General features: G+C 36.3%; 2 protein-coding genes across 8 annotated transcripts; one reads left to right on the top strand and one right to left on the bottom strand.

The window, feature by feature from the left end:
• Positions 1 to 6,733: 6,733 nt before the first annotated feature.
• clrn3 (clarin 3) lies at positions 6,734 to 10,957 on the bottom strand. Its single transcript, XM_082151825.1, has 3 exons — positions 10,607 to 10,957; positions 10,079 to 10,264; positions 6,734 to 9,910 (listed from the first exon to the last, which is right to left on the bottom strand). Exons 1-3 carry the CDS (start codon positions 10,836 to 10,838, stop codon positions 9,639 to 9,641), a joined length of 690 nt encoding a protein of 229 aa, XP_082007951.1. The 5' UTR covers positions 10,839 to 10,957; the 3' UTR covers positions 6,734 to 9,638.
• Positions 10,958 to 13,421: 2,464 nt separating this feature from the next.
• Positions 13,422 to 91,789, top strand: ptprea (protein tyrosine phosphatase receptor type Ea). Of its 7 annotated transcripts, none has more exons than XM_082151903.1 (22): positions 13,422 to 13,576; positions 51,865 to 52,140; positions 67,281 to 67,355; positions 68,727 to 68,817; positions 69,151 to 69,224; positions 71,643 to 71,762; positions 73,925 to 74,061; positions 76,853 to 76,943; positions 77,960 to 78,036; positions 78,956 to 78,992; positions 79,112 to 79,209; positions 80,981 to 81,100; positions 81,304 to 81,467; positions 83,570 to 83,705; positions 83,864 to 84,013; positions 85,421 to 85,514; positions 85,828 to 85,904; positions 86,768 to 86,902; positions 87,006 to 87,131; positions 87,288 to 87,439; positions 89,127 to 89,262; positions 90,819 to 91,789. In XM_082151903.1, exons 3-22 carry the CDS (start codon positions 67,286 to 67,288, stop codon positions 90,891 to 90,893), a joined length of 2,160 nt encoding a protein of 719 aa, XP_082008029.1. In that variant the 5' UTR covers positions 13,422 to 13,576; positions 51,865 to 52,140; positions 67,281 to 67,285; the 3' UTR covers positions 90,894 to 91,789. The 7 variants fall into 7 exon arrangements, with proteins under 7 accessions (XP_082008029.1, XP_082008033.1, XP_082008031.1 ...); XM_082151905.1 differs by lacking the exon at positions 13,422 to 13,576 and adding an exon at positions 17,001 to 17,650; XM_082151904.1 differs by lacking the exon at positions 13,422 to 13,576 and adding an exon at positions 40,534 to 40,660.
• The last annotated feature ends 36,211 nt before the right edge of the window (positions 91,790 to 128,000 follow it).

Genomic DNA, 128,000 nt, shown 5'->3' with positions numbered 1-128,000 from the left:
TTAAAGACATCATAAGTGCACTTATGAATGCCGCATTTTGCTTCATATATATTTTTCACTGCAAAGATAATGCTGGATTGCAGCAAGCACATTAAAAAAGTGAAGAGAAATGTGCATGTTGACATGATATATGATAAGCAAATACTTTTTTTTTTTTTTTCACCATTTGTAATCACTCGTCTGCCTTATATTTCTTTTTAAATAGTCCTGCATTGTGAGACATATGTTTTCATGCAATCTCTCAATTAATAGTTGTCATAAAAATGCAAGTACAGTCATGAAGTAGAAAAACTTGAAATAGATAAGCACATGAAATTCGACGCAAATAATTGAATACAAAAAGGTATCTATTAAAATAGTTAAATCTAATAAAAAATGTTTTACACAAAATGTTATGTAGCCTACTGTTTATTTGTGTACTCATTCCCATAGCAGTGACATACTGTACTTAAGTTTTCTCATATACTTTTGGCCATTTTTATATATTTGTGTACATGTATATATTTGTGTCTAAAGTATATTTTTAAAATATATATTTTTAAATCTACCCCAAATATATTTAAGATTATAAATGTAATTTCTTTTAACCCATTTCCATAAAAAATTCTCTCTCTCTCTCTCTCTCTCTCTCTCTCTCTCTCTCTCTCTCTCTCTCTCTCTCTCTCTCTCTCTCTATATATATATATATATATATATATATACTGTATATATTCCCTTAACCTACAGTGTTTACAACATATTCAAATATTTAGAATATATTTGAAATATAATAAATAAATAGAAAAATATATTTTTTCCCATTTTGGTGCAGTTGTTAGCTTAGCAACATGGCAACTCTATTGAAATCAGTTGTGATCTAGTCCCTTCAGTTGGGATGCTGCCTTCATAGACAGCTCACTAGTTTTTGGAACACTTGTCGGCCTGTTTAGATGTGTGTGTGAGAGAGAGAAAGAGGAGGCTAAAGTGGAGAAATAGCTGGAGGTGTGATCTTATCTGATGTTAACTGAAGAATGACACCATAATGGAACAGCAAGGGTGTAATTATTCTCTTCTCTTCTTCTCTCCTCGCTCCCTCCTTCTCTCCACCCCTTCATGCTCTGCCCTCTCTGACAAATTAAGATTAATGGCCGAGATAAGCGCTGGTTCCTGCCTGTCTCCGCTGCATCCAGTCACAGCTCCAGTGTGTGAATGCTCAGATCAGTTCTCACTCTCATGGTGTACATCTTGCTCAGTGTGCAAAGTTTAGGATGTTGGATTATGAGTGTGTGTATAGCATTAAAAACACATCAGCATCGGTTCTCGTCATATTTTTTGTTCGGAGGTATACAGACTGGGGGTGGTGGTTTGAAATTAACCCTATTGGGGTCTAAAAAGTACATTAATTTATTAGAAATTATTTTATTTAAATGTCTGTATGATGAGGTAACCATATAACAGCAGTATTGCATCAAGCAAATCATATACACCTTTATTATTTATGACTTATTTGTTTATGACATTATAGATTTACATGTCACATGTATACATATCATATAAAACTTTTAAAAAATTGTCTTTAGGATAATTAACATTGGCTAACAGGGATGCCATAACAACATCTTAGATTGCCTAAGACAAACCGCAACCTTTTATTTTTATTTAATCTTTTGAATTATAAAACAATAGATCTAAATTAGATATGGAAAAAAAAATTAATACAAAAATGATTTTGTGACTGTGTGGTTGTGAAGGGTTAGTGGAAAATATAGGCTAGTTAATGTGTTGAGTGCATTGTAGTCTCCCTAAGGAAAAATTTGATTCATTCATTGCTATAGAAGAGGAAGAATTCGCTAAATTCGTTAAATCAAAGATGCTTCCAGAGGTCATAGATCCTCTTCTTACTATCATTAATTCATCTTTGTCTCAAGGATACGTACCAAAAACCTTTAAGCTGGCTGTGATTAAAAAAACGCAACTTGATCCTACAAAATTAGTCAATTACAGGCTGATCTCGAATCTACCCTTTCTGTCAAAGATACTAGAACAGGCTGTATCTTCACAACTATGTTCCTTTTTAGAAAGAAATGATATCTGCAAGGATTTTCAGTCGGGATTTAGACTGTACCATAGCACTGAGACTGCCCTCATTAGAGTCACAAATGATTTGCTCTTATCATCCGATCGTGGTTGTATCTCTCTATTAGTGTTACTCGATCTAAGTGCTGCATTTGACTCTATTGACCACAACAGTCTTTTAAATAGACTTGAAAATTATGTTGGCATTAGTGGAATTGCATTAGCATGGTTTAAATCATACTTATCTGACCGTTATCAGTTTGTAGCAGTAAATGAAGAGATGTCTTATCGATCACAAGTTCAGTATGGCGTACCACAAGGCTCAGTACTAGGACCGTTCCTGTTCACTCTGTACATGCCACCCTTGGGAGATATCATTAGGAAGAATGGAATTAGCTTTCACTGTTATGCCGATGATACTCAGCTCTATATTTCTTCACAACCTAACTAAACCTACCAATTCACTAAATTAACGGAATGCATAGCTGATATAAAAAAATTGGATGACTAGTAATTTCCTACTACTAAATTCTGAAAAAAACGAGATTCTAATTATTGGACAAAAAACGTCCTCACGTAATAACCTAGAATACTGTCTAACACTTGATGGCTGCTCTGTTAAGTCTTCGTCGTCGGTTAGGAACCTGGGTGTGCTCTTTGATACCAATCTTTCATTTGAAAGTCACGTGTCTAGTAGTATCTGTAAAACTGCATTTTTCCATCTTAAAAATATATCTAAATTACGACATATGCTCTCATTGACAAATGCGGAACAATTAGTTAATGCGTTCATGACCTCAAGGCTAGATTATTGTAATGCTATTATGGGTGGTTGCCCTGCACGCTTAATAAACAAACTACAGCTGGTCCAAAACGCACCAGCTCGAGCTCTTACTAGAACCAGGAAGTATGACCATATTAGCCCTGTACTGTCAACACTGCATTGGCTCCCTATTAAACATCGTATAAATTTGAAAATATTGCTGATTACTTACAAAGCACTAAATGGTTTAGCTCCGCAGTACTTGAGCGAGCTCTTAACGCATTATAGTCCTTCATGTCTATTGCGATCTCAAAATTCCGGCCAGTTGATAATACCTAGAATATCAAAATCAACTGCTGGCGGTAGATCCTTTTCCTATTTAGCACCTAAACTTTGGAAATGTCTTCCTACCATTGTCCGGGAAGCAGACACTGAAGTCAGTTCAAAGCTAAAAACACATCTCTTTGACCTAGCATACACATTACACATTATAGACTTCTATAATTCAATGTTAGGCTGCATAGATTAGGTCAGCCGGAACCGGGAACACTTCCCATAAATCCTGATGCACTCGTTACATCATAAGAAGAATGGCGTCTACGCTAATATTAGTCTCTCTGTTTATCCCGAGGTTTACCGCAGTCCACCGGATCCAGGCTGTATCCAGATCTGATGAAGGACCTGCGCCTGGACACTACGACAGTGCAGTCCTGAAATGTCAACTATAGGCTCTTCCCTGTGAAGGCCTCCCTCCCCTCCCTTTACCAATCTACAGATAAAGCGTTGTCAGGATAATTCCAGACAAGTAGTATGTTGAGGGTTGATTTGTAGGGAAGGACTACACGCCTGCGCACATATATTCAAACGCGCATACCTATAGACTGAACTCGTAATACACATGTGCACGCCATCAGCGTTCTCGCTGGTTCGCGTTTTTGAATTTTGCACAGAAAGAACTTAAGAGTTTTCTGTTAAAACGGTGTCGTGTTAGCGGCCCCTAAGTTACAGTAATAACCAATGATCGTTGCGACAGAAGTGAATCAATCAAACTAACTTTAGCTGGACAATAACTTTATTCTAGAGCTGCTATAAAGCCAAAACACTTTACTTTAATTTCCTATTATCATTGTAAAGCTGCTTTGGAACAATCTACATTGTTAAAAGCGCTGTATAAATGAAGATGACTTGACTTGATGAAGTACACGCATGTGCTGTGTCGGAAATCACATACTGTATTGTATGTACTATACATTTTGGTTTGAAACTTAATTTTCGACCTTTGAAAAGTATGTTCTATATAGTATGAGTAGTATGAATGAAATTCTGAAGTACATCTTCCATGTTGTGCACTGTCATGTGACCATCGCTTTACTGCCATTCATAAATTCTCTCCCCGTGGCACTGAGAAAAAAATATGAAGTTAGTGAAGGTTCCTGCAGCATTTGAGTGCAGATTCAGTCAAAATCTTTTTTAATCTAATGCAATAATATTCAAACACCAAATATTTTTTCATCTAATGAAATAATATTCTAGGCGTTCAATCACTTTATGTGTGAGGTTTAGTTGTATATATTTAAAAGCACTGCTTTGAGTGTGTGTGTGTGTGTGTGTGTGTGTGTGTGTGTGTGTGTGTGTGTGTGTGTGTGTGTGTGTGTGTGTGTGTGTGTGTGTGTGTGTGTGTGTGTGTGTACTTGTTTAACCTACATTGTGGGGAGTAGCCAGCGGATAGAAAATACATTTTGTATAAAGATCATTATGGAGAGTCCCCACAAAGATACTGAAACCTATCATGTGAATGTGTGTAATTGTGTATGTTTGTATCTCCTAAAGGCACAGGTGTGTGTGTGTGTGTGTGTGTGTGTGTGTGTGTGTGTGTGTGTGTGTGTGTGTGTGTGTGTGTGTGTGTGTGTGTGTGTGTGTGTGTGCTTGTTTGTGTGTCTGTGTATCCCCTGCAGGCACAGGTGTGTGTGTGTGTGTGTGTGTGTGTGTGTGTGTGTGTGTGTGTGTGTGTGTGTGTGTGTGTGTGTGTGTGTGTGTGTGTGTGTGTGTGTGTGTATCCCCTGCAGGTACAGGTAGGTGTGTGTGTGTGTGTGTGTGTGTGTGTGTGTGTGTGTGTGTGTGTGTGTGTGTGTGTGTGTGTGTGTGTGTGTGTGTGTGTGTGTGTGTGTGTGTGTGTGTGTGTGTGTGTCACCTCTGTGATACAGGTTTATGGAGAATTGTGTTTCAGCACAGAGGGTCTTTCCTTAATCCCTTCACACCCTCTGAGTGACCCGGGCTCAGGAGTCTGTCCGCTGACAGAGACACACAACACAGAGAGAGAGAGAGACAGAGAGACAGAGAAAGGTATAGAATAAAGGAGAAGAGATTATCCTCCATTCCTGATGTAATTCACTGTGTGTTTGCATACCAAACGCCTCTGAGAGATTCCCATTGAAGTCAAGCATTTGAGAAACGTCACGCGTGAACGTCCACATAATCCCCACAAAGAGGGTAAAATGACACCCGGTTTGTGATCAATATCATTTTAATTCTATTTAATTCCATTTACTTTGATATATATTGAAAAGCAACATTTCAAGACTAAATGCCAGAAACAATAAACAAGAGGACATGTTGAAACGTTACCGAGCTTCTAATTTACTGAGATACAATAACAATACAATAATAATAAGCATAAAATAATAATAGTAATTTTGATAGTTTCTTCATTTTGAAACCTATTATTTTCTCTTCAGTTCTTTAATATGTGCCTCTGACTTAATGAAAACCCTGTAGACAGACATTATTGAAGCTTTAACCTTTTTGTTAATACAAAGTAGGCATGGACACATCAGAACTGCGTATATAATATAATAATGCAATATATATATAATATATAATATAATGTATAGGCACATATAATGTTTCTATTTGAGGTTTGACCACAGGGAAAGCATTTTGTATAAAAATACAATAAAACAAATTGGCAATCAAACATCTCTAGAGTCTTTACACCAAGTGGAGAATTTTAGCATATTAATTTATTGCAATCCATCACATTTTATATCTAAGCAAGTCCAGTACTCAATTAGTAAAAATTAGTAAAGTCATTTAGTATAATCTTCATGACATGGCTTTTTGAGCAATTAAAACACCATCAAATTTTTTTTTTTTTTTAAACATAAATAGCATTGTTAATGACAGCTGATATCTTCAAGCTTTAGTTCAGACCGTTTATTCGTGGACTAGGTGAATACGTGTTGAATCAGGTTGAGTTCAGAGCGAGGTTGAGTTTGACTGTCACGTCAGCTCAAATTTCTAATGATTTGGAGGAAGAGATTTAGTCAAAAGTCCCTGAAATGCACTTTACATATCTGACTGTCAATATAGCCGCACATCACATGGAAGAATGATTTTACTGTCTACGCACATACTGTACTTACATCATTCATTCAGCAGAAGAGATTCATTCACAGGATAGAGTAATACAAGTATCATACCAAATTTCAGCTGAGCATTATAACACTGAAGTGTAAGTGCAGAATATTGGACTCTTTGATGATTTTATTCAAAAATAATAATAAGTGCAATATGTTTGGCTAGATGGTTAAAATCCCCAGAACTGAAGTTTCAACTGCTCTTTGAAAACTGCATTGGATTCCCCTGCTGGACGAAAGGCTGGACGTTCATTCTTACACTGAGGGACAGTGAACACTGTACATTTGTAGCCTTGAATCTCGTTGTCCTAGCTAACAGTGAATGTTCTCAGAACTTTAGCTATAATGTTCTGGCAAGGTTCTCTCAACGTTATCTTTCAGTAACATTAATAGAATGTTAGTTTAAAGTCTTTAACAATGTTTTCAAAACTTGAGCACAAAAACGTAATTTATAGTGTTTTTCCCCCCTGAAATAATTTAGTTGGAACTTCGTCTAACATTTTTTATTTTTATTTTATTTATTTTTTTGGTTTAGTTTCAGAGTTTTCTGAAAACATTCAAAAGTATTATTCCCATAATGAATAAAATGTGGAAGGTTAAATGAACGTTCCCATAACTAAGAAAAAATGTTTTTAACATTCAGAGAACATTCAGAAATAAAGTTTTCATAACTTAACGGGAATGTTAGCAGAATATTTTTATTGTGTTAATATTGTGTAATATAATAGCCAACCTACTTGAATACAATAGCATACTTGTTTGTCTGAGATCTGGAACCATGAGTTTGCACCTTGCAGGATGGCAGCAGAGAGCAGCAGGATGAACACAGTGAATGTGATTTCAACAACATGTTCCTGGATCATTATCTTTGAGGGACAAGTTTACAGTTTATGTCAAGTTTAGGCTTACAACAAGGCTTTTACATTAGTGTTATTCGCCTGTCATTTCCCTCTGATTTTAGAGATAAGTTATGGGTAGGGTTAGGACTACATTTTCGGACAGGAATGTAGATCCAGGAACATGTCTTGGTGACCGGATAAACAACACACACTCCTGCTGCCCCCTGCTGGCTGGAACCCAGCTCACACCCCCTGCATCCTATCACATAAAGCACAGTCCAAGGGCCAAAGGTTCATGCAATGATTATGGAAAATTACATCATACAGGGACTCACAATGACCTGACATTCCTGTAAATGGATATAATCTCATATCATAATCTAAACCATTATATTTTATGAGTCCATTTTTCAATGCTATTGACTTTTTAAAAGACATAATGAATCTGAGTGCAATGATTATTTTATTTTTTCTGTTGCGTTACTGTGTCTCTGATTAGTAAAGTATACACACTATCCCCGGTTTCACAGACAAGCCTTAAGCCTAGTCCCACACTAAAGTGCATGTTTGAGTTGCGTTAACTATAAAGTAACTTGCACTGACACATGTTAAAATATGTCAGTGCCATTGTTTTGTCTCAAGATGCACATCAGTAATGTTTTTCTCTAAGGCATGTTTATAAAAGCTACTTAAATGCCCTAATTGAAAATGTTAATCCTGGCTTAAACTAAGCCCAGTCTGTGGAACCAGGCCTATGTGTTTTAAGTTTAGCCTAAAAACTGAACACAATATCCTCATCACTCTAAAAAGATTTATTATCGTAATATGGCATTTTTAAAATATGGTAATATTTACAGAATATTTGATGAAAGTATGATACAACAGAACTGTAATATTGACAGTATATCTGATGCATAAGCAGATAAATAAGCGCTAAATATATTCACATCTATAAAATATGAAAGACATTTTTTAAATTGCTTAAAGTCTAAAGGAACTGATAGAAGTAAATTTGAACTGTTTTCTTAGCCAGTTACATATCATGCAAAGTATTTTAGGTTCTTAGTAGAAAAGCTAGACAAGTAAATTACATTTCTAAAAGTTTTTTGATGTTAATGTTCTTACACATAAGTGCAAATAAAATATATGCAGTGGCCTATAAAAATATCTGAACACTTAAGTCAAACATGCATCAGATAAAACATGAAATCAAAGGTATTACACACAAAAAGCATATTATGACATGCTGTTATCTAACGCAATGACATGTTTAGTGTGATTTTAAAGGGTTAGTTCACCCAAAAATGAAAATTCTGTCAGTAATTACTCACCCTCATGTTGTTCCAACCGCGTAAGACCTTCGTTCATCTTCGGAACACAAATTAAGATATTTTTGATGAAATCTGAGAGCTGATCACTTCTCCATAGGCTGCTAGGTGACCGAAACTTGCTGGCCCAGAAAAGTTATTAAAGAGATCGTTAATATAGTCCAAGTGACTACAGTGGCTCAATCTTAAGTATATCAAGCGACGAGAATACTTTTTGTGCGCAAAAACAAACAAAAATAACGACTTTATTCCACAATTCATTTCCTTCTCTCTGGGCCTCTAGTTGGTTCACGTAGTGTTTTAGCGCAGCGCGTCTGTGTTATACGTCACCACGTAGGTTCACTATTGGCCGACGCTGGTCATGTGTGTGATGCGTGATGACGTATAACACAGACGCGCAGCGCAAAAACACTACGTGAACCAACTAGAGGCCCAGAGAGAAGGAAATGAATTGTGGAATAAAGTCGTTATTTTTGTTTGTTTTTGCGCACAAAAAGTATTCTCGTCGCTTGATATACTTAAGATTGAGCCACTGTAGTCACTTGGACTATATTAACGATCTCTTTAATAACTTTTCTGGGCCAGCAAGTTTCGGTCACCTAGCAGCCTATGGAGAAGTGATCAGCTCTCAGATTTCATCAAAAATATCTTAATTTGTGTTCCGAAGATGAACGAAGGTCTTACGCGGTAGGAACAACATGAGGGTGAGTAATTACTGACAGAATTTTCATTTTTGGGTGAACTAACCCTTTAAGAGTACAAACACTTTTAGGGCTTACTGTGTATGTATAGCCTATAACTAAAACAGTTTTAGTCATGGCAAACCATAAGTTTAAAGATAAGTTCAGTTCTGCAATTCATATCACAGTTAAAGTGGCAGTTCCAAAATAATGGGCTCAATTCAGCTCAGGTCTGAAAATCATCTTCCGTTAAGACCCGTTCCCACCAAGAATGATAACTATAACGACAACTATATTACGATAACATTCTGTTTATTACAGCGGGTTTGTCGTCTTCCACTTTAAATGCTCAAGCTTGTTTTTATCGTTCATCGGCTGGAATAAAAATCGTTGCGATTTCACCCAAATCGTTTGATTGTTCCGTTATCGTTATAGTAGTGGTGTGGTGGACTCTGCTATTTAGGATGATTTTTAAAACCTCATCTTTATTGTTAACGTTATAGTAATCGTCTTTGGTGTGAACGGGCCTTTAAACAGATTTTTGCTGTGTTTCGGCTTTAGTACATCATGATCTCTTTGGGCGCGTCCTCCGTGGGTTTCTCCTGCTCTTTGCGCCGTGTGTACGCGGTGTGGACGTACAGATACACCACGAGGATGCAGACCATATTGAAGCAGATGTACGGTATCAGAAGGAAAAACCCCACCTTTAGGTTAATTTTTACATCTTTCAACCGCACATTGGGTGTATCGGCTTTCACCAGCGTCTCGAACATCTGGCCAAGGAAGGCGTTCGCCACAAACAGAATCAGCGCCAAGCTGGCCACACACACTAGACAAGAGATACGACACATAAAGGTCTTGAAACCACTTTTAGTATCATTTAGACATCTAAACATTTTAAAAGTGCTGTAACGTCAATTGAAGAGTTGATTCTGCACTATTTCTGATCAGATGCAAGCACATTTCTTGGTTTGTGACATTGTGTATGTTTTCTCACCACTAAGTCCACTGCACGTGTATACCCCTATTGGTCCCATGTAGGTCTGATATGGGTTGCTGAAGCTGTTATAGAGTGAGACCAGAATACTGCCCGCAGACCCCACAAGAGCCAGAGCCAACAGGATGACAACCAGAGCGTGCAGGATAACCGGAGCTCCTGCTATTGTCCCCAGACGATTAAACACTAAGAGAAAGACAGAAAGACTATTCTATTGGAAAATAAGAATGCACAAAACATTGATTTTAAATCAAATGACATAACCTTTGACAAACTCCAGTAAGTATACAATTCTATTGTGATTTATATGGAATTGCAGTTCTAATTCCTGAAAATTCCAAAGGTCATCTTAATCCATAATTTTGAATCTGCAAGCTTTTTCATTGTATTTATTGGTATCATATACATATATCAATGTATCATAATTTACATGAGCTTAATTTGTCTGTTGCTTTTATCTTATATGATATATGTTTACACTTGAAAATGTCAAAATAGCATAATCTAGCATGCTTATTTGAAGCTCACCTGGCACTTTTCCTCCAAGTGTGTCAATCCTGGGGCAGTTGAACTTGTCTTCTGTGCCGCTGAAAAGGCCGATTTTGAGACTGGAGGATCCATTGAATTCACTGCCTATCGGTCCGCAGGCCATGTCGGCTGAGGCCCATTCCGCCGCCATCCCATAACCCAATAAACCCACTCCAGCTGCACATATTAAAGAACTTGATAAGAAATGCAGTAGTTTCTCCGTGGACGGCATTGTAACTGTGGTCCTTTTTTTCTAGGTCCTTAGCTGAGAATTTGCTTGTCAAGCACACCCTTTGATTCCTGACGCTTCCTGACGCTTGTGGCTGGAAAATGGGAGAACTTGGGATGAGGCGAGGTGTTGGTGGGTAATAAATGGTGCTGTATAGGTTGCACTTTGCTTCACAGATCTGAAACCAGTAGCCAGGTGTTTCCTTGTAATGGGAAAGGTTTGGACTGAGGTGGGGAGAGCTGATCACAGATCAGCTCATGATGAAGCTCATCACAAGGACGGCAATAAAGTCATAAAGTAATCGTCTGTACAGTCACGGACTGCTGCTCGTGTTGTCATGGCATTTATATTGCAGTTCACAACATCATAAAGAGAGTGACGTGGGTTTGATCAGAAAGAAACAATCTAGAAATCATTCTCTGACAGTACAGAAGTCCTGCTTTACTGCTGTGGTGTAACTGGCATCGTTTAGGACCCTTATAATTGATCACAGGGCACTGGGATGGTCTGGGGTGTAACATTTATGATCCTTACAGTAATAGTTAATATAACAGTAGCATCGATATTCATACATAGAGAGAACAACATTCAATTCATACTTTATTTAAAGATGATTTTGTTGGATGTTAGTTCAGTAGTGGTGGTGAAAATAAAAACAGTAAAAGAAAAGGAAGAGATATGATATTAAACGCTACACTTCCTCATCAGGTAAGAAAGCATGTTTATATTATATAAATGTGTGTATTTCCTGAATTCTATATTTAGATTTACTGTGATGCCTTGTCCAAAGTCCGTTCTCCTGTGATACCATATCACCATGGATATTAAAACACACCCACATATAAAACACGCACACACACATGCAAGCAGAGATAGTAGGATCAGAAAATGTGTGGAATACAGATATATTATAGCAGAACAGAACAATACACAACCTGTAAAACAAAATAAAAGTATAGAAAATAATTACACTTTTGACCAGCAGATGGCGCATGTCTTTCAGTTAATCTGAGAAAACAGCATTGATTAAAATGATGCATACATTAGATTAACCATTAGGCTTATTTATAATTTCATTTTAATTATTTTAAATTAAATATTCTATTTATTTATTTTAAATAAATTGCTTTTTTATTTTTATTTTACTGTCCTTTGTTTTTGTGGTGCTGATAATGATGATTTAATTACGTTTATTACACTTAAAACATGCTCGTTATAACAGCTTTGCTAAACAGATGCTGTAAAACTAATATAAACAAAATAATACTGTAGAATGGTAGGCGGCATTAAATAAAGGGTGCACACAGCGGGCGGGGCTTATCGGATGTTGATAGATTAAAATAATAATTTTACTATTGCTGCTAGTTCTGCTGTTCCCTGTGTAGTTTCAGTTAAATAATACAGTTTTTTTTTTTTTTTTTTTTTTTTGTGTGTGTAATAATTAAAGTATAAATTACTGTCCAAACTGCTGAAGGAACGCCTGAACTCTGTTGGTCACGTGGAACCGGTTCTTTTTATTTGTGCGGAACAGGATGGACCAATCACAGACGATTGTGATTTTTGAATGAATTTTCCCATTTGTCTATCATACACAGATCATTTGAAATAACAGAACACAACGACCGAACAAGAAACAAACGAGCTCAGCTTGACATTAACGCCAGATGTTAGAGATGCTAGAGCTATAGCCACAGTATTAGAATCTGAACCAAAGCTAGAGGCTGAAGATCGAATCAAACCTTGATCTTGAACTAGAGACAGAACTAAAGAGGAAACAGAGTTAAATGTGGAACTAAATTAAATAATATATGAATAATAATTTGTTTGCTTGCACATAAAGAGTTTTATTGAACTAGAACCCGAACTAAAGTTAGAGACAGTTAGAGACGACCTTATCATATCAGCGCCATCTTTGATTTTTGGCGGGAATGAAAGCGATGCTGTGATAGATAGACATACATCTCTTCAGTGGGTTGCCACTGCTATTTTAATGTTTATTTTTATTTATTTTTATTCTAACAACAAATATCTTCCCAATAAATTTAAGTAGACAAAAAAACCAGACAGTATGAGCTGTGGAAAATTATAAGTGATCTAGGAGCTTTAGTAAGACTGCATCTGAAATTGTATACTGTCTTGAGTAGGTACTTATTTTAAATAAATATTACTTACTAATATTAGGCCTTCTGTTTTTCACCTACTAGCCTATATAGTAGGGAAGTATGCGATTTTGAATGCAGCCTAAGTCTATCCCTCACAGCTTCGCTTTCATACCTGTCATGGCGCTGCTCTGAATAAGGTCTATTAGATTCCAGAAGCTAGATTACACTTTTTAATGTGTATATATCCCCCCCTTAAAAAAACAATCAAACAAACAAAAACAGAACATTACTGAGTTCAATGGAGGAATTCAGCATTTTGAGCCACTGCGCGCCCCCTAGAGGAAGAACTCATATATGCCATATAGGCAACACCAGCATTTGGTTGTCAGGCTGAGCCTTTCAGACTCACGCATTTCAGAAATGGTCGCTAGGAGGCTCTGAGCACACGGAGAACTCCTGAGAAACGGGTGAACCCCTGACAGAGGAGTAAATCTGCAGATCAACACAAATCCTCCTGTTTCTTTCCTCCAGCAGCAGCGGTCAGCTTTCACCCAGCCGCCCGGCGCGTACTGCGCTCCCCATTCCCGGATCATAATCATCCGTGCGCTTGAAGAAACTGCCTTCGTGTTGGACTTTACGGTAAGAAGGGTATTTAATCTGAATCTAACGGCTTTAACGGCAATGTTAAATTTGGTACATGTGCAGGAATGTTGTTTTTCAGGAGGCTACGCTGGAGCGCGTAAAGGAACTGTGCGCTCCGGTGCGTTTGATACACCCATAAATACTCGCATGAAGCCAGCACTTGAGATTGGTTTGGTTTCTCTAACGTGCTTTGCTGTTCATCTTTATTCATGCATGGTCCATGCTGCTCATGATCAACAGAGGATCTCAGGTTATGATGGAGCGCATTGGTTGTGTTGGGAACCCGAGTGATCTGTAGGTTTCTTCATAATGTGGGTTAGTGGAACAAGCTGTAGGCAAGGAATGAGACGGGAGTTTTGGGAAAGGCTCTTTGGGACTCACTATTCACTTCCACCCCTGCAGATCTGCTAAGTGAGCACGCGGAGGAGAGGAATGTCATGCAGGAGCGTAGGTGTCTTTTACATTAAAGGCGCAACCAGAGACAGAAGTAGAACTAGGCTATCATCATCCTCATCATCAGACTTTATTGCAGACTCAAGGTCCAAATTTAAAAAAAGGAACCCAAAAAAATCAATGCGTTGCAAAAATAAAATAATACCAGTGTCTCCACAATTTGGGCTGATAACGTAGTACTGACCCTTATATTTCATAAGCCCACAATAATCTAAATTCTATAATAATCTAAATGTATAAATTAATAATCTAAATGTATCATTTAGCCAGCAGATACATTTATGTGTAAGATTTCGTAACACAGCTTGAAAAGTGTTAACTCCTGCACTTACAAACATCTAACTTGCACTATGCCAGCTAGGTCTCCTTAACAGAGTTCCCGTTGCATATTTATAAGCTATTTGAAGCCTCTGTAAACTCTCTGTTCTATAATTTGACCACAGATGAGCAGTATAAAGTGGTGTACAATATGCTTTAAACAATGACATCTTCACTTCATCTGAACAAGAACTAAACTTGTGTAAAAGTATGTTAGCCTGCATAAACATCAACGCTGCCTTTGAATATCCTCATCATGTCTGTCATGTTCATGTCCAAGATATTATCACACACTCCGTAAGATTCAGAGTTAGATACAGTTAGCACAGATTCTGAGGAAGTGCATCTCAGTCTGTTTTGTGTCACTCTTGTTGTTGTTGAGATGTGCACGTAGTTCACATTTTAAGATAAATATTCACTGACTCGTTTACATTATGAGTGTGGTTTAGGGACAGACATATTGCCTGCTCTTTTAATGAATCACTTTAATTAATAATCAGTCTGGTAACTGCAACCATGTTAGTCATAAATGAATGCATGCTTTAAATCTGGTTTTAACCAAATTTATATTGTGTTCCTGGCATATTGCGGTGCAAAGTATGGCTAATATAATATGAAACAGAATATCAGATGAGCACAATTTAGTACACATCAAACCTGCTCACATGCATGAGCAAAATAGCATGTAATGGATGCAGTTTGGAATTTTTATTTTTTCTCGGAAGCAACAATCGCTGATGATAAACTCAAATCAAGGGACTTTCTGTCAACATGGACCATTTTTGTGGATAGATTTATTCCTCAAGTACAAAATAGAAAGTCTTAACAGATGCTTGATTCCTCCTGAAGTAGTTTGGATCTGTTTATGTCTTCCAGTTGTTTAAAGTATTATTTTGGGTTAAATACAATTCAAACTCTATTGACAGTATCTGGAAGTCACTTACAGGTGAAGTCTAAGGGGCAAAAGTACAATAGATTGAAGGCATTTTTGTTTGCTTTACAAACTGAATCAGAGTTATTTTCAGTGGTCATCTACTGCATGCTTCAGATGATGTTCGTATACTCTCAGAAAAAAAAGGTACAAAAGCTGTCACTGTGGCGGTACTTTTACAAAAGGTACAACTTTGTACCTAAAGAGTGCAAATTAGTCCCTCAAAGGTACATATTGGTACTAAAAGTGTACATATTAGTTCCAAAAGGGTACATATTAGTACCTAAATGGTACATATTAGAACCCTTTTGAAGGGTACTGTCCCAGTGACAGCTTTTGTACCTTTTTTTTAACCTAGAATATAAAAAGATGCACTGTACCAGCGGTTTCCTTCTTTAAGAGAAATCAAATCCCAGAATCTATTTTTGCTTGCAAGTGTTTCATAGTTTAAAACATTTAGTCTGTGTATGGGGTTACGGAGCATCCGTGTTTACCGTAGTGCCCTGCTGTGTTGTGCGTCCTCATTGGTGTTATTGCGTTTAATATTCTCTTTTAAGCAGTTTTTTTTTTTTTTTTTTTTGCTTGTGGGTAACAGTGGGAGCTAATTGGTCCAAAGCCGTTGCCTTTTAGTGGGCGAAATGGATTATTTGTTGGGCGCTCATTAGATCTGTCAGGGTCAGAAAGAAGGCCTACTGCTTTGTGTAAGAGCAAAACGATAAGGAAGAACAGAAATAAAGGCTCATTAGCAGGATTGAAGTTTGTTTGCTTTTGTAATTGAGAGAATTAAGCTGTCTAAATGAAGTAAACGGGAATCACGTTCTCCGGCAGGATTTATGGCAATGCACTGATCAGCTGTGTCTGTTTTTCTCTTTAAAATCCTTAGTGTACAAAGTATTTAACTACATTAATGAGAGCATCTCCGATCTAAAGTGCTTTGTTGGCCCTGCGTGCTCTGCGTTTGTGTCCTGACGCACAGGACGAGCTGACGGAAGATCCAGCACATTGTTTGGGCATGTATTCATTTACTGGAACGTTTGGCTATTCTCGTATGTTCAAACGCAGGAAAGTGAAGAAAGGCAGACAGGCAACATCCTGTGGCAAACCCAGAACCTCTTCGTACTCTCTCTTTCTTCCTCGTTCTCTGTCTCTTGTCTGGTCCTGTCATTTGACTTTATTTCTGTAAAATTATACAAATGTCCATTTTGATCTCTGTAGTTCCTTGAAGCACTGACATGATTTGACAAGCATTTTGTTACTGTAAAACACTGTACTCTTAAGTTTTACTGTTAAATCATGAAGACTTATTAAAATACTTTATTTTATATAAGTTTGGAACAAATTACACAATTTGACCAAGATTTTGAATGAGCTTTTATTTTTATATTTTTAGTAGTTAGTAGTGCTGTCAAACTAACACAAATTTTTATGTTTATATGTGTGCGCATATACAGTATATGCATACATATGTGTACACACACACACACACACACACACACACACACACACACACACACACACACACACACACACACACACACACACGTATTATATAAACAGAAACTTTTATGTTAGATGCGATTAATTGATTTGACAGCACTAAGTTTTCTTAGTTACTACGGTGTTTAAGATGGTTTTAGGTCATTGTTTGGGTACTCTGAGTGGTTGCTAGAGTGTTTGGCTGGTTGCTAGGTGGTTACTATAGGGCGTTTTGAGTGTTTAATAAAAAAAAACGCCCACAACCAAGTCAATGACATTCTGATTTCTAGATATAGCCCTCCTTCGATAAGTCTATGTAAAAGTAAATTATTTGAGGTATTACTCATGTCTGAAGCTCAAATGGTGCAGGAATCGTGTCAAAGTTTAATCCTTAGCGTCAATGGTTTGTTTAAATCCCTAACCCTAACTAAGAGAACAATGAACAACAGTGATATGACAGCTAGCTAGTAATTTACTGTGAATTCACAGTGAAAGTTGAAGTACGAAGACACTCAATCACCCTCTTCTGATAGACACATGTGGTGGCCATCCACTCCTGCACACTAGAAAGAGCTTCAGGAAGTGGTTGTAATGGGTTTATGGAGGAGTGTGAGAAGTGTGTGTTTGACAGGGTGTGGTAGCATCTGCTGAACGGCCCCTGGGTTGCGTTCAACACGTGCTTGAGTACGAGATTCCTGTTACTCAGCTGTGCAAACACGACCTCACGGGTCTACCTGCTGCTCGCTTGTGTTGCACAAGTTCCTCACTCCGAGGCCTGCGCTATGAGCCTGTCCCGACTCGCAAGCGGATAAACGCACGCCTCCTAAGATCCTTGGAATCCAGAATCAAATTCTTGGAATTTTTGAGGTGTGGAATCAGCAGTGATTTAAGCGGTTAGTGGGTTACTATGTAAATCTATGTGGACTGGTTTGTCTTTGTACTGTTATGACGGGAGGCTGCAACCTGTCTGTCTTTGAGAGCCGGTGTTTGGCTGTGAATGCACGTGGGACGTCCCAGAGGACAAGTTTATTACTCAGAGGTTGCTTTTTCATTGCTTTCTCAGCTGACTTAACAAAGGTTTGTTTATGGTTCATTCGTGGACTTTCCGTTTTGTTATTCAGTTATTCATTCGGGTTTCAGCTCAAATGTTTCTCCTTAAATTACTCACGAGAAGTTATTTTAATTAAAATCATAAGCAAACAAGACAACTGTTGACATAAATTAAGTAGATATAAAGAGATATAAATGAATGTGGGTAGCTCAGATCATTTGGTCTTGGAAGAATTTGATGACAAATGTTTGAGTTCATATTGATATTCTGAATTTTGATCGCAGACTGATATTTGGCCAATTGGAGTTTGAGACGTCCTTGATATCTTCTGATTCTCTGTAGGAAATAGATGTGAATGAGTGCGTTTACATGCACACTCATAATGCGATTATAATGGGATTTTAGCAATATTGCGATTTAAACTTTACCTCATGTACACACAATACTTCGATCAAACTAATGCGCTTAAGCTCATAATCGTAGTAAACATAATTGCATTAAACTGTGAGATTACTCGCAATAAACAGGCATGTAAACACATTAATAATCGCATCATTACCGCTCTGACCATAGTGCACATGTGCTCGGATATACACGCCACGGATGCTGTGTGTTGTTCACACAACTTCATGAGTGAACTCAGTGACATTATCCTGAAGTTTTCCCTCCAGTCCGAACCGCTGAACTCTGTCAACACAACTCACTGCATAGTCTCTGCTCTTTATCTTCATCCAGAGACGGTGCGAAGACGGTAAAAATAACCACAATTCTTAGCAAATAATCAGAATAATGAAAATTGCATGTAAACGGGAGTGAAGTCCTTATGCTGTAGAAACATCTTATTGTGATTAAGTCCTTAATAATATGATTTTTTGCAATAATCAGAGTGTTTCACATGTAAACATAGTCATTTTAGGTGTCTTTTTGTCTCAAGCAGAAGTCTCCACTTACTCTCCATGCACTGTCATTGACATCTAGGAGAAACTGAGATGTTAAAAAGATCTCAGTTCTCTCTTATGGCATGCATACTCTCTGTGCAACTCTCATTGAAGTCTAGGAGAAACAAGTGAGATGTTAAAAAGATCTCAGTTCTCTCTTATGGCATTGTTTCAGAGTTGAACAGGAAGAGACGTGTGATTCTCTTGGGTTGTGTCTGGTGGAGAGCTGAATGGACGGGAAGCAGATCTGGATTGAATTTGAGCTGTCAGGGGAAGAGCCAATGATGTCATATCATTACCAGCTGCCCAGAAATATGAGGGGCAATCATGCATTTCCAGGCACATATCTTCACCCTTTTACTACTCAATTACTTCGCGCACCCCAACAAAAAGGCTTGAGTTGTAGGGCTTTTAACAGTTAAAGGGACAGTTCACCCAAAAATGACTCGCCCTCATGTCGTTCCAAACCCGTTTATCTTCGGAACACAAATTAAGATTTTCTGAGAGCTTTCTGTCCCTTCATTGACAGTCTACGCAACTTCCACTTTGATGCATAAAGAGATTGTCAAACTAATGAATTGAGCGGTTTAGTCAAAATTTTGACACGATTGCTTTATATGATGAACAGATTGAATTGAGGTTTTAATTCACATATAAACATTGATCAGCGAACATAAACAGAAGCTCAAGCGTACATGCTTGACACGCGAGAGCAAACCTCATTGGTTCTCGCGCATCAAGCGAACATGCTTGACCTTCCGTTTAGCATAACTGATGTATGTAAAGATGCATTATTCTATATGTGAATAAAAGTCTAAATTCTATCTGTTCATCATATAAAGCGATCGTGTCACTTCATAAAATTTGGACTAAACTGCTCAATTCATAGGGATTAGTTTCTTTATGAACTTTTTTTAAACATTAAATTGGTAGTTGCATTGCTGTCAATGGAGGGACATAAATCTATCTCAATTTGTCTTCCAAAGATGAACGAAAGTCTTACGGTTTTGGAACCAGGGTGGGTAAATGATGACAGAATTTTCATTTTTGGGTGATCTAACCTATTAAGCACAACCTGAAAATTGGCCCAAAGCTCTAATTTTGTTGTAGATCATTAAACCGTTTCACTGCCTCAGAAGTCTGTCTGAAATCAGGGCAGCGAGGCAACAAGTCAGCTGCCTAAGCTTTCAGACAAAGCCAATGTCTCTTGATCAATGCATCCTTGCTGAATAAAAGTATTCATTTTCTCCACAAAAATATCTTATCGACCCAAACAAACTTCAGTTTAAATGATATAGCAAAATTTGGCGGACACATCTCTAGCATCACGTGGGATGTACAGTAGCGTCCCCAGGTTTGATATCTTGATGAATCCCAGCAGGAAACAGTATCTCAGGCCTGAGACATGTAACGTCTGTGTGTGAGTAGACAGAGTCTCGCTGTGAGGATGATGACCTCTCTCTGAAGCCAAAGAGAGACAGAGCTGCAGGCTAGTTCACCTTTGAAATGTGATCGCAGGATGATCTCATGGCTTTGAAGAAGCTTCTGCTTCATTTGTGAGTGTGTGTGTGTGTCTGGCTGTACATACGCCCCAGTTCCTCTGAGAGTAGTATTTGGACGAGGGACCGTGTGTGTGTGCATGCAGGGTGGAGTGCACTATGACATCTTCTCTCTGGTTATGTTTTTATATCCTGAGAACTGAAAGCAAATGTTACACTCCCCTCCCAGAGAGACTGTTGTTTTGGTGCTCACCCCCACAGTTCACACCAGCCCATATGCTCACACACAGCCCGTCTGTGTTCTAGTGTGTATGAAGAGTCATGCATGAGATTCCAGAGCAGCAACACAATCTGGGGACACCGCAATCAAGATGTGTAAACAACATTTTAGAGGAATAAACCTTATTCAAAGCAGCGCCTTGACAGGTATGAAAGCGAGTCTGTGAGGATATAGACTTGCTGTGTTTTCAATGGCATCTGCTGTAAAAAGATATAAAAAAGCTCCTAATACCCTTATATTTTTCCACAGCTAATGTTGTCTGGAGTTTTTTTATCTACGGTGTTTTTTTGCAGTGTTTCGTCAGCAGAGCAATCCAAAACATTAAATAACAGTACAATCCACTGAAGAGATGCATGTCTGTCCCTCACAGCCTCGCTTTCATTCCTGTTAGAAGTTAAAGATGGTGCTGTTGTGAATAAGGTCTATAGTTCACCAATGAACTATATGTCGTTCTAAACCTGTATGACTTTGGTACAGAAATAGAGATGTTTTGAAATGCGTCCTAATATGCTAATTTGTTGCTATATACTGGTGTATGTTTGTGTGTATATATAAAAGTAAAGATGAAAAACCGCACTCTCAGGTTCTATTTTCATACATTTATTATTACCATGCCCTCACAGTAATAATAAATGTATGAAAATAGAACCTGAGAGTGCGGTTTTTCATCTTTACTTTTGTTAAACGTTTTTTATTACTCGCACCCATAAATTAATTTGCGAGTTGAGCGCGCCTGCTCTTAGTACTGTGTGTATATATATACATTTACATCTCTTTTAAATCCACCAGAGCTTCTTTGACTTGCTGCTGTCAGTAATTTCTGAATTAATCCGCTCAGTGGTACTAAACATAAAGATTTGATGTCTTAATATAAATCATTCACATTCTATGCCATACTTTGATGTGATTTCATTGCACTTCAACATCTAGCCCACACTAATGCATGCTGGATTCTAATGCTAGAGCCAGTCGGTCACGGCCCTGCTTTTCCCAGCAAGAAAGCAGCAGCTTAAATTAGAGCATTCTTTGTCTTTTTGTAGATTAGTCATGTACGTCAAGGTAGAGAGTCACAGACAACAAGCTGTTCGGAGTAAAGGCGCCTCTCCTGAACGGTTTAATTCCAGCCTCCTGGGTCTGAAATAATGGAGCAAGTTTTTTGGCTCTCAGAGGCAAAAGACTCTCTCAGAGGTTAGACGCGCCAGCGCTGCTTTTAGCGTATTATCACACCAGCACTGAGCTTCTAAAGCGCTGTAGCTTTCAGAGCGATACAAAGAAGTTTTGTTCTAGAGCATTGAGTGATACACTTAACAAGGTCTTCTTGAAGACTTTTGCATCTGACTGCATGTGTGTTCAGTCAGATGTAGAGGGAATGAGAGAGAGACATGTATCCTTAATACTTGCCCTGAGGGGGTTTTAATGTGATGTATTACAATGACTGTGTTCATATCTACTCTAATAACTCACAGTTCAAAGGACAACTCTTTCAGTGTTTCGCCCTGTCAAAACCACTAAGAGCCGAAATGCTTCTGCACTGACCTCAGGGCAAGTAAAAGCATCTTACATTTAACTCCTTTTTGAAGTCAACATGTATCAAAATCGACCCCGTTTGCTTTCTAAATCAGTGTGTCAGGTCTTTGTGTGTGTGGTATGGTCTGTGCATGTTATTCCAAAAGAGAAATGTCTTGGAAAGCGTTCATCAAATGGTTTTACTTGTGCCACCTTTGACAACTTCCTTGCTAATTCGGCAGAAAAGGGCAGTTTAATATATATATATATATATATATATATATATATATATATATATATATATATATATATACACGTTTTTTACTTTATTTTTCAGTTATTCTGGTAACCACAGCTGCACTGTGTACGGTTCTGTACAAATCAAAATGTACACTTTAAACCTGAATAAGTTAGCAAAACTCAAACAATTTGAGATAATCAGTTACATCAACATTTTTAAGTTTAGGTAAGCAGAACAGGCAAATTTTTATGTACTCATACATTTTAATTGATCTTTACTTCAAATTTTTGAGTAAGCTAATTCACACATTTAACTTAAAATTACCATGTAATCTCAAATTAAAGGATTAGTTCACTTCAAAATGAAATTTTCTGTCAACATTTACTCACCCTCTAGTTGTTTCAAACCTGTATGAATTTCTTTCTTCTGCTGAACACAAAAGACGATATTCTGAAGAATGTCGGTAACCAAACAGTTGCTGGTCCCCATTGACTCCCATAGTATTTTTTTTTCCTACTATTGAAGTCACTGTCTGGTTACCGACATTCTTCAAAATATTTTCCTTAGAAAATAGAAAAAAGTAAAATAAGTTGTGCATGCAGTTTGATGTTGACTTAATATGCAGCATGTATCATAAATCATAATGTTCTCAGCAGATTGTATTGCAATTCATTGTGTGTTGACTGTGTTCATGAAAATAGATGAATAATGCTATGATCAATAATGGACCATTGGTATTGATCAGCTTACTTTCTCTGTCTGTCTATGAAGTCAAGCTGTTCTGGCTTACTGTTACAGCCTTTAAACACTCAGCCATTTACATAGTTGTCTGATATTAGCAACTCTGTGTCCTCCCTGAAGTGCTGTTTGTCTCCTCTATTATGCTAATCATTATCATAATGGTTTCACTTTCAGAAAAACAACTCGCCGAGTCGCCGTTAACTTGTAAAACTGCAGTTTGCTGAATTGTGCCGTTAAATGGTGATCAGACCATTATGTTAATCAGTTTGGGTTCTGCTGAATAGTTAAGCAATTATTTTGGATGCAGTTAATGACTTGTATGTGTCATGAGGCTTGTGATACCCAATTGGTTGTGCAGCTTCTTGAGTGTATTCAGCTGAATCTATCTGGCAGACAGGCGATAAAATGGTCTAAATATTTTTCTAGACATATTGACGGGGACAGAGAACTCCTTGGCCATTTCCAAAAGTCGCATCTAGTTATATGTATACTCACAGTGGTCGACCTGTCTGAGAAGAACCTCGAAATGAGATCAGAAAATGGGTTGGGTATGTGTGAAAAATATAGCATGCTGCTAACCACATGCTGGCTGAAAAGACAATGGGAAATGCAGTAAAGCACAAATCCTAAAGGCTTCAGGCTCAGTTCTTTTTAGTATGATATGAAAAATATTTCTCTCAGTGATGTGCAAACTAAGTGCTTAAACAAGCCAATCCCTCACCGGCCCGTCCTGCAGTGTGTGCCTTGGGGAAAATATAATCATAATAGCCTAATGATAATGTGTTCAGTCTGTATGTAGACTTGGATGGGTCGTTTGGGGTCTGTAAGATTATTTTAACGTTTTTGTTAAAAGTTATTTTAAAGTTTCAAAATAAAATATAAACAGTGATATTTTTTTTTGAAGTATTATTATAGTTTAAAATAGATGTTTTCTATTTTTATTATATTTTTAAAAATGTAATTTATTTCTGTGATGCAAAGCTGTATTTTCAGCATCATTACTCCAGTCTTCAGTGTCACATGATCCTTCAGAAATCATTATAATATGCTAATTTGCTGCTCAAGTAACATTTCTTATTATTCTCAATGTTGAAAACAGTTGTGCTGCTTCATATTCTTGTGGAAACCTTGATACACTTTTTTTTTAGGATTCTTTTAAGAATAGACTTTTCAAAAGAACAGCATTTATTTGAAACAGAAATCCATTGTAACTTTATAAATATCATTACTGTCACTTTTGATCAATTTAATGCATCCTTGCTGGATAAAATTTCTTTTGAAATCTAAACTTTTGAACACTGAAACTGTAGCTAGTAAGATTTCTAAGCGTTCTTCTGTTGCTCAGCCGATATCTCTAAACATCTAAATATAAACATTTGCACAGTAAACATGATCCCTCCCTTGGTATGATAATGACATGTGATTTTTCTGTGGGGATGTTTTTCCTCTTTCAGTTCTGGTTTATCCTGTGAGATTGTGTTTCAAGTTTCTGAACTATGGAAGCTGTGGGCTGAAGCATGTTTTACTAAAATGTTCATAGCAATGTGACCTTGCTCTGATTAATCTTCTACCGGCAATGGTCTATCAGTAGTGCTGATCTTCACTAGCCAGATTTGCATCCACATATTTGTATGCAACTTTAGGGTTATTGCATTAAAATGGATGGAAATGGGCAAGATGCGGATGCAATTTCTAAAATGCGCACAAACAACTTTAATTTACATAGTAAAAGTTTCCGTGGAAGTTACTGTTTTCTTCTCTTGAACACAGAAATTATATTTTTCGATTTATATTTATTCTTTTGGCAGATACTTTTATCTGAAGTGACTTACAGTACATTGCATTCGAGCTTTCTTTTCATGTAATTCCTGGGAATCGAACCCTTGGCGTTTCTAGCAACATTAGCCCTATTCGCACTGGATTAGTATTATCTGGGGACCTCGTGTGATTTAGATTTAGCGCACAGGAGACAAAAACCTTGAAAAAATTATAAACGACCCCGCCAAATTACAGACATGGCCGATTCGCACGGGATTAAGATCTCAGACAACCTCCTCAATTATTACAAATGACTAGAGGTCACCAGGTAATACTTATCCCGTGCGAATAGGGCTATTGTCTACAGTTTGAGTTGCAGGAATGTAGTTTGCTGGATTTTTCTAAATAAATTACATCTGCAATTTTGATGCATTTATCGAGTTGATACCTAAAAATCAGCTGTGTTAAAGTGGTTCCAGACCATCTGTAAGAGTTGAGTTGTTCCCGGAGAGCATCTGACTCAACCGTGTTACTCATGATCATGTTGAGTTGGAGTCTAGATTTAGTGAGGGTCTAGACACAACAGTGAGCGAGTCAGCAGAATGAAATACCACCACCGTCTGCCCTGTCCAAGGCTCTCAGGAGGAGGTTACATGCTTTCAGTTGTCACATTTCCTTGAATCCGACTCATTACAGTCACATTTAGCAGGGGATCTGCTTACCATTTAGTCACACAGCCTTATGGAACAGTTCCTGCTGTTTTTCTTGAGTCATTGTGTGGTCATTCTGCTATCAATACAAGGGCTTTTGTGTTGCTTTTGGCAGGGTTTGTTGTTAAACTCGACCCTGTTGTGCCCGTCATTTCCTGAAGCAAGACTGCTAGGAAAGCCGTAGGGTGTGTCTCCTCGGGACCCCTGAAGAGCCCACCGTTACTTTTAAAAACAGTATGGGGCGTAATTTTCAGCTCTATATGAGCCAAACTAAATGAGCCCACACAAGCAGAGTCTTGCTTATTGTTCCTCGACTCAGTTGAACTGATTAAAGTCGTGGCTGCTGTTAATTTCAGCACAATCTCGTTCCCCAGCGATTCTCTTGCAAGATGAAATGCGGGGACCCTAGGGTGCGGCTGGCAGATCTTATTCCCATTGGGATGAAGAGGAATTTTTAGAATGACTTTTTCATTTGCATGGGCTTGAAACAGCATGACTCTGAAGTCGAGTGTGGAAGACTCAGTAGGGTGGCCTCGGGATTCAAGGTTGAGATTAATGATTTGGAAATACCAAAACACAAGTGTAAACTTATTTCTGTCTTTCTTATTGTTTTGATTGCCATGGATAAATTCCCAAAGCAATGACACTACGTGTTTTGAATCTCTCCGCAGAGGAATTTAAGCTCAAACTCACCACAGAAGGAATTGAACCATCCTACCAGACAAAAGTATGATAGATAACATCAGAAAATGTCCAGAAATGTATTAGAGGGATTTGTTAAATCATCACAGACTTATATAAGAGCAGATTTCTCATTATATGAGATTATCACTTGTAATGTTTTGCACCTTTTAAAGGCTTTGGGAAAACAAAAGTCAAATAAGTGACCTAACAACTGCAAAAGGACTCTTCACTGTCATGCTCTCACTATTAGATTAACTCAAGCGAGTGAAACGTGCTTTTGTTCAAACTTTAAGTGATCCTGTACCAGAGTTGTTTTATTTGTAGCCGTGCAGACAAGTTTAGTTAAGCAGCTGTTTACAGAGCCATATACTGATCTGGTCTAAGATACACACTCAGCATCTGAACCGAGACACAAAGTTGGTGCGGAGAGAAAGAATAATATTTTATCTGTGGTTTTAGGAAAACACCTCAGTTGTAGTGATGTTTTAAAGCCTTTCTTAGTGTGCTCCAGTGAGCCAGACAAGTTCAAGATCAGTGATCCATTTAGCCTTCCTTTGCACACACCCCAACCTCAAAGCATGGGTAAACATTTTCACAACTGTAGTTTCTTGCAGGAAGTTCAGAAGTGTAATTGCTTCAGCAAGTGCGACTCAGGCAACAGTCACACATCTTCTTGCATGGAAAGTTGGCTGAGTTTTTTTGTAAATAATGGTGAGACTACATGCTGTATTATTCCAACGTTTGAGGCAGAGTGAACTAGGGATGTGAATTTTTAATTTTTATTTCACATGAGCAGGAGTGCTGTATATATTTCATATATATTGTAATGTTATGTAAATATATTTAATTTAATATAATTAATATTTTGTTTTTAATTTAGTATTTTTAGCGGCAGTGCTATAAAAAAAAAGATTGACATGGACTATATGTCTGTCCTTCGCAGCCTCATTTTCATTTACTAGAAATTAAATATTGCATCCCTAACTGCCATTTCTGCCGCTTTCGAGTGTCCATCCTTATAATAAATGTACATAGAACATGCTGAACGATCAGAGAGCACACCTCCGCAAACGTGACGGTGGCCAAATGATGCATTTCATCACCTCGTCTTTTGGTTCTAATGGATGTCGAGTTAAATTAGACACGAAATCAAATCAGGTTCACAGGTGACTCTTGACCTTAATTTGCATTAAATTTCATTACATATCCAATATCTCTAATATTGGTTGTGAAGGATTCTGCTTTAAAATTTTTATATTTTTATATATAGAGAGCTTTTGCCTAAGCTTTTTCTTTCTTTTAATGTTTAATGATAGTTTTTAATCTATACTCATGAAATCTGAACGTACCATTAACCAATCAATGCTGTATGTAACTGGATGATTATCCACATTTATTGAACAATACAGACTCAAAAGTGACCCTTCAGCAACAGAACTGGTATAGTATCTGCGTTTTATTCCATTGACCCTGTAGATCTCAAATTGTGTGTAAATCTTCATGAACTCCTCACAGACTCTGGATAGGGAGAAGATTTTCCAGTTGCTGCTCTCAGTAGAATTCACTTACAGCAACATTCAACTATTGACCTTTTGAATCGCGATGGTTTTGAAATGATTTTCTGTCATCTCGGCACAGGCCGGTAGATCAGTCTGCCCTGGGGAGCGGAAGCGGTGGACATAATTTCGGCCCCATCTTAAACATATATACACACATAATAACAGCTCTGCAGTGTGTGTCACTATTTGTTTACATCCGGAATATGAAGCAGGAAAAGAGTGTGGTCCAGAAAGGGTGGTTCCATGCTTACTATCCCATTACATCAGAGTCTGTTTCTTATAACGAACGACCCAAAGGGCAAGAACTCAGATAAGAGCGTCATCCGCCTCCTGCCCGGGTCATCGGAAGATAACGCTTTTCAAAAGTGATTGAGTGCTTTGTTGTTTTGTGCAATATGATACTGTATGTCTTGTTGTTTTTTCCCGTCATGCCCTGCCTTGGTTAATGACTTACAGATATTGCAATTAACCAAAATGACATTTCACTGTTGTGTGCTTAATGGATTTCCTTTAACAGGCCTTAAATTGAATTAAAGACGCTGAAGTGAAACCACTTGAACTTCATTTTTAATTAATCATGACATGGCATTATTTGACTGTGGCACAACAATGTAATGTTTGTAGAGAACTGTGACGTTGATTGCGCAAAGTTTTGGTGGATGACTGTAAAAATATGACACAATTACTCTGTTGCGAAACCTAGTGAGCTGTCTACTCTACTTTGTAAGGCAGCATCCGTGACTGATTTGTTATGTATTGAATGTAGGAGAATGTTGGCTCAATGAGAAATAATACGTTGAACCAATAAAAAAAAAATAAAAAAAAAGTTTACCAAACCATGTTATTGGCCCAATTATATATTTTAAATTGTAGTAGCATTCTTTTTTTGTTTTACCTAAACTAAACATGTATATAGGTAAATTTATATTAGTAAAGCAACTTTACTGTATTCTTTATTCCCCGCTGCACCAAAAGAAAATGAAAAAAAATAATAAAAATGTTTTACATCATTATATATTAAACACTCAAGCCATTCTGCCAGTTTATTTAATAATATAATAGTTTATTTAATACATTTTATTAAATCTACAACAGTATTGTGAAAATACCTTAAAATGGTAAATACATTGAAAGTACATTCTGCACAGTAGACTTTAAAAATCATGCATTTAAATTCAAGATTCTGATAAGATATGCAAAGCTGATGAATTGCACCTTACATTAACAAAATCAGTTATTTGAAAAACATCAATTATCTGTAAAAACATCAAAAAATACCATAAAATGTAAATAACAGGGGAGTGTACTCAACCGAAATTTCACTTAAAGGGATACTTCACCTCTGGAAAGATAAATGTGTATTTAAAATGGGTCATTTATGTAGAAGAAATGTTGAATTTGGAGCTTTCTAGACTGAGAAAAGCCAGAAAATGTATTTTTGGCTTATGTGGATGAAAGACAACAACTCCCAGAATGCACTTGCTTCGCAGCCCTAGGAGGTCACTCCCAAGCCATGCCTACCGGTTAGAGAGCGCAGTTTAAAACAACAAGGCTAGACTACTACTGAGTCTCCGTGGAGAGAGTCTTCCCGGGATTTCGAGATCGCCCAAAATGTCCGGGATTCGGCTTTTGCGTTCTACAGTCGCCATTCATTATGTTTACTGTGGCGAGCAGGACGAGGCTGAGGGCCGTGGAAGAACGGCGCAAGGCCGGTGGCGTGATTACTGAGACGCACCGGTCTCGTATCTCTCACGGAGGAGCGGGAATTTTCTTAGCAATGTTAAAACGCACATCAACCGATCACTTGTTTAGCGTTCATGTAAACACTACATTCAGATTCACCAATCGGAATGAATTCAGTTAGATTGAAACAAAAGGTGTGCATGTAAACAATGAATGGCGACTGCAGAAAGCAAAAGCCGAATCCCGGACATTTTGGACGATCTCGACGGCCGGACATGTCCGGGAAAAAGAGGATGGTAACCCCTACTACTCAGCTTTCTCCACAGAACAAGAGCCTGCTAGCTTAGCTTCCAAAAAAAGATGGCTGACACTATGTGTACATTCTGTGAGTGAGATCCCTCTATGGGCGGGTTGAACACATGCGGGACAGCCCCTCCTACTGGCTGTAGTCTTTAGCCTCTGGCCAAAAAATCCTCTGATGACGCAAAATGACGATTTTTGCGTCATCGGAGGATTTTTTTTCAGACAAATAATACATAAATCTCTCGTCTCAGGGGGATATGAGGGTGGAAAGCACGGTAATTCGAAAATACTACAGGTTTTCTACTAATAAAAAGCTTAATGCTAAATCCTGAAGTATCCCTTTAAATTTTAGTATTTAGGTACTTTGAGTTCATGAAACTGCAACTTAACAGTTTAAACATTAAACATCTACAAATATTTGGTAAAGTGCAAAAACTTCAAAAACACCATTAAATGCAAGTAACTGGAGAGGGTTACTCCAAATGTTCAGTGTAACTTCACTTGAATTTTTGTATTCTCACAAGAGGTACTTTGAGCTCATGAAACTGCATCTCAACAGTTTAAACATTAAACACCTAAAACATTTACATTTATTCATTTAGTAGACGCTTTTGTCCAAAGCGACTTACAAATTAGGACTAAATTAAGCGAGTCATCGTGAAGAGGCAAACATAACGCAAGAAGTGCTCAAAATACAAAGTGCAGGCATTGCTCAGAGTAGCATAAGCCAGTAAGCCAGATATGGGAGGATTAAAGGAAAAGGAAAGAAATGTAAAAAAAAAGAAGAAGGTTATGAGGTTAAGTGCTCACGGAAGAGATGGGTTTTCAGTTGTCTTTTGAATATTGTCAGGGATTCTGCAGTCCGGATGAGGGTGGCGAGAGCGTTCCACCAGCATGGAACTGTGAATGAGAATGTTCTGGAAAGTGATTTTGTGTTTTGTGGCTCTCTGTGCTGGAACCACGAGCCGTCGCTCTTTGACCGATCGTAGGCTTCTGGTAGGGATGTAGACTCGTAGGAGCGAGTGAAAGTAGGAGGGAGCTGAGCCTGTGATAGATCTGTAAGCAAGCGTCAATGCCTTGAACTTGATGCGAGCAGCGAGTGGTAGCCAGTGCAGAGAGATGAACAGAGGAGTGACGTGGGCCCTCTTGGGCTCGTTGAAGACCAGACGAGCTGCAGCGTTCTGAATCATCTGTAGAGGTTTAGTTGCACATGATGGAAGTCCAGCCAGAAGAGCATTGCAGTAATCAAGCTTAGAAATGACCAGGGCCTGGACGAGAAGTTGTGTTGCATGCTCAGTTAGGCATTTACAAATATTTGAAAGGCTGCAAAAGTCACACACAAAAACAGGAAGTACTTCAGGATTACTTCACTCAGTGTTTAGTGTAATTTCATCTGAATTTTAGTATTCTCAGATTAAGGCAAGGTTTGGCTTTTTTTTTTTTTTGTCATTTGAATGTCCTTTTTGTAATGTATTATACTTGTGGGAACTGAGCTATAACGCAGAACTGAAACACCATTATTAAACTCTTTCTGAATGCCCAGGATTTGCACAAGCCACGGCAAACCCAGAGTTGCTTTTTTTCTGATTAACAAATAATGATGAAATTATGAAATCAGCACAGAGTTAATTGCATCTTGTGTTTCAGGGTGTGAGAACATAACGGCTGATGGCTGTAACACTGTGTTCTATATAATGATCTGTTTCTTGCTCTCTGAGATTAATGCTGGGAGGAGAGAATGCAATTAAAATTCCCTACTAATGAAACCTGTTCTTGCTGAATTCAACCGATTTTAATTGGCCTTGCTCATGCAGGGCTGATAAGAAATGTAGATTTTCCTCTCACAAAATAAGCTTGAAATGAAAGCTGCACGTTGTCAAGTGAATTGATGGATGGATGGATAAGCAGAGAGATAGAATGATAAACATGGAATATAGCAATATTGAAAAAAGAAGTCCCAGTGCTAGGTTTGTTTCTGAATGGGAAATGCCATGCACAGCACCGTATGTATTTACTTTATTCTGTCTCAGAGGAATATTTGTCCTGCTGGCAATGCAAAACACTGTAACAATGGTTTAGTCAGCCTTAATTCAAATAAAGGTGAAGTTGTGGTTTGTAATGAAGAGAAATAGCATTAGACTGACTTTACTGGCCCCAGACCAAGGCAATGTGTGTTTGTTACTGTTTTATAGTAGTTTGGTTTTATTGCTGTATAATTTCCCTCTTAAACATTGTAGTATTTTTTTGTTGTTGCTCTGAGCCAGATTTGACATTCTCTTTATTCTAGCCAAGCCATTTACAGAATAAATCTTTATTTTATTTTATTTTATTTTATTTTATTTTATTTTATTTTATTTTATTTTATTTTATTTTATTTTATTTTATTTTATTTTTATTTTTTTTTTCTTGAATACCCCCCTCATATCATGGAGTACCATTATGTTTACATGCTTTGCTTTAGTAAATGTCTTGCCGTTATCACAATTAACCGAATTTGCTTTTTGGATTCCCTTTTATATCCTTAAATTGAATTAAAGAAAAGATGCCATCGTTAAACCACTTATTTAAGAAGTTAATTTTAAATCCATTTCAGCATGCCTTTATTTGAGTCTCATGCGTGTGTTTACAGAACATCGGAATAAAAGAGCTCAGTTACTTCACTTCCTTTATTTACATTTTAACGGAAGACCTCCTGATTGGCTAATTGTCGATTGTGATGTCATAATCCACAGAATTCCATGTGATTTGGTAGGATTGGATGCATAAATGACCTCTCTGTGTTCAGCCCGCATCTCCTCTAATCTCTGTTGATTCTGTCGGGAATGAATGAGAGCTCTATTGTTTCTGGCCGCTCCTGTCAGAGCAGAGCAACAGAAATCATCATTGTTTCTGCCACTTTCCTGTAGCTGTCGTCAGAGCTGGCTCTGGATTTCCATAATCCCACTGCTGAATTAATGAACGCCTAATCCATTTCTGCCCCGCACATGAGAGAGAAGGAGCCCACTGTGTTTTTTCTTAGCGTTCTTGATGTAGGAGAGCTGACAGTTCATTGGTAGTCAGTCACTGGGAATATAATGTGGACTGACCTGACTTATTCCACTGGGAATCAGCCTTCCAGGCTTTCGTTTAAATGTGTATGATGTTTACATCTGTGAATTCTGCAGGCATCAGAGACATGGATTCCCTGTGTTTAGTGCACAGGGTTTAGGGGATGCCCTGTGGATCCTAGTGAGAGTCTTTCTGCTGCCGGTCTGGCTGTTGTGAGACTGAACTTCACGAGACTGAAGTGAAGTAGTGTTGAATGTTTGCACAGCATGATAAACCATCATCTTTCTCTCACACACATACAGACTCATATGGCCATGTTGGCCTGCTTTTATAGCAGGCATAAATGTTTTTGTTGTTGTTGTTGTTATTGTTGTTGCTAAGATGTCTGGGCATGTGGTTAAGGTGGATTTTTCAAAGCCTGTCAAAAATATTGGATAATTGATGACGCATTGATAATAAATCAGCATATTAGAATGATCTCTGAAGGATCATGTGACACTAAAGACTGGAGTAAAGGCTGATGAAAATTCAGCTTTGCATCACAGAAATAAATTAAAATTTGAAGTACATCAAAATAGAAAACCATTATTTTAAATTGTAATAATATTTTGCAATAGTGCTGTTTTTTCTGTATTTTTGATCAAATAAATGCAGGCTTTATGAGCATAAGTTACTTCTTTCAAACATTAAAAATAGTAATGTTTCCAAACTTTTGACCAGTACTGCATATCTTGCATAAACTGAGAGAGAGAGAGAGAGAGAGAGAGAGAGAGAGAGAGAGAGAGAGAGAGAGAGAGAGAGAGAGAGAGAGAGAGAGAGAGAGAGAGAGAGAGAGAGAGAGAGAGAGAGAGAGAGAGAGGGAGAGAGAGAGAGAGAGAGGGAGAGGGAGAGAGGGAGAGGGGAGAGGGAGAGGAGAGGGAGAGGGAGAGAGAGAGAGAGAGAGAGAGAGAGAGGGGGAGAGGGAGGAGGGAGGCTTAATAATATGAAAACTGTCCCTTTTCTGTAATGCAAAAAAATAATAGTGCAGAAAGTACATGCACTAACTTTTAAAAATGTTATGTTGCCTAAGCTTTTTCTTTCTTTTAATGTTTAATGATTTAATGCAAAAAAATAATAGTGCAGAAAGTACATGCACTTTAGAGAGAGAGATTAATAGTAATAAGAATTTTGGGGAAAACACATTAAAAAAGAAAAAAATCCTTAAATATCTTTGGCAAAAAAAGAAAATCATATTTCTACCTTTTGATATTTTGAAAGGTGACCGAAACATGTTTTTGTGAAATTCACACACATTATATCAGTGTTTTTGCATTAATGTGTATGGGTTTACAGCTTGCTAAAGTAAAGCTAGTTGCATCAGTACTTCGCTATATTCTTATAATCATGAAGTCTAAACCTGTTTAAAAGAGAGAGAGAATTCTGATCACACATGCAAATTGCTTTCTTAGGATTATCCAGTAAAACGTTCCCGCTCAAGAAATCCCAGTACTTCAGTATGCTTGCAGTAGCTCTCAGGGTTTACTAGAGAGAGATGATGCAAATGTGAAATGCACTGAAATCAGCCGAACACCTCGAGCATATAATAAACATGCAGACGAGCTGCTGAAGAATGCTATTACCTCATGTTTCGATTGACTGCGTGCATTAGCATGTGGGGTTGCTTCACTGAACACAGGCTAGATTTCACATCACACTTTATCAACAAGATCAGATAAAGTTCTCGCAGGATCCGATGGAGGAAGTGTATTTCCAGGATGAAGGAAATATGAACAAAACAAAAACAAACGGCGACTGAAGATAAACCTTTGTCCGCTTTAAGATTCAAAAATCAGGCTGATCGAGGATATAACAGAGCAAACAACAAATGTTCTGGATTAAATCGCGGGAAAATGATATCCTGATTGCAAAAACGGGCCATCAGAAGTTTGTTTTTCTTGCTTCTCTGTGAAATGCTAAGGGAAAGCATCAATATATTTTTATTCATTTAATTTAATTTTTTTACTTGCAATTTTTGCCTGTCAGATTATACAACAGGCAAAGAACCCATTGAGTACTGAAGTGGTTAAAAATAAGATATTAGAGGGCAATAATTACGGTCTGACATTTGTGTTGCTATGCTGCGAGCGAATACGTCTGGGTCAGGAGGACCCGTGTAGAGTAGGTTGTACAGGTCTGTTCCCAGGGGAAACAGTCTCCATGCCAACCAGCTGACCACGAGATTACCTCTGAATAATCACAGACCCCAGATCAGATCAGACGAGGCGATGGAGAGGTGTGAGCAAGCAGAGAGAGAGAGAGATGATAAAGAGATGCAAACATGCACAAAGATGGGGCGTGTTTGTAGAGGCATGTGTGCACATGCATACGTTGTCCTAGCGTACACCCTTGAGGAACACCTTTTTAAGGACATACGCCAAGGGAAAATGTGAGAAGGCCCACACTTAAAGGAACAGCTCATCTAAAAATGAAAGTTGCCATTATTTGTTGATACTCATGTTGATACTCAAATAATTTTCCTTTCTTTTTCTGTTGTGTTTTTGAAGAAACCAGTGTTGGTATTATGTATACACTTCACTAGGCAAATGCTTAAGCGTCTATGACTGGATCATTATTGCAGTGGTTATTATGTTTCTAGGATGTTATATGTTTGGGGACAGTTCTTCTAACCCTAACTGATGGAGTGTGTACAAGATCTTGACCAGAAATTGATGCATAACATCACAACATTTATTTCCATGAAGTGGTGCCTCAATTTTTGGTCAAGATCTTGTATTGACAACACAAGGGTCCAGCACTCTGTAAAGTCTCCTCCAGCACATCCCAAAGACTTTCAATGAATTTAAGCTCTGGACTCATAAGTGCAAATTCATGTGTGAAAATAATTCTTCAAGCTCCTCCCGACCATTCTTTCACAATTTCAGCCTGATGAATCCTGACTTTGTCATCCTGGAATATGGCCATGATGTGTTTTCCTATATGGTTGTTTAAGAAATGAAAAGCTACACACTCCTTCATTTAGGGTTAGCAGAACTGTTGCCAAAAAATAACATGCTAGAAACATAATAATCATTGCAATAATGATCCAATCATACTTAAATCCAGTGTTGTATTTGTTAATATTTGTAATAAATTTTATTAAAGTATTTATTTAAAATAATATCTCTGTATAGCTTTTCAGCAAATAACAAGTTATAATAATGAGACTGAGTAAATTATTTTTATTTTATTTTAATTTGTCCAGAATGTTTTCATTTTTGGTGAACTATTCCTTTAATAGACACTGTTCTCAGTTCTGGTAGTTAATCTTTTTGCTATGGTGAGCTTCAAGGCTGCATTGTCTCGTGTTTTTGGCAGGTTGAATTCACTCCTCTGCTCTCTTGCTCTTTTCTGGCAGACAACACTTCCAGCTGCACCGGGAAAGGCAGTTTTTTTATATAAAGAAAAAAGAAAAACATTCAAGCAGTTTGCCACAGCACCTTGGTAGTGTTTTTTTTTTATGGTGTAACTGATTTAGATTTGTATAAATGTATATCATTTGCACACAGCTCAAATTTAATTTTTTTTAATATGGTCCTTGAGGTTCACTTAATGTGAAAAACAAAAACAAATATATATGCAGTAAAACTATTTTCAACCCTCATTCTGTGGGTTTTTAAGGTGCGGCTCCTTTAAGGCTTGTCAGGGCCACTGTTATGATTGGCTAACGTCATAAACGGTATCAACACCCACTCACTATTGCACACAATTAAGTGTTTATATAAAACATTATCCGTAATTTACAGACAAAGCATTATGAAATTATGTACTTCTGGCTTGTGATGCCGCTGCTGTCAGATCCAATACAGTCACTGCTTCATCTTTCAACCAAAGATTCTTTGTGAACTCTCCATTACTCTGTGCATCGTTTACTAAATAAAATGCTCCGAACAAACATATAATCCTCCGACGTGATCTGGGACGCCATTATAATAACCCCTCCACTTGTTTCTGACACTGGGATCCTTCTGAAGTCTGTACAGAGACTCAAACCAGCCGTTTAAACTGGACGCGTCAAAGCGTCTTTCACTCTTCCATTTGTCCTGTTGTCGACAGACTCAAGCGTGTGGAGTATGTCAGAAACTGAACGCACATCTCTATACTGTATCCAGTGTAGACAGCGTCAGTGATTATAATGGGTTTTATTTGCTTTTGACTTAAGCGACTTAATGCAAGTGGGCGGGGCCTATGATGCGATGATGAATAACAACACTACAACAGTTGAATAACTGCTCTGGAAGCAGACATATGCAAATGTGTTTGCCCGTGTGATGTCACAAATCCAACAATATTAAAACAAGCTGTTTTTGGAGTTTGATTAAATAAATGCTTTGTTTATAACAGGAAATTTTCTGGATGTTTTAATGGTTCAAAGATCTCTTATATGTCAAAAGATCAAGGCAATTTTGATTTCTTATGTCATGACCCCTTTAAATATTGACATTTTTGGGGGGATGAACTATTGTTCTAAAACTTTGCATTGTATCATGTTTTTGTATTTGTGTGTTTCATAAATGCCTTGCAGTAAATCATCACATGGTCACAATCATCATAGGGTCCAGAAATAGCTGCGGCAACCATACAGGTTCCATGTCAAGTCTTTGACATGTGATTATGTGTAAGGCACGGCTAGTATTATCTCTGAGAGCTTTAGATGACTCGCTCTCATTTGAGGGAACCGATATTTGGAGAAGTAAAATGAATTCTAGTCCTTTTTTGTTTTGCATCTTGATTCATTTGTTTTAGCTGTCTGCAAGTTTAACGCATGAGTGTTCAAAGTAGAGAAGTTTTCTTAGTGCAGCTAATTTTATATTATCTTCTAATTGAACACAAATGCTAGCTTGCTCACAGGAAGTGATGTCATAAGTCTCTTTTCTTTCCGTTTTTTGAGCTCGGAGTATTCGGAGTCAGCTTTAAACAATGACTCAGTGTGAAAGATCTGAGAAAAGGCTTTCACTCCTCCTGTAAGGGTTGTAGTGTCGAGGACTGTTCTCTAGTCAGTGTTTGTTGGCAATTTTAACCCTTAGACCTTCTGTTACAAAACCAACTGTAGACAGCCACCTTGTGAACTGTCATAGAACCTCAAGTGACTGATTTGAAACACTTAAAGTTCACTCACAAAGCTTCAAACACACACACATGCTGCGTCCAAAATCAAATACTTCCCCACTGAATAGTATGCCAAAAGTAAATACAAGTAATCGAAAAACAGTAGGCGAAAGGTCCCCAGATGACCTACTATTTGTACATGCAATGCAATGCAATACAATGTTTAGCACATTTAAAAACATCCAAGGTTGTTTTACTTTGCATTGCAAGCGTGCATTTTATGCCATACATTTGTTTAGGTCGCTCACTAGATTTTGTAAGTTATAATTCTGGGTTTGATTCTTGCAGGCTGATAAAATGCTCTACAGGGTTGCACTGTATATACAGTTGGTCATTCAGAAATCATGATAAAGAAGTGCACTTCAGAGTGACATCGGCTTACGGTTTGTGGTTTACAAACAGCAAGCGTTTCTGATGAGGTGTCTGAACAGCAACTGCGGGTTCCTGCTTTTATCAGGCATCATTTCTTGTTGGTTCCTGTCCCAAAAACAGTTCTTCATTATCTAACATGCTAAGGTTCCGCTATTTCTTTTATTTTCCGCACAACTATGCTGGATGTTGTCAGAGAGCCGGCAGTGCGCTGAGTCGCAGCGGCTGTTAACACTCACGTGCTAAATATGTGAAGCTTATTACTAAATGAAGCATACTGCTGAACATTGCTAGTGGCGTGCCGGCTTCACTGTGTGTGTGTGTGTGTGTGTGTGTGTGTGTGTGTGTGTGTAATAACCACACACCCCAGGAGATCATGCAGCACTACTCTAAATGCAGCAATTAAAGCATGTGTTTGCTTTTTAAGCATCGTAGTGGCCGTCGGAAGGGGTTTTGAGGTGCCTTTGTGTCTCAGATCTGAGACCGTATCTGAAAATGTCTCTGCCACCCATTATTCCCTGCTTTCTTTTTAGTCCATCAGTCCTGTTTTTCTTTTTCAAAGACTGACTCAGTTTCCTTTATGCTATTCATTCTATTCATCATTGTTTTCATCGCTGTCAAAACAAGATCAGATTGTAAAGTGGAAGCCTGCAGATCAGGTCTTTCTCTCAAAGAAATGCAATGATGAGAGAAATAAACTTTGTGTCCTGCTTATGATGGCGATATGCCAGTAATGGTAAGCATTTTTTGTGCTAGTAAAGAAACAGAAAGTGGTTTATGGATAGAGAGAGACTGTCACAGAATGCCTCTGTTATGAGTGCTCAGGATTTTCTCCAGTGTCTTAAACTGACTCTCATTATCTTCAACACATCACAATGGTTGATAAATCGACTAGTCGTTCAACAGCCAACTAGTTAATTAGCAGATACTTTATTTACTTTCCTTTAAAAATAAATATTATGTTTATTATTTACTTCATTTACTATAGTTTTGTTCCTTTTATAATGGATAACCTTGAAATATTAGGGAGTAAAACAATTTTATTTTACTTCTAATCTGTTTTATTTTGTTATTTTATTTTATTTTATTTTATTTTATTTTATTTTATTTTATTTTATTTTATTTTATTTTATTTTATTTTATTTTATTTTATTTTATTTTATTAAATTTTATTTTATTTTATTTTATTTTATTTATTTTATTTATTTTTCTATCTATTTATTTATTTATTTATTATATTCCATCAATCCATCCATCCATTTTTTTTTTAAATATTATTTTATATATATTTAATTTTTATTTTTTTTATGCTTGGAAGGCAGACCATATGGTGAGACTAATGTTAAATATATATTCACTTTGCCAGAGGTTGTTTATTATCTCACAGTATCTGACCATCTCTTACAGAAAGTGAATAGGAGCAGCTCATTATTACGTGCTCTTCTCCATCAGAAAGACATTTTTCATTTTTTTTCATTTTTGCATTTGTTTTTGCTCAGCCTGGTTTCCATCGCTGCAATCGTCCTGACAAGTTTTAGTAAATATCATTAATCAAAATAAACAGTATTTTTTTCTCACATTTTTTTCTCTTTATCTTTTTGCTGTGCTATCACGTGTCAAGATCAAAAGCTTCTGTTTTTAGCTTCTGCTCACCACATCGAAGTTCTGTGTAGTTTGTCAGAAGAATATTAGAGATTTTCCTAATACAGTAAACATGTTTCTGAATGAAATCATTGTGTTTTAATAGCTTAGACAATGAGTTGCAAAGTGCAGTTTGCAACAGCAGTGGTTGGTTACTTTCCAGCATGCACTTTTCCGTATGCATACTTTCAACAAACATACTTTTTGCACAGTTGCATATAGTGTATTTCTGGCTAAAGTGTTAAACTTAAGCGTTGCAGTTTTGTTACTAGTGACCGTGCAAGCATGCAAACCCCCCCCAAAAAACAGTTTAACCACATAACAACACCTTTAACCATCTCTAGCATTATGGCAGCAACATTTGCATGGGCAAGAACAATATTTTTTCTTTTGAAACAAAAAATCTAGTTTTTTTTAATCATTATTTTGCAACAATATTCATGTGTAGCTCCATCTGGTTGACGGAGCTTTTCATGTCAGCAGGATTCCACGGCATCAGGTTTGTTCTCTAATAACAGCACCTAAAGTGTGTTATCCCCCCCTCCCTTCCTCACTTGATAACAGTAGATCTTCCACTTAAATTAAGCTCTGAAGAAACCCAGTCAGCAGTGGTGTGTATGTTTTTCGAGTGCAGATAAAACCCTTCAGCTGGAGCGTGTTTGACATGACTGAACACGACTGACTGACAAAGGCAGAGTATCGAGAGGAGGATCAGAGTGTTGTGTGGAAGGAAAAGAGAAACCAGAGGTTTGTGCTGGTTTTTTGTGTTTTCCTGTTCTGTGGTTTGACTAATACAAAAGCATTGTATCACATGCACACGAAAGTAGCATATGCTTATTTTGGTGGCCATATTAACATGTACTCATACTGTCCGTGAGAGTGGAGCTTTTCTGCGTTATAGAAACAGATATGAAGCAATATAAAATAATGGACTGAAAGTGGAGTGAATATACTACATATCCAGATGATTTATGCTTCAGTTTGGGGTTTACATAGCATGTGGATGCAAATGTGGTTTCAGTTCTCAAGGAAATTATATTTTGTGACAGTACAGTTTTTCATAATTCCTTATGGTCCACTCATGATAGCTATTTTATAATTTATAGCTGTTATTAGAGGAAATGCTCAGTGTACTTTATTTTGAATATATATAGTTTTATTTTAGTATTATTTATATGCTGTTATTATAATATTTATTAATAACATGAATGAGCTTTTATTTTGTATTTTCAGTTTTAATTTTAGTTTGTTTTATTAATTTTGTTATGTGCTTTTAATGTGATTTAAAAAAAAGTTTTTTTTTGAAATTATTTTTAAGTTTATTTTACTTTTATTTAAGTTTGTTTTACTTCAGCTTATTTATGTTTTAAATTTTTAAGTATAATAATAAGTTTTTTAAGTTTTTAGTTTTTCATATAAAATTAACAAAATTAACAAAAATGATTTTTAGTAGTTCAATTTTGATTTTACATCTTACATTGCAGTTTAAACCATGCGTTAGTTTAAACAATCTGACCAGCTGGTTTCAATTACTCACCAAGCCAATGTTATTTACATTTGCTGTTTGGCGAAGGTTCATTTTGGCCCCTGTATATTTGTGAAAAGGAGTGTGAGTGCATTTTTGTTTGTGTGCTTCCCTTCGCAAATGAATCACAGGTGACAGGTGTGTGTGTTCTCTCACAATTTGCCAAGGATATCTATTTTTAGCTTCATCTAAAATACAAGACTGTGCTCGGCAGAAGGCAGGAGGCAGAGCGCAGGTGATTAATGAGACCCTGTGGTTTTACCTCACACACACACACACTGCACACACACACACACACACTGCAGCAAAGCCTTGGCAAGCGTTCTGTACTATTAAAGGGACAGTTCACTCATAAATGAAAATGATCATCCTTTTACTCACTCTCATGTCATTCCAAACCTGTATGATGATCATTCTGCCTTTCACACAACATTTTATTTTATTTTATTTTATTTTATTTTATTTTATTTTATTTTATTTTATTTTATTTTATTTTATTTTATTTTATTTTATTTTATTTTATTTTATTTTATTTTATTACTTTACTTTACTTTACTTTACTTTATCATTATTTTATTTTATATTTTATATTTTATATTTTACATTTTTTATACAATATGCACATTTTTTTTTTTTATATATGTTTTTATTATTTTATTTTATTATTGCATTTTTTGTCATTTTATTTTATGGAAGGCTGACCAAAAAAAAATGTGAAACTAATGTTAAAAATAAATTCACTTTGCCTGAGGTTGTTTACTATCTCCCAGTGTCAGTTTCTTACAGAAAGTAAATAGGAGCAGCTCATTATTACACCTGTGCTCTTCTCCATCAGAAAGACCAGTTTGTGTGTCTGTTTTTGCTCAGCCTGGTTTCCATTGCTGGAATCGTCCTGACGAGTGTTGGGTTCCTAGTAAATATCACAGTATTTCACGGTATTCAACAGAAAAAAAAAGAAAGTCATACAGGTTTGGAATGACATGAGGGTGAGTTAAGGTTGACTGAATTTAACATTTTTGGGTGAACCATTCCTTAAATCAGAAAACATCCTGGCGTTCAGAACAGATGTGGGATGCTCTCTCAGACTCAGAGATTAGGCCGTAACCAGAGTCCAAAACCCCCGCGCGGCCCGGGCTAGCCCAGGTGCAGTGGACACAATGCAGGCCTTTCTTCCACTGGGGCTGTTTATGTGCAGCACGACCAACCAGCGTCTGAGAGGAAGAAAGCAGAGGAAGAGAGCGATGGCTGGTAAACGAGGGACAGGAAGTGAGCTGAAGGAGAAGTGTTCCTCTGAGTGGATTGCAGTATTGACCAGCTATAGATGGATGTGTCTGAAGGCTTTTCAAATCAGTGGTCTACTGACACAGAGACTTTTCTTTGATTGCAGCGATGTTGGGCCAAAACTTTTTGCCAGTGCCAGGTCAACTGAGAAAGTTGAACAGATATTGCACTTTGCAGTTTTGGATTATTCACTTTGCAATTAAAATATTATTAATAAAACAGAAATATATATATATATAAACAATATACAATTGTTTTATTTATTATTTATTATAATATTGTTTAATATTTATTCAATATTTATATATTTATAAGTTCTAGTTGGACTTTTATTAAGATGTTGTATTGGATTTTATACACACACACACACACACACACACACACACACACACACACACACACACACACACACACACACACACACACACACACACACATATTTTATATATATATATATATATATATATATATTAGGGCTGTGAAACGATTTATTGCGATTAATCACATCCAAAATATATATATATTATATATACATATATTTAAGAAAAAATTATTTATATTTAATACAATTATTATTATACAAATATATATATATATATATATATATACAGTATATATAAGCAACTATTTCTTAAATATATGCATGTGTGTACATTTATATATACAAAATAATTATGCACAGTACACACACATATATTATGTAAACACAAACTTTTATTTTGGATATGATTAATCACGATATTAATTAATTATGATTAATGATTAAGGGATATAGAATATCATGCAGAATAAGGCATTAATATTTGCAAAACAGCCAATATCCTAGTAATATGTATACACTAATAAGCAATAAGTTAATAGTGAGAATAGGACCCTAAACTAAAGTGTTACCATATTTAATTTAATTAAAACATTTTCTTCAGTCTTCCATAATGAAGTTGCAATTGGACTTTGATTTCTTGATTGTTTTGTTTAGTCTTAAAGGCTTTAGATCCGTGTCTCTTTCCCAGCCATCTTCTCTCTCAGAGACTCAGTGTTGCCGGAGATCGTTTCTCTGTCACATAATATTCACTGATACCCTCATCTGCCTCCTGATGGCCGGCAGAATCCCGGCTTTGTCCGTCCTGCTGTCTTCCATCTATGACACATGATCAGAACACAGCCGTATCATCAACACACGCTGTGGCCCAGAGATGTGCTTTTATAACCTGATATTTCACTGACAGGAAACAGATGCCCACTCACGGACGCAAACACACACACCAGGAAAATAAAACACAGTTGAGTGGAAAGAAAACAGTGATTGGTGCTACACACACACACACACACACACACACACACACACACACACACACACACACACACACACACACACACACACACACACACACACACACACACACACACACGCAGAGAGAGAGGATTTTCTGTTAGACATTTAGCTTATCTTGATTTGTGGTTCAGTGCTTGTTTATTCAGCTTGGTTTGTGGTAATTTGGTAATCAGATATGCATGTTATTCAAAGTGGGAAATCAGGTTATTAATGATTGAAGTTTTGCCCTCATTTATGCCAGTTAAAATCAGGGCGCTGAATCCAGGCCGTCACTCGTTTCTGTGAGCCAGGAAATGACACGCGATTAGAAGCGATATTTCGAGCGCTCCCAGTAGGGAAGTGATGAAGCACGTGTTGGCATCTTCCTGTCTGATGCACTGGTACTGAAAACGCTTGAGTCACCACAGTGCCTCTCAGTGAAGCTGTGTTATACACTGTCCACGGACAATCATTTTGACTCGTGGCTCGGTTTCTACAAGCAAATATCTTGTGTACAGTAATGCACAAACTATATTAAAGGGTTAGTTCACCCAATAATGAAAATTCTGTCAGTAATTACTCTCCCTCATGTTGTTCCAACCCCATAAGACTTTCGTTCATCTTCAGAACACAAATTAAGATATTTTTGATGAAATCTGAGAGCTGGCTCACTCCTCCATAGGCTGCTTGGTAATTGCATCTGACGGCCCAGAAAAGTTAGTAAAGACATCGTTAAAATAGTCCAAGTGACTACAGTGGCTCAACCTTAAGTCTATCAAGCGACGAGAATACTTTTTGTGCAAAAAACAAACAAAAATAACGACTTTATTCAACTATTCATTTTCCTCTGAGTGAGTTCACGTAGTGTAACAGCGCAGCACCTCTGGGTCGTACGTCAGAACGTAGGCTCACTATTGGCCAGCATCACACACATGACCAGCGTCAGCCAATAGTGAGCCTACGTTCTGATGTACAACCCAGAAGCGCTGCGCTACTACGTCAACAGTTTAGGAGAATGACATGGAAGAGAAGAGGTGGTTGAATAAAGTCGTTATTTTTTTTCTTTTTGTGCACAAAAAGTATTCTCGTCGTTTGATAAACTTAAAGTTGACCCACTGTAGTCACTTGGACTATTTTAACGATGTCTTTACTAACTTTTCTGGGATGGCAGATATCAATTACCTAGCAGACTATGAAGGAGTGAGCAAGCTCTCAGATTTCATCAAAAATATCTTAATTTGTGTTCTGAAGATGAACGAAAGTCTTACGGGGTTGGAACAACATGAGGGAGAATAATTACTGACAGAATTTTCATTTTTGGGTGAACTAACCCTTTAAATAGGGCAAATGTTCTGGAGTGGTTAAAAGCAGAAATGCTTTCCAAACCTTTATGACTTTCCTACATCTGTGGAGCACCTTAGGATAAAAAAAATAAATAAAAAAACATTTTTATTTTATTTATTTTAAAGCAACTTTAAAATAGCCACTACTCCGCATCTGCCTTTGTTTCACAGAAAACTGCATCTCATTTTGGAAAAGAAAATCTCTTGGAAATTATAAGCAGAAATGCAGCTTCTATTTGTGTTGAATTCCTCTGTACAAAAATGTGCAATTTGAGCTCTAAAGTGCTGATTAGGGACCAATATTCGAGGTTGAGGAACTATGCTGGAAATGTTTTTGCTTTTATCTGTAATTCAACATGTAAGTTCAATTAAAGTCATCTAAATATGAAATTGATAATATAACATATATGTTGTGAAATAGCTAGTTGAGTTCTGCAAGGGTGGATAAGATTGGATATGAATTTGCACAGGCAAGGTTAGTAAGTGATTGTCATACTAGCCTCAACATGCAGGGCCGTTTTCAGGGGAACAACCAGGAATTATTGAATTAAAAACATTAATAATTGGTCTTCAGCTCTTGTGAATGTGGGTGAGTCACATAAGGAGCGGCTATAGATAAATCCATCCTGAATCACTGTTAAACCCAAATGTGCGGGTCACGCACATGCGCACATTACATGACTAAACTTTCATTCAAAGAGGCTTTGTTGAGTATTTACAGGACCGTTGCTGTAATCCTGCTAAACTGTTGCTGCTCTTTGCTCAGATATATTGCATGTTAATGGAGGTTTTAAATATAAACCCTGATCTCCATTGCTAGAAGACTGTCTACTGGCAGAACAAACGCTGCTAATTAGTGTGATTCTTGCCCAGGGACACACACACACACACACACACACACACACACACACACACACACACACACACACACACCGCTTTTAAAGCACACAGATCCATATATATATATATATATATATATATATATATATATATATATATATATATATATATATATAAGTGAAACTGCCTTGGTTCGTGTATTTTTCAGCTTTTTCTGACAAACAGTGTTTGTTCAGGGATGTTTAGCGTCTCAGGAGAGGCTAAAGGTGATTGGATGAGCAGTGTGGGTCTCAGCAGTATTACACATTCATGAAAATGCAGTGCAAATGGCCTTTGCACATTTAATAGCTGTTCAAATCTTTCTTTTCTGACTGTATAATTTATTAGTGGTGCTTGCTAAGGAAGGAATCACTATTATTATTGCTCATACTTTGCTTTGAGGATTTGAACAAACCCCTGACCCATCGCATGTGGTGCATAACTCGTGTGTCAGGTTGAATTGCGGTGTGCTATTATTGTTCAGAGCTTTCCTATGTTTGTAGGATATTCACGCGGCTCTTTTTTCCATGCAATTTAATGATATTTTATTTTATTTTATTTTATTTTATTTTATTTTATTTTATTTTATTTTATTTTATTTTATTTTATTTTATTTTATTTTATTTTATTTTATTTTATTTTATTTTATTTTATTTTATTTTATTTTATTTATTTTGCACTAACATTTGTGGTCTTTTTGTCATTTTTAAAGCTTGTCAGACACAATTTTTTATCCACATCTCATTTTGGAAAAATATCTCTGAAATTAAAAGCAGAAATGTAGCTTCTATTTTTGCTGACGTACTTGCATTTTATTCCACTCTGCAAAAATGTGCAGTTTGAGCTTTGAATGAGGGACCACTTTTCTAGGCCGATGAACTTTGAATGCATTTAATGCATTATTGTGCCGGGTTAATTCTATAAAACAGATGTGAATGAAGCTGGCTACTGACAGACGATCAGCTCTGTTCGTTATGGATGCTTCTGTGGTGTGTTCAGAGCTCAGGACGTAAGACCTATTTTGCTGTCATATCCAGAGAAGGAAAGCCTGTTATCATGTAACTGAAGCTTTTGTTATAGTCTCGCAGGACTCGCGCTGTGGAGAGCGTCAGATGTGACCTGCAGGAGGAGAGCAGGTTTTATTCTCTTCTCATCAAGCGAGTTCACGGGCAGGCCATCGCCGTCTGAGATCTGCTGCTTTCATCTGCTCTTTAAAGGTTACACAGACATTTTTCTGCTCGCCAGGGACAACAGAAACGCACAGAGAGGCACAGAGACGTGTGATTATTGATGTTACGCCTCGTGCATTTCCATGGAGATTTTTTGGAAACTTTATATTTGTATTGCCTTTTTGAGTCATCATATGAAAGAAAAGATGCTGATGCTGATTAATCGACCAATAACGGCTCCCACTTACCTGGTTAACAAGGTTAATATTTGTTTTACGTAGGTTTTTTATTTTATTTATTTATTTATATATATATATATATATATATATATATATATATATATATATATATATATATATATATATATATAAATAAAATAAAAAACCTACGTAAAACAAATATTAACCATATATATATATATATATATATATATATACACCTACATATACATATATGTATATACATATATGTATATATATATATATATATATATATATATATATATATATGTATATGTATATATATACATATATATATAAATAAAATAAAAAACCTACGTAAAACAAATATTAACCTTATATTTATATATATATACACACACATACACATACATATACATATATATATATATATATATATATATATATATATATATATATATGTATATGTATGTGTGTGTATATATATATATATATATATATATATATATATATATATATATATATATATATATATATACATTTACATATACACACACACACACACACACACACACACACGCAAATAATAAATTACTTTTTAGTGTTTCAGATTAAATGTTGATTATAATGATTTTAAAGTGGTAACTATTCTAATCTGGTGGAAACCATGGTTATTATGGTCATTTTTGGCAAATTGTGAAATACAAATGCATGATGCATTATCCTATCATGGTAAAGTTTTTTTTAAAAGTTTTTTTAATAATAATTTATTTACCATTTATCATGGTAAAGTTGGCATGGAATTTTCTATTGTTTTGTGTTCCCTACTTTGATGTATATCTGAGTAAATTGGCATTTTGAACTAGAAAAAATGTAGGACGGCCCTTGTGCTGGGTGAGGAGACGTAATGTTTTTGATGAAAGATTACGGGAATTGCACAAATGGTCAATTTAAAGGCACTTGCATTATAATGAGATGTGGCCACATCACCCACAATTCCATGCATCTGAACAAAACACTTGGTAATATGGTAACCCTACTCATGCCGGATGCTTAGACTAGATGTTCATCAGCCTGGATTGCACAAGCATGAAAATCCTGTATGCAGCTTTTCCCAGGTAGATAAATTGTACTTTGTCACGATTGTCTGTTCCTCCTCCTCCTCCTCCTCATCGTGTCTATCAATTGTCTTTCCTTTTTTCACTCTTTATCCAAACCTTCCTCCCACTCCATTCGATCTCTCCGTCTCATTTAAATTCATGTATGGCATCCTCTGGAGGGGCAGCTGGGATTATATGACACACAGAAGCTATCTCTGCGTTCAGGCTCCGATGTGTGGCGATGCCGAGAGCTGTTTCAATTTTAAAAACGCCATCTGAATCTGATGGACTGACGGCTGCTGAATTTGATTCAAATCCTGGGTGGGGGCTTATGTATGCGAAATATCTGGAGCTGTTAAATGCATTCACTCCCATTGCAAACAGCAACAGTGAGCTCCATATGAACGAGGCGTGAAGTCGATTTCCTGTGTAATTTGTGTATGTGAAATGGTTGTGTTTAACAGGACTCGTTCATTAAGTTAAGAGGAAATGGCATTAGTGGCACTTGGTGTTAGTGATGCTATTGCTCAAACTTCAACAAACACGTACTTCATCGATTAACTCGTCCTGCATTATATGTGCTACAGACATGAATGATACCTCAAAACCTAAGTATATTTGTTGAGTTTTGGCCTTTTGGACGATATAATGCAAAGTATAGACTTCTGTTGAGATTTTTGTAAATGAGTTTGATCTTTGTCTGATGTTATTGTCTGATGTCTGATGACAAAGTCTGACATATCTTGTCTGAATACAGGGCATGACTTGAATCAGATTAGCAAATGGGTTGAAATTGAAACCGTGACTCACAAAGTAATGACTAAATGTGTGATTTATGAACATTGTTTATTACCATCATGACACACAGTGTGTTTTCCCTGAGTGTCAAGGCCAGGCCCACATACATGTGGAAAATCAGATCTTAAGACGCTGTGTTCATTATCCCCATTATTCTCATTGTGTCAAGATTATTTTTACTGTACATGGCTCTCTGGAATACATGATTCTGATTGGTCAGTCTTTATATTTGTATATAATATCTCTAAACTGTATAATTGGCCATTGTGTTGTCCCTGGCAACCAATTTCCTATATAGCTTCTCATATCACTTTGTGGTCTCTTTCTTCAAACATAATATAATTATTTAGCCTGTTTACTGTCAGTGTCCTGGTAGCGGGACACTTGGCATGCTTTCCCGTTGCCTTTTCCCCCTATATCACATATCATTCAACTTGGTTAGACATATGGCTTTCATTTTCTTCTTTAGACTCAAATTATATTGTAAAATATATATTTAGCATAAAATAAAAATATGAGCATTTCAGTTTGTTTACTTTACAGTAAAAAAAAAAAAAAAAAAAATACACTTTAATCTTCTGAAGTTGCTGTCACTTATTTATGTGCATTTATTTATTTCAATATGTGGCCATATAATACATTTATTTATTTTAATATTTAGCCATATAGAGTGCATTATTGCCCATTCGCTTCTGGTTCCGGAAGTATTTTTTTCATTCATTTTCCCCATAGGGATTTTAAAATAGTCTTTGTTAAAGAGTTATAAGCCATGAACCAAGTCAAGTCAACGAGGTGAATCATAACAGTAGACACTTTGATTTGAAGCGAAAACGTTTTTGAAAAGTCGAACAAAAATACAAAGGTACAAAACTGTGTGACTTTAGTGAGGGAAAGAACTACGATCCCATGAAGCACAATTGAGTGTGTGTGTGTGTGTGTGTGTGTGTGTGTGTGTGTGTGTGTGTGTGTGTATAGTACCAGTCAAAAGTTTGGAAACATTACTATTTTTTATGTTTTTGAAAGAAGTCTCTTATGCTCATCAAGCCTGCAGTTAAAAAAAAAAAAACAAAAAAAAAAAACAGTAATATTATGAAATATTATTACAATTTAAAATAGTGGTTCTCTTTTTTAATATACTTTAAAATGTAATTTATTTTTGTGATGCAAAGCTGAATTTTCATCAGCAAGTACTCCAGTCTTTGGTGTCTTCAGTCTAATATGCTGATTTATGATCAATGTTGGAAACAGTTGTGCTGCTTAATATTTTTTTTATAACCTGAGATACTTTTTTCACAAATCTTTTGTAACAATATACACTACCGTTCAAAAGTTTGGGAACAATAACTATTTTTTTTTAAAGAAATTAGTACTTTAATTCAACAAGGATGCGTTAAATTGATAAAAGGTGATGGTAACGATTTATATTGTTAGAAATGTTTTTATTTTGAATAAATGCGGTTTTAATGAATAAATGCTGTTAACGTTTTACTCATCAATGAATCCTGAAAAAAGTATTCCAAAACAATATATTAAACAGCACAACTGTTTCCATCATTGATAATAACTGAGTATCAAATCATCATATTAGAATGATTTCTGAAGGATCATAAGACACCAAAGACTGGAGTACTTGCTGATGAAAATTCAGCTTTGCATCACAAAAATAAATTACATTTTAAAATATATTAAAAAAGAGAACCATTATTTTAAATTGTAATAATATTTCATAATATTACTGTTTTTTGTTTTGTTTTTGTTTTTAACTGCAGGCTTGATGAGCATAAGAGACTTCTTTCAAAAACATAAAAAATAGTAATGTTTCCAAACTTTTGACTGGTACTGTATATATACACACACAGGTATTTTGAGAGTGTAGGGAGATCGACTCGATTACATCATTCGCAGTGCTTCATGGGAGTGGGTGGAGCTAAAAAACTATTTTGTGTGTTGCTTTTTTCGTCTCTGATGGCTGTAATTTTCTGTACAGCATCACAGGTAATGTAGTTTCTCATCAGAAATTCCACAGTTATTATTTATTTTTCACATAAAATTATTTTTTAAATAAGTAATGCGGGCTGACAGCTCAAGCAGAAGCAAATGGATTAACAACCTCATAGCTCACAATTTGTCTGTCTTTAAAGGTTTGTAAGTTATTGTTAAAATCAATTTCCTTATAAAAAAAAAACTAAAAAAAACAGTTTTTACTTCCAGATCCCGACTGTTGCAGTCTATAACAAGGGCCTGACCCTGTCAGGGTTTATTGTGCGATAATGACTGGCTTACATAATTACCAGAACAAACATCTAACCTGTGTCTCTCTCTGTTTCTCTCGTTCTCCCTCCAGGTATCACTGAGCTCCTGGATTTCTGCTGCACCTGTTCACTTTGTGGATCTGTGGAATGGATAGATAGATAGATAGATAGATAGATAGATAGATAGATAGATAGATAGATAGATAGATAGATAGATAGATAGATAGATAGATAGATAGATAGATAGATATCTCAGAGAGAGAGTATGAGGCAAAGCTGTAAGTCTGAAGGAGCGATGTGACGGTTGGATTACAGCTCGCCGGCTACAATGGACCTCCAAATCATACACTGAAACCTCACTGCTCAAGGTATGGTCAAAACATTTCCTCAGTAAATACGTCTGGACAAAGTCAGTCAAGTTTTTATTGTTGCTGTTGCATGTAATTTTTTTCTCTGAAGTCCAAGATTTGTCATGGTGTCTTGTGCCAGACTCGGGCATAATAGTTGAAATGACACATTTCCAGCCTCTCCCTCACATTTAGTATTAAACAGGCTCATCTGAAGAGACTCATCTGTAGAGGGCAGTTTGGCTGAATACAGAATAGATGTTGATGACGTGAATATGGTTGGTCATATGTTAATGAGCTCGTGGTTGTGATGTCAATATGCAAGGATTTCTGAGAAAGATGTTTTTGCATTTTCCGGATGAACTGAGGAGGGATTTTTGAGTTGTGAATGTTAGAGTATGTTGACATTTCTCTCATTTCAAAAGAACAAGAAAAATCCCATGATATTGGCCACATTAAAGGAATATCCTGCATTTAATCTAGATAAAAAAAAAAAAAAAAAATTGTTTGTTGTTTACCACAAAACATGATGAGCTTAAATATACTCACCTCCATCTTTTTATGTTCACGCAAACACACTAATGTTTTTAAGATCCAGTTTCAGTCAAATAAGTCAAGCGTAGAAAGTCTGGCCCGTCGGGTTCATTTTTATTTCATCTTTTCACACGTAATGAAAGCTGCATGTTCAGCACACTCTCTGATCCTCTCAGTCTGCAGGAATATTCAAAGGATTTTTCTTGTTCTTTTTGTTTTCTCATTGTTCCTGTTATTGCTGCTTCACTGGCACAGCGTTTCTCATTATCAGAGCTGTTACCAAACGCTCCACAGAGGCCTGAAGACATGGAGATATCCCAGCGGGTTGTGTGCAAACGTGTGTGTGTTTGTGAGTCTGTGCATGTGTGTACTAGTGTTCAGGACTTGTTTAAGGAATGTGTGGAAGTGTATGTATCTTATCCAAAGGTTAAGGAGTGTTTCAGACTCGAGCAGGAAACCTGGCTGCACAGGAAAGGAAATAACTTATCAGGCGGCAGATGGAGGACAGCATGTGCTACACACACACACACACACACACACACACACACACACACACACACACACACACACACACACACACACACACACACACACACACACACACACACACACACACACACACACACACACACACACACACACACACACACACACACTCTAGGGATGGATGACATTTTTCAGCTTTTTGACCTATATTTTCTATGTTGTTGTTCATACCTACAGTTCAAAAGTTTGGTGTTGGTAAAATGTTTTTTGAAAGAAGTCTCGTATGCTCACCAAGGCCACTTTTCTTATTTATTTTTTTATTCTGTAAAATCAATAATTGTATTAAATATTATTACAATTTAAAATAAATGTTTTCTATTTGAATATATTTTAAAATGTAATTTATTCCTGTGATCAAAGCTGAATTTTCAGCATCATTACTTAAATAACATCATTATTTTCAGTCACATGATCCTTCAGAAATCATTCTAATATGATGATTTGCTGCTCAAGAAAAAGAAAATATAATTATTATCAATGATGTAAGCAGTGCTTCATATTTTTGTAAAAACACTATATATATATATATATATATATATATATATATATATATATATATATATATATATATATATATATATATATATATATATATATATATATTTTTTTTTTTGGGGGGATTCTTTGATTAATAGAAAGATAAAAAAATCTGAATTTATTTGAAATTTATATTTTTTGTAACATTATAAAATGTCTTTGTCACTTGTGGACACTTTAGTTTCTTCAAAAGAATCTTACTGTCGTCAAACTTTTTATGTATATTTATGTATATTTCTTCTGAAATGGTTTAAATAGATGATTGTTCCGAATTAGATTCAGTCCAAAAAAAGTCCACATAAAATGGTTTTAAATAATTCAAATAATAATCATGTTTTCTAGTTTTTTTTTTTTTTTGAATCTTTTCATTACAACAAACAGTTTAAACTGATTCAGCTGTCCAGTATTTTTGCTGCAGAATATTAAATTATAGTTCATTGGCCAAATAAAAGCACATTTAAATCATCGTGATTATTTACAGAGTTGGTTGATTTTATATTGTCAGCAAAACCACTGCGAATCACCCGTACATTCATGAGCTCTACACTAACACGTCTACACTCACAAATGCTCATCAGAAACCCTGTGTATGTGGCCCGGTCTGTCCGCTCCAAACGCCAAGCGGAAGTGTGTGAAGTGCCGTTCATCTATCAGACTGGAGGTTGTCCTCCTGATTGTTATCATTCATCACACTGTGATATTTACAAGAGCTTTGCTGCTCTCTTCTCTCACAGCATAAAAAAAAAAAAAAAAAAAGAACACTCATGTCGTTCCAAACCTGAATGGATTTCTTTCCTCTGTAGAAAATGAAAGGAGAGTATCTTGGCTGAATGGAGACCAAAAATGACTAAAAAGCTCCATAAAAGTAGTCAGTATGACCGGTGTGCTGTCATCCAAGGCTTATGAAGTCATATGAGAGCTTAATGTGAGGAATGAGCACAAATGTCGACCTTTATTCGCTGCTCTGTTCTTTTGAGTCCACGTACACTCGTACATGCCGTTCAAAAGTTTGAGGTCTGTGAGGTTTTTAATGCAGAAGTCTCTTCTGCTCACCAAGGCAGAATCAAAAATACAGTAAATACAGTAATATTGTGAAATATTATTACAATTTGAAATAAATGTTTTCTATTTGAATATATTTTAAAATGTAATTTATCCCTGTGATGCAAAGCTGAATTTTCAGCATCATTACTCCAGTCTTCAGTGTCACATGATCCTTCAGAAATCATTCTAATATGATGATTTGCTGCTCAAGAAAAAATATCAATGTTGAAAACATATTTTATGGAAACTGTGGATTATCTGATGAATTGAAAGGAACATTTATTTGAAATAGAAATCTTTTGCATCATCATAAATGTTTATATATATATATATATATATATATATATATATATATATATATATATATATATATATATATATATCAATTTAATGCATCCTTGCTGAATAAAATAATTAATTTGTTTCAAAGAAAATAAGATGCATTGATGATTGAATTGACATGATTGAATGTCATTGCTCATTCAAAGCTATCATGTGACTTTGAAAGGCTTGGAATATAGTGTACAAGAAGCATGGACTACATTTGTAATACTTTTATGGTCCTTTGTTAATAATTTTTGCAGCTTCAAAGCTATTATAATTCTAAGAGCAGCGCAAACATTCTGTGAATAAGAAGGTTTGGAATGTGGACAAAGTGTTCTTATTAACCCGATGATTCCATCCAGACGGCGTTTCAGCATCTTTAATGATGGTAAAACACTCGAGACGTCTCTCCTCCTCTGTCTGCTCAATCTCTCATCTCTCTCTCTCTACGATCGTTTGAGTCTTTTCATTTCCTGCGCTGTCTCGGCTCAGGACCAATCAAAGCTGGGATTGCCCTCCCCTGCTTTCCTGCATGGATTTCATGTCTCATTAATAAAATGCCAGCACACACACACACACACACACACACAAACATGTGCACACACTCTTTCTCTCTCACAATGAACCATCCGATTCATCAGAGCGTGTTATAATGTCACGGCTCCCCTTGGTTTACAACTCTGTCCTGTGTAGTGTCCTCAACGGAGACTGACATTCTTCTAATCCAATCAGTCATGGGTGGGTGGGGCTTATGGTGAGAGCTGGACTCTGATTGGCTGTTTATTTCACTGCAGTATCTGTCAGTCAAATGTGGCGTTAAAGGTGAAGTGTGCAGTTTTATGTTATAGATGAACATAACCCTGTGGTATTTGGGATCTAGTTATTCAATTCCATTTGGTGATATTAGTGGTGCAGAAATGACACACTTCACCTTTAATAAACCAAAGGCATGATGAGAAAGTTTATAAATTGAATTATGTTTTGTTTTATTGTGCAAAATTCATGAAAAAAAAATGCATCAATTTCTAACTTGCTTTGCAGTGTTATTTTAGTATTATTCACATTCTATTATATTTTATATTAATATTTGTAATTGGCTTTATTTTTATTTAAGTGTTATGTGCTTTTGTCCTTTTATTTGTTTCTTTTGAAATAGTTCTATTTAGCTTTAATTAAATAATCTATTAATTTTACTTTTAGTAATTTTAGTACTTCAATTTAAACATGTTCATTTCAATTAGTAGCCAAGACAAAACCTCTCATTTTTCATTTACATTTTTTTAAGTTAAAATTTTTCATCTAATGTTTGTACTTTATTTCAGCTTGATATCAATAAATGAAAAGTACTTTTAATACATAATTTTAGTTTGGTGTTACCAAACAGTGTTGCATTACAATCAATTTCAGATATATACAATCAAGTCCCGGCCTACGTTTTTTTATTTTTTTATTCTCGTTCAATATCCTGTTTCATTCAGAAATGCTTCCGATTTTAGAAGCAAAATGGGTTGCAAATGCAGCTTCATGTTGACTTTAAACTCAAAGAATATAGCGATTCAGTCTCAGATTTTGTCTCAGGTTGTTGCAGCTGTGGGTGTTTTGGGAGGTATGAGTATCTTTACCATGTTTGCCTCTTTATTTGCTCTGATGTGTCAGACTGGCACTGCGTTTGGCAGTGGCCACGCCCCCTCTGTATGATGCCACCCCTCATGTGACCCGGCCTGCAGAGAGAGAGAGAGAGAGAGAGAGAGAGAGAGAGAGACACTCGGCCTGAAGGGGCTCAGATCAGTGGCCTCTTGTTGTGAGTGCGTGTTTGTGCGGGGATAGTTTATGTGTGTGTGTGTGTGTGTGTGTGATCAGGACAATAGCGCTCAGTGTAAATCCAGTGCGGCCCAGATTTTTATAGTTCTTTCTCACAAGCCAGTCCGAGCGAAAAACATCCTTATGCAACCTTAATCAACAACATGGCACTGGCAGTCTGCTCCCACACAGCACGGCATGCTGTAGTCTGTCAGGTTGAGAGCCGGGCATCTGGAAACAGTCTCTGAGGAATTCTGCAGGGTGAGAATGATCTGACTGAACCTGCTGTGTTACGTCCAAATAAAAGCTTGAGCATGCTCTGAAAAGCTGGTTGTGATGTGACATGGAATAAACTATTTTAATAATGTAAAGGCATAAAACATCATAAAATAAAATGAAAGTAGTTCATATGACTTGTGCTCTATGTTCCAAGTCTTCTGATGCAATACGACAGGCTTGTGATATCACTGTACAGAAACACTGGGCTCATGAATATTAATTAGCTTGCACTGATGCTGTGTTGTATTCTGTGGTCCCGCTAGCTTATTAATATTCATGAGCCAAAATTCACTTTAGTAGAATTTACAAATTGTATTGTCTGTGTAAATGCGCATTGTTTTAAATGTTTTACATAGTTTTGTCAAAACTGAAATTTCAACAATTCAACAACAAGAGAAGATTAGAAATAAAACTTACAAAATCGTGTAAATCAATTCTCAGCATAATGAATTTCCCAGTATAAAAAAATAATTGTTTATATATATAATATAGTGTGTGTGTGTGTGTGTGTGTGTGTGTGTGTGTGTGTATATATATATATATATATATATAATTTAAAAACAAAATACGTTTATGAAAAATAATAATTATATATATATATATATATATATAAATTAACACTTTTTAATTTTTAAAAACAATACGTTTATGAAAAATTCTCTCTCTCTCTCTCTCTCTATCTCTCTCTCTATATATATATCATTTTTCATAAACATTGTTTTTAAAAACTGTAAAAAAAACTTTCATTTATATATATATACACACACACACACTGTATTATATATATATATATATATATATATATATATATATATATATATATATATATATATATATATATATATATATATATATATATTTAAAAAACAAGTTTATGAAAAATTATCATTTTATATAAACATTTTTCATAAACGTGTTGTTTTTAAAAATTGTAAACAAAAACTTTAATCTATATATATATATATAAAAAATTATTTTATTTTTTTACAGGACGTGTAAAGTTAGTATGGCACATTTTTCTCACTTGTAGGTTCCTGAGCAATTTTTATTCCAGCCAAATATCAATCTTTTAATAACGTCAAGTTCATCAGTGTAGATTTTACACAAAATGTGCATCACTCAACTAAAGTATAAACCCTAGAATTAATCTGCTAATGTTGATCTGTTCAGGATTAATTTGTGTTTGGGGAACTGGGCTTTCGTTTCATGTGAAATCACCGGTTACCTTGGCTGTGAAGATCAGCTGTTGAACTGTAGAATGTAAAAGCTCAGCTGGCACAGCCTGTGACGTACATCTGTCCTCACACACTCATCTTCAAAGAAACGTTTGCCAGATGCACATAAAACTCTAGTTGGGTGTTTAACAGGGTGTCTGTTTGAAATTTACTTGTGGTCATGGAACAGTTAAATATTGTTCCATTTTATTGGCCTGACCAGGTGTTGGCCTCTCTCAGTAAACCGTGGGGTGTTTTACTGGAAAATAAAGTGTTCTGGAAAACTTAACAATGGAGGACATAAATATATATATATATATATATATATATATATATATATATATATATATATATATATATATATGTTTACAACAGTGTACTTTTATATTCATTTATAATACAAAATATATAAAAAAAAAAAAATATATTTTTATTTCAGTTTAATTTTTTTTTTTGAAATGTTAGTACTTTGGCTTAACTTACTTTATTTGTAATTTTCTTGTAAGTTTTTTTCTTCTAATATTCATATTTCACTTTATGTCAGCTTCATTTCAATTTACAAAAATGCGTTTTAACAGATTGATTTTTAGTTTTTATTAATGATAACACTTTTTCCTATGTTCTAAAATTGCTGAGCTTAAAGGAACAGGTAAATTTTGACTAAATAAGTTCTATAAAGTAATAGAAAAACAATATGTTTGTTAAAACCAGTGAGTTGTTCATGCCTGAAGCACCATTAGCTCTGGCACAAGACGACTCTCTCGCTCGACCCTTCGGCTTCAGCTGGTTGATTTATTTACTCAAGATTTGGCAACAAGGTGTAGTTGTATGAGACGGGTCTTTGGCAAATGCAATATACTTGTTTAAATCCACATTACTGCATAACCAGCATTAGCTTCTCGTTCAATCTGCGGATGGCTAGCAGAATTGATTTGCGTGTCAGATTGTGTTTCTCCAGGGAATATTTCAGCAAACGCCAGAGTGAAATGAGCGACGAGAAATGTTTCTGGACTAAAAATACACGTTTTAAACCAGCAAGAATGAATTTTGTGGTCAATATGTTCGACGTAGAGTCACATTATGATAAAAAATATCTGTCCTAAAAATACGAGTTTTGACGTTGGATCTTTTTAGTGGTCTAGGAGGTTCTCTATATTGATGCATTTTTTCGTGATCATATGTGTGCGTGTGTTTCTCATGCAGAGCCCAAGGCCGCAATCTTCGTTTCTCAAACCACATCGGTTGTCACGTTTCCATGGCAACCCTCAGGAAGATGATGCGACTGCTGTCTGGCATCATTCGGGTCTCTATATATGTGATGTGACCTCTCTCTGCAGGCCTGCATTAATGCATGTGTCTTTCAGTGGAGGGTTAACTTGACGGTCGAGACTCGCGGTGTTGTTGTTGTTTGGTGGTCGCTGTGGGTTTGTGTGTTGGGTGAGTCTCTTTCTCTTAAATGGGTCAGTGCGTAAAAACCCACATGACAGATGGACCATCTCGAGAAAGAGATAAAGAGCATAAAGACCTCCTCTTATAAGACAGGATATTAATGAAAACTGAAAGAACTTAAATGCGATCTAAAAGGATTATTAAAAGATAGAATGAGAAAATAAAAAGGCCTTTGCTCTCTGGTGGTTGAACTCGTTTTAATGGCGTCTCCCAGGGTTGACTTTGCTTTGAGGTTTCTCTGAATTAGACCAAATGTGCCTGGCTTAGTTTCCTACAGATCCGTCCGTCTGATTCACAGAGACGGTATTGTAGCAGGCAGGAGAACAGCGCTCAGTAGGTCCAGCAAAGATCAGTTTAGTAGATTATTTGGCTGAAAACCTGTCTAGAACACGTCTGAGTCATATTCCATACAGAAAACAAAAGGAATGAGCAACAAATTATATTTTGCCTAAAAAGATGAAGCCAGTCTATCACATGATCCTTTAGAAATCATTCTAATATTCTGATTTATTATGAGTGTTGGACACAGTTCTGCTGCCTAATATATTTGATGAATAAAAGGTTAAAAAGAACTGCATTTATTCAAAATAAAAAAATATTTTCTAATAATATAAATCTTCTTTACTATCACTTTTTATCAATTTAACACATCCTTGCTGAATAAAAGTATTGATTTATTTCAAAAAAAGAAAGAAAAAAAATTACTGACCCCAAATGACTGACCAGTCGTGTATATTGTTGTTACAAAAGATTTCTATTTTTAAAACATTTGCTTCTTTTTTATTTTTTTATTTTTTTTTATTTTTTTATTCATCAAAGTATCCTAAAAAAGTATCACAGGTTATGAAAAAATATTAAGCAGCAGAACTGTTTCCAACTTTGATAATGAATCATCATATTAGAATGATTTCTAAAGGATCATGTGATAGACTGGAGTAATTATCCTGAAAATTCAGCTTTGCATCACAGAAATAAATGATAATTTAAACTATAATAAATTGAAAACTAATTATTTTAAATTGTAATAATATATCACAATATTAAAAAAAAAAAAATCTGTATTTTTGATCAAATAAATGCAGGCTTGATGAGCAGAAGAAACTTCTTTAAAAAACATTAAAAATAGTAATGTGTCCAAACTTTTGGCCTGTACTGTATGTGTATATATCAACACAAAAAATTGTGACTTGTGTCTATGTTCTGTCTTAGTCTGCTTTTTTAAAGTGATGTGTTCTTTAACACTTTAACACTTGTCGTGTTTTAATGCAAACGAGCTCTTCACGTGTCAGAAATGCTAAGTGAGATGAAATGAGAGCGACAGAGTGTAAAAGTCACACTGTCATTCTGTGAAGATCTTGGTCAAATAACATTTACAGATAGAACAGGATGATATGAGGGGAGAAACGTGCCAAAATCATCTTTAACAGCAGCAAGCAGCGTTCAGAAGAGTCTTTCTGTCAGACATGCCAGGAATTCGGAGAATGAAAATGAAAAAACTGTAACGTTGCAATTATTTTCAGGGAAACGCACGGCTGAAGTAGATCCAGCCCGACTGAGGTAATTCTCACACACTAAATATCTCTGATCTGAATATCTACATCATTTTGGGGTGTGGTAACCTCAGAATAAGTGGAATAATTGACTGTGGGCCGTTGAATGAATGCACACTCGAGGTGCTAATAATTCAACGGGCCGTTGTCACTTGTTCCGAACACATTCTGTATGTATTGCTGTTTATAGAGGAGTTTTTGGTGTTTTTCGGCTGGTCATGCTGGGTGAACTGCTTGATGCCCAGATAAACCACCCAAAAACTGATTACATTTACTGACACTTGCGGTGCAGAAATGGCTCACATCAGCTTTAACTGAACGATTGTGTTTTTTCTCTTTAAGTTAAGTATTTTTCCGTCGTGGCTGTCGCACGTGTGCTGGCATGTTGTGCATGGCATCGAGTGTTTGAGACATTTTGTTGTCTTTCCCTCTGCACTTATTTTCGGTTGTATCTCTACTATAAGACAGACACGCGTCACCTGATTATAAGCTGATGATGACAGTCGAGTGATGTCGTTGGTTGGTAATGCTGTGTTTTCTGTAAGCAGCTCCTGCAATCTGTAAAATTACTGTTTAGTCAATAGTCTACATGGAGAAGGAAGGAGTTTACTATATTTTACTTTATAAATACTAATAAGCTATGAATCTCACCCTTTTTTTATTTATTATATTTAAAGGAGTGGTTGAATTTGATTTCACTTTTCTAACTTTAGTTAGTGTGTAATGTTGCTGTTTGAGCATAAACAACATCTGCTCAAAGTTCACAGCAAAGGGAGATACTTGCTTTTAAATAAATTAATTCCTTAAAATTAATAAATAAACATTCCTCCGGGGTTAGTGACGTCACTAACCCTAAAATTTACATAAACTCCGCCCCCGGGAACATAATTTATAGATTATCATGACAGAATATGCTAATCAGTGACTAGAAGATAACTACACATAAGCTACATAAATTCATCAACTAACCATTCAGAAATGTTGTCTACATGTTGTCACTTCTTCTTGAGTCTCTCCATATTTGTCTGAATCCGATATGAACATAAAAGGTTAAGTTTTAGAAATTTTCAGTGCATGTCTGTGTGAGGTAAAAGGACACAAGCTGTTGAAGCTCCGCCCTCTGTGCCGGGAGCAGCAGCTCATTTGCATTTAAAGGAACAGACACAAAACGGTGCGTTTTTGCTGGGTATTTTGAGCTAAAACTTCCCATACACACTGGGGACATCAAAGACTTATTTTACATCTTGTGAAAAGGGCATTATACCACCTTTATAAATATTTACTTGTGCATTTTTTATGCTTATTACATTATTGAAATATTATTATTGGCAAATTATTTTAGAAACAAGTTTCTCCCTACATTTTCCGTTATGATGGCTTAATTATTTCCTAGTAGAAATCAAGTCCAGATCAGATTCAGTTTGGATGCTGCCTGTGTAGATACATATCTATAAATCAACATATCTATACTCTACATATGTACATTAGTTTCAGATGCATTGATAATTTGGTCAGACACATTCAACCCAAGTACGTTTACACTTCATACACAAGCATACACACATACTTTAGTTCTTCTTGCTTTTGCTGATTGCATAAGGAAATGACATGTCTGTGCGAACAGAGGAGCGTTCCTCATTTATAGCGGCCGCTTAGAGTTTTCGTGTGGGCTAAAAACCCCCACGACAGAGCGTCATTAATTCATGGTTAGCAGCTTAGAGACAAACACACAAACAGAGATGGTCTCACTTACCATTTAAATCAGCGAGTGCATCCAGGGACGTTTCCGGCACATGTTGGGGACGGGTTAAGGCCTCACCCAAGGCTATCTGCTAATGTCTTTCGTATAAAAGGAGCCTGTCTGCTAGCTTTACCCCATGACCTATTTACAGTAATGACTGTAAGAAGTGCCCTATATGCTGAGGGCAAAGACAGCAGAACGATCCTGACCATAGCAAACACGTCACATGTTCTCTGAAGGAGGTAAGTGTGGGACACAGGGACAGGCGAGGCGGGAGGAGAGGTTTCAATGTAATTATGTAAAGGTACAAATTAGCATTAGTGTTGAGTTTGTTTTAACACTCGGAATAAAATAAAAGTTATGTCATCGTTTACTTTATGCACAATATATTGGTACCAAATAGGTTCTTAGGTGACAAGTTTTTTTTTGTATTATTCATCAATATTAAATATTTAATTGTGCATGCTCATTTCCTCTATTTTTAGGGGATTTATATTACCTTTACCATCATCTGTGTTGTGTATAATCTAAATGTAATCTTTACAAAAAAAAAAATGTTAAAAAAGTTGTACATAAGAACATAAAGAACATAAAATAATTTTTTTTTTTCTATTTTAATATATTTTAATATGTAATTTATTCTTATAATCAAAGCTGAATTTTCAGCATCATTACTCCAGTCTTCAGTGTCACATGATCCTTCAGAAAGCATTCTAATATTCTGATTTCTGCTGAAGAAACATTTCTAATTATTAACAAAATTTGAAAATAGATGTGCAGCTTAATATTTTTTGTGGAACCGGTGATCCTTTTTTTTTTCAGGACTCTTTGATGAATAGAAAGTACTTTTTTTTGTAACAATTTTAAAAAAACATTTTTACTGTCACTTTTGATTTATTAATGCATCCTTGCTGAATAAAAATGCTAGTTTCTTTCTATTTCTAAAAATAGAGTAATGACTTACATTTCATTATATTTCTGACACAAAATTATGACTTTAGAAGCCTTAGACTATGGCACACACATCACATGGATTAATTTTATGATATATTTATGTTTTTTATTTTTTTTTGTCTCCATTCGCTGTCATTGTGAAAAAGAGACAATCATACAATTCCTGTATTATTCCATTGAAGAAAAGGTTTGGAACATCATGTGGGGGAGTAAACGATGACAGATTTGTATTTATATTAAAATTTTTTCGAGGTAATCTCTGTCTTTAAAGGAAACGGGACTTTGGAGAAGCTCCACACAGTCTATTAACACTCTAGAGTCTGAGAGACACAGATTTGTCAGACCCATTTGCCTGCAGTAAAGTGTGGCTACACAAGATTTATGTGTGTCACTGATTTGCCCCACTTACTTTAACAGTTTCCCACTGTGTCCTAGCAAAAACACAGCAGTGTGTGTGTGTGCACTGAACAGGAAACCTTGTCCCCACTGTGCCCTTGAACAATACCTCTCAACCCATGCATCTCCACAGAGACATACTGATGTCCCTCTGGATAAAAAGCATATGCAATTGCAAGATTCTGTGCATTTGCATGCATTCACTCGGATCCAGTCTATATGTATGCTATGGAATATAAATATATTCATGCTTACCTGTGCAGTTGTTTCCCTGGGCTTGGCTATCGGCCCTATACCGCATGAAACGGGGAGGGTCATTTCTTCTCATTATAATTCTGCCATCAGTCTTTGTGCCACTGCAGGCAGCTCTCAGCTCTTTATTAAGTGCTGTGGGACAGTGTATCGACTCAAACCCTCCGGACTCCGGTGTGCTCTGGGATACTGTCGGAAAATGCAGCATTTGATCACGGTTTATCACAGCGGCTAATGCAGAAAGCACTTTATTTCACTCCCGGCTGATGAATGATGCAGTCTGTGAGGTTACCAGGGAGAAAGTCTGGTGTACGCTGATAATGCAACAAGAAGTAGTTGAGAAAAAATGTCCATGAACCTTTTCATAATCAGGATTTTAGGTGAAGTATGTGTATGCATAACGGAAAGTGTATATTTTGGGTGATGTAACTCTCCATTATTTACTTATTTTACTTTAAAAAGTTTTCTTAAATTTATAATAACCTTATAAGCTGCTCTTTTTGCAGAGCACATAGTTCTGTGGTGTGACAAACAGTTTATTATGGTGTTTTGTGTCTGGTTTTAAAGGGGACTTTTCAGGTAGTCAGACTGGGAGACCGTTTTAGCTGGTTAAAGATGTCTTTTATCATCTGGATGTAATATATTATACACTGCTGTTTAAAAGTTTGGACTCAGTAAGATTTTAATAATTAATAGAAATGCATGAATTTCTATTAAAAGAATAATAAATAAAACATAATAAATAATTAATACATTAATGAATCATTTATTTATTAATTTTATAATAATTATTAATGCATAATAATCAACAGTAATCAATAATTAATTAATTAATTAATTAATAATAATAAAAATATATATTTTTACAGAAAGAATGGCTTAAATAGATCCAAAGTGACTATAAAAACATATAATGTTACAAACTATTTTTTATTTCAAATAATTGCTGTTCTTTTGAACTTTCTATTCATCAAAGAATCCTGAAAAGAAATGCATCATGGTTTCCACAAAAATATTAACCAGTACAACTATTTTCAATTCATTAATAATAATCAGAAATGTTTCTTGAGCAGCAAATCATCATATTAGAATGATTTCTGGAGGATCATGTGACACTGAAGACTGGAGTAATGATGCTGAAAAGGAATAAATTACATTTTAAAGTATACTCAAATAGAAAACAGTTATTTTAAATTATAATAATATTTCACAATATTACTGTATATTTGATCAAATAAATGCAACCATGGTGAACATAAGAGACTTCTTTAAAAAAAAACATTTAAAACGGTATAGTGTACCTTTGGCATAACCTGCACTAATGAATAATGCCAGGAATGAGTGTTGAAGTCAATGTAAAATCAGCATGTTCATTTGTACAGATACGTACTCCTTGTACTTTGTATTCAAATGTATAATCATGGAATGCAATACTTGTCTGAAATAGTTGCAGATTGACTCCGCTTGAACTTCACATGAACTACCCTACTTTTGCTGATAGTTTGGCAGTCTTGGAGTTTGAACACCTCCAGGATTCTCTCTAATGTTGAGTGGTTTGCGTTGCAGGACCACAGGGATTTGTCTGTAACCGGTGTCTGTTATATATGCGTTGTGCTGGTTTAGTGAATTAGCAGCAGCACCCACTTCATTTTCTCAATGAGGAGCATCAGCGGCTGTGCGTGGGTGTTTTGTGGAGTATCTTATCTCTCTCGAGCAGCGCTGATAGCAGAACTGAGACTGAATCAATTCTTGTGGCTTTGCCCAGAAGTAGCCCACGACATCTGGCCTCCAGATAGAGAAGATAGAGGCCGGCCTACATTCACAAGCACACACTAACAGACTCTCTCTCTCTGGCTTACTCTGCTCATCTGTGCATTTACTAGTCTTTCAAGCAGATCTTTTACTTTTACTGTGGGTTAGGGATTTAAAATATACCCCTAACCAAAAGTATGATGCATATTTGATCATGTACTGTTTGAGAGCAAATTATGAGGAGAGACTCAGTCTTGTCCTCTTCTGCCACTGCTAAATGTGTCAATCATGTGATATGCAGATTAAGGGGAACGGCAGACACCACTGATGGGGAACAGTAAATAATCTGCTTCCCCTAAAAATACCCTTTTAGATTTAATAATGAACAGATTATGAGCCCTTTACCACCTCTAAATTCAGATTCTAGAATTCTAAATTCTAGATTAATTCAGATAAGGATCTTATTTTTAACCCGCTTGATAGCACATGTGCACCTAAAATCCCCCCAAAACTAAATAATCATGTGTAATCTACGAGAAAGTGAAGTTTAAGAGTTTAAATGTCAGTGCAGAGATGCTCTCGGATTTAAAGTGTTCGTACTGGAACTGTATATAAATGGCTCTGGTGACATCTAGTGGAAAAGTAGTGAAACATTTTTGTCTGTGTCCATTAATAAAGTGCTGTATGTCTTTCTGCTCTGTTGTTTGTGAATAAGAGTCTCATATAAGTAAGGAAATGATCAGAATGTTTCGAAATAATTTACTGATATGCTCTCTTCTTCTCTTGCAGACACAATGGTCCTTGTTTTTGTCGTAACAGAAGCGCCACAAGACACATCCAATTCAACAGAGACCAATGGCATTAGTAAGTGCTCATCATTTATAGTTGATAATAATAATAATAAAATTAGCATTACTGTTTTTTTTTCCTAAATGCAGAGTATCACATTTATCATACACACAAATACTTTATTTAGCAATTTAGTGAAGATAAATTCATTAATAAAGAAATAATACCTTTAGAATGTCTTATATAGGCTGTATATTGTATTATTTTGCAATCAAATGATCCATCCATCCATCATTGTGTTATTGTCTGTTGTACTTCTGCTTTCCATTCATTTTGGCATTTGTAAGAGTCACTGGCGTATGTGAAAACAGGATCCTATGATACAGCTGTTTCACTCTAGGTGGCGCTAGATGATGTCATCTTATTCACACACACTGTAAAAAAAAAAGTTGCTGCCTTAAATTCAGTCATTTCAAGTCATTTCAACTTAAATTATATTTACTGACTTAAAAAATGGGTTGAAACTTAACTATAACTTAAAAAAGTTGAAAATTGCTTAACTTATTTTGATGTGTTAAAGCAATGTAAAAACATGTTGTCATAACTTATTGATCATATCATGTTTTTACAGAGCATAAAAACATGAAGGGGGGCTCTTGCAAATTAAAAAATTATTTTTGCTGAAAATTCATGTCAAATTTGTTCTTGTACCTCAAAAAAAGGTTCTATATCGAACCTTTTTGTAGTATATAATGCCCAGAATGCATTGTTTTCTACAGGACATTAAAGTTTTAATAAAAAAATACAATGTAACTGTCAGAATTATTATTATTATTATTTACAGCATATCTAATATTATTTATTGAAGCTATTTTAAATTTGAGACATTTTCAGACCTGGAAAATTTTGATTTTTTTATTTAAAAATAAATAAATTTGATTGCAACTTCTATAAAATTATGACAAAATGTCGACATTTCTCACAAATAACTGGAAAACTGTTGTAAACTCAGTGGTCAAAATGTGAACCAACCAATACCGATTGAACCAATACTGTAACAATGTTTTGTTGTTGTATAACATTTATCAGCGAGATGAAATGTGAATCCTCCCTGGTCGCTGTCAGTGTTTATTACGTAAGCATTAGTGTGTATTAGTGTTAAATCTGCGGTGGATCACGCAGACTGCTGCAGTAAAGTGCTGATCGCAGGATTTAGCGGGTGATTCTTGTCAAACCTGCTGTTAAATGAATGAGCGATGCTTATCCTCACAGTCAAAACAGCTCCAGCCTCTCTATTAAATCACTAATAATGCCTTAGCTTGACTGGCTGCCATACCTCACTTAAACACTAAGTGTGTCTGTTCCGGCTCCAGCGGCTCTGTTCGCGGGCCAGTTTCCTGTTCTTTTGTTCACTGTGGTTTTGACTGCCTCTCCTTCTTCCTTTAGAGGACCCGTTCAGCACACACATCCTGCCCATACTGCTGGTGCTGTCCGTCTTGCTGCTTTTTCTAGGGTTGCTGACCTGGTTTTGCCACAGGTATGGCACACAACACAAACACTGTGAGTTAAAAACTGTGAGTCTGTCATGCCCACTAGCTCCGCCCCTTTCTGATAAAGGGCAGGGACAGGAACTGAGACATGCTGTCACACACACACACATATTTATTCATACATTGAAGTAAAGCCACAGATTTTCGCATGGTAGCTGTAGAGAGTGTGTCGTGTAGCGTGTTGTCCGTGAAGAAACAGCACCTCTGATGAAAAAGAGCTCGAGTTTTCGTTGGTGAGACAAACTTGAAGACTCAGGATTGTGATGTATATCGTCTTCACTTGATATGTTTAACCCTCCTTTTCTTTTTTTGTCTTTCAGGTTGAAAAACCAGAGGAAAGCTGTCATCACAGCCGTCGACAAGAAAGTACCAAATGGCATCCTGGAAGAGCAAGGTACACGGTTTCTTTATCTCTAAATCTGAATCGGTCAGCTGTTAAAGATTTATATAAAAGTAACTGGTTGATTTTGAACGCCCTGTTGTAAAGTGAGACGTCTTGGAGAGTTTCACTTTATCAAACATGCTACAGTATATACGGCTTCCTGTTGCCTCAAGATGTAATGTGCCTCTTGAAGAGAGCAGGACGTGAGCGTGTTCGTGTGCTAAACGTGTTATTCTATCCAGAACGACTCTGTAATTGCCTAAAAAGTTCACTTTGGCTGTGGATTATAATCATATTAAGCTGATTTATGAGGAATGTTGTCATCTGCATCCACAATGTTTACAATGAAACACCAAACCATTGATACAAATATTTTTGATTTAAGATAACATTATTGCAAAAAAAATAAAAAATAAAATAAAATAAAATATATATATATATATATATATATATATATATATTTTTTTTTTTAAATATATTTTTATTAAAACTTTTAAATCTATTACTAAAATAGTTCAGATTTTAGTTTAATTTTTATTAAAACTTTTAAATCTATTACTAAAATAGTTCAGATTTAAAAAAAAAAAAAAAATATATATATATATATATATATATATATATATATATATAATATATATATTTTTTTTAATACTAAATCTGAACTATTTTAGTAATAGATTTAAAAGTTTTAATAAAAATGTGACTTTTTAAACTCAACTTTCAGGCATGACTTTGTCCCAGCCAACACTACTACTTTTTCTTTTGTAGTTTAATATTAGTGATCAAATATTTACACTATGAATCTTTAAACGTTGTTAGCTTTGGCTAAACTCTGTGTATTGAATTATTGGTTACACTTTATCTTACAGTGTCATTGTTACATTACAATTATGCATAATTACACGCAACTAACCCTTAACCAAACCAAACCCTAATCCCAACCCTATAGTAAGTACATGTAGTTAATTAATATTACTCAGTACTTAAATGTATAATTACTCTGTAACGGAGACACCTTAAAATAATGTGTAACCAAATGATGTATTGTTTTGTTTCATGGATACAGCGATGTACATAGAAACATGATGCTGTTTGTGGTTCCATCATCAATATTTCCTCAAAAATATTCAAACATGACTAAAACAATGTGAAAGAGGAAGAAGGTTCTTTTTTAAACATATGTTCCTGTTTGCTTTTATTAGAGTTTGCATGTTTGACACAAAAAGCTGTGGCTCATGGTTAGCCGTAGGAAAGGTAAATCACAAAAGTGGTCTCTACAAAACTAGATCGTGTTTCTTAGACAGCAATCAATGAGATTAGGCTTGGATTTAGTCTCCAGAATCTCAGATTGTTCTCTCCTCGCAATCTCCTCTAGAAGGCATCTCAAACTGCGCTCAGGTTTGCTCTTACAGGGTCAGATTGTCGCCACAGATTGTGTGTCTTGTCGAAGGTCTCGCCGATTTATGTAATAGGCTTCCTCTGCACTCTTTCTCCGATTATCCTGATGGAAATCTCTCTCAAGGAATACTCCGTAAACCAAGATGCAGGAAAAGTTGACTGTGTTCAATCCAGTTGGCGTTATTAACACTTCAATCTGAGAGATTGTTTCAGTGTTCAGGGGTGAACGTCACACCTGTGTAAAGGAAGCGGTTTACCAACTTTATCCAGCTCTCTGTGTGTTTGTCTCTTTGATGTACACTACCGTTCAATGGTTGGAAATAAAAAAATGCGGTAAAAACGGTAATAATGTGAAATATTTTCACAATTGAAAATAACTGTTTACTTTTTGAATACGTGTTAAAATTTTATTTATATATGTGATCAAAGCAGAATTTTCAGCATTCTTCAGTGTCACATGATCCTTCAGAAATCATTCTAATATGCTGATTTGCTGCTCAATATTTTTTTTTGATTATTATCAATGTCGCTAATATTTTTGTGGAAATCGTGATACTTTTTTTTAGGGTTCTTTGGTAAATATAAGAAAGTACTTATTTGAAATAGAAATCTTATGTAACATTATACATTTCATCACTGTCACTTTTGATAGATTTAATGCAGCATGTATTTTATAGGTATTAATACTGAATAAAAGTATTAATACCTATAAAAAAAATTATATTTCTGACCCAAAAACTTTAAACGGAAGTGTTTAAATCTGTAAACATGCTCTTTTTTATGCAGAAAAACACTTACTATTTCTCGCACTTAAAATTATGCTACTTGAAACCCGAACCAGAAATCATAGAGACCGGTGAACTCTTTTGATTTGAGTCAGTTGGAAACCACCAAGAAACCACCCAAAACTCCATAGCAACACTTTAGATGGTTTCACCATTATTTATTAATTTATTCATTTTTGTCTAAACGCTAATGTACACCTGAGTAACACCAGTCATTTATGTGTGTGTTTGTATATGTGTTGTATAGAGGAATATATAGATATGGATGATGAGGATAAGGATGATGAGGATGATGAGGATAAGGATGATGATGATGATGATGATGATGATGATGATGATGAGGATCATCTTGGCTGGCCGTCAGAAGGTCAGGTATATGTTGTGTCTCATGAACAGGCATGGACGTCTAAACTAATATCTCACCCTCTCTAACCTCTAAACCAGTGGTCGGGAACCTATGGCTCGCGAGCCACATCTGGCTCTTTGGCAAAAATCATGTGGCTCGCGAGGTCTCTCACCCTTTACCAACAAACCATCGATGAAACAATTAAAACACATCAACAGAGATCGGCTCTCTGCAGAAAAAGCAGCCAATTACAATTCCCTTGTTGTAGTCCAGCCTACTTAAGTTAATTAAAAGTTTATGATAATAATAATATTCAAGTTGTACCGGCAAAAGTGCGTGTTCAGTGCTGTTCGGGAGTGTTCTGTGGTAACCTACAGTTACTGCACTGGATTCAAGCTGGCGAAAACCATTCTAGAACAGCAGCGAAAATGTAAAAGTAGGCTTTATAAACTTTAATATATCCTTTTATTGAAACGGGGGCTTTGCTGTGCAAAGAGACATTTGCGCAGAGACCCTTTATGTCCTATAAATGTGTCGTATTTTTTGATAATCCGCGCAGATTTCAGTTGACGATTCTGTTTAAAGTTATTAATAACAAAACATGAATGAATGAGAAAGAAAATAACAGGATGTGCTTTATATTGAAAATAAATATTAAAAGCGTGATAAGTCGCGAAAGAGAACTGAATTCTACTGACAGGACGCTGTGCGCGCGCTCCGAGCGCAACACGGACAAGTAGCCTTTGTCTTCGGTTGCGCGCCTAAGCGGCCAAATAAACAGAAATATTTCAAAATGGCAAGTCGAGTATTCACGTAAACACAGCAGATGTACTCTGTGCATTCACTCTCTCTCTCTCACACACGCACACATAAGAGGATTTATGCTCATCACTTGGTAACTCAACCTCACAGTGAAAGCCCTGCACAATTAATTCCATATTGCAACTAATTTATTGTTTGCTGAATATTTGTTTGTTTTTAGTTGTCTATGGACCTAATAATTAGCCTACTACTGTTGAATTTTTTATTGAAAAAAGCACGTCTTTAATTTATATATATAGCCTATATATAAATTTTTTTCTACTGTGGCTCTTTTGGAAAAATGCATTATCCAAAAATGAAAAAATGGCTCTTTGGTCAAAAAAGGTTCCCGACCCCTGCTCTAAACCAATGGTTGTGGGTTTCTTTTGGTGCTACATTTATGAAGCATATGTGCATAATATGCTGCTTTGAATATGCCTGTTTCTTTTACCAAGGCATGCTGATAGCTTTCCTGAAAAATAGAATTATGGTGTTAAGGCCGGTTCACAGAACGTGTTTTTGCTGTTAAAAACAATCATTGTAGCAAAAAAAAGAAAAAAAAAAAGAGAAGTGATGTGATGTGGTTTTTAATAGTTGAATTTCTTGTAACTTGAGTTTTTAGAATGACGTGTCATGTGCAAGATGCTGCAAAAAACTCGAGGCGCATGCACATCGGCTAAAGACGTCCGTCTAGCGTGTGTTTGCATTGAAAAACAATGGGAAAGTAGTGCAGTGGAATGGAAAACGCGTTCTGTGTGAAACGGCCACTTAGCATGTTCTCCTGGGTGACAAAACTGTTTGACATGATATTCTTTAAATACAAAAGTATGTTAACCGTGTCCTGTTATATATATATAGGTGGGACAATTTTGTTTTGTCTAAATTATAGAATTTAAAAATAGAGATCTAAGCGTAGAGAATTTTTATTGGCAGTCTACCCTAACATCAAACCCAATAATGATTGATGATACTGACCAAATCTATGTATACACCTCACCTGGATGTGCAAAACACACACACACACACACACACACACACACACACACACACACACACACACACCAATGATGAACGACAGCATAAACAATAGCAATCAAAGCGTTAATGTTTCTATACAGCAGCTCTATAAACAAAAAGTCCCTATAAGATACAATATAGCAAGATATTTATTTTTGCACTAATAGATATAGAAACAGTGGAACGCCACCTGTCAATCAACTTGCATGTGTGTGTGTCAGTTGGTGAGGTGATTGTATTTTTTGCACGTCATTTAAACCGTGAAGTAAATGTCTATTGAATTCACATAAAATGTTGCATCTCCTAAAGATTGATTACTTTTCAAGTGATTGTCTTTAACATTCATTTACCGTGTTCCTCTACAGAGCAACAGACGGTGGTCTTACTGCCAAGATCCCCTTCCACATCCAAAACTTATTTCCCCATCCCAGTAGACAACTTGGAAGAAGAGTATCGGATACGCTCGGCCGATGATGGGAAGCTCTTCCGGGAAGAGTATAATGTGAGTATAATGTTTTTCGTGTGCATGTTAAGATTGTATTTTAAAAGAATATTGATCATGGTTGGAGATACAAAATACAATAATATTTACAAGAAAAACACTCATGACTTTAGTAGCTTTAATAAACCCTTCAAAATCAAATCTGAACACATTTATGCCTATATATATATATATATATATATATATATATATATATATATATATATATATATATATATATATGTATATGTAAGGGATAATGTAGAGCGAGGCGGTTGTTATAGTGAATACAACCCCGACAGGCTGATCAGGACCCTGACGCGAAGTGGCAACGGTGTGTTATACTTAGCAGCGGTGTGTTATCCAGAAATAACAGACCGCATTCTACATTACAATTCAACCAAGCCATGTAATAAATAAATCTATCTATCTATCTATCTATCTATCTATCTATCTATCTATCTATCTATCTATCTATCTATCTATCTATCTATCTATCTATCTATCTATCTATCTATCTATCTATCTATCTATCTATCTATCTATACAGTATATATATATATATATATATATATATATATAATGCAGTGAAGACAATCCTAGTTAGTCATTTGAGAAAACATTGAAGCAAAGTGCCTTTAATTATATGTAATATTTGATTTAATATTTATTCATTTTTGTCTATTAGAACGTTTTGCAGCATATTAATTTAGCAGTGGTATCGAAATTGTTCACACATTTAGTCAGAAAACATTTTACACGCCTGAATCTCAACAGCACCAATCAGTTTTAATATATTATTTAATAATGCAGTGAAGACAATAATAGTTATTTAATTGAGAAATCATTGGAAACTGAATGTCATTGAATATTTCATTTAATATTTGAGGAGCTCTTTTCCAAAACGCTATAAATCCATTTAAATAGTTTTCAGGAAAATTAAATTTTTTACCTAGACCCACACATTTTGTGAATATTCAATTTATCCTGTTAAAATGTTTTTTTGGCTCAGTCTGAACATGTTGAACAATGATTATTAAATCAAACAACAATATTGTTGATGATAAATTCAAAGTTTTTTTTTTTCTTCTTTTCAAAACGCTATAAATCCATCCATTTTTTTTTCAAAACGCTATAAATCCATAATTTTTTTTCCAAAAATTGATGGTTTGTCTTAAAAAAAAGGGGGGAAAAGTCAGTAATAAATACATTGGCATTCAGTAAAGTGTCGAACCCATAAAAAGTAGAACCGTTGTCCACTTTACATAAAACAAATCACGACATGACCTTGTGTGAGTGAGAGTGAGTGAGTGGCGTTCACACCAAACGCAAATAGAGCGTCTGGCGCGAGTGATTTTCATGTTGAGTCAATGTAAAGACGTGTTTACGCGCGTCTCGAGGTCCTGCGGCGCGAATGAGGCGAATTGAGCATGTGGCGCGATGCGCTCGAGTCATTTGAGGGTGAGAGAGCGCGAGAGAGAGAGAATTCTGATTAGTCGAGAGGATGTATCCCATTTAGGCTAAAAATAGGTTTGGCGCTTATCGCGGTTTGGAAAGAAAATGCATCTTGCAGTACATTTTAAACAAAGGAAATAAAGCGAGTTGGCATGAAACGGATGGAGCAGTGAATAGGTTCAGTACACAGCAAAATGACATGACAAACTCTTTTTTTTTTATGACGTTTATCGCGTTTTGGAAAAGAGCTCTTCATTTATTCTTTTATTATAATAGTATGTTTCTGAGCATTTTAGTTTTTTAGATTTGTGAAATTTCATTTTATTGGTAAGTTGGTATCAATTATTTCAACACCAATCATGGTCATCTGAAAATTGCAAAAATAAATACAAAACTAGAGCCCGTCTGCAAATGCTGCAGATCATTATTGTTGTTTACACTGATTACATCACTCATGTTGCTGCAAGTTCAGCATTGGTGTTTGTGTGTGTTTAGTGGCAGCACTCGGTGGAGAGATTGTTATTTTGGCTTGTGGCTCGTAAAGAAGCTGATGGTGCATTATCCTGCTGTTATTAACAGAAACACTCCAGCGCATTCATGTGGATCAGCAAATATCCTTCCACATTTGCTGATGGCTCAACTGCTCTCATTTCCCACTGAGAATTACTGGAATTAAGACGTTCAGGAGTCATCAGGCATTGACTCATTCGAGAATGTCCCTCACTCCTGCTTTTAGACGCATGATTCAAGATTCGCTCCTCTCACAGGCCCGTGATTCAGCAACACACTGAATGAACCATGTGAATTTTCTGTCCCATGGAAACGATGTTTATGCTCAACAATCTTAATGGCCACTTAAACTATTTAAGTCGGAATGGAAGTGGTCGAACAATGGCCTATACATACAGGAACAAAGCGTCAGTAATATCATTCATTTTCAGCAATAACAAAATGACAAGTTTGGTGGGAATTTGAACAGCATGATCAGGTTAACTCAAATGCACAATTCTGTAAGAATGAATGTGTTAGGTAACAATTCAAGTGCAATTTAGTTAAATGAAATCAAGTCATTTTTTTTTTAAGTTTAATGATGGGTGAATATCTCAGGTGCATGATCCACAACAATGCATTTGTGTAGAGACAAGATACACATAAAACACAAGTTTCGCAGCGTGTGCAAAGTACTTGGAGTGTCCGAATTCTTTTAATTATAATGCAGAAAGCTTACAGCATCTGTTAGGTTTCCGTCCAAGTCCAAAAAAAGCTTTATTTAACACCGCATCCAAGATCAGATGCGCTTAGGGTGGTATGGACATTGGTTTAGTGTTGTGAACGTGTTATTTTGTATTGTTGACAGTCAATACCAGGGGGTTCGAAGCAAGGAACATGTGATGAGGCCAATAAAGAAGAAAACAAGGAGAAGAACCGATATCCAAACATCTTACCATGTAAGAATTCTCTCTTTTTCTCTTTGTCTTTTCATCTGTTTAAGTCACATTTATTAATATAGCGCTTTACATAATACAGATTGTTTCAAAACAGCTTTACAGTGATAACAGGATGATTTAATGATGCAGAGATAATCTCGGCTGTAAAAAGCAGCTCTTTCTAAAAAGAAAATAATGTCATTTGTTCAGCTGAAGTCAGTTCAGTTTTGATTCATTTCCGTTGTAAAGATCATCAGTTATTAAATTTGTTAATTTTATCCATAAAGCGGTTCTGCAGAAAACACTGATGTCATCGTCCAGCTCAGTATTATCCAGTAGTGTCAGTGCAGTCATATCAATAATATTGTTGAATATTGGGAAGAAACCCAAACTCCATCAGTGACAGAATGGAGAAAAAAACCTTGGGAGAAAGTTCAATCTCTCTCTCTCTCTCTCTCTCTCTCTCTCTCTCTCTCTCTCTCTCTCTCTCTCTCTCTCTCTCTCTCTCTCTCTCTCTCTCTCTCTCTCTCTCTCTCTCTCTCTCTCTGACTGATGAGCCAAAACATTATGACCAGTCACATCGCTGATCATCTCATAACAAGGCCACACATTACAGTCTTGGTAGATTAGATGGCAAGCAAACAATCAGTTCTCATAATCAACGTGTTGAATGCAGGAGAAATGAACAGGAATAAAGATCTGAGCGAATATCACCCCCGTAGATTTCGATATGAATGATTCATACGTGCGTGTTTGGGCATCAGCTCATCTCATTTCTTGTGATATTCACACTGAGGTTTTGCCACCCTCGCACGTCAAATATCAACTTCTCAAAATACAGCATTTATCACTTTCATTTCCTTATGCCCGCATCCATGTCGTTCACATTTTACTCTTTTTTTGTAAAATCTTTCGTCTTGTAAATTTGCTGTTTAGAAGTTAAATCGCAAACTCACGAAGGGCCTGAGAAGGAGCAATCAAATGTGTGTCTATGTTTAGAAATAAAACATTTTTTTTCTGTCTTTCCTGTTATCCAGATGATCATTCCAGAGTGATTTTAACACCGATCGATGGGGTCCCATGTTCGGATTATGTCAATGCATCATATATTGACGTAAGTGATTTGCCACGCTGTAAAATGCATCAATGCACTGCGATCAAGTTGATAAAGAAATGGAGAGCTGCAGTCGTGACGTCAGAACCAGAAGACATATTCCCTATGGGTTTTTATAATGGGGGTTTTCAGTTTATGAGTAAAATAATGACTGTGGTAAACATAAGTTTAATATCTGTAATAAGTTACATATACTGCACTGACTCACACCCCAAATGTTAGCAACCTGTAGAACAAAACATCCCAAAAAAAGTATCGTCAAGTTTGCTACCACAGGCCTTATTTTACTTTAAAATGTAAAACGCCATTATAAAACACGATCACGCCTCCAGCACTCTATTGTCAGAAGTGTTTAATTTAATGTAATTGTTTAAACTTGCATTTCTTGTTCAAAATACAATTATTGAGCATGAGAAACAACAATAAACATTTTAGAAAATATATATATTTTTTAATTAAATGTAATTATTTTGCAAATGATGATGCATTGCATCGTTTAGTAAAGAACCGTTATCAAATTGTTATCATTTCGGTAACACTTTACTTAAAGCCTTTATATATAGTGCATTATAAAAGTATTTTTAATGCATTAATAATGCCTTGTAATGCACATTGTATGATCTTATGAACCCCAGTTATAATACATTATAATACTTATATATTGTTACGCCTTTAGAAAGTATAATGCATTAAACACATGTCAAAAAACTGATTTCAGAATCTGTAAATATTATAATATTTTAGCTTTGGTTACGATTATTTATGACAAACATTATGAATATAATGCATTATACGTAAAGGCTTCAAGTAAAGTTGTTCACCCTGATTTGCCATAAAACAGCATGATTTCATCAGTCAAAAAAGTTGAAAGTGTTGAAGTTATTTTTTTAAATCTTGGTTTCATATCCCGCTTCCCCAGGGCTATAAAGAGAAGAATAAGTTTATTGCAGCACAAGGTGAGTGCATCTGAATATAAAAATATGATGCGGTGAGCAGTCACACATTCTGTTTGTGCAGTTTCATAGCTACAATCAGACATAATTAAACTCCATAAGATGACCTCTGTGTGTTTCAGGTCCGAAACAAGACACGGTTGCAGATTTCTGGAGAATGATATGGGAACAGAAATCAGCCACTATTGTAATGCTAACGAATCTGAAAGAGAGAAAAGAGGTGCGTATCCTATTGGATTTCCTTGTTGGTCATCAGACCTGTTAAATACGATGATCTGTAAATGAATCTGATGTCAGAAAGATGCATAGCATTACATTTGCTGAATCGCAAGGCAATATAGCAATACATATTAGCATCATATTACATATATATGCATTTGGTTGATACTTTTATTCAAAGTTTTTCCCTTCGATGTGTACAACGTTGCACAGCCTCTAATACTTATGCCAAATTACATAAAAAAAGGCATCAGAATGTGAATACGATCACATTTTGAATAAATCTATTTGATTTCAAATCAGTTCCTTTGTATAAACCTAATTTGCTGATCATCATTGAGTGTCTTCATTTCGATGGCCTCTGATGCTCAGGTGTCGCAAGCCTCCTCTCCGTCACGGCCGTGAGCGTCTCTAGAAAGACGAATCAATGAGACGCAGAACGGAGAGGAGATTCAAATCGGCTTTGAGTAGGGCTTGGAATCGATGATTTTAATAATGGCTGATAAAGCTCTCTCTGGCTTTAACCTAATTAGTCTGCAAACTCTCATTAAGAGAGATTTATCCTCCGCTCTCGGGCTGGATAATGCTGATTGACAGGCGGGCTGCTTTAAGAGCTCAGATTAGCATCAGGGTGTCTTAAAAGTCACCTTTACTACTCTAATGCACTTACAGCTGTTCTGTGGCAGTGTTAGACAGATTTACTCGACAGGATTGGCGTGTAATGCGTTTATGTTTATCTACAGAACTACATGTTTTGACCTTGTGACGTGCTCTCGCTTTTATATCGATTAGAAGAAAACTTTTATGGCAATGTTTTCTTGCCTTTTGTTTGGATTTTGAGTGACTTTTGAACTTTTATTAATAGTATTAATAGACTATGTTGCATTACTATATTAGTTCATGTACATTCAAATATTATGAATAGAAGAAATAAACTAACCTAATAATGATAGCTGTGTTAGTAGCTATATTTGTACAGGTTAGCAAAATTTTTGTTAACTTTACTTATTTATTTATACATTTATTTATTATTAAATGTAATTATTTAGAATTACATTTATTTATTTTACAAGAAAAAAAAATATTTTAATAATACTACAATTAAAAAAGAAAGAACGAAACTAAAATAATGGTAACTATATTAGCAGCTTTATTTTGTATTAAGAAAATGCAGTTGTTTTTATTTATTATTTATATACTTATTTAGTAAAAGGAAGAAGAATATTCAATAAAAAGAAATAAAGAAATAATCTAAAATAATGGTAACTATATTAGCAGCTGTATTTGCACAGGTAAGCAGCATTTTTGTTAACTTATTTTTTATTTGTAAATTAATTAATTAATTATTAAATGAATTTATTTATAATTACATTTATTTAATACAAGTAAGAAACATATTTATTTTAATTGTATTTTTTTTACTATGAAAGCAATGTTTTTAAAGCATTGTAATTAATTTAGTTTTTATTTATTTATTATTTATTAGTATATGAAATATTGAATAAAAATAAATTAAGAAATAATATAAAATATCGGAAAAAAAATGTTTTACTACAAAAACAACATATTTTTACATTTATTTATAGTTGTCACAATTATGTCCGACTTTTAATTAGCATTTCATCAGTTCCTGCTTTCCTTTGTTCATTTCCCCACTCCTCCTTTGTAACCATGGTCACCGTTATTATGACTTTGTTGGGTTAAATAAATGAGCTAAAAATAATGGTAACTATGATTATCTCATTGTAAATGCACTGTGTTTTTCTCTGTAGGATAAGTGTTATCAGTATTGGCCCGATCAGGGATGCTGGACGTACGGTAACGTGCGTGTCGCTGTGGAAGACTTTACAGTACTGGTGGACTACACCATACGCAAATTCTGTGTGCAATATGTAAGTCTGAATACACTGAAGTCATCTTCATGCAAGCTGTCTCTTGCTATTATGGATAAATATTTCTGAAAGTATTGTTCCTGCCACAGAGTTTCTTCCTTCGTTTATTCTTAAACTGAATGATGTTTGTGTGACTTTATGAACAGTTTGGTTTGTTGAAGTGCATGTATATATATGTGTCTTTCCTGTGTGTGTGACCACAGCAGGCCAGCGACGGCACCAAAACTCCTCGTCTGGTCACGCAGCTTCACTTCACCAGCTGGCCTGACTTCGGCGTTCCCTTCTCGCCCATCGGCATGCTCAAGTTCCTGAAGAAGGTGAAGCAGGTTAACCCCTCGTACGCCGGGCCCATCGTGGTGCACTGCAGGTGGGTCGTCTTTCAGCGTGACTCTTGTGCTCTTAACTTCATATCAGGCGAGAACTAGAGCTTACGAGTCTCACTTCTTGTGTGAAACATGATCATGTAGGTGTGAAGTGTGGCCAGTTTTGGTCTGCAATCTCATCATGCAAAGACGCATTTTATTTTATTTTATTTAACATTTTATTTTGACCTTGTGTCACTATTTTTTGCCTTAACTTTGTATTTCAAACTTTTGAGCGATACGCAATACATTACTATACAAGTTAATGCACATACAAAATAGCTTCTTTTCAGAAATGTTCGTTTAAATGTACAATACTAATATGTTAAATAATATTTAATGTTGTATTACTTGTTAAATCAATATTAGTCATTCATCTAATGAAAAAGTTATATTATAATACTATATTTGTATTCAAAGCAATGGCATGTTAGCTTCAGAACATGATTATAGAAAATAAAATGAGAAATTCTATAATTATTTATAACATCATTTTAATTAATTGTTTTTTAAATAATGTAGGACAATCATTTAAAAAAAAAAATTATGAAAACTATTTAAACCATTACAATAAGTAGCAACATTTGCACAAGCAAAAACACTTACATTTTCTTCAGAACATGTTATGATATAGCTAATATTTGCCATAAAGGTCAAAACAATTAAATCTGATCAAAAAGCTTTAATTTCAAGATTTGACATTTAAGTTTTATCAAGAGCCCAATCTTCCTGATCTACATCGCCAAACTTCTTACTTTTACAAAGTAACAATAACCTGTGGAATGAAAGTGCTCATTTGAATTTCAGCTTTCGGAAAAAGGACAAATTTTACATAACTTCCATCCACAGTAATAATTTTTGAGAACTTGCAGACCCTTTTGCGTCAGTCACGCATGCATAATTAATTGGATCAGACAATGATAGACATTATTCAGAACAATTAGCATGTGATTTGAATTAGGTGAAGGAAGGTCCTTTCTCACTGCGGATTGGTCATATTCATAAAGTGAATTCATGGAGGTCAATGCCTGGGTTTCATGACACAATGTCCCGTCTGTCCACGGGTGTGTGTGTGTGTGTGTCATAGTCTTGACCCTCTGTCCTCATCCTGTGTCCTGAACAAGCAAGCGCAGCGTCAGCAATAATACAGAGCACTTCAGTTTTGAGGGTTTGTGCATTAGTTCGGTTGATCACTCATGCCCTCTAGTGTTCAGATTAGAATAAGGCGAGGGAAAATGTGTGTGTTTGTCCTTGTGTATGCAGATATTTTATTTCTCACTTGCAATTATTGTGAATTTATTTGAAGTGATGACTTTATGAAAGCTGTTTCATGGTGTCACACACAAAACATTTAGAACAAAAAGAAAAATATTATACAAAAAAAACTCACTTTTTTTATTTTTTATTACAACTAATAACATGTTTGTGCATGTTTTGTTTTCAACATGATAAATAAATAAATAAAAATTTTATATTTCTAAATGTCTTAATATATGCAATATATAAACACATTCCAATAGAAAATTGTATTTTTATCCCTCAAGATCATTGATATTTTGATTATTATTTATATTATATGAATTTATATTGTGAAAACCTGGTTTGATAGGTGTTTGAAAGAGTTTAAAAAATATTACATTTTGATAAAATATTTTAGTAGCACTTTACTTATTGCATTTATGTATATTGCATTATAAATGTATTTGCCTGATATTATATCATATATAATGCATTATATCCTTTCATAAATAATTGTAACCAAAGGTGAAAGGCAAATTTGGTAAATTTGCAGATTTCTTGTCACATCTGGTTGTTTGTCATGTGTTTTAATGCATTATACGTTTTAAAGGTGTAACATAATTAACTGTGGTTACAATTATTCATGAGATCATACAATGCGTTATAAGGTGCAATGTAAGGCGTAATTATTGCATTAAAAATACTTTTATAATGCATCATACATAAAGGCTTTACGTAAAGTGTTACCAATGTTTGGTTTTTGGGGGAATATTGTGCACTAATGAATCACTCACACTGAGACCAGCAAAGTGAATGTATTCTCGTTGGTTCTGTGAATAATGGCGTCTGTGCTGTGTCTCTGTGTCAGTGCTGGCGTGGGCAGGACAGGAACGTTCATCCTCATTGATGCCATGATTGACATGATGTACACAGAACAGAAGGTGGACGTCTCCGGTTTCGTGTCACGGATACGTGAGCAGAGATCACAGCTCATTCAGACAGATGTGAGTAGCGCATGCCGTTGGTTTTTTGCATAATTCTTCATCTACCTACTTCATTTTTGATTGTCATTATAGAAAAAACTGGTGACTGAAGCAGTTACCTAGAAGTCATGCATGTTTAAAGGTGTACTGAGGTGTGTGTGTGTGTGTGTGTGTTGTAGTTGCAGTATGCATTCATCTATCAGGCTCTGCTGGAGTACTTCCTGTACGGGGACACAGAGCTGGATGTGTCTTCTCTGGAGGGACACCTGCAGAAACTCCACAACACCAATGCTCCGCTTGACCGCGTGGGCCTGGAGGAGGAGTTTAGGGTGAGGATATTTACTGACACTAGTGTTGTCTGATGTTAACAACCCCAACATGGATGAGAAGCCTGGCGGAAGACGCTGAATGAAAGTGCACTTCCGCTCTCTGACAGTAGATGGCGCTTTTGAACAGCAGAAATGCACCCAGTAAACAAAACGGCTCCGCTACTTTCTGGCCACAAACACACTGTAAAGTTTCAGGAGTGTCAACCGCACGTAACACGACTCACTCATTAATTTGCGATGACAGCATGTTAACCACAGCAAAGTTCTGGTGTCTGGCGTGTTTGGTATCCGCTGATATTGACGAAAGTAATATTACAGCGATCAAAAGACTTGTTATGTTCTGCATGGTTTTCTTCACACGTACAGAAGAGAGACACGTCTCTGATGCGTGTTTAAATTCGTCATTAACAACTAGTTGTTCAGTTCGTTCAGAAAACACTGCATAGAACGGCATAAACCTGCATTTTTCTGGAGTTTGTTCAGTTGTAGAACTAACTACTATTTACTGAAGTGTGTGTGTACAGAACGGGATTAAACACTGAAAGGTGAACTGACATCTGCAGTGTGTACGTGACTTACAGTACAGTAAATGTTTTCAAACAACCATTCATTTTGCATTTGCTGTGGTGTTTATCACAGCACCCAATACATAAATACTTAAAGTCCGCGTGAACCGGAAGTTGCAAACGACTTTTCTCCAGTGCTGTGACGTATTTCCCAGTGAAAAGGAATATTGAACAGAGGGCAGGGTTTTACTCTAGCGCTCCTCCTCTCCATCTCTCGCTCATTACAGACTAACGGTTTGAGGGGAGTGGTTAAGCGTTTCCCAAACCAAGCCGTCAAGCCTATGTCATCGGAGAAGGGACGCCATTCCAGACCGGAAGTAACTTTTCAGACTTTGATTAAAGATTTCGACGGCAAACTATTTTTTTTCTGTGTTTTAACTTGCACGGATTAATTGTTCACCACAAGACTAGTAATATGCGCTAACAAAGTAAATAGGGTCAATTTTGATTTCAGTTGGACTTTAATACTTAAAGACGTAATAGGCCATTTTCAAACATCTGTTTACATTTTTACATCAATGTGGACTAAAACATTGATCGGTCTTTTATTGATTGGAAATGTTCTGATCCTTTATCTTTATAGTTCTTTTGCACTTTAATCAGTTTGAAACGTGTTTAGTTTAAATATTTTATTGGATTACATTTCAGAGTTATTTTTCATATTAGAACAAAAAGATATTAAACCTGTTAGGAGGACAACACTTCAATTCAATATCGTGATGATGCAATAAAACTGTAATAAAAGCTTCATAAATTATCGTGATATTAATATTTGTTACCGCCGCATGCCTAGTTGTTTAATTGTTGATTGATTGTTTTTGATTGATTTCTGTTTTTTCAGAAACTGACAAACATGCGTATTATGAAGGAGAACATGAGGACGGGGAACCTGCCTGCCAACATGAAGAAAAACAGGGTCCTTCAGATCATTCCATGTGAGTTTATGATCTTCTCCACTCGTGAAGATCGAAAACCCTGAATGAATTATGCCAGCTAATCTAAATGACAATGTTAAATAATAGTTTGAGGAACATATTTAATGTCTCTTTCCATCTGCCAAATGCATGTTGTTGTGCCGCTCAGCTTTGTTTATGAGGAAGTTAATCAGAAATCTCTCTTCCTTTTCCTGTTCTGCTTGTGCCTGTAGTTGTAATCGTGAGTCATGCAGTTCAAAACACAGCCTTTATGCTAGAGGTCATTCGGGCCATTTATGTTTCATTTGATGTGTTTTCTCATTCATGTTTTCAGATGATTTTAACCGAGTCATCCTATCAATGAAAAGAGGTCAGGAGTTCACCGATTATGTCAACGCATCTTTCATTGATGTAAGTGTTTAATGACTCTTCTCAAGTTTCAGAGGCGCCTCATGATGAAATGAACATTGTTATCTTTCAACACAAGACCTCGGATACTTGTTAAGAAAGTAAACAGGGACAATTTTAATGTTTTTATTAAAAAAATTCAGAAAGTTGTCTTAGGGCTTGAGTTGGCACATTTTTTTCCAATTTACCATCCACAAACATTTCTTACCAGCCATGAAACCTGTATTTTACATTATTATATTTTTGTTCAGTAGCATTGTTTAGCTATTTTCCCATTGGAAAAAAAGTCAAATGGTAAAAAACAAACTATGCATCCTAGATAAACTTGTAATGGAAAAACTTCCACTGAGATAAAAGTTGTTGGAAAAGAATCATGGGATGTTTTTTAAGTAGACATTTGAATTAAATTATTAACATTGCTGTAAGTAAAGTTGTGCAATATTATTACGAATTAAAATTTCAATTTCTATTTAAATATATTGTGATCAAAGCTGAATTTTCAGCATCATTACTCCAGTCTCAGTGTCACATGATCCTTCAGAAATGATGATTTGCTGCTCAAGAAACATTTCTGATTATCATCAATGTTGAAAACAGTTATTTTGTAACATTATAAATGTCTTTACTGTCACCTTTAATCAAACGAATGCACCTTTGCTGAATAAAAGTATTATTTTCTTTTGTCTCTTACATTAGTGAGGCTCAGACTGTTATTCTTATAATTTGATTCAAACCATGCATTATGTTGCATTTCCCAATAAACTGGCAAGTTACTGTTTTATTCACACTCCAAGGCCAGTTTATATTTGTATTGTTGATCCTCTTCTGTATTATTCATATATATCTCATGTGTTTATGTTTTCCAGGGGTACCGGCAGAAGGACTATTTCATCGCCACACAGGGTCCTCTGTCACACACGGTGGATGATTTCTGGAGGATGGTTTGGGAATGGAAGTGTCACTCAATCGTGATGCTGACAGAACTGCAGGAGAGAGATCAGGTACAAACACACACGTTACAAATCCGGTTGTGCAGACACTCTCGCACAACTTCCTAGAATAAATCCTGTCAGCTTTGTCATTTGGAGTGTGTGTGTGTTGCAGGACAAGTGTTTTCAGTACTGGCCTACTGAGGATTCAGTGACTTACGGGGACTTCACAGTGGAGATTAAAGGAGACACGCTGTGTGAGACGTTCAGTCTCAGAGATCTGGTGCTCACGTACGGCCCGGTGAGCGCGCATTATGATCTGATTTGCATTGTAAATGCTAATATTGTATGTTTTCCCATTTGCATTTTTTTGTAAGTTGCTTTGGTGTACCTTTTGGAGTTAATATGTGGTGGCCACTTGGAGGAATTTGAATGCATGTTGGTGTTTTTCTAACAGGAGAAACAGACACGTTTGGTTCGGCACTTTCATTTCCACGGCTGGCCAGAGATCGGAATCCCAGCCGACGGTAAAGGGATGATCGACATCATCGCATCGGTGCAGAAACAACAGCAGCAGTCGGGCAACCACCCCATCGCCGTGCACTGCAGGTAAAACACACCTTTAACTAGCCCGATTTTGGCACGATCCGTTTGACGTAGGGTGTCGTGGGGATTCGTAAACGGCAACGGGCGCTGGGACGCAAGATTCGATCGTTTCATCTCGTATAGTGTGTCATAGTGGGCGACAACCTACTGTTTAATTTTTTTTTCCGGTCCTCCACGACGGTTCCGTCCTGCGCGAGTGAGTGTGTGTGTGTGCGCAAGTGAGCGAGTGTGTGTGTGTGTGTGTGTGTGTGTGTGTGTGTGTGTGTGTCCGTGTGCGCGCGAGTGAGTGAGTGAGTGAGTGAGAGAGTGAGAGTGTGGGTGAGCGCATGTGTGTGTGTGTGAGTGCATGTATGTGTGCGAGTGAATGTGTGTGTGTGTGTGTGTGTGTGTGTGTGTGTGTGTGTGTGTGTGTGTGTGTGTGTGTGTGTGTGTGTGTGTGTGTGTGTGTGAGACGGCACGTAATGACTGGTCGGAAAGCAACGTGTAGTCTGACAGTCAAAATTGTGTAATCACACAATGACTATCGTAACAGACAAAAAAATTGTGTAATCTGAATCAGGCATTAGGGTTTATTCATACTTGTAGTTCAGTTCACTTGGTTCGTTTGGTCCGGACCAAAGAAAAAAAAAAAAATTTAGTCCTGGTCTGCTTAGCGTTCACATTGGCATTTTGATACCAAACCTAAGGCATAGGGATACGTTCACAGCCTGATTGGTCGTATTTTATTATGTACATTTTGCGACAGAACTTACCAGACATCCAAAACAATGCTGTGTTCTGGGCTAAATGTGTTGTTGTATGTGTGTAGCCGACATGTGATGGTATTTTGACCAGCTGAGAACTCGTGAAGAGCTTATAAAGTGTCTAAAGGAGTCAAAACAGCGGCAGGAATCCCTCCGTCACACACACACACATTCGATCTGCAGTGACGCAGATCTGACGCCTGTACTGAACTGTGATGGGCAACATCACGACTATGATGAGAAAAAACTGGTGTGATTGAGCATTCTGTGCTTTTTAGGGTCGCATCTGATGACATCATGTCCTGTATTTGGTTCGTTAACATGTCTTTGATCCGGGTTGTGTTTATATTTCAGTCGAACCGCACCAGAGTTCGTTTGGAAGTGTATCGAGACTCATCTTTTCAGCGTCTCGGTCCGCGTGTTTGGTGTCATCAGGGTTCAGATGGCAGTGTTCACACTTATTCATATGAACCGCACTAACAGAGCAATCACTCCAGAGTTCCTTTTAATCCAACCAAACATGCCAAGTGTGAACACATCCTAAAAGAAGTCATACCATAGACCAGGGTTTCCCAAACTGTTTTGTCATCCGAACCTTTTTGACATAAAATATTTTCTTGAAATACCCCCTGAGATTATTTAGCAACATGTTCTCATGTTTACAGTTCACTCATGTCGGATTATGTCACAGGGATGCGATTTCTGTGTTTTCCAACCATAAAAGTATGACCCGCGTAAATCTGAGAAAATACCTATTTTACAGTGCGTATACTCGCATATTCTTACAGTGTACTTACCTAAGAAAATACTAGGTAATATAAGGTATATCTTTCCTAACTTGACTATGTCATGTCTTTTTGTTGTGTGTGTGTGTGTGTGTGTGTGTGTGTGTGTGTGTGTGTGTGTGTGTGTGTGTGTGTGTGTGTGTGTGTGTGTGTGTTCTGCAGTGCCGGAGCGGGTCGGACCGGTACGTTTATCGCTCTCAGTAATATTCTGGAGCGAGTGAAAGCCGAGGGTTTGCTGGATGTGTTTCAGACTGTGAAAAGTTTACGAATGCAGCGGCCACACATGGTGCAGACAGTGGTCAGTTCAAACCTTCACACACTTCATATCCACTACCCGTTTACATGCATAATAAACACAGTAATCATAATTGATGTTAGAATACTACAATAAAAGTGTGGTAACTTGCGATTGCACCCTAGTTATCCCAAGGAAAAAGTGACAAAATGACAAGGATTCTGAAAATGTCTGAATTTTAATTCATTATTTTGATTGTTTAAATCAAGAAATATATACTAATGAAATAATAATAATATAATTACTGTAGTAATATTGAAAAAATATTTTAATGTCAATCTTATATGAATTTTAATGATTTAATACAAGTAATATAAATCAGTTAAATAATATATAAAATATTAGTAGAAATGAAATGGTAATATTGATTAAAATAATGTTATTAATATCGCAACCATGACACCATGATTAAAATAATCATTTTAATGTTACTTCTAAATTAATTACATTTTTATAAATTTTATTATGACTTAATTCAAGTAATATAAATTAATTAAATAATACTAATATAAATCAATTAGTAATATTGAAAAATATTTTTAATGTCGATTTTATATTAATTGAATAATGAATAAAATTGTATTATGATTTAATACAAGTAAAATAAATCAGCTATATAATATACATTATTAGTATAAATTAATTGGTAATATTGATTAAATTAACATTATTAATATCACAACCATCATTAAAATAATCGTTTTGATGTCAATTCCAAATTAATTTAATTTTAATTAATTTTATTTTGATTATTCAAGTAATATAAATAAATTAAATATCAATTAGTAATATTGAAAAAATATTTGTAATATCAATTTTATATTAATTGAATAATGAATACAATTTTATTATGATTTAATACAAGTAAAATAAATCAGCTAAATAATATACATTAGGCTGTTAGTATAAATTAATTTGTAATATTGATTAAATTAACATTATTAATATCACAACCATCATTAAAATAATCGTTTTGATGTCAATTCCAAATTAATTTTATTTTTGTTAATTTTATTATGATTATTCAAGTAATATAAATTAATTAAATATCAATTAGTAATATAAAAAAAAAAAAATTGTAATATCAATTTTGTATTAATTGAATAATGAATAAAATGTTATTATGATTTAATACAAGTAAAATAAATCAGCTAAATAATGTACATTATTAGTATAAATTAATTGGTAATATTGATTAAATTAACATTATTAATATCACAACCATGATTATAATAATCATTTTAATGCCAATTCCAAATGAGTTTAACATTAATTTCAAGTAATATAAATGAATGAAAAAAATAATATAAATGATTAATTAATTAGTAATTGATTAAATTATGATTCATATTCAAATATATATATATATATATAAATATTTATTACATAAAATGACAAACACAACTGACCTAACTATCATATTTGATTACTATCATAGTTAAATATCTGTATGGCGTAATACAATTTTCTCAATATTTCTGAATAACCTGCTTGACCTGTAAGTAAGGAATGATTTCTCATAAAGTGTTTTGCTCATTGTTCGTTCTGTGTGCCCGCAGGAACAGTATGACTTCTGCTACAGAGTGGTACAGGACTTTGTCGACATTTTCTCAGACTATGCCAATTTCAAATGATCTGATCTGCCTTAAATGTTTGAGTTTGATGCTTTTTTTACACGTCAGTCGATCAGGATTTTACACCGCGACTGGAAGATAATTGCGCTCTATTTTGCTATGCACTTCTCCTCGATGTTACTAAATGACCATATCTATCTGTAATATACTAAGGCTACTAAAGTTTTAAAAACTGTACATTGTTTTGTCTCCTTTATAATATATTTAAATGGGTTCTTTTATTTTGGTCTTAAATCATCTCTCTGATGAGGGATCCATTCCAGTTGGGCTTCTGTTGTTATTGTAAAATAGTGTTTTGTCTGTTTGTTTGTTCGACTAATTAATTTTATTTTTTATTAAGCGATTGGTGTAGAATTTGTAAAGCTGTAGGTGATATGTATTTATGCACTGTTGCAGACAGGACATCCTGCGGGATAAAGCATGTATGTGAATGTTCCATGCCATTTTATTTATTAGATGCAGAGTTGTTGTCTTACATTTTATGAAAGATATCATTGTCAAAAAAGTTGTTTTATTCCTGTCTTTAACATTGTGCTCATCAGCCATTGCAAATGTGAACCTTTTTTTAAATTTAGTTTCAAAGCAGCAAATATACCCATCACACAAAGAGAGCAAGTTTTATAGGATACGGATAAAGTATTATTGGTGAGAAAGGCACAAACACATTTTCATGGTTTAACATCAGCAAGAATTTATATTAGATATGATCATGCACAGAAACAACAACAACTGTATGAGACTCATGACCTCTGACCTTAAACGTCCTGCCTCTGTTTCCCTGAGAATGATGCTGAGAAAAACTGCACAGGTTTTTAAAGCACACACACATCACCGATTGTTTGCCTTGCAGAAGGCCAAGGATTTACAAATACATGAACAAATGCATTATGAAATCACATCGTTGTCCTGTGTCTTATTTCTGTTGGGGTTATTTGCTAAATTAAGGTTTAATCAGCTTTACAAATGCCTAATCATAAGATATATGATAAATATAATGCATAAAAAAAAAAAATGCATATACAATAATATAAATGGCTCAATAAAGGTTAGAAAATTTAAAAATATTTTATAATAAATATATAAATAAAATGGCAAAATTTTGTATTCATTTGCTTAAAATTGTTTAAAAAAATATATAATAAAATAATTATTTGAAAAATTAAACGTCTAAATAAAGGTTTAACCATTTTAAAAATTAGTAATAAAATATTACAATAAATTAATAATAATGTAATAATTAAATTAAATAATTTAAAAATAAATTTGTAATGTATTTAATAAAGTAATATAGTTTTAAATGTCTAAATATTAAGTTTAGATTAAGTTTAGTCAGCTTCAAAAAATTTTTAATATACATAAAATAAATAAACCAATAAAAAATGCTAAGAAGGTTTGGTCAACTTTAAAATGGTTAACAAATTAAATGATTAAAAGATGAATATATATAAAGGTTTAATAAGCACGGATACATTTAAAGAATTTGTCAAATTTCAGTTTCACAGCAAAGAAACAACTGTTTAAAACTGAAACCCTTGAAATGCAACAGAACCGTTTACTGCAAGATATGATGCGAAATTACAGTGAAATTACAGAGCAAATATCTAATGATCGCAATGCTTATTTCTGGGTAAGTCAAGTCAAGTCAAGTTTATTTGTATAGCGCTTTTCACAATACAGATTGTATCAAAGCAGCTTCACAGTATTCAATTTAAATAATACAACAAAGTTTGTTTCAAGAGGAATTTATTGATTGATAAAATTTAATTAAATATCCCCAAAATATCCCCAACTGAGCAAGCCAAAGGCAACAGTGGCAAGGAACCGAAAAACTCCATCAAGTGACCTAATGGTGTCCTAAAACTCCATCAGGTGACCTAATGGAGAAAAAAAACCTTGGGAGAACCCAGGCTCAGTCGGGGGCCAGTTCTCCTCTGGCATTTATGAGCTAGAGGCCGGATTGTAGTTTGAACTGTGGGATTATATGAATGCCTGGCTGAAGAGATGCGACTTTAATCTAGTTTTAAACTGGGAGAGCGAGTCTGAGCAACGAACAGTATCAGGAAGACTATTCCAGAGTTTTGGAGCCAAATGTGAAAATGCTCTCCCGCCTTTGGTGGTTCTGGATATCCTAGGTATGACCAAAAGCCTTGAATTTAGTGATCTTAAAGAGCGCGATGGATTATAGGGTGATAGAAGATCCGTTAAATAGACTGGAGCTAAGCCGTTTAGGGCTTTATGAGTCAGTAGCAATACCTTGTAATTAATACGGAACTTTATAGGTAACCAATGCAGTGATGATAAAATCGGTGTTATATGATCATATTTTCTTGATCTCGTAAGAACTCTAGCGGGTTCTAGTAAGAATTCTAGTAAGAATGGGGTCGTAAGTTAAATAACAATTTACTCTCATGGATTCATTAACTTAATTGATTCACTCAATTCATTCAATCACTTTTTGATTGTGGGCTATCTAAGGCAGTAATGTTTTAATGAACGACCCTCACAGGATGGTGTCATGCAGAACATTGAGTTTGCATGCCTTCCTTCTTCTGAATGCTGACTCAAAGCCACTAAATGACTAATATAAGACCATCTCTGGCTGAATGTTCAGGCTTTAGTCCATCAAACAGCCAGAGCAAACTTCCCATCACCAAACCACAGCTACTGCCATCTAGTGGAGATGTTTGCCATGAACACAGGACCTGTACTGTATATGAGCACATAAAGCACGTCCAGTGCTACTTGCGTTTCACTTTAATATATATTTATATTATTATTCATATATATTTTTAATATCATTAAATATTATATTTGTATGGGTCCAAACAGTAGGGACATTTAACAATGTTACAATGTTTATTTAAAATTGTTTTATATTAGTATTATTACTACTAGGCTACTACTAATATTATTATATCATGTTTTCAATTTTTTATCTTTAATGTATTTTTTTTCTTTTTCTATTAATTTTAAATATAAACAACTTATAAATAAAGTAGATCCCTTTGGCCAAATTTGTTTTAAATGTGTTTATAAATATCCAATATTTTATAGAGATATAGAATGAAAGAAGATGTGACTGTAACTAAGCTAAATATCTTTGACAGAACTTGTGAAACACTGATCCCTCATGAAGACTCTGTCGTTCAGTCGTTCAGTCGGTAGGTGTCGCTGTTGTGTTTGTCAATCTGCGCGCGGTTGAGGCCTAATGACACTTCCTTGAAGAAATGGCTCCTCTCTGGTAAATAATGTTACACACTCGATTCGTTTTATTTTACACAAACGTGCAGATGCAACAAAGTGACATGACATTGGATGTATGTTTTGACATCCTGAAACATTTCTGGTAAGTAATGCTTCCTGTTTGTTTTGTTCAGGCTGTTGGGTAAAAGTGTAGGGAAGAGCCTAACTTTGACTTTCTTATTTCATGTAATGAGTATACTTATGAAATGAGCACTTTTTTCTCTATTTATCGCGAAAGAATGGCGAAATGTGACAACATGCACCATAGGTGGGGCCTCTTAATATGACAGCTTAAAATGTTATCTCATCTAATCCATACAAATATTCAAGGCAAACTCAAATATTTTGTCAATAAATTACTGTAATAACGTCAGTTATTTTAATAACAATTTTTGACAATGAACACACCACAAAACACAGCTATACACACATCATACTTCAAACCATAATAATTAGTAATTTCTGAATATTTACTCTGAATCTATATTCACCTGTTTCTCGTGGTTTCTCAATAAAATTCATAAAAATTCATCACTAACGTTATAGAATATCATTCTAAGGCGTTGCACATTGTAAGATTGGTGATTATAATAGAAAAGAAGCAGATTTGTATCATTTTAAATAAACACTAAAAACAGAAGTTAAATGTAGGCTACTTTTGCTATGGTTAAATAAATGTTCAGCGAACACATATTTTTTACATTTTGGCACAATGTTTTTTTTATATAGTGTCATGCTAGCATGTATGGAAACTATTAAACCATGATGCGTTACAATTAGCCCCGTTCACCCTTACATGTCTATTGTGTTTATTCATCTGCTCATTTGTGTCTCGCTGTCCACTCCCTGTGCAAGCTAACATCATAAGTGTAGAGTTTAGAGATTGTTATGCAGTGAAAACCTCAGACTGACTGAAGAACTAAGACCTTCCCAATGAGATACTGAGCACTTCAGTCCCTCCAGAGGCGTGGGCTCTTCACTTCCAATCCGGCTAAAGATACCAACTTTGGCTCTTACTTTTCTCAGCATGCCTTTGTCCAAAGTGCTTTAATAAATTCTAATTTCATACAAAAGAATAAGAAACTACAGGAGGTTAGAATGAAAATGTGGAATGGTTTCTGGCAAAGCCCAGTAGAGAGACTGTGCCCTAATAGAGCTGGGCATTAGGGGCCGAGCTCTGCCAACACGACTCGCGGATGGGGCCGTGTGTTTAAACGCAGTTCAAAACAAATGAAGCCGTCTCTTAAGATGAGAGCGGATTTAATTTGCTAACAGAGCCAGGTAGTCGCCTGGAATGAATTATAAGGAAGGATTTATTGTTCATGTGTGTGTGATTATGCATATATATTGTGTCTAAATACATGCAGTGTTGTTTCATGACACGCTCTCAAAAATGTTAAGATATTGAACTAGCTGGCTCGTGCAAAAGCCTTTATTCCCATTTGAGACAAAACAACCAACAAACTAATTTAAATCAATATAATGAATAGCAAGCTAAAATAGAAATTGCATGTAAGATTTTATTGTAAGAAAGGAAATGTAGGTGAACAAATTTGATTAATCATTCTGTTTCATTTATGCAATACAAACACATCACAGATGTACAGTTTGTTATTAACCTGTATAGTTCCTGCTTATCATGCATGCTGTCGTTACTCTCCTTTTATCATATCACAATTCAGTTGCAAATGGTGGTACTAAATGTTATTTTCCCAAATGTGAACGGGTGCATCATCCTGTACAGTACAAGCCTGTGCTTTGGCCTCTGAAAAGTTGGAAATATAATGCATGAATCAATACAAGTTTTATGGTAATTTCTGTCCTTTTTAGAGCATGACAGTATGGAAAAAAGCTAAATATGCCATGTTCACTTCTTTTAAGATCCAATGGGAGTTATGCGCAAAAAACTTCTGTATTCTGTAAAATAGGTTGCATCGCTTCCGGTTCAGGTCTTTTTTTTTTATGTGCTTCGTTAAATAGAGTCGTTTTACTCAAGATATCTTCAAAGGTGCGAGCAAAGATGAGCATAACCGATGTCCATCGCATATGTAGATTGATATGTTTTTTTTTATTTTCTTCTTCTCACTAACATTTAGATATTTGAATAGAATAAGATGCCAACTATAAAATAAAAACTAGCTAGGTTAGCGGATTACCTTAAAAGTCCAAAGATATCGTTGTCCGTTTGTTCTTCTGTTGTTACTTTCACTGACAAGAGGATGCGATGCAATGAGACAATGTTCTCCTGTTTGTTCATGTGATTCGGCATAAAGCCTATTGTGTGTTTAAGTATAAGTATGATTAGAATTATATAAATAGATTAGTATTTAGAATCTGGTTAACTAAGTTAAATGGTTGCATGCATGCTTTAGTTCTTGGTCTCTGGACTAGTGAGTTTCTATGTTTTCTTGTTGTCCCAACTTCTTGTAGAGGTGTGGAATCGCATTATGATTCAGCATGTTAACAGTTACTTTTTATTGTTAGGTGTTTTTACATTGATGGTGTAAAAACAACACACTTTGTGGCTGCATAATTCCACTTTTATACACACTCGCAAACTTCCCTAAGCACTTCCCCGCTGCCAAGTGGACGAAGGCCGCAGACCCTCGGCCTCGACCCCTCGATTTTGACCGAGGGAGTGAATCTACTCACTTTAGGCAGATCCATAGACCACAATGCAACACGATTGTGACTCGCACTTAATTTAGTGATTCAGGGCTTAGGATGTTCCGTTTAAAGTCATTGCAAGGGTTCCGCCAGTAATGGACATTCGTGCAACTTAAGCAATGACGGACATCCGAGTGAACAAGACGGAGGGAAGCTAGCAAGGGTAGGGCATAAAAAAGTGGATTTAAACTCAGCCTATGTTGATATGTGTCAGGTGGACAGTGACCGTAAACATGCATGCATAATTATACAGAGATAAGTAGTCGTTCAGACGACACACGACTACTCGGCTTTAAATGTTTTGCACATCACTCGCATTCATGCATGCGTGTCTTTTCTTCCTCTCTCTGTGAAGTTCTTGCTCTAAAGTGCTCCTCAGAAGTGTGACTGGTTGTAGGTCGTCTGAAGTCGGAACGGCTCCCCTGACGCCAGACCTTGCTTCATTAAACCGCTTCTATAATTGCTCGACTCCAACACAAAACGCCTTGTATCTGTACATTTGCAAATTTCATTTAACCTTAGCCTCTCCTTCCGTACCCCCGGTGGATAATCACTTTGTTTACCACAAATTAAACTCGGCCTGATTGTTTACCAGCCGCAAAGTCCCACCACATTTCTAGAAGCCTTGTTTATTTATTTCAATAATCGCAGAGCAGGGAGTCATGTATATGCCGTGCTCATCTACATGAAAATTGTACAATTAACTTTTGATTAACCAGCTTGTTCGTTTTTTTCGCGCAGTTTCTCCCTGCGCTCTGCCGTGTAATGGCTAGTCTGAATTTTAATAAACGCCTTTAAATTGGGAGCGGCCCTTCCTCTGAGTCGCATGAATGCGAGCGAGCCGCTGCAGCGTTGAATAAACGCTTGCTAGAACAATAGCGCAGGCTGCCAGTTTGTGGTGTCATCTTTAAGTATGCAAGGATGAAAGCCTTGCGATTTGTCCATCAAAACAAATAAGAAAGGAAGCCGCTAATTCAGATGGCAGGAAGTCAAGTGCTTTTGAGTGCCCGCACCACGCGCTCCCCCCGCGCACATTGCTAATGACTGCACGCGTGTGTGTGTGTGTGTGTGTGTGTGTGTGTGTGTGTGCGTGTGCGCTACTGAGGGAGGTGGGGGTCCTCTCTGAAATTCTCTGTCACGTAGTGTACTTATCTCAAGTCTTGAGAACAATTAGGGCGGACAATAACTATAGAATGAGTTTTTGTTGTGCGCCGGCTGGCTGTAGCAGCAGCGGAGTGTGATAACGCTGTCGAGAGACCGCTGGAAACTCTCTCCAGACTCCGGCCGCGGCTGCAGACCCTCGATTTCTCTCTCCTCGGCCTCCGGTGCAACGAGCTCCGAAAGGTTGCACTTTTATCCTGCTGAATGAACGGCATCTTGACACGTTTCTTCTGGGAAACCATAAATCCCTTTGAGGGGATTGAACAATAGGAGTTGATTTGGAATACTTTTGTAAACAGGGTGGTAAACAACTGATGCAAAATCTTTATTTTTTTTTATTTTTTTTTTATCAGGCTCTTAAAGAAAATCTAAAGGTCACAATTACAAATGCTACAGTTGACAATTGCGCTAATGTCATTCAGCTATGAAAGGGATAGTTCACCCAAAAATGAAAATTCTGTCATTATTTACTCACCTTCAAGTTGTTCCAAACCTGTATGAGTTATTTTTTTCTTCTGCTGAACACAAAAGAAGATATTTTGAAGAATGTTGGTAACCAAACGGTTGATGGTCCCCATTGACTTCCAAACTAGGAAAAATGAATGGAAGTCAATGGGGTACATCAACTGTTTGGTTACTGTGAGTAAATGATGACAGATTTTTTTTATTTTTTTTTATTTACTAAGTTGTCCGGGTATTCCATTGTATGCGTACAGAAAATCTGCATATGTGCTGTACACAGTAAATAGTATGCATAATATGGTCTGTTATGTGTGAGAGAGTTTTGGACCAATTGCTGTGTTGATGTGTTGACGTGATGACATCCAGTGATCATGTGAATGTGCTTTTATATCTTCCCAACTAGATTTTTGTTACATATTAAACATGTTGTGAATTCTGCTGATTTAATTATGTCACCAAGACATATTTGAGAGTGACGTTTGATTTTATAATTTGCATCCGTTGTAATGATCAGCAAATCAGTACGTGCTACAGTATTTATCAGTTTCCAGTGAAATTGTGTTTTTGAACGTTTAACGGACAATGGAAATTAATGTTTTTCTGACACAAAATATGTTGCTAAAAACAATTGTGACTTAAGTGGCAGGGCACATGAAAATGTTCCAAACTGGCCCAATCCAGTTTATTTTTTAATATTTCCTTCGAGACGTCTGATTCAAAGCCCTGATGGTAGTATACTTTACTAAATGTAGCGTAGTAAATCCAGTTAGGATTGTGCTTTTTTTCTTCTTGTGAAAGTCATGTCACATTGTCCACAAGTAGTGTATATTAAATAAAGGGTTGAACATATTAAATAGAGTCTTAATATAATAATTTATGTTTAAACATTCATCATATTCTGACTCCATGCACCACGAGCGAGTGATGTGACACAATGCGACACATCTAGTATGTGTAGACAGCTTGGTTGAGTATAATGGGAGCGATGTGGTTCTGTCGTGTCGTCTTTGTGTGTCTCCAACACAGCTGCTTTTGTACTGCTTCATGCAGTGTTTTCATTCGAGAGGAAAAGAAGGCAAAAAACCTCAATAAAAACGAGAAGAATTGTGAGTTCTTAAGACATCGGCCCCGCTCCATGGGGGAAAAGCACAGAAAGAGAGCAAGTGGCGTAGAGAGTATGAGAGAGGAAAACTGAGCAGTGAACGGCAGCTGAGGCGAGATAAAACGAGCTTTGTGCCTTTTTTCCCACTTACTGATGGCTGGCAACAAGGCCAGAGTGCCAGCAGAAGCAGGAATATCTGAAAGGTTATGTGTTGTATAATGAAAGAAGCAGAGACAGGGGACATGTTAGAAAGCAAGGTGATTCGCGTCCTCCCGGGACGATATTTCAGGATCCAGGCAGACCCTATAGAAGGAGCCACTGGGACGTTGGGGTTGATCTATAGTTTATAACTGACCAAAATAATTAGCATTCAAATGAGATTTGAGTTGAGCTTTTGACAGAGGAGGTGACGGCGCCAAATTCCCTCGACTGTCCCACCGCATCACAGACACGCCACTCTGATGCCCCGTTTGTCTTCTCGTACCTCTCTTTTACTGCTCCGAAAGAGAAAAAAGCACTCGGTTGACAACAGAGTCGGGCGCAGCGGAGTTGAAGAGGTGCTTTGCAAGTTTTCAGTCGCATGAATAATTCGATATCTGAGCTTATTGTCCCGCTATTGGATGTATTTTTCAGATATCTTAACAGCGCGTCGGCTCTCTGTGTTTTAGGCTCTCTCTGTTGCAGCTCTGTTCTCGGCCCACTTTGTTCAACCAAAATAGACATTCATAGACACAAATTAGGGGCCCACCAAGTCTGCGCTTCTCTAAGTGAAAGCGCCGCCGCCGTGGAACCAAAAGGCCCGCGCACACACACTGTCACAAAGGGAAAAAGAGTCCGGGTGAGAGAGAGACTTGTGCAGAGTCGGGCGTCAGTCCAAGGCCTGCTAAGAGGCCATTGTTCGAACACAAGAGCCGCGGGCCTGGGAGGGAGATATGGGGGATTTAGCGACATGACTTGAAGCGGGGCTGCGGGAACGAGAGGATTGGGGGATGACCAGATTAACGTGTCGGCCTGGAAGCTTCGCGTCAACTTTATCTCCTTGCGCATGGCAGTCGCAACAAAGAGAACAACCTCAGTGCTTAAGGCCATGAAGCAAAACCTGTAGAGTCCTCAGCCTGAAGCACCCACTTCTCGCTCTTTAACGCACACACACACACACACACACACACACACACACACGCGCGCACGCGGTGTCGCATGTAAGGCGTAGCGGCTGTCAGCGCAGACAGCTCCGCTGGGATCCGGCAGGGCAGGGATGCCGGGGAAGAGAGGAACTTTGATGTAAGCTTGTAATCGTGGCGCTACAGCCTCAAATGCAGAGTCGACGAACAGCAAACAAAGCTTGTCAGTCAGAGCGAGAAACAAACAAAATAAAAACATCTGCGGGGCGACTTCAAAAAGAATGCTGTAAAAGTTGAGGCCGGCAAAACAAGAACAAAATAATTGTTTCTTTGTTCCGCGGATTTGGAGGAGAATTCAAACAAAGGGAAATTTAGTCGCTGGGACGCATTTGAATAAGTAGAACATGAGAGCGCAGAGACGCCACTCTGGTTATATAAGCGCTTGCAGGCTTTTAGAAATGGATGAAGGAATGAATGTGAAGGTTGATGGTTTCCAAAAAGTATTTGGACATTTAAATGTCATTGCATTAAATATTGATCCAGGTGTAAGAAATGAATAGCTTATTCAGCAAGGATGCATTAAATTCATCAAACGTGACAGTGAAGACTTTTACATCATTGCAAAAGAATCCGGTTTCAAATCAATGCTGTTCTTTTGACCTTTCTATTCATCAAAGAATCCTGAAAAAAAAATGGATTACGATTTCCTCAAAAATATGAAGCAATGGTTTAAATTTTGATAGTAATAAGAAATGTTTCTTGAGCAGCAAATCATCATATTAGAATGATTTCTGAAGGATCATGTGACACTGAAGACTGGAGTAATGATGCTGAACAATCAGCTTTGATCACAGGAGTAAATTACATATTAAAATATAGTCAAATATAAAACAGTTTTTTTGAATTGTAATAATATTTCACAATTTTACTGTTTTTACTGTATTTCAGATCAAATAAATCTTACCAAACTTTTGAATGGTAGTTTGCTATATATATATATATATATATATACACACACACACACACACACACACACACAGTAGTTTATCACTTCCTAGCAACGTTTTTTAAACACACTTTTTGCCATGTTTTGCTTGAAAGGTGTTTGATCTTAATTTTATCATATGAAATTGATTAGATTGTTAAATATGTCTCTACAAGCTGAAAATTAAGAAGAGGTAAGTCACCTGTAAGTAAATTAGCTTAAGAGACAAAGCAAGTTACTGCATTTTGATGAAAAATCTCAAAAACTCTTTTCTTTTTTGAGTCTGTGAACTGAATTGACCTGGAAGATAAGTCAATTTTGAGTTCATGTTGACTTAAAAGTGTCCGATTTCTATGCTAATTGTTTAATATCCCAGATATTTTAAATGACATTGAAACATAACACTTTATGTCCTCTGTGCATCTAAAAGTCATCACATTTCCAATACATAAATTATAAATGGTGCCACAGATAGTAGACAAATAAATCTCAATCTGGAAGGTTCTGTCTGAATGTTTGCAAAGAGAGGTGAGATAAACCGTTCCAATAAAAGAGTCAAGATTTTATCTCAACTCTAGAAATCAGAAGTTCTAATAAACTGACCAGTGAATTGGAACCATTATCAAAATTCCGAGATGCTTGCTGTGTCTCGTAAATGGGTTTGTCAGAAAATGTATTTCAGGTGGTGGTCCGACAGAGTTTTTCTTCCTCTCTTCGGTCACGAGTTTGACTGAAGTCCTCCTGCTTCAGTCTCTGAATCACTTCCACAGTCTCAGAAGCGGCTCAGGTGAGCTTCGGGAATGCCAGGTGAGGTCTGTGTCTGTCAGATGTTGATTGAGGGGCGAGTTGAACATTTCTTCTCCTCGTTTCATCTTTAATTAGAGTCAGAATGTGAAATGGCCCCGTCGCTCTGAACTCCACACTGATATGTGATTATTCTCAGAGCTGACAGTCATCGGGTCCCAGACAGTGTTTCCTTTTTTACCCCCTCAGCCCTATGAATTAAAAATGAATCTGTGTAATGATTTATAACTGGCATGAAATAACTTTTAATTAACTAATAGTCCAATAAAGTGTGTTATGGAGGGAACTTGAAATTAGGTTTGGGGTCAAATTCCAAAAAAGACTGATGGAATAATAACTCAACATGAAACTCAAATGTGGCATATTTCAGAGTAAAAATAGATTTTATTATGAAACATTTAGATTAGCGGCATCGTCTAAAAGGGAAATTTGCTTCAAAGATGTAACACGTTCACAACATTTATTTTTCTTTCAAAGTCTGTGAAGTGATGAATCATTAACAATTAGACACTGAATGTGTATTTAGAAAGAGAATTAGGCACATTTTCACAATTTCATGTCTGATTCTGCTACTACAAGTTGTAAAACAAAGATTACTTGAGTTCGTTGTACAAGAAAATACCATTTTAGCCATTCAACTTAATAATTTCATGTTAAATTCAATGTTACTTGCCATATTTTTCTAACGATTTGTGAAATTTCCTAGCAAATCCTGAGTGAAAATTGTAGTAAATCCTACACCATGTGTTTTCAGTGTAGTGTGTCCAGACAGAATTGAAAAAAATGACTGAAAATATCATAAGTAGGAAAGCAGTAAGAGGTCAGAGCTCGTGTCCGTCCAAGTCTTCACTCTCTTCTCAACCTTTTGTTGAACAATCAATAAGCTTTCACTCCCCTGACGTCAACGGAGACTCTGCTAGTGAACGTGTGGAGAGACAGCAGTGTGTGTGTGTGTGTTAAAGTGAATAATGGCATCTAGGGATGGAGGACTCTCAGAGCGAGAGAACGCAGGTGATGAAGATATATTTATATTTATATCTGTCCCCGTGTCATTTGCATCAAGCATTAGCCTAAATGTATCAGAGGCGCAGAACATTGGCGAGGAATTGCATTACCTCGGTATGAGTGATGGTAAAAGCAGCATGCTAGCTGGGTCCGTGTCAAGCCCTTAAATGGCTTGCTGTTTCGACCTTCTTAAGTAGCCAAATCTTTGAGTGTTGGACCACTGGGACATTTTAGCCTTTGAGAAGGTTGTTCTTGTTACTATTGCTTTAGTGGATAAAACCCACAAGGACGTTCTTTTAACTTGTTTGGACTCCAACTGTTGTGTTTTATTTGATTTGAGGCCACGAGGGGGAAAGGCTAATTTAAACAGGTCTGCTGTTGCTTTCATTTTGGACTTTTTAACTTGAGAAAGGCAGGCAGGTGATCTTTAGGTGCAGCGTGTTTCGCTCAGACACTTTAGATTTGACCCAAACAAGCGTTTGCTCAAGCCAACGTGTGACTTCAGACGCTGGTCTTCTCAAACGGGTCCTCCTGAGAGCCAAGCGGAGGAGAAAAACACTAAACGAATCTGGAGAGAAAACAATTGAAAGTGAGAATCGGGAAAAAGTGCGGTGCTTGAACATTAGCTACCACAAGAGCACGTGGAAACTAAATCTGATAGAAAAGGCATTTGAAATATTTGTTGAAACTCAGATATGTTTCAGAAAATATTCAATACTCAAAATTCAAATATTTCAATATTAGCTATTGTTTCAAACATCATGCAAAGGTTATCGTGTTTTGATATTCATATAATCAATTTATGTTCTTTTATTTGAATTTGATGGTTGTATTTTGCACAGACTCTACAAACTCATCTATCTATCATTTGAAAGAGACAATCTGTTTAGAATGTCGTGGAAATGTATCATTTCATCAAGTTTTATTATAAATAAATACAATAATTTACTTGATATACCATTATTATTATCATTATTATTAATAATTTTACAGTGCAGCTTAATAATAACAATAGTAATAATCCTCATCATCCTCATAATTGTACGAATATAATGTTTTTCATAAAAAATCTATTAAAATAATACAATTCTAATAACAAATATATTTTAACAACAATAAAAACACCATTGTTAAACTTTTTTTTTCAGTCTCATTGAGACATTCTCGCTTCTCAAGATTATTTTGCATTCAGGCTATTGGTTGATGAAACTCTGATAACACTCAATCCATCTGGTAGTCTTTTATCATTTTAAGTGTTCATTAACGGCTGAACAATAAGCAAAAACAAACAAACAAACAAAGAAAAGAACAAACATATCATCTGATTCATTTAAAGCGAACCACACAACAGCTCCGTCCACAGGGTGGCACTCTTAAGCTGTGAATTAAAAGGAAGTTTCTCTCTCTCTCTCTCTCTCTCTCTCTCTCTCTCTCTCTCTCTCTCTCTCTCTCTCTCTCTCTCTCTCTCTCTCTCTCTCTCTTTCAGTCTCTCTCTCTCATTTCAGAAAGCCAACACACAGGATTTGTTGAACAGCTTCACAATGATTATTGCCCTGGAAGTGGCCAAGAATAAATCTGGCACGTGTTAATACATAAATGCCATATGTTTGTATGAATTCCTGATAATGCTTTGACACTGTCACAGAGTGGCAGGACGGGTAGCAGGGCAAGCTCTTTCTGGTCTCATTAAGATCTGAAGCTCAGAAAAACCAACTTTGAAAGTTGCGTGTGTTTCTCTCGCTGAAATGCGAGAAAGCTGCTTGATTTGCCCTGGGAGGAGCAGCGAAAGATGTCGACCTTAAACTAAACCTGATCTAAAGTATTTGAAGAGGCACTAACAGGGTTTCGAGTGCTGTTGGACGGGGAAAATGGGAGTCGATAACATGTACCAGATCTTCCAAACAGACAGAAGGTCAAGTACACTCACTTAAACACTGACAAAAACCATAAACTTCTCTCTTTCTCGTTATTTTGCTCTCTTCTCTATTTGGGTTTGTCACATGTGTTTTATCAGTATGATAGAGTCTTTAAATATGTCATGCTAACATCCTGTCACTTCTGTGTTTTTAGATATATTTAGAGATTTCTGCATGGTAATGCTATATATTTTGTAACACTTTATTTTAAGGTGTCATTGTTACAATGTATTTATATATTTAAGTACTGAGTAATACATGTAATACTACATGTACTTACTATAGGGTTAGGATTTGGTTGAGGGTTAGTTGCATGCAATTATGCACAATTGACTGTTATTAATACAGTAACGGCATGTTTTCCTTACTCCGAGTAGTTCTACATATTAATTTAATACACAGCTTACAAACAACCACCACAATTAATTTTATAGTATGACAAGTCATTATATGGTATGATGTACAATACGGTATAGTTCGTTTTTATATAGTGTTGCTGTGGCATGAAAAAAGCTAATTTTTAATTCAATTTTTAAATCAAATTCTGTATTTAGTTACTATTTGTAGTAGGATTGTTGTGTCTTTATGTTTTTCAGTATACACTGCCCCCAAAATGATATCTGAATGTCAACAAATGATCAAACCAAGTGGAATTAATTTAGTAAGATTTTTTTGAAAGAAATTAATATTTTCATTCAGCAAGAAATAAAGGATGCATTAATTGATCAAAAGTGACAGTAAAGATTATTTAAAATAAATGTTGTTCTATTGAACTGCATCAATGATTTCTGAAAAACAAATGTATGACAGTTTCCACAAAAATATGATGCAGCATATTGAATTATAAGTCAACATTGATAATAATCAGAAATGTTTCTTGAGCAGCAAATCAGGATATTAGAATGATTTCTGAAGGATCATGTGACACTGAAGACTGGACTAATGATTGATCACAGGAATAAATTACTTTTTAAAATATATTCAAATAGAAAAGTTATTTTGAATTGTAATAATATTTCACAATTTTACTGTTTTTTTTTTGATAATGTAAATTAAGTTTTGTAGAGCATAAGAGACTTCAAACTCCAAACATTTGAACAGTATATGAAGTCAGTTCCCTTAAAGTAAAGTTAGCTCCAGCATCATTTGTTTGCAGATGCCAGTTGGATGATATTTTGTTATCTAACATATTGACATTAAGACCTTTTTAAGTGTATTCAAATACCATTTTGGCTGATATATGTAACCATAAAAAAAAAGCATACCATTTTTTTTTTCAAGCTCCCATGGTGTTCCAGTCCTACATAACCTGGGCATGTTTTAAAACGAGGTTGCGTGAGATGGACGGGGTGTTTAACCGAGACAAGACTTTAAATTTGGTTAAAATCTTTCCTCGGAGGGTTTGAAGCCCCTCACGGTGAGCGCACCTTAACTTGTCTTGCACGGATATGATGACTTTTGTCTTTAGTGATCAAAGCTTTGCGCAAAAGTACTTGAAAGTGCAAGTTAACGTGAAATATAGATGAAGCTGGCCGGTTTGATGATGACTGTGCTAAGTGTGTGAGTCAGAGGCGTTTTAGCAGAAAAGAAATGTGATTTGTTGAGGCTCTCTTTCGTCTTGTCTCTCTGGGAGTTTTTTTTTTTTTTGCAAATCTACATTGTTGTATGTTATATAACCATGTTTTAGGAGCAATTATATAAGCTCATATTCAGAAATGGGTCTTATTGTGGGTGTAAAGTAGTGCTGAGGTCTCGGACAAATTTGTTCATTGTCGTCACTCAGAAAAGGAAAACCAGTGCAGCGATCAGAGACACAACAATGGAAAGATGAAGAAAGATGGACGGAGAAGTGTGAGAGATGAGGCCTGTAAACCGGCTGATATTGTGCGTCTCTCATGTGGTGGGCCGCTGGGCTCTGGGGGGTCGGGGCTGGATCGGGCGGCTTAAGAACCCGATTAAACTCATTAAAGCTGCTGAGGGGAACGCAAAGGCCGTGTACCTGGAGCTCGAGCGGGGTCTCGGTGGAGTCGTCACCCTGGATCATCCTCTTCATCCTCCCACTGTGGCCTCACCTACAGGAGACGTCTCGTCTCACACACAAACTGACACGTACTGTACAAACTTACAATTAGACTCAGTTGAACTTTGTGCATTTGCATTATTTTGTTTTAGTACAAAAATAGTTCTCACTCTCTGTTACTTGAAGGGCTTTTATGAAATACTTAGGGCCAGATTTACTAAACAGGGCAAATTAGCGTGAGAGCGCAATTCCAAAACCGCACAGATGGGAGTGGGAAATTCTGCCCGTGATCTACTGACGACATGTGAATACAGACGCGGCCGGATCATTTCCATAATGACTCACGCAATCTAAGAGCAGAGCAAATTAGCGTCTGGTTTAAGAAGTAAATAATAATTTGTAATAATGCAAATACTAGTAACTGACAATCCTTAGTAAATCACCTTGCATAATTAATTTAAATACTCTCATCTCATACATTTTGTGTCTGCAAGGGAAACTCCTATAGGCTAAATGCATATGTAATAAGGTCAGCCACAAAAATAACCATGTTAACATTTTTCAATGCGTGTCTTTAGTTTAGTAAAGCCTAACAGTTGTTTTGTAATGCCAAAAGGGTTTGCGCTGGCACAAGCTGTTAGTAAATCTAGCAATTGATGGTTTAAATTGAACAGATACCTGATTATTATATAAAAAATCATGAATATTTTTTGTTCTTTTTTTTTGGTCTGTAGTAATTTACAGCATGGTGTCCAAAAGTGTGAATTCAGTCATCACTGGCCCTGTCCCAAATGCCACACTTCAGTCTTGTGGACTTACAATGCCCTATGTGTGCGTGTGTCCGCTAAGTCCACAAGACCATAGGGTGTCCCATTCGTCATTTTAAGTTTCAGAAGGGCGCTTGCGAATGCCCCTTTGCGGCCGATATGTTCCCTCGATGCAGACTTCTACCCGACAGTCAAAGTGAGCCGATCGATCGACACGATCATTCACTTCTGCGTGAAGTTTTCAGCATGATGCTGTAATCCAAAACATATTCCACTCATTCATGGCCTCACTTCCTGTCACATGTCAGTTACAACCCCAGCTCACTGTCCTTTGTAAGTCCCTCCTATCTCATCAGTGTAATCACATTGATGCTTGTTATTCCGGCCTCTCTCAGCAGGGCCGTCTCGTTCTTTGATGGAGGCCTCGGATATAGAGCTTGCACCTGCGGTTACGATCACCCCTACCGACAGCCCTGGCTGTGACCATCAGAGACCGACCGCGGTCAGGAACCGTGGGGCGTCAGCGCTCTCCCGCCCGGCCTGTTATCCCCCTCCTGCCCGTCGCGAACACCCTCTCGCCCGCTTTTGATCAGCCTCGCCTCGGACTGCTCCCGCCAAGCAGCAGGCTTGAGGCTGGGTAACAGCACAGGCCGTTTGCCGGGACGTGTTGCAATGGAGGGGGGTGGGATGGTCTACATTTGGTCATTTGGACTTCAAGGCTGGACGTACCACTGACTGTAAGCTTTAATTAGAGGCTGGCATAATAATTGTTTGCACAAGACTGTAAAAGAGCCCGTTGAGAGGTGGGCCAATGTTGCCTGTGTGTATCCTGTTTTAAAATGCCCCGCATATAGTCTGGGAGGTCTCTAACTGCTTTATATTTATTAAAATTCAGAATAATCTAAGCAATAAGGCATAATGTACAGTCAGACGTTCATTATCTTGAAATAAACCCCGCATGGAGCAACCTGAAGGAGATTTTGCAATAATGACCGACCGGTTGACTGTACATTACCTGGCTTATTACACGGCTGCTTAGCAAAAATATATAAATAAATGGACATGAAATATTGATTTCGGTTGAAATTATTTTATTATGTGAGGCTGCGAGAAATATGAAACTAGCACAGCTATTTAGCATTTCAGTTTTTTACAAATTCTGACTATTTTGACTGGTTTTCAGGTGTTGAAAGTGGGTTCTGTCAGTGATAGTTTCCTGATGGATTAATGGATGGAGACATAACAGGAAGTGGTTGTATACTTAAGGAGATGCTTGTGCTGATGGTTTTAAAGGAATAAACCAGGCACAAGAAAACACTATATGAAATAAAATAATTTGGACTGACTCGTTCAAAATAAAACAAAAATATAGTGAATTACAGTTAATCATTTTATATTGGAAGTTTATGAGGCAAACTAAGTAGGATAAATGTTGAAATGCACACTTTTTGGCATTAAGTCAACATTCTGAATCTGAACCTTATGGATTTTGAATGCAATATTAATTTTATGTATGTATAAAATTCAAGTTGCATACATTTGTTTGTTTTTCTAATGCAACTTGAATGGATATAGATGCACACATTAAAGTTGCATAACATATACATATATCAGAATATTCCTTTTAAATTGCATTTTACTTCAGTTTTGTGTTCATGTGATTTTCACTTGTTTTTTTGATTTCTTGTTGTTGTTGTTGTTGTTTTTTTTCATTCAGTAAGAATTTTTATTTGCTTCATCACAACCAAAAGAGCATAATAGGAAAACAATCCTCTCCCTCTCTCTCTCTCTCTCTCTCTCTCTCTCTCTCTCTCTCTCTCTCTCTCTCTCTCTCTCTCCGTCTCTCTTGACCCTGGAGAAAGTGTTGGATGGTTCAGAGGAGGTCAGGCTAATATCTGTGTGTTGTAATGAAATATTGATAATCAATGATGTGGCTGACAAATGGAGGGTTACCGGGACGACCACGCGATGACACCAGCTCCGTGGCCTAGACGATCAACACAGCTCAGTTTAATCTGGATACAGCCAATGAAAATGGTGTGAAATGCTCTTAAAGGTGGCCCCCTAATGTGGGATTATCCCATCACAGGAGTGACAGAGATTAGAAATAATTACAGACATAATCCTAGCAGCTCTGCTTTCCGAGAGAGAGAGAGAGGGAATCGGATAGGCATGTGTGTGCGTGTGCGTGTGTAGATCTTGAATAGGTCAAGGATGGTAACTCGCCAGAAGCCCAAACACGGGCCGTTTGACCCTGGACAGAAAGCGGAGAGATGACCCGAGCCTCATGAAAGGCTGAAGAGGAGCACACATGCTCCTTGAGCCGCTGAAGGTGATTGAAGATGAGTGTGACACAGATAAGGAGTTAAACGCTCGGTTTGTGCGAGTGTGTCCTCAGTAATAGTCCTGATAAGTGGATGTGTACTGTGTCGGCTCTCTAGGGAGTAAACTCACTCAGATATACATCCATTAAAGGCACAACAGTGAGAGGCGGTCGAGACTATTGCTTCAAACTGGATTTCCATAAACAACCTCATGCGTTGTAGTGCTGTTAATGGGATTTACAACTCTCTGCATATCTATCTATGATGTAATTAATCTATTAATATTGTAGCCACACTGTCTGTTGATTTTAACAATCTTTGGATGGTATACAAATTCAACAAATTAAAAATGTAAAAGAAATGTATTTAATGTATGGTTTTGGGGGGCAAGCACTGAAGCTTATAGGCTGCATCAGAAATTGCATACTTCTACTATATAGTCTGAGAAAAAACAATATGTGACAAAAGAAGTATGGCTGAATTCACAGTACTCATAAAAGAGTAAGCAAAAAGTACCCGGATGACCTACTACTTACATTTACATTTATTCATTTAGCTGACGCTTTTATCCAAAGCGACTTACAATTGCTATATATGTCAGAGGTCGCACGCCTCTGGAGCAACTAGGGGTTAAGTGTCTTGCTCAGGGACACATTGGTGTCTCACAGTGGATTCGAACCCGGGTCTCTCACACCAAAGGCATGTGTCTTATCCGTTGCGCCACCACCACCATCTTCTGGTGAGATTCTGAAGTATGCATACGATGGACACTTTACTTTCCCATGAGGCCACGGGAGAGGATTTATGAATGGCAGTGAAGAGACACAACTACTGCTGGTAGGTCACATGATAATGACAACATTCATACTACACACCTTCATACTATATAGAATGTATTTGTGTGTGTGTGTGTGTCAATGTTGTTTTCGTCAACGATGACGATAACGAAATGATTTCGTTGACGCAACTTTTTTTTATGATGATAACGCGACGATGACTAGCTAAAAATGGCTCTAAGGTGACTAAAACATGACGAGACGTTTTCGAGTTTTTGTTGACGAGACGAGATGGAACGAAAATGATTATAAGTCTGACGTTCACAATGCATGTCATTTCTGCCTATTTTGCGTGAAATCTGTCTGTTTAGAGCTAAAAAAGTATCAGCAATGCTGCCGCTTCCTATCCTTGTTTTGGGTACGCCCACCACCCGGCTGCCGCCATGCCGCGCATCAGATTCCACACAACAACAACACACCTGCGGCTGCGGCTAGTCACTCGCCACACATCTTCGATATGAGGCGCCGGACTGGACAAAAGCGAAACGAACTGCGCGAGCGAGCGACAGTGTGCGGGAGAGACCGAGTGTGTCTGCGCGCGAGAGAGACCAAGTGTGTCCGCGACCGAGTGTGTCCGAGCATTAGTTTAGTAAGCTAATTGGTACAAAGTAATATATAATTATTATATAACTTAGATTATAACATAAACAGAGATGGACGAAGTACACAACTTCCTTACTTGAGTGAAAGTACAGATACTACTGGTCAAATATTACTCCATTACAAGTAAAAGTTGTAAAGACCTATTTTTACTTAAGTAAAAGTACAGAAGTACTCGTTTTTAAAAATACTTAAGTATCAAAAGTAAAAAGTAAATGTCAATGCACTGTTTTATTATTGTTGCATTGTTGTATGTAATACTTAAAGTACCGTATCCCTCTGAATCTATGCCTGCATACCTACCCTCATATCAATATCACATTTATTTCTAGAACACAGTTCCAGTAGTGGGATTGAATGTGAGATTGAATAAGTAACTCAATAACGTCCACAATGGTTTCGGACACCCAAATGGCTGTTCCCTCAAATATTGCCCTATTTAAAGTTTTTTGGCTTTTAGTATGAATATGTTAGTCTTACTGTTATCTATAAGCTAGTGTGCAAAAAAGTGACAAAATTCGCATTTAGAAAACCAAACCCAACATTGAAAATGAAAATCAGGTTTATGTCAGAATCCAATGTCAGATTGACGTTGATCTCCAACATTGGACATACGTTGTATTGTGGTTGAAAATGAAAATCGGGTTGACGTCAGAAACCAACATCAGTCGGGTTCTGACGTCAACCCTACTTTTATTTTCAATCAATATCCAACGTCAATCTGACGTCGGGTTCTGATGTCAATCAGATGCAGGGTTCTGACGTAAACCCGACTTTCATTTCCAACCAAAATGCAACCCCTGCAACCAAAATCATCCACTGACTGATGTTACTTTCTACTCAAGGACCTTGACAGAATTGTAGTGGAGTAAAAAGTACGATATTTGTCTTTCAAATGTAGTGAAGTTAAAGTAAAAAGTTTCCAGAAAAAATATTACTCAAGTAAAGTACAGATACTCAAAAAGTGTACTTAAGTTCAGTACTCAAGTAAATGTACTTTGTTACTGTCCACCTCTGAACATAAATGATAACATAAATTATTATTTGACTAATTATATAATAAAGCCACAATTACCAAAGTAAGAATGTTTTTATCCTGGCTTTTTTGGAGTAAAACATTGATTCCACTGTTACCACTTTATCTGTGTGTAATGTTGTAGTAGCTCAAATTGAATTGAGTTACAACACTTGAATTGCAACACTTGCTACAACCTGTCAAACCTAAGCCCATTTCCAATACTTTTTATCCTAAATTAATTTGTTAAAGACTATTTTTTTTTTTTTTTTTACTAAAATTGACTAAAACTTGACTAAAACCTTTTTGTGTTTTCGTCGACTAAAACTTGACTAAAACTATCAAGTTTATAAGTGACTAAAATGTGACTAAAACTAAAAAGCATTTTCGTCCAAAAGACTAAGACTAAAACTAAAAGGGCTGCCAAAAACAACACTGGTGTGTGTGTGTGTGTGTGTGTGTGTGTGTGTGTGTGTGTGTGTGTGTGTGAATTGACATGTTTCCATTCATTTGTGAGGATGGGATAAGGTTATATAAGGTGATTATTTTGTTTTATTCTAATTCAGCAATTTCTGCCCAATAAAATATTTTAGAGCATTATATAAAAATGCTCTAATGAATTTGAATTTCCCACCACTAGTTCTCGAAATCACACTTTTAATATTCCCTCATATACACTATCCAGGATTTCCAAGACCGGAGGAACCCTGGCTCTTAAATAAAAATGGCAATTGTTGAGGGATTGAATTAAAATAATATATATCATGATTCATGATCTGTTTTAGCTAAAGCTTGTTTTGTCTCATTTGATCATTTTAGGCCATCTTGAGGCCCCTTAGTGGGTCCCGGTCCCCTGGTTGAAAACAATTTATCTGATGTTTGGAACAAACTGCATAAAATTATCTAATGGATGTTTAAATTTTGTTGGCATTTTTTAAAGAAAGACAGCAAAAGCAAAGCCATTGATCCCCAGTCAATTGGCCACCATCTTTAACAATTTTGTCAACAATTATTATTATTTATTTTTTTAACAAAATTTGCCATGTCTTGATGACATTTAGACCATTTAAAGTGACATTTTATTAAGGAAAGCTACAAAAAAAATACGACTGAAGATCAGTTATTCTATATAAATTGAGCTTATAATCTGAAGGATGCAAAACTTTTTTGTGATGTTCGTTTGCCATAGTTATAATACATTTCCGAGATTAAGGAGGCTTCGGTTTAAATCTGACTTATAAAGCTCTGCGGCGTTTACTTCTAATGGAGACCAATTCCCCAAAGTCAGATGTCAGATCCACACTTCTAATCTGCTAGTCCCATAAACCTGCGTTTATCCAAAATAAACGTTTTGCTTTCCTCAAGTTTGACTCCTCTCCAAACAAACTCGTAAAATAGATTCATTCCACACATTTATACAAGTATTTCCTCAGTGCTGCTACTTCAAGATTGCACTTAAAATCGGGATTTATGGGTCATTTTGATGTTCCTCTTAACAAGTTTCACGCTCTGTTCTTCTCTCCTGAGGACCATCTTCAATGTCTGTAACCCTGCAAAATACCCCAATTTGATTCTGTTGAGTACAGTGTCCTCCATGTATCAGAACTTTTAAATACCAAATGTCTGCCTTTTTTGCCTTGAGATGTGAATGTGGTCAGAGAGATCTGGTCAATCAGTTGCGCTCCTCTCAGGAGAGCCGGAAAATGACTAGGAAAAAAAATCTTAGCTCAGCCAAGACATTGGGCGAAAAAAGATGGACCGAGGGTCAGTAAAGTGCTAAATGCTGTTTCCGAGTCTCCTGACGTTCCCAGGGCACCTGTGCCGAGGATTTCCCCCACCTCTTTCCCGTCTTTCGGCCCCCTCCTGTTCTGAAGCAACGAGGCGAACTTGAATACTTTTAAGAGTAGTTTCAGAGGGGCTCCAGCGAGCCTGTTAACCTTCGAAAAATATACACGTCTGGCAAAGCGAGAGCAAATTTCTCTGCTCTTTCTCCTGGAGAACAGAAATGTCCGATATTTGATCAAGAGGCCGGCCGGCGCGCCGTCCCACTCAAACGCTAAACGTTGTCAAATGAGACTGAGCGGAAAATCTGCATCCCAGAGGTCCTCTCTGCTCGCTGTTACATCTCAGAGCAAACCAAATCAGAGTCCAGTAAATGCTGAACATACCTACATTTAAGTGATGTATTGCAGCGTTTTGCCATTTTGAGGGTTTTACTGGAAATCACCAGGAGAATACTCACTTTTCTTTTCTCCTGACTGCTCTTTTCCCCTCGTCACCTCTTATCTTTTTTCTTCACATCTTTTGTTTGCACAAATGCAAGAGTTTAGAAGCCAGTTAAAAATTAGGGAATGGAAACTTGCCTCAGTTACTAAATAAGAATCATATTTTTAGTTAAAATTAACAGCAGGTTTCTCATAAAATGTATAAAGAGGATATTTCAGACTAAAGTCTGATTTGATGAGCTGCATATACAGTACACACCTCATAAACATGCTACCGTTTTGCTAACGTCCCATTAAGTTATGAAAACGTTATTTCTGAATATTCTCGGAATGTTTTAAACTTTCCAGTTTGTTGGTTAAGAAAACATTCATTTTATCATTCTTCAAACATTAAGGACGCTACTTTTCAATGTCCACTGAACGTTCTGAAACAAGTTACATTTAAACAAAAGTTAGACAAACGTCCAACTAAAACATGTCAGAAAAAACGCTCCATTGCCATGAGTGATGTAAAATGTTTTTGTGCCAAAGTTTTGAGAACATTATTAAACACCAGAATGTTCTATAAACGTTACTAGAAGAACGTTTGTTCATAACTTTGAGAGAACGTTACCAGAACGCTAGCTAAAGTTCTGAAAACGGTCTCTGTTAGCTGGGTTTGCACATCAGTTGAATTCTATTAATGTGGCTGGTTTCTACAACGTAGACATTTTAGTAATGGATCTTGTACAGTCAGCCACAATAAATGATTTTAATACATAGCTATTTGTTAAATACTGTGTGGTTGTGGTCATTTTAGCCACCTTATTTTTAGCATAAGAGTGCGCTAGGCTTCCAGTGTCATTCGCTTCCAGTTATTTTAGCTGTACAAACACAGCTTGTTATGCTGCTTAATAAATAGTTTTATGGTGTACTGCACTTTGTTATTCTTCTAGTTATTTACCACAGTATAACCAGGGCTTGACATTAAAACCCGTGTGGATTTCAGCAGTTGTGTGTAACGCAGTTTGGCGGGTTAAATTTTATATATAATACATACATTTTTCAATTGTAGTCTTTTAAAAAGGCATCTGAAATAAAACACTAAGTGCAATGTAGTTTTGTCAAAAAAAAAAAAAAAATTCAATACATATCGATACTGAACTATCTGAAATGCTTCCAATACTCATTTTCCACAGAATACCAGCTTCGCTTTCTCATAAACACAGTTAGTTATGTTTTGAGTGAACGTAAACAGTTGAGAAAGAAAGCGCATGTGTATCAGTATAATGGATCTGTGTGACAGCATCCTGATATAGGGACAAATTCTGGTTTATTGGGATACTTTTTCCAAGTCATCTCAATGACAAAAAGTGTCCCACTCACCCTAAATTCAACCTACCTGCTGCCAAATTATTTATATGGCAGTTTTCCACCATTGTATGGATGCCAAAACTGTGGCCAGTGAAAATGCTGAGTGGCTAGTAACTTTGGAAAAGCACTAGCCACAGTCGCTGGTGAGTAAAAAAAAGTTAATGTCAAGCCCATACCTGTCAACCCTCCCGTTTTTCCCGGGATTCTCACGTATTTTACCTTGCTATCCCGCTATCATCCCGTTTAAATATTTTCCCGTATTTCTCCCGTATTTTTAATCTTTCTATAAAAAAAAACAACTGGGCGCAAACCAGTTAAGCAGAAATCCCGCCCTGCAGCTAATTTCATTGGTTAAGGTTGAAATGACGGGTAGGTTTAGGGATCAGTGTTTGGTGTAGGCCCCGCTGAAATCGGAAATCCCGCGAAGAAGAACAGCAGCAAACCAAGGATGGACGAACATGAGAGAGATGGCATTGGAGACTATGTATGTTATGTATTATGTATGTAATACAGAGATTATGTATTTATTTATGTTAATATCTGCGCAATTAATGTGTATTTAGCCTATCTCTGCCCCCCCACCACGCCCGTTCAGATCTCCCGTATTTTGGTATCCAAATGTTGACAGGTATGGTCAAGCCCTGCACATAGTGGCTAATAAATCAGAAGTCTCGCACATTCAGAGTAAATAGCTTAGTTCTGTCTTGCAAAATAAGGTGGATAAAAGCTATACCGGTAAATGTTGAGTTTGCAATAACAGCAGTAAATTGATATGCCACATCAGCATTGCTCCACGCTTCATTGCAGATCTGTGTTATTGGCCGCACCGAAAATAGAATTGTCCTCAAGCACACGCTTTTGCCACGCGCTTCTGTTGATTGATTTGATTTGGAAAATGAAGTTCTCCTGATGCTAAATTGTCTCCGTGTCTGTGAGTGACAGTATACCTTGTTTCTAGCGCTGCGCTAATCTTACCAGCTGTAATCTGGTTTCCGATGTGAAGATTTGTGCTCACTTTGATGTGCTCAATCCTCTTTGCCATTGCCTTCAGCATTCACACACACACTTCTCTGTGTGGTCTATGTGTCTTTGAACTCAATATTTCATTAAAAAAAGATCTCTTGAGACCGGAAACCACTGTGCTTAGAAATCTATAGATCTAAATAAAACAATTAAAGTCTGAAATAGGCCCACGTGGCTTGTGTTTGATTTCTGTAAATTTCACTGAGTCTTTCATCAAGTGCCAGTCAACTAGCGGGGATATGATTCCAAGACGCTTTTAATAAGATCTTTGAGTGGATTTCATCTATGAAGTCATGACCTCATCAACCTTCACAAGTGTGTTTATGAGTCTATTTTGGCTTTGTTAAAAGCTAATCGTTTATTTTACTAAACGTTATGTGCCACTCTTCAGGAATAGGGACAAAATAGCCAGAAATCATCTTTTTTAGCGAATAGTCGGTTAAAGGATGTGCTTAACCTTTAGAAAAACTTAATCATCAACTCTTTGAGTTCATTTAAATATTAAATGAGCTATTTTATTTTACAGAAAGTTTGCTATTCTTGCAACACTGTTGCCAGACCATGGGACATGTCTAATAGTTGGACTGATTTATTTGATTTGGGCTTTTTTGAAATAAATATGAAATTTCCAAGTAGAAAGACTGAAACACTAGCCTGGTTAAAACCAGACCATTCTCAGTAGTAACTGAGTTATGGTCTGGCAAAGCTTCATTAATAACTCATTTCCAAAGGGGCGTCACCAACGGACGTCGCTCAAATGCCTCTGGGCGCAATTGGATAGACCTAAAACCAATCAGAGCGATCGTCATCGTGTAAAGCCATATGCTGCGTCCCTAAGTTACACTACGCCATAAAAGTATGTACTCTTTTTGTGAAGAAAAGGTATTTACTTCTGAATGTGTAGCAAAAAAGTAGGCAAGCTTTGGGACATACTACTTCGTCATCTTTATCGGACGAATCTGTCGCGTGCGTCCTGTCACGTAAACTGCCCTGTCAATCATCTTGTCACAGTTAAAATCCTCTATTAAATCTAATTTCATGTCCTACCGTTTCGGAGAGATATGTAGTAGCACGTTCATCTGCCAGTGGGTCTTTCATGGAGACTGTCCTCTCCATGAAATATGCATTTAAAAGTTGCTGCGCTTCACCAACGGACGTCGCTCAAATGCCTCTGGGCGCAATTGGATAGACCTAAAACCAATCAGAGCGATCGTCATCGTGTAAAGCCCGCCTCAACGTTTCTGATTGGTGCCGCGATTTCGAGGGCTTAGAAATGGGCTTGGTTGAGCTCTTTGCCAGACTACTTGCAGAGCAAATCTAAATTTGCCGGAAGTTGTCTGGGTTTTCCCAGGCTACTGAAACACTATTTTCTTGCAAAACACAGTCAGGCTGATTTGTATAATTTCTACTTTTTTATGATTTTTACTTTAATTTTTACATTGGAGCTGCTTCAATGTTTTATTAATTTACTTTAATGATGTTTTAATGTCGGCATAAATGTATTTACACATTGTGAAACAATGTATCATATTGGTTTGATGTTGATTATTGATTTTTGCATGCAATATAGCTAAAATCCATAGCACATGCTGAATGATATTTTATAATCTTTCATAATGATATCTTAGAATACTTTCCTCTCAATTTTGTTAGTCAAATAATTGGGTAAAGTTTTACAGTATGTATTTACACTAGCTATTTTTTGAGGGGTATGTTCATTGCAATATTATTTGTTTTTCTGACATAATACTTTGTGCAAAAAAAAGAAAAAGAAAAAAGTAATGGGACACCAAACTGTGCTATTTGTGGACAATTCTTTGTCCAGTTACCTCTTGACCTCTAAGAGAACAAAAGCAATGAGACACAGAAACTTTTTTGAGTTATAGCTATCCGTGCACTGCCAAGCGGAAGTTTTCACCCCAGTAATTCCCGAATGGAGAGAAAAAAGTGTAAGTGTAATTTTTCTTCTTTATGAGTTACAAAGTCATACTCACATGCATCAAATGAAATAGCTTTTCACTGGCACTCAATAATGGACACAAAATCCTTCTTGCAGCTGCTGTGGGATTGATGTTGAACTCACACTGGGACAGATGTCTTTGTCTGGCTTTGGGTGTATATATCTATTGTTTGCCATGCTGTCACATTTCTGCCTTTTCCGCTTTCAATTCTCTTTTTTCTATTTTCTTTTTTTCTTTTCAGTAAGTGTTTACTTATGTTTTGTAGCTGTTTTGATTTCATTTTTATTTTTTTAGTGTCTGGGTGCTTTCTGATTGGTTTGGGACTTTGAGTCAGTTCCACCTAATCTGTGTATTTGCTCGAACCCCAAACGCTTGATTAGTGCCGTTCAGCTCTGCGCCGGCCCTGTGGTGTTTGCGTAATTTATGGAAAGTGAAATCCTGCCCTGAAATCCACCATTTAAAACATTGTATTCAGAAGCCTCAGTGCTGATACCACGGTTTTAGCTGGCCGTGGGATGAGTGTTTGATTTAATACGGTAACTCGGGAAGGTCACTTATGGAAGCGTGGCTTTTATGTGCGTTTGTGGATGGGGAAAGGGATTGTGTTGTGACTGCTGTGTACCTGACATTAATTATCACTTTAGAGCAGGTGTTTGACTGTTATTGAAATATTTAAAGGGACAGTAAGTCTCTTAAATTGGGTGTGACTGTATAACACAAAGAATGTTTTAAGAGTATCTTGAGACATACACTTTAAAGAATAAATTAAGGATGTATGATTGAACATTTTATTCCATATACTGGGCTTTTTGAGTCTAAGATTGTGAATTGGAGGAATGGAGGAATATTCTTGGTCTAGCCTAACAGATTATACTGAACATCATTGCTAACTTATTAAGGGTTCTCATCATGCATTGCAACATAACTTAAATAATTATTGTTTTAATTTTTGTTGTCTTTTTGATGCTATTTTTTCACTTTTTGTAACTTGTCATATTCATTCACATTTTTTTACTTAATGTTCGTCACTTATTCAGGTTTCTTTGAAATGTTGAGGTCCTATTTGACCTTTTTTTATTTTTTTTTTATATTTTTTTTTTATATCTGTGATCAAAAGCAGAATTTTCAGCATCATTACTCCAGTCTTCAGTGTCACATGATCCTTCAGAAATCATTCTAACATGCTATTTTGTGCTTAAGAAACTTTCATTATTATTATGAATGTTGAAAACTATGATATTTTTATCTTTATATTTTTTTATCTTTATAAGTTCAATTGAGTTCAATCCAAAAGTTTGGATCAATTTAATGCATCATTGCTGAACAAAAGTATTAATTTCTATATAAAAAAAAAAAAAAAAATTCTTACTGGCTCATAACCTCTGAACTAAAGTATAAGTTACCTAAATAAAGTTAAATAAAAAAAATTGACAAGATGTATTGCCTTCTTTTTTTAAGCATTTAGTGTGTGAATGAAGACAATTATTGAGAAATTTGTTGTGAGAACTTAAAACTCTCAATACATTTAGTTGTCTTCACTTTTCTTAACTACACTTCATTACAGTGTAATGACTTCAGATGACGACATATAACAGCACAATGCCATATTAATCATACATCATTTCATTGTACAATTACCAGCTACGTCTTATGTGCCAAACCTTATTTTAGATAGCAAAGCATGTTTAGTATGTATGAGCATTGTTCAGCCATGTTTAAGAGAGGACAAATCCAGCCCATATTAAGATGTGAAATATGGAAATCCCACCTTCCTCTCACATGATAATGTTCCCTCTTTCCCGAAACTAAAAAGCCCGACATTTGACAAAAAGAGGGCAGCAGGAAAAAGCAAGGTTGTAGCATACATTATATGGGCTGTATCATATATATATATATTTTTTTTTTTTACCCCCTCCACCCCTTTCCACAAACCCCTCTTTTCACATTGCATTCCTGAAACATAACTTGCAGAAACTTTCTGCTTGCGTGGTGGATTTTCATTTTAGATGTTGCCAACTCAAGGGCATTTGGACCAATCGATATCTGTCTGTCTTCTGGCACACACAAAGTTGGCCATTAGAAGTGAGCTTCTTATAGCAGGCTCAGCCAATACCATTAGCCCTAGCCTCAGGGCAGTTCTATCCAAGAGACAGGCAAGGCACCTGCCCCCCCTCCCCTCCCCCACCATTAAGCGTCTCCCATGGGACGTCATTTGGACATATCGGGCAAAGAGCAGTTCTTTATTCTTTCCCTCTTCAACACCCAGACTCTACCAAAAATCAATAAATCTGTTCTTTGCTTATTTTCAGAACTTTGCTTCAATATAAGCAGGACTTACCTTCCAGCAACAAACTCACACGCCAGCAGGTCATTCTTTCCACCCTTTCTCTCTCTCTCTCTCTCTCTCTCTCTCTCTCTCTCTCTCTCTCTCTCTCTCTCTCTCTCTCTCTCTCTCTCTCTCTCTCTCTCTCCCTTTTTCTTTTTTGTTTTCTGTGATTCCCTCAAAGCCCCAATTTAAAAGCAAATAAACTGAGAAGCGCTTTGCTCCTCGTTTTGTTCTGCTGAGATTAAAAGGCTCCCCCTATAAGAATGGGATGCTCTCATCATTGACGTCGGTTCCCGCTCCTGCATCCGAATTTGCGAATTTAACTAGCGGGATCTTAACGATTCGACTTCCCCTGCGTGTGAGCGGTCGGAATCCAGCCCTCAATAGGTCAGTGGGGTGAGAGAACGAGGGGATGATTTTAAACAAATTCAGCTCTCAAAACTCATCCCTGATTGACCCGGTCATGATACGCAATTTATATGTTTTGACCTTAACAACACATGATTGAGTTCAGTACTATGACTGACAAACCATTCATACACTTCTAAACATCCCGTTTATTTATAGTGAGTGTTGCACTACAAGCTAGTCCGTCCGTCTGTCTGTCTGTATATCTATCTATAATTCTTTTGTCTGTCTGCCTATCTATTGTTTGTTTTTCTGTATCTATATTTTTTTAAATATGTCTATCTATTTCTTGTCTGTCTGTCATTCTATCTATCTATCTATCTATCTATCTATCTATCTATCTATCTATCTATCTATCTATCTATCTATCTATCTATCATTTGTCTGTCTGTCTGTCTGTCTGTCTGTCAATTGTTTGTTTTGTTTGTCTGTCTATTTGTCTATCGTTTGTTTGTTTGTTTGTTAGTCTATCTATCTGTCTGTGTATTATTGTTTGTTATCTGTTATCTGTTTGTCAGTATGTCTGTATATCTGTTTGGCTATCTATCATTTGTCTGTTTGTCTATTGTTTGTTTGTCTGTCTGTCTCTCTTGTTTGTTTCTCTGTCTGTCTGTCTGTCTGTCTGTCTGTCTGTCTGTCTGTCTATCCTTTGCTTGTCTGTCAATATGTTTGTTTATCTGTCTTTCTGTGATTTGTTCAGTCATTCTGTCTGTCTCTATCTGTTTGTTTGTTTTTGTCTATCTATCTGTTTGTCAGTCAAATATCTGTTTGTCTGTCTGTCTCTCTTGTTTGTTTGTCTGTCTGTCTATCCTTTGCTTGTCTGTCTATCTGTTTGTTTGTTTGCTTGTCAATCTGTTTGTCTGTCTATCTGTTTGTTTGTCAGTCTGTCTATTTGTCTATCATCTATCTATCTATCTATCTATCTATCTATCTATCTATCTATCTATCTATCTATCTATCTATCTACAGTATCTATCGTTTGTTTGTCTGTCTACCTGTTGTTTATCTATCGTTTGTCTGTCTATCTGTTTGTCTATCTGTTTGTTTGTTTCTGTCTATCTGTTTGTTTGTTTGTTTGTTTGTTTGTTTGTTTGTCTATCTGTTTGTTTGTCTGTCTATCTATAATTTGTTTGTATGTCTATCTGTCTATCTATAATTTGTTTGTCTGTCTATCTGTTTGTTTGTCTATCTATCATTTGTTTGTTTTTCTGTCTGTTTTTCCATCTGTCTATCCATCATATGTTCAGCCATCTATCTATCTATCTGTTTGTTTGTCTGTCTAACAGTCTATAGGGAGAACATAATAACACTGGTCTCCTATGAGACCACATCAGCATATTCTTCTCTGCATATGTGTGTGATGTGATGGCACAATCTATCAGCGTTTGTGATCAAATTGCTGTGCACCTTATTGAAAGTGACAAGAACTTTTATTCACTGCTCCTCCATTATTTACAGGCAAGTATACTTAATATCTATGTATTAAATCCATATCATTACGCTTTAAAGAGGAGGAAATATCACTCAGATTGATTATATTATCCAGAGTGACAAATGGACATTTTACATTCTGTCCACATCATGCATATCTTTATAATTTCATCTCTCTCTCCCTCTCTAGAGATGGTCTAATGCATGAAGAGAGAGATAGTGAGAGAGAGAGAGAGAGAGAGAGAGAGAGTGAATGTATTCAAAGCCAAGGAGTTTCTATTCATCTATTTTTTTTCCAGTCTTGAATTTGTCACTGCAAAGACAAGAGCAGAACAGCACTGAAAAAGTGTCTGTCTGTCTATCCGTCTATCCGCCCGACTCTCTTCCCGTCTGTCTGTCTGTCTGTCTGTCTGTAAGTCTTTTGTCTGTCTGTCTGTCTGTCTGTCTTCCCATCTGTCTATAAATCCTCTATCTGTCTGTCTTCCCATTTGTCTGTAAATCTTCTTTCTGTCTTTCTGTCTTCCCATCTGTTTGAGAGAGAAAGACAGAGAAATAACTGTGATTGGAGAAAAGGTTTGATTTTTGGAATCAAGTTGGAAATAGAGGAGAACGTGACCGACAGTGTGAGCTGGAAAAGACATATAAAGATGGATAGTGCCATGTTTTTGGACTGGTAGGAAAGAAAAAGCAGAAAGAAAGAGAGAATTTCTGCTGGCTATGGTCGGGCAGGAGTCTGAGATGAGCGCAGTGGCCTGTATTGATCAGTTGTAATGAGCTCCAGAGGAGAAGAGGCTAATGGTACGGCAGCTGTTGTGGACAGATCCCAGATCAGCCTCTGGGGTTCAGCTCCACTCGCCCTGGTCCAGCCCTGAGGGCACACATGCACTTGAGACTGCATCACTGCATCAAATGAACTAGACTGACGCTTCCCTCTTTCTCTCTCCCCCTATCTTTTTTTTCCTCTTTTGTCCTGTTTTTTATTCTTGAAGATGGAGCAAAAGGGTTTTTCATGTTACTGCTCAGGCTGTGAGCTGCCGTGAAGCATAAATTGCATTTCTTTTGTCTTACATCTGAGGACAATGAAGAATGTTGTCTGTCTTTAAATGTAATTCTCATTCACCTGTGCAGAGTTGTTCAATTTATAAAGCATTGCAATTAATTGTAAACATATTAATGTAACACACAATTTTATGTGTAATGTGGCGTATTTCTGATTGAAAGCGATATTCCTTTGGGAAAAATATATAATCATGTAATCATTATTAGGATTTTGCTAAATCACTGTTACGTACAACAGTAGAAAATAGACCGCACAGCCTATTAAAAAAAAAAGTTTCAGAAGATGAGCAAAATCTATTCTTATTGTTGAATGTAAATACTTTTTTATTTTTGATTAACATGCACTCATAAATTGTGCATAAAAAGATCATAAATGTGTTCTTTTAAAAATAGTGTAAAATGTAAAGAATAGTAGAAAAAACACATGGATTAAAAAATAAATAAATTACACAATATTTACATTGCATCATATTGCACATTTCCATTAGTTAATGAAAAAATAATGATTTAAACTTGAATTTTATTGAATTTTAATTCTATGCCGACTTAAAAGTCAAAGAAATAAGCATCCAGTGCAAATGTAAAAATTGATTGCAAAAGTTATGAATGAAGTAGTGTGGAGGCGGAGTCTGCATCGTGATGTCACATGCAAAATCAATGCAAAATACAATCACTTAATTTAGCGTTAGAACCTTTGAAATGCTTGAGCTGCAGTGCTGACCAACACAATCCCGACACCATTAAAACCCACCCGGTTCAGATACATTTACATTTTCAAAGATTACTGGTTTCCGACTTTGACATCATGATGCAGGCTCCGCCTCCCCTCTGCCACAATTACAAAAAGCTTCCCTTTCACCTTGCAGTGCGAGTGCTGCTGTTTCTGGACGGCTGTATTATCTCTGCCTCTCGTTTCTGAGGAGACTATGTCCTTTAGTTGCTGTGGGGGGTGATGTGTCCGACGGGACTCTGTCCAGGACAGCTGGTTCAAAACCTCTGCTCCTCGTCAACAAGTGACTGGGGATCTGTCAGACCCTGAGAGAGGGACCGGGGTCCCCGTGATGTGCCTTGTGAGAGCTGGCCCCGAGTCCACCTTAATTAATACGCAATTATGCACTAGATACGTGTGAGAGGGGAAGTGACCCGTGTCAAACAACACAGATTACTTTGGGAACTGTGGAGACAGATGCAGTGGGCTCATATATGCCTGCGGTGAACTGCACTGTATGCTGACATATTGTATGGAGTCCATGCAGTGTCCCATGTGTTAAATCTTTTTTGGAAGGACATTATTGTCGAAATTCTCTAAAGGTATCTGTCCTTAGTGTCCTGTGATCTGCTTTATGTTTTGTCAGGATCTTTAATATGCACTGGGTACGACAGGCAAATTACCTTTTTTTTTTTTTTTTTTTTTAGCTGTTGTATGAAAGTTATTTTTATTGAATATGCAAATGATCTCAAAAGAACTTTGATTTGATTTTTATACATTTAAATAAATAGGTTTTGATTGGGTCTTGATGTACAGTAGAGATTGAGGTGGAAGTGAGCACATTTTTTTTGTTGTTGTTGAAATTAATACTTTTAAATTGATCAAAACGTGCCTGTAAAGACATTTATAATGTTACAAAAGATTTCTATTTTTTCAACATTAATGATAAGAAATGTTTCTTGAGCATTAAATCATCATATCAGAATGATTTCTGAAGGATCATGTGACCCTGAAGACTGGAGTAATGATGCTGAAAATTCAGCTTTGCATCACAGGAATAAATTACATATTCAAATATATTCAAATAGTTATTTTGAATTGTAATAACATTTCACAATTTTACTGTTTTTACTGTATTTTTGATCAAATAAATCTTACCAAACTTTTGAACGGTAGTTTACTGTAGTTTATCAGTTCCTAGCAACTTTTTTTTTAAACATACTTTTTGCCATGTTTTGCTTGAAAGGTGTTTGATCTTCATTTTATCATATGAAATTGATTGGATTGTTAAATATGTCTCTATATGACAAATTGAAAATTAAGAAGAAAAATATATACATTTTATAATATATTCAAATAGAAAAAGGTTATTTTAGATATAATAATATTTATTTATAATAAATTATGTTAAATTATAAAAAAAAAAAATTGTTTGCATTAAAATTGAGTGCAGAAAAAGAGGAACACTTTACACTTTTAAATATGAATGTCACACCACAGAGCTATTAAGTTAAAAAAATAAATAAAAGGGAAGTAAAATACCGATGAACATGTTGACATTTTTATTTTCTTAAACTTTCATATTAATTGTAATCTAAACTCTTGATGTTTGAGAATGCAAAGACAAACTTAATGATTAGTTTCCTATAGCGCCATATTTGTGACTTATATTTATAGAAATATAATAAACACAACATTGCTGAGCATTGCATAGTTTGTCTATAGCCACAGATTCATCAGCAAGGTAAAGAACTGCTGAAAATAGGGCATGTGTGCAGTGGAGAGAAGCTGAGCGTAAAGCTACACGAGCAGTTTTTGTTTCTCTCCGAGAAAAAGATTCGCTCGTTTCGCTCTGCTTTTCCTCTTCACTGGCCTGTGCGGGAGGACTCCGCGTTTAAGGCCTTGCTTGTTACTTCTAATTGATTTCTTTTCATGTGCTTGTCTTTCTCACCGGGGCAGTGGAGTGTTAAACGGCTCCCCCCACACGCGCTCACTGCCAGCCAAACCAAATTGTACTTTAACTCCAGGAAAGATGAAATGCTGCCTCTCACGAGGGTTGCTGTCTATCCCGCGTCTCGCCGACATTTATGGTAGAAGAACTCGCCATTGCGTGGCTCCCGCACGACTGACAAGCCCTGAAAAACGCTACGGTGAGTCTGTGTTGGGTTAACCTCACAAAATGCATCTGAACGGTGTTCAGAAAGAGATATTTCTCTCGCTGCTGACTGGACAACCATCCCAGGTTGTGTCTCTCAGCGTTGAGGTCTGTTTTAGATTTGCTGTGTAAGACGCGGTCGACCCCAGAGGTGACTTTCTCCTGTTTTTGACCTTTGACCCCGGTCTACTTTTGGGGTCACGGGTCCCTCTGGAACCACTCAGTTCAACACCTCCGGACAAAGTCCTCAAAAGTCCACCTCCCCCTTTCTTTCTTCATTTTTTCCTTGATTTTTTTCTTATTAACTACAATCCGATGTTGTCCTTTTTTTCCGTCTATCTCTAAATCTATCTCTAGACGAAGCGTGACACCTGATCCGTGGCAAAAAGCGTCCATTGTTTCGGATCGGGCCGTGGGAACGTATAAGGT

This window comes from Leuciscus leuciscus (genome assembly GCF_965113295.1).
Source record: "Leuciscus leuciscus genome assembly, chromosome: 21".
Lineage (NCBI taxonomy): Eukaryota > Metazoa > Chordata > Actinopteri > Cypriniformes > Leuciscidae > Leuciscus > Leuciscus leuciscus.
Note: the sequence above shows the minus strand (reverse complement) of the source record. Positions and strands in the feature narration are given on the sequence as shown.

Bases quoted from the DNA above. Each gene is read 5' to 3' on its own strand.
- ptprea (XM_082151903.1), top strand. From the start codon at position 67,286: ATGGTCCTTGTTTTTGTCGTAACAGAAGCGCCACAAGACACATCCAAT. The intron at 81,101-81,303 runs GTAAGTCTGAAT...GTGTGACCACAG, and splicing joins GCAAATTCTGTGTGCAATAT to CAGGCCAGCGACGGCACCAA. The intron at 89,263-90,818 runs GTCAGTTCAAAC...GTGTGCCCGCAG, and splicing joins CACACATGGTGCAGACAGTG to GAACAGTATGACTTCTGCTA.
- clrn3 (XM_082151825.1), bottom strand. From the start codon at position 10,838: ATGCCGTCCACGGAGAAACTACTGCATTTCTTATCAAGTTCTTTAATA. The intron at 10,265-10,606 runs GTGAGCTTCAAA...TCTTTCTCTTAG, and splicing joins ACTTGGAGGAAAAGTGCCAG to TGTTTAATCGTCTGGGGACA. The intron at 9,911-10,078 runs GTGAGAAAACAT...TCTCTTGTCTAG, and splicing joins CACGTGCAGTGGACTTAGTG to TGTGTGTGGCCAGCTTGGCG.